Genomic DNA, 120,353 nt, shown 5'->3' with positions numbered 1-120,353 from the left:
CTGGTTGGATCTCGTTGCAGTCCAAGGTACTCCCAAGAGTCTTCTCCAACACCACATTTCAAAGGCATCAATTCTTCAGCACCCAGCTTTCTTTATACTCCAACTCTTACATCCATACATGACTACTGGAAAAACCATAGCCTTGACTAGACTGACCTTTATTGCCAAAGTAATGTCTCTGCTTTTTAATATGTTATCTAGGTTGGTCATCATTTTTCTTCCAAGTAGCAAGCGTCTTTTAATTTCATGGCTGGAGTCACCACCTACAGTGATTTTGGACCCCGCCAAAATAAAGTCTGTCACTGTTTCCATTGTTTCCCAATCTATTTGCCACGAAGTGATGAGACCAGATGGTGACTGCAGCCATGAAATTAAGACACTTACTCCTTGAAAGAAAAGTTATGACCAACCTAGACAGCATATTTAAAAGCGGAGACATTACTTTGCCAACAAAGGTCTGTCTAGTCAAGGCTATGGTTTTTCCTGTGGTCATGTATGGATGTGAGAGTTGGACTGTGAAGAAAGCTGAGCGCCGAAGAATTGATGCTTTTGAACTATGGTGTTGGAGAAGACTCTTGAGAGTCCCTTGGACTGCAAGGAGATCCAACCAGTCCATTCTGAAGGGGATCAGCCCTGGGATTTCTTTGGAGGGAATGATGCTGAAGCTAAAACTCCAGTACTTTGGCCACCTCATGCGAAGAGTTGATTCATTGGAAAAGACTCTGATGCTGGGAGGGATTGGAGGCAGGAGAAGGGGTTAGAAATTGAGTTAGACAAGGCTGTGGTCCTAGTGTGATTAGATTGACTAGTTTTCTGTGAGTATGGTTTCAGTGTGTCTGCCCTCTGATGCCCTCTTGCAACAGCTATCATCTTACTTGGGTTTCTCTTACCTTGGGCGTGGGGTATCTCTTCACGGCTGCTCCAGCAAAGCGCAACCGCTGCTCCTTACCTTGGACGAGGGGTATCTCCTCACTGCCGCCATTCCTGACCTTCAACGGGGGATAGCTCCTCTAGGCCCTCCTGCACCTGTCTTGTCTAACTCAATGAAACTAAGCCATACCCGTGGGGCAACCCAAGACGTTCGGGTCATGGTAGAGAGATCTGACAGAATGTGGTCCACTGGAGAAGGGAATGGCAAACCACTTCAGTATTCTTGCCTTGAGAACCCCATGAACAGTATGAAAAGGTAAAATGATAGGATACTGAAAGAGGAACTCCCCAGGTCAGTAGGTGCCCAATATGCTACTGGAGATCAGTGGAGAAATAACTCCAGAAAGAATGAAGGGATGGAGTCAAAGCAAAAAGAATACCCAGCTGTGGATGTGACTGGTGATAGAAGCAAGGTCCGATGCTGTAAAGAGCAATATTGCATAGGAATCTGGAATGTCAGGTCCATGAATCAAGGCAAACTGGAAGTGGTCAAACAAGAGATGACAAGAGTGAATGTAGACATTCTAGGAATCAGCCAACTAAAATGGACTGGAATGGGTGAATTTAACTCAGATGACCATTATATCTACTACTGTGGGCAGGAATCCCTCAGAAGAAATGGAGTGGCCATCATGGTCAACAAGAGTCCGAAATGCAGTACTTGGATGCAATCTCAAAAACGACAGAACGATCTCTGTTCGTTTCCAAGGCAAACCATTCAATATCACAGTAATCCAAGTCTATGCCCCAACCAGTAATGCTGAAGAAGCTGAAGTTGAACAGTTCTATGAAGACCTACAAGACCTTTTAGAACTAACACCCCAAAAAGATGTCCTTTTCATTATAGGGGACTGGAATGCAAAAGTAGGAAGTCAAGAAAGACCTGAAGTAACAGGCAAATTTGGCCTTGGAATACGGAATGAAGCAGGGCAAAGACTAATAGAGTTTTGCCAAGAAAATGCACTGGTCAGAAAAAACACCCTCTTCCAACAACACAAGAGAAGACTCTATACATGGACATGAGCATATGGTCAACACTGAAATCAGATTGATTATATTCTTTGCAGCCAAAGATGGAGAAGCTCTATATAGTCAGCAAAAACAAGACCAGGAGCTTACTGTGGCTCAGATCATGAACTCCTTATTGCCAAATTCAGACTTAAATTGAAGAAGGTAGGGAAAACCACTAGACCATTCAGGTATGACCTAAATCAAATCCCTTATGATTATACAGTGGAAGTGAGAAATAGATTTAAGGGCCTAGATCTGATAGACAGAGTGCCTGATGAACTATGGATGGAGGTTCGTGACATTGTACAGGAGACAGGGATCAAGACCATCCCCATGGAAAAGAAATTCAAAAAAGCAAAATGGCTGTCTGCGGAGGCCTTACAAATAGCTGTGAAAAGAAGAGAAGCAAAAAGCAAAGGAGAAAAGGAAAGATATAAGCATCTGAATGCAGAGTTCCAAAGAATAGCAAGAAGAGATAAGAAAGCTTTCTTCAGCAATCAATGCAAAGAAATAGAGGAAAACAATAGAATGGGAAAAACTAGAGATCTCTTCAAGAAAATTAGAGATACCAAGGAAACATTTCATGCAAAGATGGGCTCAATAAAGGACAGAAATGGTATGGACCTAACAGAAGCAGAAGATATTAAGAAAAGATGGCAAGAATACACAGAAGAACTGTACAAAAAAGATCTTCACGACCCAGATAATCACCATGGTGTGATCACTGACCTAGAGCCAGACATCCTGGAATGTGAAATCAAGTCAGCCTTAGGAAGCATCACTATGAACAAAGCTAGTGGAGGTGATGGAATTCCAGTTGAGCTCTTTCAAATCCTGAAAGATGATGCTGTGAAAGTGCTGCACTCAATAGTCCAGCAAATTTGGAAAACTCAGCAGTGGCCACAGGACTGGAAAAGGTCAGTTTTCATTCCAATCCCAAAGCAAGGCAATGCCAAAAAATGCTCAAACAACCACACAATTGCAGTCATCTCATATGCTAGTAAAGTAATGCTCAAAATTCTCCAAGCCAGGCTTCAGCAATATGTGAACTGTGAACTTCCAGATGTACAAGCTGGTTTTAGAAAAGGCAGAGGAACCAGAGATCAAATTGCCAACATCTGCTGGATCATGGAAAAAGCAAGAGAATTCCAGAAAAGCATCTATTTCTGCTTTATTGACTATGCCAAAGCCTTTGACTGTGTGGATCACAATAAACTGTGGAAAATTCTTCAAGAGATGGGAATACCAGACCAGCTGATCTCTCTCTTGAGAAATTTGTATGCAGGTCAGGAAGCAACAGTTAGAACTGCAGATGGAACAACCGACTGGTTCCAGTTAGGAAAAGGAGTATGTCAAGGCTGTATATTGTCACCCTGTTTATTTAACTTATATGCAGAATAAATCATGAGAAATGCTGGACTGGAAGAAGCACAAGCTGGAATCAAGATTGCCGGGAAAATTTCAATAACCTCAGATATGCAGATGACACCATTCTTATGGCAGAAAGTGAAGAGGAACTCAAAAGCCTCTTGATGAAAGTGAAAGTGGAGAGTGAAAAAGTTGGCTTAAAGCTCAACATTCAGAAAACAAAGATCATGGCATCTAGTCCCACCACTTCATGGGAAATAGATGGGGAAACAGTGGAAACAGGGTCAGACTTTATTTTGGGGGCTCCAAAATCACTGCAGATGGTGACTGCAGCCATGAAATTAAAAGACGCTTACTCTTTGGAAGGAAAGTTATGACCAACCTAGACAGCATATTCAAAAGCAGAGACATTACTTTGCCAACAAAGGTCCGCCTAGTCAAGGCTATGGTTTTTCCTGTGGTCATGTATGGATGTGAGAGTTGGACTGTGAAGACGGCTGAGCGCCCAAGAATTGATGCTTTTGAACTGTGGTGTTGGAGAAGACTCTTGAGAGTCCCTTGGACTGAAAGGAGATCCAACCAGTCCATCTTGAAGGAGATCAGCCCTGGGATTTCTTTGGAGGAAATGATGCTGAAGCTGAAACTCCAGTACTTTGGCCACCTCATGCGAAGAGTTGACTCATTGGAAAAGACTCTGATGCTGGGAGGGATTGGGGGCAGGAGGAGAAGGGGACGACAGAGGATGAGATGGCTGGATGGCATCACTGACTCGATGGACGTGAGTCTGAGTGAACTCTGGGAGTTGGTGATGGACAGGGAGGCCTAGCGTGCTGCGATTCATGGGGTTGCAAAGAGTCGGACACAACTAAATCAGTTCAGAACTGAACTGATGGGATCAGATGCCAAGATCTGCATTTTCTGAATGTTGAGTTCTAAGCCAACTTTTTCACGCTCCTTTTTCACTTTCATCAAGAGGCTCTTTAGTTCTTCTTCACTTTCTGCCATTAGGTTGGAGTCATTTGCATGTCTGAGGTTATTGATATTTCTCCCTGCAATCTTGATTCCAGCTTATGCTTCATGAAGTCCAGCATTTCACATGATGTACTCTGCATATAAGTTAAATAAGCAGCATGATAATATACAGTCTTGACATTATACAGCCTTTCACTATCTTTAACCAGTCCATTGTTCCATGTCCAGTTCTAACTGTTGCTTCCTGAAATGCATACAGATTTCTCAAGAGGCAGGTCAGTTGGTCTGGTATTCAGAACTCTCAGAATTTTCCTCAGTTCGTTGTGGTCCATACAGTCAAAGGCTTTGGCATAGTCAGTAAAGCAGTAGATGTTTTTCTGGAAGTCTCTTGCTTTTTTCATGATCCAATGCATGTTGGCAACTTGATCTCTGGTTCCTCTGCCTTTTCTAAATCCAGCTTGAACATCTGGAAGTTCACAGTTCCTGTACTGTTGAAGCCTGGCTTGGAGACATTTGAGCATTACTTTGCTAGCGTGTGAGGTGAATGCAATTGTGCGGTAGTGTGAACATTCTTTGGCATTGATTTTCTTTGGAATTAGAATGAAAACTGACCTCTTCCAGTCCTGTGGCCAATGCTGAGTTTTCCAAATTTGCTAGCGAATTGAGTGTAGCACTTTCACAGAATCCTCTTTTAGGATTTGAAATAGCTCAACCAGAATTCTATCACCTCTGGTACTTTTGTTTACAGTGATGCTTCCTAAGGCCCACTTGACTTCGCATTCCAGGATATCTGGCTGTAGGTTAAGTGATCACTCCATCGTGTTTATCTGGGTCATGAAGATCTTTTGTATAGTTCTGCGTATTCTTGCCACCTCCTCTTAATATCTTCTGCTATTGTTAGGTCCATACCATTTCTGTGCCCATTTTTGCATGAAATGTTCCTTGGTATCTCTACTTTTCTTGAAGAGATCTCTAATCCTTCACATTCTGTTTTCCTCTATTTCTTTTCATTGATTGTTGAGGAAGGCTTTCTTATCTCTTCTTGCTATTCTTTGAAACTCTGCATTCAGATGCTTATATCTTTCCTTTTCTCCTTTGCTTTATGCTTCTCTTCTTTTCACAGCTATTTGTAAGGCTTCCTCAGACAGTCATTTTGGGTTTTTGCACTTCTCCTTGGGGAAGAGACTCAGGAAAAACTAATTTAAAGACGTGGGTTAGAACTTCAGTTTACATAGTGTCTTCATCAAAGAATTGATTTGTAGAGAAATGACAATGCAAAGAAAAGCAATTTTAGGCTTCTAAGGGCAGCAAACTGTGAGAAGGTAAATATATGGGAGCAAACTAACCCAGGGTTGTTAGCAAATTTCTGTGGAGCCTCTCTACTCTGACATGTCTACAGCCGTCTCCAGGATAGAATTTATATCCTGCCTTAGGCAGAAAAAGAGGAGTAGAGAGGGTTTTTTCTTGCCATTATTGCTTATTAACTGCCTGCTGCTGCTGCTAAGTCGCTTCAGTGGTGTCCGACTCTGTGCAACCCCATAGACGGGCTCCCCTGTCCCTGAGATTCACCAGGCAAGAGTACTGGAGTGGGTTGCTTTTCCTTCTCCAATGCATAAAGTGAAAAGTGAAAGTGAAGTCGCTCAGTCCTTCCTGTCCAACTCTTAGCCCTTCCCTCTCCGACTCTTAGCGACCCCATGGACTGCAGCCCACCAGGCTCCTCCATCCATGGGATTTTCCAGGCAAGAGTACTGTAGTGGGGTGCCATTGCCTTCTCCAATTAACTGCCTCAGTCAGTTCAGTTCAGTTCAGTCGCTCAGTCATGTCCGACTCTTTGCGACCCCATGAATCGCAGCACGCTAGGCCTCCTGTCCATCACCAACTCCCGGAGTTCACTCAGACTCACGTCCATCGAGTCAGTGATGCCATCCAGCCATCTCATCCTCTGTCGTCCCCTTTCCCTTCTGCTCCCAATCCATCCCAGCATCAGAGTCTTTTCCAATCAATCAACTCTTCGCATGAGGTGGCCAAAGTACTGGAGTTTCAGCTTTAGCATCATTCCCTCCAAAGAAATCCCAGGGCTGATCTCCTTCAGAATGGACTGGTTGGATCTCCCTGCAGTCCAAGGGACTCTCAAGAGTCTTCTCCAACACCACAGTTCAAAGGCATCAATTCTTCGGCGCTCAGCTTTCTTCACAGTCCAACTCTCACATCCATACATGACCATAGGAAAAACCATAGCCTTGACTAGGCGGACCTTTGTTGGCAAAGTAATGTCTCTGCTTTTGAATATGCTGTCTAGGTTGGTCATAACTTTCCTTCCAAGGAGTAAGCGTCTTTTAATTTCATGGCTGCAGTCACCATCTGCAGTGATTTTGGAGCCCCCCAAAATAAAGTCTGACCCTGTTTCCACTGTTTCCCCATCTATTTCCCATGAAGTGATGGGGCCGGATGCCATGATCTGCGTTTTCTGAATGTTGAATTTTAAGCCAACTTTTTCACTCTCCTCTTTCACTTTCATCAAGAGGCTTTTTAGTTCCTCTTCAATTTCTGCCATAAGGTGTCATCTGCATATCTGAGGTTATTGATATTTCTCCCGGCATTCTTGATTCCCGCTTGTGCTTCTTCCAGCCCAGCGTTTCTCATGATGTACTCTGCATGTAAGTTAAATAAGCAGGGTGACAATATACAGCCTTGACGTACTGCCTAGGGAGGTAAAATAAGGGAAAGCATTACAATAGTTCTTATAGACAAAGTAGGTGGCTCTGAAAAGAGCCTTTTTCAGTACAGAGAAAGCAGCAGGCTTGGGATTAAGCCCTCTCTCCGCGGATGCGGCGGGCAAGCTGGATGTCCTTGGGCATGATGGTGACGCGCTTGGCGTGGATGGCACACAGGTTGGTGTCCTCGAAGAGTCCCACCAGGTAGGCCTCGCACGCCTCCTGCAGCGCCATCACCGCCGAGCTCTGGAAGCGCAGGTCGGTCTTGAAGTCCTGCGCGATCTCGCGCACCAGCCGCTGGAACGGCAGCTTGCGGATCAGCAGCTCCGTGGACTTTTGGTAGCGGCGGATCTCGCGCAGGGCCACCGTGCCGGGGCGGTAGCGGTGAGGCTTCTTCATGCCGCCGGTGGCCGGCGCGCTCTTGCGGGCCGTCTTGGTGGCCAGCTACTTGCGTGGCGCCTTGCCGCCGGTGGACTTGCGAGCGGTCTGCTTAGTGCGAGCCATGAGGCTAACAGAAAACTGGCAGGAGAGTATTATGCTGCTAGTGCTGCTTCTGACCTTATTTATAGGAGCAAATCAGTTTGATTCCTAGGTCCCGCGCTGTGATGTAATTGGTTCTCACTTTGCCTTTCGGAGAAATATGACCGGATTTCCTTTAAAAATTAAAAGTATAATCGAACTTTTATCCTGAGTCTATAGTCCAGTATAACATGAGTCCATACAGTAATATAACAGTGAAGTTTCATTTAGTACTGATATTAATGTAGTTCATTCATTGCATTTTATGAACAGAAATAACCAACGGACTAAACAATTCTAATCTCGTTATCCGCAAAATTTAAAAATCCCGCCCTGACATGTCACTGGCCAGCTATTCCTCCTTTGTTCTCTTGTTATACTTTTCGACAGGAAATTCATTTGACTATGCATTTATATGTAAAGACATATATCGTGAACAATACACGCAAAACCTCTCAATGAGGCATTACGGTCTTGTTATTTACCTACATGTACGTCATTCATAGCCTACAAGCCCAAGTTTATGTTTTGATATGGAATTCTCTAAACATGGATTTTTTGAATTTACAAATTATACCTTTTGTTATAGGCTAGGTTAGAAAGCTACTAACAAGAATTTTTCTAAGACTTTATGGCGCGTTAAGTGACCAATGGCTAGCAATTTAGCACCTTTTTAGCAAATATGGGAGATACTCTTCCCTTTTTAAACACAATACTTAACACTATAATATTAGCAAATAAAACTTAACTAAGATAATCCATTCGTTTTCATTGGAACACGCCTCCTGTAGTTACTAAGTAGTCCAGCACTTTCCAGAAAAAGTGAGTGGCTCTGAAAAGAGCCTTTGATTTTCAGAACTGGGAATATAATACTGCTAAACGTTTCACTTGCCCTTGGCCTTGTGGTGGCTCTCGGTCTTCTTGGGCAGTAGCACCGCCTGGATGTTGGGCAGCACACCACCCTGAGCGATGGTCACACGACCCAGCAGCTTGTTGAGCTCCTCGTCGTTGCGGATGGCCAGCTGTAGGTGACGCGGGATAATACGGGTCTTCTTGTTGTCCCGGGCCGCATTGCCTGCCAGCTCTAGAATCTCGGCGGTCAGGTACTCCAGCACCGCCGCCAGGTACACCGGGGCCCCGGCACCGACCCGCTCGGAGTAGTTACCCTTGCGAAGCAGCCGGTGAACTCGGCCCACGGGGAACTGAAGTCCGGCCCGCGAAGAGCGGGTCTTCGCTTTTGCTCGGGCTTTCCCTCCTTGCTTCCCTCGCCCAGACATGACAAGCGTTGAGCAAAATCAGAACCGCCACAGGAAAAGCAGAAAAAAAGTGACCTATAAGCTGCAACAAGATGGCAGTTATAGTGCTGGGTGGAATTGCCGCATGCGAGATAGGATTGGTTAAAACCTTCTGTTTTGTGTCTAACCAATAAGAAAAGAGATCTGGTGGAGGTAAGTTTACATAATCTCGTCACGAATGCCTTGTCAAATCAGGTATGAATATTCGTAACCACCTTATTTGCATAGACCGCCTATAAAAGACGAGATTCTATTTACCAGCAGGCATTTCAAGACCTTTCTGTGTTTTTGGTGTTGTTATTATAGACATGCCTGAACCGGCTAAGTCTGCTCCTGCCCCTAAAAAGGGGTCTAAAAAAGCTGTGACCAAGGCCCAGAAGAAGGACGGCAAGAAGCGCAAGCGCAGCCGCAAGGAGAGCTACTCCGTGTACGTGTACAAAGTGCTGAAGCAAGTCCATCCGGACACCGGTATTTCGTCCAAGGCCATGGGAATCATGAACTCTTTCGTCAACGACATTTTCGAGCGCATCGCAGGCGAGGCATCGCGCCTGGCGCATTACAACAAGCGTTCGACTATCACATCCAGAGAGATCCAGACCGCCGTGCGCTTGCTGCTACCTGGGGAGCTGGCCAAGCACGCCGTGTCCGAGGGCACTAAGGCTGTTACCAAGTATACCAGCTCCAAGTAAATACGCTTTGCCACAGTTGACGGAGAATGCAGTGGCACCCCACTAGTCCATGGGGTCGCTAAGAGTCGGACAGGGCTGAGCGACTTCACTTTCACTTTTCACTTTCATGCATTGGAGAAGGAAATGGCAACCCGCTCCAGTGTTGTGGCCTGGAGAATCCTAGGGACGGGGAAGCCTCGTGGGCTGCCGTCTATGGGATCGCACAGAGTCGGACACGACTGAAGCGACTTTAGCAGCAGCAGCAGCAGCAGCAGCCGCTGTTAAACCAAAGGCTCTTTTCAGAGCCACTTACATTTTCACTTAAGGAGTTGTATACTCTTTCTGCTCTAATTTGGCTGGGCATATAAAGTGCAGTTATGTTTGGTGCTTGAGATAATGAGATGAGAAGCTTCTATTTTGAGAAGAAGGCTCTTAAGTCTAACATTTACCCAAACTTCCGTTCTGTACTAAATCGGCCAGTTTTTTGTTCTTTTTATATGGTAAGCAAGGGCGGCCGACTAATTGTAGTTTCCAGCTTCCCGCAACCTCTTTTTTCAGGCCAGAGTCTATGTTCCCACATCAGCCTGACCCACAGAATTAAGATCCTAAACTCTTATCAGGCCTTCGCTCCAGGGTTAAAGATGCTTTTCCCTGACATCCCCGCCCTCACCCCCTTCCCCTCGGCGCCTGCGTATGGCAGGACCCCTTGATTACCTTTGTAAAAACAACCAATAGTTTTCTAGTTTCCTGACTGGACGTTGAAGTGGTGCCAATCTTCCCTTGATTTTCCTTATTTCACTTAGTTTAAAAGTATTAGGCACTTTGATACTCATTGCATTTTCCTTAATCTGGATGTCGCGAGATTTCATAAAAAATGAACAAATTCACCGACAGATGTAGCCTAATGCTGGGAGAGGAGGTTATTCTTGTAAAAAGACTTCTTGATGTGTTGAGAGATCTGTAGATGTGAAATGTTTTTCAATTCTATTTGGACATCTTTGAAAGAACATTGCCTCAGAAGAACATTGGTTGGAATTTGAATTTTGTGAGGTAAATAATCTTTGGTTCTCACAGCCTCACTTTCTTACTGTAAAAATGAATATTATGGGAGTTCCCTGAGTTGTCCAAAGGTTAGGACTCGGCTTTTTCACTGCCTTGGCCTGTTCAATCCCTGGGAGGGAAACTAAGATCCTGCCAGCCCTGTGGAGCAGCTCCCCACAGCACTACCCCCTCCTCCCCCCCAAAAAAATTATTGTAACCAACTCCATTGACAACACTTTTGTGTGAAAAAAATGCAATAATTGTAATAAACACAAACATGTTAGATAGATATACAACTCATGAAGTTATTTATGGACATTATGAGGTTAATTTTTTCCATCATTCCTACACTTTACATATAAGAAAGACAAGTTTTTGAAGTAGTATTATACTCAGAAGTAATAATAATACTATAATGAGTGAGTAAAGTTCTGCTGCATGAAATTAGACATTCTTTTGTTCAGTAGGACCCTATGGGGCCTTCTGTGGAAAATTCTTCATGAGATAGGAATACCAGACCACCTTACCTGCCTCTTGAGAAATCTGTAGGTAGGTAAAGAATTAACAGTTAGTCTGGACATGGAACAACAGACTGATTCCAAACTGGGAAAGGAGTACAAGGCATCTGGTCCCATCACATCATGGAAAATAGATGGCGAAACAATGGAAACAGCGATAGGCTTTCTTTTCTTTTCTTTCCAAAATCACTGCAGATGGTGACTGCAGCCATGAATTTAAAAGACGCTTACTCCTTGAAAGAAAATCTATGACCAACCTAGACAGCATATTAAAAAGCAGAGACTTTACTTTGCCAACAAAGGTCCATCTGGTCAAAGCTATGGTTTTTCCAGTAGTCATGTATGGATGTGAGAGTTAGAGTATAAAGAAAGCTGAGCACTGAAGAATTGATGCTTTTGAACTGTGGTGTTGGAGGATACTCTTGGGATTCCCTTGGACTGCAAGATCAAACCAATCAATCCTAAGGAAAATCAGTCCTGAATATTCATTCATTGAAAGGATTGATGCTGAAGCTGAAGGTTCAATACTTTGGCCACCTGATGTGAAGCACTGACTCATTGGAAAAGACCCTGATGTTGGATAAGATTGAAGGCAGGAGTATAAGGGGATGACAGAGAATGAGATGGTTTGCTGACATCATGGACTCAATGGACATGAGTTTAAGCAAGCCCAGGGATTTGGTGATGGACAGGAAGCCTGGTGTCCTGCAGTTCATGGTGTCACGAAGAGTCGAACACAACTGAGCAACTGAGCTGGACTGATGGGGCCTTCCCCCATAACCTTTGTTTTAGATCCTCTCTGAGGTATCTTCCCTGATAGTTCAGTTGGTAAAGAATCTGCCTGGAATGCAGGAGACCCTGCATTTCTCGATCCGGAAGATCTGCTGGAGTGGAATAGGCTACTCACTTCAATATTATGGCCTGGAGAGTTTCACGGACTGTATGGTCCATTGACATGTATATTCCATAGGGTCACAAAGACTTGAGCAGGACTGAGCGACTTTCACTGAGGTATCAACATTTGATGCAATCTTTCTGACTTCTTTTGCAGAAGTGAAAACCCTTCCACTGAATGGAAGATGTTAACTACTTCATGACCATGACCACCTAGCTCCATGCCTCCTGGAGCCTAAAGTGAAGTGAAGAGGCTCAGACACATCTGACTCTTTGCGACCCCGTGGACTGTAGCCTAACAGGCTCCTCCATCCATGGGATTCTTTAGGCAAGAATACTGGAGTGGGTTGCCATTTCCTTCTCCAGGGGATCTTCCTGAACCAGTGGTCAAACCCGGGTCTCCTGCATTGCAGGCAACGCTTTACCCTCTGAACCACTAGGGAAGCCTGGAAACGAAGATCTGATCAGTTTAACACTTGTAACACCACTCTGTTACTCTTTATAAGTCAGTGAGAGAATTTTGTATAATCTAATCAAATACCCTGGGAAACCACTTCCCTCAGCTCGCTTTTAAAAACCCAGGAGCTTGAGGCTTTTTAGGGCCTGAACCACCTCTCATTGCAAGGCTTTAGAAAAAGCCTTTCTCTATTCCCAACGCCAAAGTTTCAGTTTGGCCTCACTGTGCGTTGGGCCCAGGAGACCGAATTAACATTTCTGCTATTAAAACCTAGACACCCTAGCTAAAAAAGGAAATGTAAACTGTTGCTGTTAAAGCAATGTCAAAATTATGTGAGTCTGCAGCATTTAGGAAGCATTTACTAGTATCTATAGTCATTTTCATATTTACCCTTCTAAATTTCAGATATGTAGTTATAATCTTAAAGAACATCATTGAATAAATACATTAATCAATAATTCTTAAACACGTGTAGGTGCATTAATTTTTGGTTGGGGTCTGATAAATTATCACAATTATAGTGGCTTAAAACAATACATTTATAATTTTATGGTTCTTTAGATCAACATTCAGAAATGAATCTCATTGAGGTAAAATCAAGCTGTCAGAGTAAGAGTGAATCTGTTTCCATGCCTTTTGTGACACCTGGAGTGTTCTTTGTTCCTTTGCTCATGGCACCTTTCCTAGATTTGAAAGTAAGCAATATCTGGCCAAATCATTTTCATGCTGCCTTCTCTCTGGATATGCATTCTGATTCCCTCTTCCACTGATAAGGGCCCTTGTATTATATTAGGTTCACTTGGGTTCTCTAGGATAACCTTCTATTTATTTATTTGGCCTCACCACCCAGCATGTGGGATCTTAGTTTACCAACTAGGCATCAAACCCCTGCCCCCTGCAGTGGAAGCATGGAGCCCTAACCACTGGACCACCAGGGTACTCCCTAGGATAGCCCTATTTAAAGTCAAATGATAAGTAACCTAAATGGCATCTGCAATCTTAATTCCCATTTGTTATGTGTCCCAACATATTCATAGACTACAGAGATTAAAAGGTAGACAAAATTGCGGAGGCATCATTGTATCTAGCACAGTAAATGACAGTATTTTTAAAATTTGACAGAATGTTATATATTTTGCTTTTGGCGGGAGGAGGAACATATGGACACATTATTGTATGTAATTTCTGGGAGTTCGTATACTCCACTAAAGCTCATGTAGTAGACCTGGTTTAGGTATTTACCCCTGGGACTATAGAAAGCAAAAATTGTCTATTTACAATAATATGAAGTCTTAAGTACAGCTATATGGTTTAGTTTTCATTCTTTCAATATATATATGTATATGTAATAAATATGTATTATATATTTATATTTATTATTTTTATATATTATATATATATATGTTGTTGCTTTTCTTCTTTATGTATATTGTGTTATTTGAATGTTTGCATACATTTTTGTGTATGTTGTGTTGTAAACTTAAGTGTACTTTGAGTGGGAAGCCTGCCATTCATGAGAAAGTAATTTACACAATGTTATAGGCTATTATGACTTTTTTCCTACCAGGGTTGAAATCCTAAAGTATTTTAAAATATACTCCTAGCATTTGTTCAATATGGAATGTCATTTATAGCGGTTTATAACCTTAAGCAGATTTGTAAATGGGGATTCTCTGGTGGCTCAGCAGTAAAAAATCCACCTGCAAGGCAGGAGACGTGGGAGAGGAGGCTTGGGTCTCTGGTCTTGGAAGAACCCCTAGAGGAGGGCATGTAACCCACTCCAGTACTCTTGCCTGGAGAATCACATGCACAGAAAAGCCTGGTGGGCTAAAGTCCAGTAGTCGTAAAGAGTTAGACACGACTGAAGTGACTAAGCACACACACTCCCAGGTTTGTAATTATGAGAAAGGCTAAGTTATAATGACTGTTATATATGTGTTCACATGACAGGAGAGTGTTGGTAACTGAAATGACGTATGAATTGTTTTTCCATTAATTTTTTTTTTGCTGACCGAGATGAAAACAATCATATGAAATCCATCTTGGGAGAAAGTAACATAGTTTAAGGGAGAGGATGCACCAAAATACCTTCTGGGCATTTCTTTCCTGAACTGCCAGTGTTATGAATCCCAATATGGTAGTTTGGCAATGGTCTAACTTTTCATTAGAGAAACCTTGGACAAATTCTCTTTACAACTAAATGGCCCTATTCTGGAAATGGTGATACTCACTTTTCAACCACTATGTTCATTAATTGCCTTGTTCCCATTAATATTTTGAAAAGTTATATTGCTTTAAGCAAATAAATTGAATACATGTACATTTTCTTCTTACCACAACACTAATACAAGAAGCATTGCATTACATTCCCTATATGGCACATGCCACATGGTCAGCCTGCTCCTGGTGTCACAGCCAGGACCACACCCTGAACACAGGGCGCCTGCTGCGGAAGAAGCTGGTGGGTGGGTTCTGCATCCAAGCCTCCAGATCCTGGGCAGGCCTGGCCTTCCCCCGCCATGCTCTGCTTCCTTGACTGGAAAGGTCCCAGAACTGCCTCCCAAGTGCTATACTGGCTGGAAATTTGGGGTTTGAGTTGGGGCTGCTGGGTGAGGTGAGGGTGGGAGCTTTAGCTCTCTACTGCTCAGCAAGGCCTTTCAGCACCTGGACACTCTGGGACTGGGAAGCCTGTCGGTGCTTGGGCTGTGAGCAGGTGCCGCTCCCCACCAAATCGCATCTCCTCACCTGTAAAATGGATGCGTACACTAGCCCCCGGGAGATTGCAGCAGACAGCAGTGCCTCTCCGCTTACCCTGGTCGGCCTGTCACAGGCTCTGCCCGCAGCGGGGATGTCTCCCCCACTGCATGCAGCTTGGTTGGTCTGGTGTTTGGAACCACTCGGCCCTGCGTCCAGTACGCTCCGACCACCTTGTCCACTACGGACCTGGCAAGCCCACCTTGCACTGATTAAAAAAAAAAAAAAGCAGCATTGTAAAACTAAAGTTGCTCTTTTCATGAATTCAGTTTGTAAAGCACACTACTACACCAGTTCAGAAGTTCAGATGATACTTGCATGTCCACACTTGGCTAACGTTCAGTTAGTGAGCAGTGAAACAAAACAAAACAAAAAAAGGCCATGTTACTACTAAACTAAATTAAAAGAACATGATTGTGTTTTCAACCTAATGGTCTGTGTATCGGGAGTGTTAGCACCACAGAGCACCAAGCTGCTTTTGGAGAAAGTAATGGCAAGAAAACCTAATTTTGGCAACCGGTAGTTGTTACAACGCTTCTACTGAAAAAGTGGGTGGCTCTTAAAAGAGCCTTTGGAATCAAATATGAAAAACGCCCCTTTGTCGGGATCACTTGGAGCTGGTGTACTTGGTGACAGCCTTGGTGCCCTCAGACACCGCATGCTTGGCCAGCTCCCCGGGCAGCAGCAGACGCACTGCGGTCTGGATCTCCCTGGATGTAATAGTCGAACGCTTGTTGTAATGTGCCAGGCGAGACGCCTCGCCCGCGATGCGCTCAAAGATGTCGTTGACGAAGGAGTTCATGATGCCCATAGCCTTGGAAGAGATGCCGGTATCCGGATGGACTTGCTTCAGCACCTTGTACACGTACACTGAGTAGCTCTCCTTGCGGCTACGCTTGCGCTTCTTGCCATCCTTCTTCTGGGCCTTAGTCACCGCCTTTTTAGAGCCCTTTTTAGGAGCAGGAGCGGACTTAGCTGGTTCAGGCATAGCTAACAAACGGAGCAACTTCCAATCAGAATAAAAATTGTGCTGCTGTTACAGTGGTCGTGATATTTGTAGAAGTAGTATGCAAATATGGTATGTAAAATCTTGCATTCTGATTGGATAAATTTTGCTAGTTATTATGGCGGTATGCAAATTATGTGCCATCAGTTTTCGTTTTTAATTGGTTGCTACCTTGAAGACACTTTAGCCAATCGAACTGCGTAACTTACAATTCGGCTTACAAGTATAATTGCCTCTGATTTGCTAAGATAATTTGTGTTCCTTTTTCTTTTCTTTTGCTGGTTGTGTTGGTGAGACTATTAAGATGTCTGGACGGGGAAAACAAGGTGGCAAGGCTCGAGCTAAGGCCAAGACCCGCTCTTCGCGGGCCGGACTTCAGTTTCCCGTGGGCCGAGTGCATCGTCTGCTTCGCAAAGGGAACTATGCCGAGCGGGTCGGGGCGGGGGCACCGGTGTATCTGGCGGCCGTGCTGGAGTACTTGACGGCCGAGATCCTGGAGCTGGCGGGCAACGCGGCCCGGGACAACAAGAAGACCCGCATCATCCCGCGTCACTTGCAGCTGGCCATCCGCAACGACGAGGAGCTCAACAAGCTGCTGGGCAAAGTCACTATCGCTCAGGGCGGCGTCCTCCCCAACATCCAGGCGGTGCTGCTCCCTAAGAAGACCGAGAGTCACCATAAGGCCAAGGGCAAGTAAACTGGAATATTCCAAGTTCTTGTTCCTTGAGCATTCAGTCTTAGACAAAGGCTCTTTTCAGAGCCACCCACGTGTTCATTAAAAGGGCTTACATTATTTTTTAAGCCGAATGATTTTCAGTGCAATTTGTCCATCTTGGAAGTGCTGAAATATTGGTGTCAGTATTTACACTTTGAAACACCAAACTAATCACCCAGTTTAAAATCTTAAAAAAATTCCTCTTAAGTATGTGATCTACAGAAGCCGTATGTAACAAGTAACTTGATCAATTCAACAGGTCCTCAGGGTTGTAAATCTTGAGAAAAGGGTTGCAATAAGATAATGAGTAGATAATGAAAGTTGACATGGAGATATAGTTAGTGACCTACAGGTTGTTAAAGTCACTCCTTTAGTACTACTCCTTGTTGAAAGGAATTGTTTTGCATTATAGTGGGATAAATTGATATGCAATTCACACTTTGGCTTTTAATAGCCAGTCTCTACTAAGCTGGGCCCTAGTTAATTGTGAATAAGCATACAGTATTGGATAGCCTGGATTTAAAATTTATTTAGGTACGGCTTAATACAGGGTCACCTTGAGTTCAAGGAGCAAACAGTTACATTTGGGTTAATACAATAGGAAGTGTGAAATTATTCCAGGGTTAATGGTTTTTTGTGCATCATCGAAAATTCTGTACAAAGAATTAAGAATCTCTAATGAGAACTGAACCCTGAACAGGCCCCAATTTGTCTGTGGTTTAGGGTTGCTATATGTTTCAGAAAGCAGCTTGTCTCCTGTGAAGACAAAGTCCTCTTCTTTGATAGAATATTTAACTAATATAGTTGGGTTTCGCATCTTCTAGGTAGAGTTCAGAGATTGAGACCTGGGCTTTCATTTGAGGTAGAGGTAACCAGACCATCCAGACTCGGATGTAGTTACCCACAGAACGTTTCACTGTTAACCCAGTATGGATTCATGGCAGTTACAGTAGTTGACACCTTCAGTTCAGTTCAGTTGCTCAGTCGTGTCTGCCTGTTTGCGACCCCATGAATCGCAGCACGCCAGGCCTTCCTGTCCATCACCAACTCCCGGAGTTTGCTCAAACTCATGTCCATGGAGTCAGTGATGCCATCCAGCCATCTCATCCTCTGTCATCCCCTTCCCCTCCTGCCTCCAATCCCTCCCACCATCAGAGTCTTCTCCAATGAGTCAACTCTTCGCATGAGGTGGCCAGAGTATTGGAGTTTCAGCTTTAGCATCAGTCCTTCCAATGAACACCAAGGACTGATCTCCTTTAGAATGGACTGGGTGGATCTCCTTGCAGTCCAAGGGACTCTCAAGAGTCTTCTCCAACACCACAGTTCAAAAGCATCAATTCTTTGGTGCTCTGCTTTCTTCACAGTCCAACTCTCACATCCATACATGACCACAGGAAAAACCATAGCCTTAACTAAACGGACCTTTGTTGGCAAAGTAATATCTCTGCTTTTGAATATGCTATCTAGGTTGGTCATAACTTTCCTTCAAAGGTGTAAGCGTCTTAATTTCATGGCTGCAGTCATCATCTGCAGTGATTTTGAAGCACCCCCCAAATAAAGTCTGACACTGTTTCCACTGTTTCCCCATCTATTTGCCATGAAGTGATGGGACCAGATGCCATGATCTTCGTTTTCTGAATGTTGAGCTTTAAGCCAACTTTTTCCACTCTCTTCTTTCACATTCATCAAGAGGCTTTTCACTTTCTGCCATAAGGGTGGTGCCATCTGCATATCTGTGGTTATTGATATTTCTCCTGGGAATCTTGATTACAGCTGTGCTTCTTCCATCCCAGCGTTTCTCATGATGTACTACTCTGCATATAAGTTAAATAAGCAGAGTGACAATATACAGCCTTAATGTACTTTTCCTATTTGGAACCAGTCTGTTGTTCCATGCCCAGTCCTAACTGTTGCTTCCTGACCTGCATATAGGTTTCTCAAGAGGCAGGTCAGGTGGTCTGGTATTCCCATCTCTTTCAGAATTTTCCACAGTTTATTGTGATCCACACAGTCAAAGGCTTTGGCATAGTCAATAAAGCAGAAATAGATGTTTTTCTGGAACTCTCTTGCTTTTTCCATGATCCAGCGGATGCTGGCATACTGAAAGAGGAACTCCCCAGGTCGGTAGGTGCCCAATATGCTACTGGAGATCAGTGGAGAAATAACTCCAGAAAGAATGAAGGGATGGAGCCAAAGCAAAAACAATACCCAGTTGTGGATGTGACTGGTGATAGAAAAAGGTCCGATGCTGTAAAGAGCAATATTGCATAGGAACCTGGAATGTTAGGTCCATGAATCAAGGCAAATTGGAAGTGGTCAAACAGGAGATGGCAAGAGTGAACGTCGACATTCTAGGAATCAGCAAAATAAAATGGACTGGAATGGGTGAATTTAACTCAGATGACCATTATATCTACTACTGTGGGCAGGAATCCCTTAGAAGAAATGGAGTAGCCATCATAGTCAACAAAAGCGTCCGAAATGCAGTACTTGGATGCAGTCTCAAAAACGACAGAATGATCTCTCTTCGTTTCCAAGTTGACTCCTTAATAGTTTCTAAAAGGTGTTACGTCTTTCCAGGTGTCTTTAGTCTTCCTTTTCCCCATATCTTAGAGATATAATCAGATCACAACCTATATGGATGTAAAATCTGAAACTTTTATATATCATTAATATACATTGTACTGTAATTCTAGGGATTCCTTTCTACTATGGCCACAGCTCTCACTCCAAGCAAAAAATTGACACTGGTACATGATGGCTTGGAGTGAACTGTAAGAGCCCATCCAGTGACTGCCAAGGGAAAGCCATTTAGGTCTTATGGGGAAGTTAGAAAAGGGAGGGTTCGGGGGCCTGGTTTGGCGGTTACAATAAAATTCCAGGCATCTTTCCAACTTCTGCTTTCATCTGATCTCTGAACCCCTAAAGTAATGGTTCTCAATCCTATCACATATAACACTCTTCCTATAACAAATACTGTAAGTACTTTTTTTTCCTATACTTATACTGACGTGGAATTTATAGATAATATAATCTACCAATACATATCTTAACTGTAAATATATAAAAGAAAAGGAAAGTATTTTGTTAAAAATTAAAAGATAGTAGAAATTGATGCAAAATTAGCCTTACTAAATTTGAATGAGTATATAAAAATAACTTGACCAATCACGTGTAACATACGCCTTTTCAGAAAGTGATCAAACGAAAGCCAGTCTCAGGTGCCAAATTTAAATTTTTTATTCCACGAACAACATTAAGCATTGTGATAATTTGTGTTAAATTCTGCGTAGAAAAGCCACAGAACATTGTAAAGAAATGGCATAAGGAGAAGGAGGAGAGAAAAGGTTGAAAACAGCGATTCAAACGAAGGCTCACGTCATCGGGGATGAACTTGTGTACCAATGCCTTCACCGCCAGCCATAAGGAACAATTGACTTGTCCAATCAGAACGGGACTCTCTTTATATATACTGGAAGAAAGGGGCAGGGCTTCGTTTTTCCATCAGTTAGCTGCTTTTGGGAAATCTGTAATGGCTCGCACTAAGCAGACCGCTCGCAAGTCCACCGGCGGCAAGGCGCCACGTAAGCAGCTGGCCACCAAGGCGGCCCGCAAGAGCGCGCCGGCCACCGGCGGCGTGAAGAAGCCGCACCGCTACCGCCCCGGCACGGTGGCCCTGCGCGAGATCCGCCGCTACCAGAAGTCCACGGAGCTGCTGATCCGTAAGCTGCCGTTCCAGCGGCTGGTGCGCGAGATCGCGCAGGACTTCAAGACCGACCTGCGCTTCCAGAGCTCGGCGGTGATGGCGCTGCAGGAGGCGTGCGAGGCCTACCTGGTGGGGCTCTTCGAGGACACCAACCTGTGTGCCATCCACGCCAAGCGCGTCACCATCATGCCCAAGGACATCCAGCTTGCCCGCCGCATCCGCGGGGAGAGGGCCTAGATGTCCACCCCCCCCCCCCCGCCGCCATCAGTACCAATTTTCAACCCAAAGGCTCTTCTCAGAGCCACCACTTTTTCTGTTAAAGAGTTGTGTACTGGTATCTCCATTTCGAGGGAAGAGAAACTTACCGGAAGAGGTATTATTACAAGCTCTTTAATAAGATGAGTTGGGTGGCTCTGAAAAGAGCCTTTAGGAAACTAATCCTTATTATTTATTGTCCTACTTTTTGGGGGTCGCCTTTTTAGGCTGGACCGCTTTAGGCTTGGCTACCTTGGGCTTATTAACTTTAGCCTTGACTGGACTCTTGGCCGCCTTGGGCTTAGCTGTCTTCACCTTTTTCGGGCTTTTGGCCACTTTCTTCGCCCCAGTAGCAGGCTTCACCTTCTTCAAGGTCGTCTTAGCGGTTTTCTTCGGGGTGGCCGCACCCGTGGATTTCTTGGGCTTCTTAGCCGCCCCGGCAGCCTTCTTGGGCTTGGCCGCGCCCGCCTTCTTCGCCTTGGGCTTGGCCTCCCCGGTGGCCGCCTTCTTGTTGAGTTTGAAAGAGCCGGAAGCCCCGGTGCCCTTGGTCTGCACCAGGGTGCCCTTGCTCACCAAGCTCTTGAGACCCAGCTTGATGCGGCTGTTGTTCTTCTCCACATCGTAGCCGGCGGCCGCCAGTGCTTTCTTGAGCGCAGCCAGAGACACGCCGCTGCGTTCCTTGGAGGCGGCGACAGCCTTGGTGATGAGGTCGGACACCGAGGGCCCAGCGGCCTTGCGCTTCGGGGCACTGGTGGACTTGCGCGCCTTTTTCTTCACCGGTGTCTTCTCCGCAGGAGAAGGAGCAGGAGGCGCGGCAGGTACAGTTTCAGACATGATTGTCAATTTGGTTTCCTAACAGTAAAAAAATAATATCTCAGGGTTGAGTAGCCAGGCCTCCGAGCGTCTCTATATTTATACACACAGCGCTACTGCTCGCTGATTGGTTCCCAGCTGTCTTCATCTTGACAGCGACCTAGTCTCAGCTCTGTCCCGGAATTGTGTTTTTTACAATTCAAGAAAGCAAAATATAAAAAATTTCCTGTGGAGGCATCACACCAAGTATATTCTACAATGAACCAGGACACCTCAAGGTTTGAGACTTTTGTGGTTACTTCCTCCAGTTTTTACCACTTTGTTCAAAGCCTTTTTCAAAAGCCTCTAACATTCGTGCAGATTCAGAGGTCAGAGGGACAACTTTTTGATTTTCTTTTAAAATACGAATATTCTCTTTATGCCTTCAATAACACGCTCTCAAGTGACATTCTATAGATTCTTGGTTTTTCATGCCTTCAACATTGGCTTGATTCTTATTGAGATTTGCCCAGAAAATCTGTTTCATATGAGGAGAAATAACACAGAGTCTTTCACTTCTCTACAAAAAGCTGTAGTAAAGGCTCCTTGGAATAGTAGCAATATCTGATAAGAAAAGTCATTATTTAGTTTGAAAAAGTTTTATCATAGCTTCTTGTGACTATTTAGAGGGTTAGTTAATTTGGGGACTTTAGGCATTCAAAATTTGTCTAGGAAAATGGCAAAAGCAATAACCAATGATCAACTTGTCATGATAATTGTGCTTGTGTTGCACTAGCTGATGGCAGAGAAAATCCATGTAAAGACTGCTTTATGGGTTTTAAAAATTATTTCATTTACCTTGATTTTACTAAGAAGGATCACTTATTAAAATGTTCACAAGCTCTTGAGTTCTGACTTCTGTCATGCTTCTGGAAGATAACTTTGAGAAAGTAAGTAACAGAATTAAGGAATATACACATGTACAACACTCACACACATACATAATTCCCTTAAGAGAGGGAAATTTAAAAGCATTTATATTCACTACTATGTTTCTTATTTAATCAGGGATATAAGTTTATAGGAAACACATTGTAGCTTATACTTTCTGTTCACTAGGAAATAGATTGATGGTAAAAAGTAAAAAGAGCTTTGATTTTCTTCTTCACTCCTCAAACTATGTCTTTAACATATTATGTTTATTTTGAAGCAGCCTTGGACTTCTTTGTATTTTTGATAAAGCTTATGAGCCCCTTTCCAGAATAGTGCTTTTTAGTGCTTAATTTATATAGGATTACAAAGGAAAACAGTTATATTAAAATATCATTATCAAATTTATTGAAAAATCCAAATTGGTAAGGTATTGATTACCCATACAACCAAGTTTAGAAGGTGTAATATATTTAAACAATATGAGAGATGGAGATTGACAGCTGCATCTGCGACTTGATATGAATATAGCTCAGGTCCTGTCACCCACACTGTTTGTTGCCTGCATTCAGAATAGGAGGAAATGCTAAAGTTTGGTTGTAGTATAATAAAAATAAAGTTGGAGTTTTTCTTCTATACAATGATCATATAGATGGATTCATCTATATGTCCCAGGTTAAGAACTCTATTCTAGAATTTGTTTCTGTGCATTGTACACTCATGGAGCAGCTTTGATAATCTTGGTTGTCCTCACAGACCATAGAGCTTTGATAAACTTGGTCCTCCTCACAGATCATGGAGAAAAAGCAAAAAAAAAAAAAAATCTATCTAAGTCATCTGGAACTCAAAGGAATTAACCATTCATTAAATCTTTATGTGGGCTTCCTTGGTGGCTCACACAGTAAAGGAACTGCCTGCAATGTAAGAGACTGGGGCTTGATCCTTGGGTGGGGAAGATCTGGAGGAGGGAATGGCTACCCACTCTGGTATTCTTGCCTGCAGAATTCCATGGACAGAGGAACCTGGCGGTCTATAGTCTATGGAGTCGCAAAGAGTCAGACAGGACAGAGCAACTAACACATTAAAAAAAAAACTTCCAAATTTTTATGTGTTATTTTGTGGAATCCTTAAAGGAAGGTTTTAGTAAACTAATTACTTAGACTTTCACTTTAGAGGCATGAATTTTGAATGCAGGAGTTGAGAGAAGACAGGATACTGTAATATGTCATAATAAATAATGCTGAGTAATTGCTTCTTTGCAGATGTTTTAAAAAAGTTGTATTGTCTCTTTTAAATTTCAGTGCTCTATAATTTGCACTTTCTTATACATTTAAAAGGAAAAAAAAAAACAAACGTACAGACTGCTCAAGGTCACAAACCAGTACGTGGAGCAGGCTGTCTCGAGTTTGACTGGAGTAATGCCACCGGCTTGCAGAAACAGAATGTGGTTACATATATAATGCCAGATACAACTTGTTTGTAAATTACTTTATAATCATACCACAAATTTTGGGCTTACAGCCCAATAAGTTTTTTTAATTCACTTTTGGATATACATATTTATAAATCTCCAGTGTAGCACTCAATGGATTTGTTTAAATCCGTAAAGAACTTCATGGTGGGCTGCCATCTCTGGGGTCGCACAGAGTCGGACACGACTGAAGCGACTTACCAGCAGCAGCAGCAAAGGACAATAGCATGGGCTATCTGATTATTTCATACTATAGGAAGTCTGAAGAACAAGTCTCAGGCTTCTTTGGGGAAAGTGTATGAACTGTTGCCTCACTTAATGGCTGCCCGTTTTGTATGCACGCACAAACACAGATATCCATAAATAGGAAAAAATTTTATATTCCATTTCCATGATCCAGCCGCTGCAGGCGCCTTGCCTAGCTGCTACAGCTGTGACCAAGCGACAAATAAGCGAAGGGCGGGAACTGAATGTGGTTACCGCCCCTGCTCTTGCGTTTTCAAACAGGTCCGTTCCGTTACTATAAATGCTCTCTAAAGGCACCCTTAATCCTGTTCGCTGTTCAATCTGCGGTTCATAATGTCTGGACGCGGTAAAGGCGGAAAGGGGCTCGGAAAAGGTGGTGCTAAGCGCCATCGTAAAGTTCTGCGAGATAATATCCAGGGCATCACTAAGCCCGCCATTCGTCGCCTGGCCCGCCGTGGTGGTGTTAAACGGATTTCTGGGCTCATCTACGAGGAGACCCGCGGGGTGCTGAAGGTGTTCCTGGAGAACGTGATCCGGGACGCGGTCACCTACACCGAGCACGCCAAGCGCAAAACTGTCACCGCCATGGACGTGGTCTACGCGCTCAAGCGCCAGGGACGCACTCTCTACGGCTTCGGCGGTTAAGTTCCAGGCAGCCATTTGGCATAGTCTAATAAAACCAAAGGCCCTTTTCAGGGCCACTTACCCATTCACTTAAAGAGTTTTGCGCTTTATGATGTAGTATGGAGGTGTTTAGGCTACTACTGCTTCTAGTCCATAGCCTTACATTGACGTACGTTCCCCTTCCACCCCGCGTTTCAGATTAGTTGCAGACCACCAGAGCTGGTATACAACCTCAAGCTGAACTTTTATTTGATATACTTTGAAATGTATATTTAGCGGTTAGTGGTTAAGAGGCCAGCTCAGTGTGGTAGACATTTTGCATAGCCGTTAGTGAAAAAGCTGAAAGGCGTCTAGAAACAAAAGTCTCATGCTAGAAAAATGGAAAAGTCTAGATAGGAATTTTTGAACTGAAGATATTAAAACAGTATGCCTTCTCGGACATAACAATAAAGGGGAGTGTGTGCCCATAAACTATTTTGAAGGCTGTTAAATTCTAGAAAAAACTACTTGGTAATTAAGATTGTAAATCGACTGTGTATATTTATTCATTATAGAGAGTGTAGTTAGGGTTCTTTCTTGAGTTTTAAAGTGGAATGGAGACAGACTGACTTGTCTCTGCTTCTCTGAACTGTCCTCCCATCCCAAAGGATCTCTTACTTGAACCTTTTATTAAGGTTGATAGAAGTGCTTCATACAAAAAATACAGGTTTATGTTCCCACTCCAGTATTGTTACCTGGAGAATCCCCATGGACCGAGGCCCTTGGTGGGCTACAGTCACCACTGAGCAGCTAAGCACACTGCACACGTTTACAAAGTTGTTATTATGTTGGCTCTAAATATTTAGAGTTTAAATATTTAATAATCTAGTCCCTTGGACTGCAAGGAGATCCAACCAGTCCATCCTGAAGGAGATCAGTCATGGGTGTTCATTGGAAGGACTGATGTTGAAGCTGAAACTCGAATCCTTTGGCCACCTGATGCGAAGAGCTGACTCATTTGAAAAGACCCTGATGCTGGGAAAGATTGAGGGCAGGAGGAGAGGGGGACGACAGAGGATGAGATGGTTGGATGGCATCACCGACACGATGGACATGGGTTTGGGTGGACTCCGGGAGTTGGTGATGGACAGGGAGGCCTGGCGTGCTGTGGTTCATGGGGTTGCAAAGAGTCGGACACGACTGAGCGACTGAGCTGAACTGAACTGAATCTATGCCATTGAATAAATAGTTTATTAGATTTTAAAGAAACAGTCTCAATACCATTCCTCAGTGATAAAAAGAAGGAAACCTTGTGCACAGGGATGCTATTCTTTTTCTCTTTCCTTGGATAAGTCATTTAAACCTGTGTATGACTCTGTTTCCTTATCTGTAAAATGGAGATAACTTTAATTCCTATCTTATAGTTTCAGGGGTGAATGACATTAAATAGTACTTCATATTTTGGCCACTGCCTGTCACATCGTAAATGATGTATGTTTTGGCTGTTGTTATTTGCGTTATTGGTATTCTTATTTCTCATGTCATCAAAGAGACACGGAGAAAAAGAAAGTGGCATTTGAACCATGATGACATACATTTGAAGTCTTGAATAATCATTTTCTATAGTTGTGGTCTTTAGCAAACTGCTAACCACTGTTCCCTTATCTGTAATGTAGGAGTAAATTCATATTTTTGTGAGGATTGAGTGAAACAACCTAGGAATATGTTTATGTATATGTTCAACAAATATAGTTTACATATGTTCTTAAGAAATTGAAAGTGTACAAATGGAAGTTCTTTTGTACAAATTGATGTAAACATAAAAAAACAAAGAATTCCAGATAATTAAAAAAAAAACTTTCTAGAAAGTTAAATTTGCTGACTATATTTAAGGAATTACTGAACACTTAGGCCTTTTTCTTCAGTCCCTTTTTTTTCAGTTTTAGGAAAGCAAATCTGATTAATCCAGGTGGGCAGATGCCTACATCAATCAAATATGATGGCCCAAGATAGAAGGTAACAAGATAATGGCCACACATGGGGCTCAGTCCTAAGTAGAGTTTTTTCCAGGCCATAAACTCATTTTTATCACCCAGAAACTCCTGTGTTCGCTTTTTCTTCACCATATATTAGATGTTCTCAAAACCTACTACATAAAGAGCATCTTAATTTGCTGGGCATTTTTTTTTTGTAAGGTAAGTTCTCACATCTCCCAGGGCTAATGAAATAGAAACTTTGGGAATGGGGACAGCAATCTATCCTTTAACAAGCCATCTGGGTGATTCTGATGTATACTCAAGTTCTTTATAGATTCAGTACATAATTCAGCTCTTGGGACTTGAACATACAATGAACTTGGTGGATGTACCTTCTGTCCAGAAGGTTCTTACATCAGGCAGTGCATGTGCCATCTCAAAGTTCATTTGCCCTCTTTCCTTACTAATACAACCTCGGTTTTTTTAAGGTCTCCATTTTCTCCCTGCCTTGTGCTCCAGGGAAAGCAGAGTCCCTCTCTTAGGCTCAGGAATGGGGTTCTGATTCCACCCAAGTCCCTCAGTATTGATTAATTTGAGGTGGGGAGGTGAAGGTGGGTATATGGCCAGTTGTTTGTGGCTCTGAGAGCCTAAAACAGTGGAGTCCAGCTTCCCCAAGAATCTAGTCATTAGGCTGAAATTGGAGTTGCTGGTCAATAAACTGTGTATATGCTGGGAATGGATGTGGAATCAGGAACATTTCAGGCAAAGAATAATTGCAGAGGCCTGGAGGCTGGAGAAAGAGGCCCACAGTTTAAAGGATGTAAGGGAAGGAGGGTGGTGGGAACAAAACCAAAAAACAATGAAGAAACACAAAACAAAATAGAGAAAAAAGAAATCCTTTGGGTTTGGGCTGGAGAGAGATGAGGGCCAGACTCTGCAGGGCTTGTGGCCATAGCATAGATTTTTTGATTTCTGTGAGATGGGGGATCATCCAAAGGCTGTGAGCCGGTAAAATTAAACACACACACACACACACACACACACACACACACACACGAAACATAAAGCCCCCCACGGTGACTCTGGAATAGAAACCAAATTCACTATGGACAGAAGAGTTTCAGTATCACCTCAAACTCAAAGCAAGTTTATCAGAATCAGTGCAAGAGCAATTGTAATTTGGCAACCTGAAAATAAACTGGTTTTTATCCTTGTGCTTATTTTTTTAACTTTTTGAGACAATAAAAGGGAGCTCTGATAGACCGGCCAGGGAGGCCGCCTAGGATAGTTTCTAAAGGACAATAATAGCAGTTCTTGGGTGGATTTGGCATTTCCATGAGTGGGTGAGGTGCCCTTAACCCAACCCTTCATTCCTAACTTCCAAAAGGACGCCTCTAATTTGCAGTTTCCGGAAATATGAGGAAGAGCCCTGCCTTTTATCTTTCGGGATTTATTCTCTTGAGCATAAACCGTAGGCTTTCAAACCTCGGTGTTCGGCTCACAACGTTAAAAAGCATCTTCACATCCACAGTTTTCCTTGTTTGCGTTCTGAGCCGGCCCTGAGGACCCCTCTTCTTTGTCACCAAGATGGCTGCGTTTTCTGAACTGAGCGCGGGGAGGACTGGAAGCAGGATAGGGGGATGGGCTCGGAAGATCGCAGTAACCTGACGGACTGGAGATTGTTGAGACAGGTTTCACAGTATGTGGCCGCACGAGTGAAGACTGAGTCGGCTGAACACAGAATTCCGTGAACTTTGCTAGTCTAGTTTGTAAAACGAGTCAGAAGACTGGGATGATTGTATTCTTAAAAAAAAAAAAAAAATCTAATGACGAGAGCCTCTCTAAAATCCAGGAGGAAGATAAAACAAACAAACCAAAAAAATAAATAACTACTGTTCCCTTACTGGAGAGTTGCAGCCACCAAACATGTAAAGAATCTATGCTTAGCCAGAGCTCGAAAGCCCTAGGCAAAGGGCCAGGGGTAGGCGAGAGGGAGTAAAAGGAATTAGTAGTAGTAGTAGTAAAAGTCACTCAGTCGTGCTCGACTCTTGCGACCCCATAGACTGTAGCGCGCCAGGTTCCTTTGTCCACGGGATTCTCCAGGTAAGAATATTGGAGTGGGTTGCCGTTGCCTTCTCCAGGGGATGTTCCCGACCCAGGAATCGAACACCATGGCTTCTGCATTGCAGGCACATTCTTTACCGACTGAGCTAGGAGAGAAGCCCTGGAGCCACACAAAAGAACCCGGGTGGAGACCCGCAACGTCATACTTACGAAGTTCCGGTTTTATAGAGCGGGATTTTCAAACGTAAATGTTGCCTCTAGAATTCGGCAGGGTGACGGTTTAGATATAACCAAGATCAGAGATTCATAAAGTGCCCATAGTAGCCAACGGAGCACCCTGTACAAATTTTATTAAGATAACCTGGAGCTCCAAGAATTGGGGTTAGCAGATTATTTCAGCCGACGTTCAGTTAGGCTGCTGGGGACCTTTTGTAAGCGGAACCGTTGGTAGAAAGTAGTGCTTTGATGAATACATGTTAACCTAAACACTGACTGAACTCCTCGTATTCACACCAGTACGCAGCTCTGATGGTGAAAACATGCGGTGGCTCTGAAAAGAGCCTTTGGGTTTTATAGTTACTATAAATATATCTACTTGGAGCTGGTGTACTTGGTGACAGCCTTGGTGCCCTCAGACACGGCGTGCTTGGCCAGCTCCCCGGGCAACAGCAGGCGAACGGCGGTCTGGATCTCCCTGGATGTGATGGTCGAGCGCTTGTTGTAATGCGCCAGGCGCGATGCCTCGCCAGCGATGCGCTCGAAAATATCATTCACGAACGAATTCATGATTCCCATGGCTTTGGACGAGATACCGGTGTCCGGGTGGACCTGCTTCAGCACCTTGTACACGTACACGGAGTAGCTCTCCTTGCGGCTGCGCTTGCGCTTCTTGCCATCCTTCTTCTGAGCCTTGGTCACCGCCTTTTTGGAGCCCTTCTTAGGGGCCGGTGCGGACTTGGCTGGTTCCGGCATTATGATTGCAGTGTCTTCTGAGAGAAACTAAAATGGCGCCTGCGCCACCGAATTTGTAGGCAAACTTATGCAAATGAAGGCCTACTTTTACAATTGCTGATTGGTTCACTTGCATGCAAATAAGTGATTCCAGATCTACTTTCTCATACCTGTGACAGTTTTCCCCCAATCAGGCCAATTTTTTAATCTGGTTAACCTTTTAATAATAAATTCTGTTTCGTTTATAACAATTCAGACTACTTTGTTTTAAACACTTGAAGTCACTCTCGCCAGTGCTTTAAAATTACCAAAGAAGCAAAGCTCGAGGCACAGTTCTGTCTCCTATTTGCAAGGCCTGTTTATACCTCCTTGAAAGCAGTAGCATTACATCTGAATCTAGATTTTAGACAAGGGAGAGGAAATGAACTGTGGTCATCCAGACAATTCTGAATACCATGTTTCCTATTGTACACAAGATGCAGAAATAGAGCGTGAAAATAAAGGGTAAGGGGAAAAAGTACATCACTTGAAGGGAGATAAGGAATTTCGTAGCCCATATAGCTACAATCTTTCGAACTGGAAAGGATCAAATTACATCTAGTTTAGGCACAAAGGAAGGTCAGAAATAGTTCTTCAGTCCAACCAGTGAAAAGATTAAACACACACACACACACACACACACACACACACACACAGAAATGGAAGAACCCATTGTTTAACGCCTGTATTTTAAAGTTTTTATTACCAGCATCATCATCTTCGACTGAAACCAGTTTTTAGCTAATTCTTCCAATACCATCTATCTTTTCTGCAGAGAGGTGTGTTCCCTGAATTTGCCTTTTTGCCTAACATTCCCCAGGCTCCTTAACCTTCCGCTGCTGCTGCTGCTGCTGCTAAGTCGCTTCAGTCGTGTCCGACTCTGTGCGATCCCATAGATAGCAGCCCACCACGCTCCCCCGTCCCTGGGATTCTCCAGGCAAGAACACTGGAGTGGGTTGCCATTTCCTTCTCCAATGCATGAAAGTGAAAAGTGAAAGTGAAGTTGCTCAGTCGTGTCCGACTCTTAGCGACCTCATGGACGGCACCACCAGGCTCCTCCGTCCATGGGATTCTCTAGGCAATAGTACTGGAGTGGGGTGCCATTGCCTTCTCCGCAGTTAGTCAGTTCAGTCGTTCAGTCGTGTCTGACTCTTTGTGACCCGGTGAATCGCAGCACGCCAGGCCTCCCTGTCCATCACCAACCCCCGGAGTTCACTCAGACTCATGTCCATCGAGTCAGTGATGCCATCCAGCCATCTCATTCTCTGTCGTCCCCTTCTCCTCCTGCCCCCCAATCCCTCCCAGCATCAGAGTCTTTTCCAATGAGTCAGCTCTTCGCATGAGGTGACTGGAGTTTCAGCTTCAGCATCATTCCCTCCAAAGAAATCCCAGGGCTGATCTTCAGAATGGACTGGTTGGATCTCCCTGCAGTCCAAGGGACTCTCAAGAGTCTTCTCCAACACCACAGTTCAAAAGCATCAATTCTTCGGCGCTCAGCCTTCTTCACAGTCCAACTCTCACATTCATACATGACCACAGGAAAAACCATAGCCTTGACTAGACGAGCCTTTGTTGGCAAAGTAATGTCTCTGCTTTTGAATATGCTATCTAGGTTGGTCATCACTTTCCTTCCACGGAGTAAGCGTCTTTTAATTTCATGGCTGCAGTCATCATCAGCAGTGATTTTGGAGCCCCTCAAAATAAAGTCTGACACTGTTTCCACTCTTTCCCCGTCTATTTCCCGCAGACAACCCCTAAAGTTTTAAATTTGTGACCTAGGCTCGTAGCGCCTCCTAGTGCCTTATTAAGGCAAACACAACCACCTTCAGGCGGGAAGCCTCTTCACCACCCACTTTCCTAGATACAATGTGAACAGGTTGATTGTGATTTATTTAATCAGCAATTATTTATTTAGCATCTATCATGTTAGGAACATTCTACCAGGAACTTGGGATGTCCAAATATAAGATTATAACAAATAGTATCAAATCAAAGAGGAAAAGAGACACTGTAGAGTTCGGGCTTCCAAAGAAACAACAGCCTTAGATTCCCTCTTTCCCTCAGACAATGATTTGCAGATACTGAAATTATCAGATACTATAACATAACAATTTCCTGAAAGTTTAAAGAAATCAAAATCTGATAATGCAATCAAGGAACAAGGGACAATAAAAATTAACCTAATTTTTAAAATTAAAAAAACATAGGAATTCTAGAAATCAAAAGAGCTATATTCCATAAAGATAGAATTAAAATCTACTGATAAGATGAAACATTCGGGACCTCATATGCCCATGATTAAGGTAAGAGCTGACAGAATTAGCAGGAGAATTTCAAATTTAGAGCTGTTTGTCAACTTTTCATTATATTAAGCTTATAAATTCTCATAGCTAGCAAACAAAAAAAAATGTGTATGCTTATAGAAAATTTGGACAACACAGTCAACAAACTTGATCTATCTTTGTGTGATTCCCGTATTTCACACACAGAGAATGTCCAACTTTTAAAGAACACATTTAATAATCTCAAAAATTCAACACTGGCTTCAGAAAATGTCACAATGGATACAAAAGAATCAGTTCCATATATATGACACTCTTTTATCATAATCTAATTAAAGAGCAATAGAAAAGATTTTTTTTAGGATAATAAAAATAAAACAAACTTGATGTATGATTGGAAACTAAAAGCACACTTCTAAATACAATGAATTAGAATATTATCCCAGAAACTATGCAATATTATGAGATAAATATAAATGGAAATAATACACATGAAAATCGTTGGATGTATCTAAAGGTGTACTAAAAGGGACATACATAATATTAAAAGCATACTTTAAGGAACAAAATTCACTAAAGATATACAAAATAGGTGTTCAACAACAACAATGAAAAGCTAGAAAAAGAACAAGAATATTAAAAGCATACTTTAAGGAACAAAATTCACTAAAGATATACAAAATAGGTGTTCAACAACAACAATGAAAAGCTAGAAAAAGAACAAGAAAGTAAATCAAAATTATGTCGAAAGAATTGGTCTTAGAATTCTTAGTGTGTTGTACTGTTGTGAATGATGCTCTGTTTCAATTCCAGATAGGCCATTGTTAATGTATAGAAAGGCCATGTATTTTTATGTGGTGTACATATTTACCAACCCTACTGAGTTCTTATTTGATTTCCTTGTGTGTTTATAGGTTCTCATGGATTTTCAAGTTGACATATTATTTTAAGTATGTCAACCTTAAAATTAAAAAAATTTATTTTAAATAGAGATAATTCATAAACAACAACCTTGTTCTTTGAAAAGTCTTATGCTGCTGCTGCTGCTGCTAAGTCTCTTCTTCAGTCATGTCCGACTCTGTGGGACCCCATAAGACGGCAGCCTACCGGGCTCCCCTGTCCCTGGGATTCTCCAAGCAAGAACACTGAATGGGTTGCCATTTCCGAAAAGTCTTATAACAATAAACATCTATAAAAATTAATGAGGAAAAAAATATTGTGTATGTGAAAAAATTATACAAATAGAAAAAAGGACAGTTGCTACCAAAAGAGAGATATTAAGCTTAACAGAAAACAATTTTCAAGAAAAACTTAAGTAATGGGCTGAATAAACAAGTTATGATTATGGAAATAGGACAGGCAGTTAAAAAACAAATTTCTTGTACTCTTCAGTCTAAATGATACCACACTTGGCTGGGTTTTACAGGCTAGTGAAATTTAAGTAATTGATAATCCCTATTTTGCAAATGTTTAATAGAAAAATAGCTATCTTGTTTTTTTTTTTGTTTTTGGCAAATTGTTTACCCTTACCTAAATTGGACAGGAAGAACACAGAATGAAAGAGAGAAAGAGATGAGAAAAAGTTATAGTCTCATTTTACTTATGAAATTCCTTTTTTTTTTTTTTAAAGCTCTATTTAGAATGCAAGCAAATGGAAACCAAGAGATAACATTATTTAAAAAACAATAGTATATTATGTTTGGTTTATTATAAGAATGGAAAAAATTTTAACATTCGAAATCTGCCACTGTAAGAAATTAAGAGAAAAGCTGTTATCATTTGCATAGATACTAGGAAAGTATTTATTAGAATATCACACACCTTCATTATCAACATTTTTAACAAACTAGAAGGATAAGGAGTAGCGACTCACTTTATAAGAAGTAGGTACAGTGAGCACAACATTTAATAGTGTAATTTTAGAAGGATTCCAAAACTATAAAAAGACAAAAGCTTTTTGGTACTACTCTTATGCAACGTAACACTGAGGGCCTGGCTAATATCATAAGTACGAGAAACAAGAAGGATAAGTATTCAACAAGAAAAGACGTTATCCTTATTGTTTGAAAATAATATGTCATTGTGAAAATTAACAAGAATCTATAAACAATTAGATCTTTCTGAGCATAAGAGGGTTACTGAATATATGAGTACCACATAAAAATTCATGGCTTTTCTGGATTTGAAATAGAAAATTCAGACATTATTTACAACAGTAGAATACATTCTAATGATTCTAAATCCAAGAAAAAATATTCCAGATCTGTATATATAAAACTATGAAATCCTGAAATAAAAAAGAAGATTCACTCAAACTAAGAGACAGCTATACATTAGACTTCCTTCCTCAGTGATCAATGCAAAGAAATAGAGGAAAACAATAGAATGGGAAAGACTAGAGATCTCTTCAAGAAAATTAGAGATATCAAGGGATCATTTCATGTAAAGATGGGCACAATAAAGGACAGAAATGGTATAGACCTAACAGAAGCAGAAGATATTCAGAAGAGGTGGCAAGAATACACAGAACTGTGCAAAAAAAGATCTTCATGACCCAGATAACCACGATGGTGTGATTATTCACCTAGAGCCAGACATCCTGGAATGCGAAGTCAAGTGGGCCTTAGAAAGCATCACTATGATCAAAGCTAGTGAAGGTGATGGAACTCCAGTTGAGCTATTTCAAATCCTAAAAGATGATGCTATGAAAGTGCTGCACTCAATATGCCAGCAAATTTGGAAAATTCAGCAGTGGCCACAGGAATGGAAAAGGTCAGTAATTCTAATCCCAAAGAAAGGCAATGCCAAACTATGTTCAAACAACAACAGAATTGCACTCATCTCACACACTAGTAAAATAATGCTCAAAATTCTCCAAGCCAGGCTTCAATAATATGTGAACCATGAACTTCCAGATGTTCAAGCTGGATTTAGAAAAGAAAGAGAAACCAGAGATCAAATTGCTAACATCCTCTGGATCATCAAAAAACCAAGAGAGTTCCAGAAAAACATCTACTTCTGCTTTATTAACTATGCCAAAGCCTTTGACTGTGTGGATCATATCAAACCGTAGAAAATTCTTAAAGAGATGGGAATGCCAGACCACCTTACCTGCTTCCTGAGAAATCTGTATGCAAGTCAAGAAGCAACAATTACAACTGGACATAAAACACATCAGGTGGCTGAATTATTGGAGTTTCAGCTTCAGTATCAGTCCTTCCAATGAATATTCAGGACTGATCTCCTTTAGGATGGACTGGCTGGATCTCCTTGCAGTCCAAGGGACTCTCAAGTGTCTTCTCCAACACCACAGTTCAAAAGATCAATTCTTAGGCCCTCAGCTTTCTTTATAGTCCAACTCTCACATCCATACACAACTCCTGGAAAAACCAAAGCTTTGACTAGACAGATGGACCTTTGTTGGCAAAGTAATGTCTCCGCTTTTTAATATGCTGTCTAGGTTGGTCATAGCTTTTCTTCCAAGGAGCAAGTGTCTTTTAATTTCATGACTGCAGTCACCATCTGCAGTGATTTTGGAGCCCGCCCAAATAAAGTCTGTCACTGTTTCCACTATTTCCCCATCTATATGCCATGAAGTGATGGGACCAGATGCCATGATCTTAGTTTTCTGAATGTTGAGCTTTAAGCCAACTTTTTCACTCTCCTCTTTCACTTTCATCAAGAGGCTCTTTAGTTCTTCTTAGCTTTGTGCCATAAGTGTGGTGTCATCTGCATTTCTGAGGTTATTGATATTTCTGCTGGCAATCAATACATATGGCTAAAATAGCGATAATAATAGTTCACAGGTGTGTTAGGAAGATTAAAGGTGTTAACATCTGGAAAGCACTAGGAAATGTGTACACCAAAAAAAAAAAAAAGCAAAAAAAAAAAAGTAAATAGAAGTAATTGGAGATGGTTGTGTGTTACCTGCACCCAAGGTTGCACTGTTTTGCGGGCCCCACTCTCTTTTACCTTCCTGGGCCCTCTCCTCCATAAAACCAACAAAAACAGTAACATTATTAAAATTACATAAAGTATTAGAACATTTAGTAGAACGGTTTCATCGTTCTAGTTATATGGTATATTAGAACATTTTCGTCGACCTAAAACTTCATTTTTAATTCTGATTTTAGATGAAATTAAAATACATTCGTGAGCGTCCAAAAATACTGTGGGCTGTACGCTCCGTGTCTACTCTAGCTTAATGGATGTAGGCCCTTCATGCATCTGAAGATGAAACTTAAAACACATATTCAAGTAGGAAATAATAATAATCCACACATACATACACATACACCCACTTAATCCTCAAAGTGTCCTACAAATATGAGAGCGAATAAACGGGTGGTGCAAGGAAAGTGTCTTGGGGACTAGTTATGACGGAAAGTGCCTTTTCAGAACAGGTTTTGAGAGGAGGAAAAAAAAAATTAACAGAGGGTGATGTCTTGTTTCTCGGTCTTCAAACAACTCCGTTCTCCGCTTCAATAAGTGAAAGTGAAGTCGCTCAGTCCTGTTTGACTCTCTGCGACCCCATGGATGGTAGCCTACCCGGCTCCGCGGTCCATGGTATTTTCCAGGCAAGAATATTGGAGTGGGCTGCCATTTCCTTCTCCAGGAATTCTTCCCAACCCAGGGGTCGAACCCGGGTCTCCTGCATTGCAGACAGACGCATTACCGTCTGAGCCACTAGAAAGCCCATCAATAAGTGAATGCCCCCTTAAACTGTTAGGGTCTCTCATTTCCACTGGCAGATCCAAGAGAGGCTGGGGGTAGGCTGCACTTGCGCAGCAGTAGGGGTTGGTCATGAGAAACCAGAGTGGTGGCCGGAAGCCTACAACTTACTGGCGACTTCGTAGGGGAGCCGAAGGTGATGTACACGTAACGTGGGGCTCCAGGAAAAACAGCGGAGCATCAAGTGGGTTGGGAAGACCCAGTGAGGGAGACTGTGCGGCGGGCCGTGGCTATGGGAGGCGGGACAGACAGAGGTGGGGCATGGAAGGCCCATGCTATTTTGTATGGCCACACCAGAAGGAGGTGCTAATTTTTAGGACTTGACACTCAGTTGAAACTCAAGGCGATTTTCCAGTTTTGTGTGACTGGTAGTATCATCCCAGGTGGCGCAGTGGTAAAGAATTCACCTGCAATGCAGGTAGACCCGGGTTAGATCCCTGGGTTGGGATCCCAGGAGAAACGGGATGGCTGCCGTTGGGTTGCAAAGAGTCCGACACAACTGAAGGGGGGTTTCACTTTTTTTTTTTTCTCCCAAGTGTGATCCCCGGATGCATTAGCATCACTTTGATAATTTAGAAATGCAAATTATTGGCCCCTACTCCAGATCTAGTCAATCTAGTGAAACTGAGGTGGGGCCTAGCAATCTGCTTTTCAAAGCCCTTCAAGTAGCGCACACTTAACTCAGAGTGCTTCAAAGTAATGTCTTCCCGTTAATTGAGGTGTTGAAGGTGACTTACCATTTGTCAGCTTAGATAAACTAAGTTGTTTACCTTCGAGATTGTTACCAAAGCCAAAACAGTTCTTACGCCTTACCCACTCAAAACTTAATGGTAGAAAAATGAAAAAATTGTTTGTATAGAAAAGGGTTATCTAAGGAGAAGGATTTGAATTAACAAAAGGTGAATTCCAGTTATCCACAGATTTTATTAAATGTGGAATCTCACAGATGTTTTGCCATTCTCTCCTTTAGACTTCCCCCACCTAAGTGAGTAGATGGTAAATAATAAATTTCCAGTAATTAGGCCTATGATAGAAATAAATTCTATCTTCATGATTTAAATAAAATGACAAAGCTAAAACACCTTGTTTAGGCTCTTCCACCTAGGTAATGATCTCCTTCTCCTTTGCAGGTAAATCAATGTGCAATAAATCAGGATGGGTAGGATTTTAATGGGATATACACAATAATCAATTACTTCAGGCAGATCAGACATCATACTTCATAACTTCTATGGCCAGATTTTCATTTTCTGTTAACTGTTTGCATTCATTTCTTCTCTGTACTCTTATCTCACCCCTGATTGAAGAAACAAAAATGGTTTATATGTTAGGTGCCATTTTACCGTCAGCATTAATATTTGCTATACAAAAAAGAGGGTTCTGTTTACATATGCTTCTATAATGTGCTATGAGGAATCTCTACTCCAATGTTACCTACACTTTATTAGCATTAATAGATAATAGTCATTATTAGCATTAATAGATAATGACTCAAAACATAGGGCTTCCCGGGTGGCTCTGCAGTAAAGAATCTGCCTGTCAGTGCAGGAGAAGCAGGAGATACGTGTTCGATCCCTGGGTTGGGAAGATCCTCTGGAGCAGGAAATGGCAACCCACTCTATTATTCTTGCTGGAAGTGTTTGGAGAGCAGTTGGTATAAGTCAAGGGGAAGACTGCTGAAGTTGCTCGTCTGAATAAAGTACAAAAAATAGTCTTCCATGAGACAATTTCTGGATTCATAGTTGATTTAAACATGCAAAAGTATATGACAGAACAGACATAAGAAGCAAATAGTTGTAGAACTCGAGTTATAGTCAGTGATAGATGAAGTGAAGTGAAAGTTGCTCAGTTGTGTCCAACTCTTTGAGACCCCATTCTCTAGGCCAGAATACTACAGTTGGTAGCCTTTGGCTTCTTCCCAACTTAGGGATCGAACCCAGGTCTCCCGAATTGTGGGTGGATTCTTTACCAACTGAGCCACAAAGGAAGCCCAAGTTTTTAGGAGTGGGTAGCCTATCCCTTCTCCAGGGGATCTTCCTGACCCAGGAATTGAACTGGGGTCTCCTGCATGGCAGGTGGTCTTTACCAACTGAGTTATCAATTCAAAATTGTAAAAATATAGTTTTTCTTGTGACTGTGTGCAGAATTAGCCTTATTTGAAGAGATATGGCCTTTTCCCTTTGCTAAAACGTGATCTGTTGGCTTTTGGAATGTATTGCTTCTTATGTCTGTGCTGGATAAAAGATAAGAATATCTTTGTGTACCATGAGGCCTTGAGCTACACTGGGTAGTCTAATAGAATCATTTTTGTTGGGTTCTTTGGGTCATGCTGTATCTATACTAGATCCAGAGGGAGTGGGTAAAGATCCAGTCTGGACACCAAGGCTTGATTGAGTTTCCCTAGTTAGCAATACATATTGTGTTTCACACATCATTGCAGGAAGGTATTGTTAACAGTTGGTGACTCCGCTGGAGGAGTACTACTGGAAGCTCTCAGTTTGGAACGCCCTTAGACTCTGATCCATGTGTCTCTTCCTTTGCTGATTTTGCTTTGTGTCCTTTTGCTATAATGAACCCTAATCTTGTGTATAATAACTTTCAGTGAGTTCTGTGAGTCCTTCTAATAAATTACATCGTCTGAGGGTAGTTTTGGTGAGAACTCTGAACCCTGCAGTTGGTGTCAGATGGACCATCCCTTAGCTTTGCCACTATATTACCATGGTATTAATATTACTTATCACTAAAAAATTGGGATAGTTTTTTTTTTTTACCTTAATTTAATGAGTTTGGTAGTTCTCATGTGAATCTAAGTCTATTCGCCTGCAAATTTCCAAAGAGTGATAAACACTTGTTCAGGCTTTGGTGAAAGATAAAGGGATATGAAAGCAGTTAACTGTAAGCATTCTTGACAGTCTTACAAAACTGAGAACTCCTTTAAGTCAAGGACAACCTTATTTGTCTTTGTATCTCCGGTACCCATGTCAGTGACTAGCCTGCTGCTGCTGCTGCTGCTGCTGCTAAGTCGCTTCAGTCGTGTCCGACTCTGTGCAACCCCATAGACGGCAGCCCACCAGGCTCCCCCGTCCCTGGGATTCTCCAGGCAAGAACACTAGAGTGGGTTGCCATTTCCTTCTCCAATGCATGAAAGTGAAAAGTGAAAGTGAAGTCGCTCAGTCATGTCTGACTCCTAGCGACCCCATGGACTGCGGCCTACCAGGCTCCTCCATCCATGGGATTTTCTAGGCAAGAGTACTGAAGTGGGGTGCCATCGCCTTCTCTAGTGACTAGCCTAGAGACATTCAATGACTATCTCTTAAATAAATTGATGTATAAATAAATAACTTGTACAATTTACCAGGGTATTTTGACATACATCAAAATCTCCTTATAAACCTTCATAACTTAATTCTTCTTTAGTTTCTTCTTTTACCAAGCTTCTGGTAACCCTTAATTTGTTACCTTACATTTTTTTAAACATTGTATTTTCTTTCAATCAGTCATCAGTCTTCACTCCTATATTTTAAATAAATTTTTAACTTCTTAAAGTTCTTATCAATTTTAAATTTCATTAATTTTTTTCTTAAGTGTTATTTCTTCTCTTTTCAAATGCCAAAGTATTTCCTGGGATTATAATTTTGTATTATATTTATTTTCTTTAATTTCTTTTGTTTCAAAAAGATCAAACCTATCATGCATTCCAAAACAATCATGCATCAGAGATTTGCTTTACTGGTAGTAGTTGGGGATTTCTCAGCTGAATTAATTCAATTCATTCAATATTTTTTTAAGGTATTGACTACTATCTGAGATAATGTTTTATTTAACATAAAAGGCTACTATTTTGTCCTTTAAAACCTCAGAAAAAGGAACTATCAGAACATCATGTGGGAGTTTTATTGACTTTGTAGAAAGTGGTCTATTATAGTCTATGTTGCTGGAATTCCTAAAAATGTACCAAGTGGAAAGGTATTAAGTTTGGGTGATTTTAGAGCTTATTTTTATGTAATCTTTAAAGCACAGATACTTTTTACATTCAAGATTTATAGCATAAAAAGAATCATGTGGTGGTTTTAAAATACACAAATTCTTTTAATATCCTTACCTCAAAAGATGGATCCTAATTCCCCTTCTGAATAAATGCCAGATTTAAGTGACTTGCTTCTAATGAATAGAAAGTAGCAGAAGTGTCAGTGTGTCAAAATTAGGTCACAGAGGCATTCCTGCCATTCTCTCTGTCTCTGATTTCTCTTTCTATGGGATAATAGCTACTGTGCTTTGAAGCAGTCTCTTCCATCCTCTGGAGTAACTGAGTTCTAGCCAGCAGACATTTGTCTGGGGAATCCTCCAGCTACAGTCAAGCTTTCAGTTGACTGCAGTGTTTGCTTACTTCTTGACTTCACACTCCCCAGAGACCCTGAGTCATAACTACCCAACTAAGTCATTTAAGTGAAGGACAGGAAAGCCTGGCATGTTGCAGTCCATGGGGTTGCAAAAAGTCGGACACAACTGAGTGACTGAACAACAACAAAGTCATTTCTGGAGTCCTGATCTCAGAAATTGAATGAGATAATAAATATTCATTGACTTAGGCTGCTCAGTTTGGAGATAATTTATTATACAGCAGTAAGTAATAAAAGAGAACTCCCACAATGAAGTTTATGAAGCTACCATAACTTTAGGGACGAAATCTGATGAAGGCAAACCCAAAAGAGAAAAATCATAGAATGATTTTATGTATGAATAGTAGAGGATTTTAAATATCCATGTAAAATATTAAAATTTGTCCAGGCATCATTTAAGATAAAGATACAGCATGACCAATAAGGGACTTCCCTGGTGGTCCAGTGGTTAAGAGTCCGCTTGCCACTGTGGGAAAGGCGGGCTGCATCCTTGGTCCAGGAAGATCCCACATGCCGAGATGCAACTAAGCCCATGTGCCGCAACTACTGAAGCCCGTGAGCCTAGACCCTATACTCTGCAACAACAGAAGCCACTGAGATGAGAAGCCAACCTGCCACAATGAAGAATGGTCTCCGCTTGCGGCAACTAGAGAAAGCCTTTGAGCAGCAAGAAAAACCCAGCACAGCCAAAAGAAAAAAAGAAAAGAAATGACCAAATAAGATTTGGCCTAGAACTAGAAATATGGATTAACATTAGAATATCTATGTGTACTTTGTTGCAACAGGCTTAAGGAGAAAAAGCACATTATTTCATCAGATGCCAAAAATCCATAAATCACTCCTAATAACTCATAATAGAATTAAAAGGAAATTATATCAATACAATAAAGACTACTCACACACATATGTAATATTAGAAATCACAAACTACCAAAGCTAGTTCCATGAAAAGGAGGAAGAAATGGTGACATCAGCTAGCATGTCTAATATGGGATAGTTTGTGATTTTAGCTAACAATAATTTGATAAAAGATAAATTGTTATTGGAAAGGATATCAAACATTTTTTCTGTGCTAATGATAGTATTATATGAAAGTCAAGATAATCCATCAGATATTAACATTAACAGAAGTTAGTAATTAGCAAGACACAAAATGCTTGTGAATAATCAATCACTCCCTTCCACCCCACCATTAGAATTTCAAACAGTGCTTTTTGATCTGATGCCATATGTCCACCCAGAAAATCAGCATTAAATTTGTAAGAATTATAGAGTTTAGTTCTGTGTCACACAGTAACCCTTTTTTGTTATATCATTTCACTACATTTTATGAGTAATCCATCAATTCTAAACAATTATGGGCCCTGATCATTTAAATCTCACATCTGCATCATTTTCTGTTTGTCCTGCCACTATAGTTAGATGCATGCCAGACAATTTTATTACCAATTCCAGATCTCTTAAACTCATTTTTACATCCCTCTTTCTGCATTTTGGATAATTCCTTGAGATCTGGTTTGCTATTCATGAAAAGTCTTTAACTGGGTCCAATTTACTATTAAGCTCATCCAGTAAGCTTTTAATTTTATTCTCTCTGTATAGAAAACAAATAGAAGTTCTAGAAATATTTATTTGCTTCAAAACTATGTGATCATTTTTTGTATGCTCTTAATCCTTCACATATTTCAGGTTTTGTTTGGAAATATATTAGTCACTTGAAGTCTGTATCTGTTAATGTGTGCTTTGGTTTCCATTGTCTGTTCTTGGTCATGGTGTCTTTTGCTAATTTTGGTTGTGAAGCTGCTCTTTCATTTTCTTGGCTATATATTTGTGGGATTTATTAAGGCCTAAAATGAAGCTTACCGTTTCAGAGAGGATTTGTATTTGCTTTTACCGGGTGCCCAAGGGGCACCAAAACAGTTTGGGATATTTCTAAATTAAATTATCAGCCTAGGTGTTTTGAATCCCTATTTTATTCTGTTCACGCTGAAACAAAAAAGTGTGAAGCCTGGCTTGTATTCCAAATTCTCAGCAGTGGAGTTTACTTGCTCAGCACCAAGTTTCAGGACAGATTCTTTGCCCTCCATTATCTACTGTGAATGAATGTGTGTATTTATTTCTAGTTCTTTTTGGTCTGGTGTCTCAGCTTCACTGGGAAAGTTCTTATCATGCCTCCCCACCATGGCTAGGCTTCACATAACACCCTAAAAAACAAAGCTCAGGTTTGGGTAAAAATCAGCAGAGGTGCTTGGGGTTTCACATGGGCCAAGCCCCTCGGACTGAGTGTTCCTTACTTTTATACTGGCTCTTCATTGCTTCATCCTCAGCCCAGGCTCATCTACCTGGCAATTTTCTTGGTTACCTCTACTGATTCCTTTCCTCCTGACCACTCCCTCCTAGTCCCGCCCCCCCTCCCTCCCCGCCCCCCCTCCCACTCGCCTCCGCGTCCCAGCCTCTTCCGATTTATCTTCTTGGCAAAATGTTATTTCCCAGAAGGGAAAGCGCTTATTTCTATCCTACCTAGTACACATTCTACCAGGAAGGGTTTTCCTTTCCTTTCTACTTCCTCTCCGCCCTTGATGCTTGGGGACATCCGGGAAAGCAGAAGGAGTGCTCAAAAGGGGGCCTGAGCCAAGTAGACAGACTCCTTTACCGATGGGGAGAATGATAACCGGACATCTGAGACCCAGAATACTTTAAAGCTGAATGCTGCCCCCAGAGGACTACAAATTAAATAGGACTTTCTGGGAAAGAAATTATAGCAGCTGACAGGATTTGAAGGCTTCCTTTTTCTTTTCCTCGGTGCCTTCAGGATAGAGCCTAGGCTCCTCCTCACCACAGAAACTGCACCAATTACAAAGCAAGGAAACCAGAAAAAACCTTTGTAACATTTTTGCGAAAATTCATTGTCTTCAGCATTGTCCCCCTCCCCGAAATACATGTACATGTGGTTTAAAAAATGAAAAAAAAAAAAAAAAATAAAAATGGGTGGAAAAGCTCTGAGTAGAATGAAGTTGATTAGAGCATGCTCTTTTACATTCTGGGTAAGGGTTCATCGCCAAATTCCGGATCACCGTCAGGATCAACTTGAAGACCTACGTACGGAAAAGAAAGCTGTACCTTAAACGGCATTTTCAGGGCAAATTGATAAATGGTTTCGTAGTATCATGGTTCTATGTAACTACTTGCTTGTAGTGGGCATGCAATGAATGGAACGTATTGTCTAGCTTGCCCATAGTAATCTTACGCAGATGCAATACAACCTTAAAGAATGCTAGTGAAAATTTAAATTTGGTAGAAATCGGAATATAGCCTTTGTAATGAAAGGATTACAACTCATTTGCTGAAAACATGCGTGGCTCTTAAAAGAGCCTTTGGGGTTAGGTGTAAGGACGCTTACTTGGCAAGTTTACTTGGAGCTGGTGTACTTGGTGACAGCCTTGGTGCCCTCGGACACGGCGTGTTTGGCCAACTCCCCGGGCAACAGCAGGCGCACGGCCGTCTGGATCTCCCTAGATGTGATGGTCGAGCGCTTGTTGTAATGCGCCAGACGCGACGCCTCCCCCGCGATGCGCTCGAAGATGTCGTTGACAAATGAATTCATGATGCCCATGGCCTTGGACGAGATGCCGGTGTCCGGGTGGACCTGCTTCAGCACCTTGTACACGTACACGGAGTAGCTCTCCTTGCGGCTGCGCTTGCGCTTCTTGCCATCTTTCTTCTGCGCCTTGGTCACCGCCTTCTTCGAGCCTTTCTTTGGGGCTGGAGCTGACTTGGTGGGTTCAGGCATCTTACCGATAAAAACTGCAACAGTTACACTGACAGCTGAGAAAATAGTTGCTTCCAGTGAGGCCACATTTATTTATAGACGCGGTATTCAAATGAGGTTCGTAAGACTTCGCTCAGGATTGGATTAATTTTATTGTGGCGTCATAAACACGAATGTAAATTATTCTAACAGGTCTACCTTTTCATTGGCTGCCTTGTTACTTTGCTTTGACCCAATCACAGGGACTACTCTAGGCTACCCATAGCTAGTATAAATACCCTGTTCAGGAAACTGCATTGTGTAATTCACAGCTACCAGATCCAAGTAGTTGAGAACATGCCAGTTTTGGGTTTGTAACTAAAGGCAATTTCTCTGTTCCCTTGTGTAACGCTGAGAATGGGCTCGGGCCCCGTACATAGTGGCCGTCTTAATGTCCTCTTGGGGCTGGTGAGCAAGCTCGATAAGAGCATTATCCTGCGCCTCGGGGCAGGTAACCAATGGACAGCTAACTATAATTGTAGCCGACACTCCAGCTTGTGGGCTGGGTCACCCTGTTATAAAGTTCACCATTCCTTATCTTCGTCTCCTACCATTAGCCCTGATTATTAGAAAATCCATGGTGGTTAAGATACTGATGTCCCAATATATCCTCGTGGAAGAAAATGCAAGTAACCCATTCAATGACTAACCCATCTAAATTTCACACTTGGGGTTTACAAAACCCTACAGAACGTAGCGTCTATCTGCAGAATTACTTCTCTCAAACTTATACTGGACTTTATCGTGCCATTTGAGGCAGTTGGGAGTTTACGTCAAACCAGCCCACTGTTCTGTGAGCCTTGTACAGGGTAAACCAAGTTAGGCGCAGGCCGATTTACCCGTTTAACTCCACGGTTCGCTGGTACTACCGTCATGTTTTACGAAAACTGTTAAGACCCACCTCCCACCCCAGCGGGGCCCGCCCTCTACTTGCTGCCTCTTCCGCCCGACCACGCCCCCCTAAGTGTGCAACAGCTCTTTTCCCGAGATCTTTGGGTGGCTCTGAAAAGAGCCTTTGGGTTGTGTCGAGCTTCGAAGCCGGAGGCCAAAGAAACTTCCTATTTCTTTTTGGCCGCCGCCTTCTTTGGCTTGGCTGCCTTGGGTTTGGCGGTCTTTGGTTTAGCCGCCTTGGGTTTCACCGCTTTGGCCTTTGCTGGACTCTTGGGCGCCTTCTTCGGCTTGGCTGCTTTCGCTTTTTTCGGACTCTTTGCTTTTTTGGCTCCTGCAGCCGCAGCAGGCTTCTTCGCCTTCTTTGGGGTCTTCTTGGCGCTCTTCTTGGGGGTTGCCGCCCCAGTAGCCTTCTTCGGCTTCTTAGCTGCTCCTGCGGGCTTCTTGGGCTTGGCCGCACCCGCCTTTTTGGCTTTGGGCTTGGCTTCCCCAGTGGCCGCCTTCTTGTTGAGCTTGAAAGAGCCGGAAGCCCCAGTGCCCTTCGTCTGCACTAGGGTGCCCTTGCTCACCAAGCTCTTGAGACCCAGCTTGATGCGGCTGTTATTCTTCTCCACATCATAGCCGGCAGCCGCAAGTGCCTTCTTGAGCGCAGCTAAAGACACGCCGCTGCGCTCCTTGGAGGCGGCGACAGCCTTGGTGATGAGCTCGGACACCGGGGGACCAGACGCCTTGCGCTTCGCAGCACCTGCGGCCTTACGGGCCTTCTTTTTCACAGGCGTCTTCTCGGCGGGGGCCGGTGCAGCGGGCGCGGCGGGCGCAGTCTCGGACATGTTGAAGGCGGGCGTAGGTAGAGCAATTCGAGCCGGAAGCAGAGGTACTGGCCGGGACTCGGGCCGCGCCGCTGCGCCCGCCCGTTTATATAGGGCGGAGCTGCGCCGTGATTGGTGCGCTGTCCAGCCCGCCTCGCTGGCAGCCGCAGAGTGTCCTCTCGGATCCCGAGTTGTGTTTGTTACACCTCAAAAAATGCCAAAAATATCAAAATTCTCTGCATCGAATTGCCCGATTTTTCTCAGAAAGTGATCCCCGAAGCCTCAGGCTTTACGCAGGTCTCAAATTATGAGGAAAGCACAAAACCTTATGCCAAAAACCTGCAATATTTCCCGCCGTGCTCGTCAAATTTCGACTCAGAGAAACAAAACTTTCTATTTTCTTAGTAAATTATACACTGATCTTTAACTGTGGAGTTTTCTGACCTCTCAAATATGATTCTCCAAGTGCTTAGGTTCTTATGTGTCCAAAAACCATGTCACTGGCATTAAGATTTTTATTATAAATCTGCGCTTAAGTGAGGGAAGTAACACAGGCTCCTCGGAGAGTCCTGCCTATTGAGCCGAGGGCATTTGAGTTCATCAAACTGGTTTAGTTTAATGCTAAACAAATTATTGCACAAGTGACGTTAAATTTTGGACCCCTGGGACATCAACCTATGCAGCCATGGTTTTATTTGTGTCTGCCGCGTCTGGATTTTTAAATAATTCCTTAGGATAATTCTCTTCCTTTCTGCTCCCAAGGGTTGGGGGCGGGGCTGTTGCTTCTCTTCCTCCGGACAACTGCTCCAGGACTTTAGATACCTTGAATTCAGGATATTTGTGAAGGAAAGGGAATCCAAAACATAGTCAGGGTACACAGATGGAAAAGGATTAATTTTCAAATAACACACAGATGTTGTCCATAAAGTCACTGGAAGTGGCAGTGCACTTGGACGATATGTCTGCAGTCCTGCTGGATTCTTTTGGCATGTGCTTCAGAATCAAATAGTAATATACTCTTAGGATTGAAATTCAGGCATTGATCATAAGGGGAACTAAATGGAAAGTATAGATTGTAACATATCTGTTCCCATTACTAGAGAAACTCAGACCTGTTATCACTGTGTAGCTGATGAGTGACTAGTCCACACAGCAAAAATGGCTTCAGTCATGAAGATTAAGGCCTTTCTGCTTCCCAGCACTCCATGAAAAAGAAAATAAGTTACATGTAGGATTGAATGGTCTTGGAGGAGGGCATGCAACCCATTCTAGTATCCTTGCCTGGAGAATCCCATGGACAAATAAGCCTGGCAGGCTACAGTCCATAGGGTTGCAGAGAGTTGGACATGACTGAAGCGACTTACCATGCAAGCAGAATTGAATGACAAGTTCAGATTTCCAGCTCAGACACAGAGCTTTGAGGAATCATCCAAGTTAAGTCTTTGTCCCCTGGAGACATTCTTGCAAGGTCTTCAAAAAAGTGGTTTTGTTTAGGTAGTACACATTGGCAATCGCTAAAGCAGTACATGTTGGCAATGAAAAACTCAACTAAAGGAATTATTCCTGGAAACTGGTCTGTATGGAATTGTCTTCAAAATCTGCGGGTCATGTACTTGAAAGACGTGAAATTTTGTCCAGTGTTATAAGGTGATATGATACAATTCTGTGGGTGTGGCTGGTTGCAACATAGCATTAGACATCAAATTAATTTTTAGTTCCATTGCCCCCAATTTCCTCCACACACAACAGATTCTACCACTGTAATAAGAGGATACAGATAATTGATACATTAATGAAATATCTCAAAACAGTCTAGTTTAATTTTTTAATGCTGAATCTGATATAAAAGTCATATAAATTATCAATATTTTGAATGACTTACCATATAAAAATTTTCAATGTAATTTGTGCATGCTAGTGAAAAATAAATTTATGATTTCTTATATATTGAAATAAAATGGAATGAATAAGATTCTAAAATAGATCAATTGATGGTTACTACAGAAACTGATTCTATGGACATTTTAACTCAGAACAGTGGGGTTATACTCATTTTCAATGACAAACAAAACCACTCCCCTAAATAGTTGAAATCAGCAAAACAGACTAAAATTAAAATTCTCTCCAATGCTTCACTTTATTATATGTATCCCTAACTAAATCAGACTTTGAGGCACTTAAATCCTTCATATTCTGTGATCTTTTAAGTCACCTGTGCTCATGTCCTGTGGTGCAGTTTGTTTTCTAAAAAACATAAAACTATTTGACAGAATTAAGGAAGACATCAAGGATCTGCCACTATCACATCAAACGTTTATTTGAAATAAAAGTAACACCAAAATGTTCCATTTTCCAATTGATCTATCAGTTAAATCAGAATTACATAGGGTGTTGGTATGACTGTGTGTGTGTGTGTTGTAAATGTGTTTTAAATATAGATTCCAGAGTCTTGGCCCAGATAATCCTGAATTCTCCTGAGAAGACTCCTGTTAAGAAGTGCATCCAGGATTCCAGCTTACAGCTATCTGACTTCAAAGCATTTGCTCTCAACACACGTGTTTTTCAGGCCACAGGTCTGAATAATCATTAAAGGTTGTGAAATCAAGTTATCAAGTTTGTAGCACAAGGTCAAAATGTTTCCCTTTTAATGAACTAGAATAGAATACAAAATATCAGAGCCCAGGGCATGCAGTTTCAGTTGTCTACACAGCTTTTTTTTTTTCCTGCACTTCAAGGCATGCAGGTTTTTATCTTCCTGACCAAGTATCAAACCATCACCCCTGCAGGGGAAGAACACAGTCAGCCACTGGACTGCCAAGGAAGTGCCGTCTACACAGCTTTTTGACTGTGTTCTGGGTGCCCCCATGTAAAATGTATTTCCTACAGTACAAGTTACATGGTTGGATTTGGAGAAGTCTTCCTGAAGCAATTTCTTGAAACTTTATAGCCATTAAATATTCTCGTGTATTAATCTCTGACGAACTAAAAAAAGTAACTTCCTATTATTGGCTTTTTAAAGTCTCTAAGAAACCCCGAGTCATAGAAAATGGGAGCACTCTACACATTTCCATTTTGAACAAGACAGTGTGCTAAGAGGAACTTTGTGATTTGTAGAAAAGCTGAAAGGAAAGGGAGGCTTATACTTGGTTCATTTACTCCAAAATTCTGGGCTCTAATCAAACACTTGATTCTGGACTTTCCTACATCAGTAGGTTACCATGATTGTATTATTGAAGACAGGGTTTGGGGAAGAGGTGCTTTTTTTGGATAAACAAATTTTCCCTTTTCCAGCTTCCTCATAGGAGTGTTGTTGTATGAGCACAACCAAGATAATGCTGTGAAGACCACCTGTAAATCACTGTCTGATGAAGAAGACTCCCCTTTGTGGACTCTTAAGAGTCACACTATCTTGGCTTTTGGTACAGAGCTTTTCTGGAAAACTTTTCTTAAAATGGGCTATATATTATTTTATAAATTGTTATTCTTTTTATTTAATTCAACAAATAAAACAGGGGGAGAGGGCATACCCAAGTTTGCAGCATTGTTTGGAACTGTAAAATATTGGAATGAACGTTAATATTCACATAAAAAAGTGAATAAATTAGGACACATATGCACAGTTGGGTAATATGCACCTACAAAAATGAATAAGGACAATCTCCATGAGCTACTAAGGGATGAATTCCAGGACAGATGATTAAGTGAAAAGTCAAATGCAAGAGTATCCATAGTATGATTCCCTCTGTAAGGGAATGATGAAGACATAAGAAAATACATTTTTTGTTCATTTGTGCAAAAGATATACAGGAAGGATAAACCAAAAATGAAAGAGAATTGTTATCTCTGGGAGTGGGGATTAGAAGGGAATGGGAAAGGGAGGAATGGGAGCAGAGTCATAGTGATGAAGAGGCAGTGACAGTTTTCTGAGTATGTCTTTTTGTACAACTCTGACTCTTACAACTATAGTAATATTTCATATACCAGCAAAACAATCACATTATTAAAAGTAATAGGAATGGGGGAACTCAGAATGGAATACAAGCACTAACAAATGAACCAAAATGTATTAAATTAATAACACTAAACGGATTTGGAAGGATTAAAATTAACTTAACTATAGAAAACAGAATCTTGATTGGATAATACAAGGATAAGACAAAAGTAGGTAGACATAAAGGTTGTAATGCAATAGTTTTAGCGCAGAGATCAGATCAGATCAGATCAGTCACTCAGTCATGTCTGACTCGTCTAGTCAAGGCTATGGTTTTTCCTGTGGTCATGTATGGATGTGAGAGTTGGACTGTGAAGAAGGCTGAGCGCAGAAGAATTGATGCTTTTGAACTGTGGTGTTGGAGAAGACTCTTGAGAGTCCCTTGGACTGCAAGGAGATCCAACCAGTCCATTCTGAAGGAGATCAGCCCTGGGATTTCTTTGGAAGGAATGATGCTAAAGCTGAAACTCCAGTACTTTGGCCACCTGATGCGAAGAGTTGACTCATTGGAAAAGACTGATGCTGGGAGGGATTGGGGGCAAGAGGAGAAGGGGACGACAGAGGATGAGATGGCTGGATGGCATCACTGACTCGATGGACGTGAGTCTGAGTGAACTCTGGGAGTTGGTGATGGACAGGGAGGCCTGGCATGCTGCGATTCATGGGGTTGCAAAGAGTTGCAAAGAGCGCAGAGATAGGGATTAATGATTCTGAAACTACTATGTGTCTACTAGAATTGAATAAAGAAGTAAATACTATGTACAAAGTGAGACCCAGTGTTCTCACTAGTGGAAAAAGACACATTTGGATAAAATGACATTTGTCCTAGATTAAGATCAGGAGTATTAATATAAAGTTATATTTTAAAATACATCTACAGTTTTATAGATACAGAAACCTAGAAGAAAGTGTATGTGCATGGGTTAACATACACATATACTTCCTTGCTCTGTCAGTGGAGAGGACCTAAAAGCAGTTACAGCCTAGTAGGAATTAGCACACTTGGCACGCAATCTTTGGTTTTTAAGCATCATTCTTCAATTAAAGAACCCAGGGGCCCCTTGAAAAGGGATTGGCTCCAAGACTGGAGTATGAAAAGTACAGGGTGGACTAGGAATATTTTGTGGTGCCAGAAAATAGGAAGTTGCTTAAAATAAAATGAAAATTTGTTGAAAAACGTGGCAAGCCAGTCTAAAGCTGGTATGATTTGAACAATAAAATACAAATGGATAATATTGGATTTTAACTCACAGATTAAAATATATATCCATAGATAACATACATACATAAGGAAAACAGACAACTTTTCCTTGTTTCAGTTAAGTTAAAATCAAGAGGTGGAAGCTAAAGTTGAATTAAATTTGAAGGAGAAATCAGGATTTGTAGTCTCAAAGTATCTTCCCCAATATGTCTCTCTAGTGCAAGAGAAAGGAAATACATTTATAGTTGAGAAACCTGTATGCCACCTTAATTGAGTAAGGTAAATCTCACAAGTAGTAGACACATCAACATCATGAACTCCTTGCATTGAGAAGGATACTTCATCGTTTTTGTGATATTTCCTGGCAAAATGCAGGATGAGAAAAGTAGACAAATTCGAACCAAGGAATGTTTTAAGAGATAATTAATCAGGGCTTCCTTGGTGGTCAAGAGGCTGAATTTACCTGCCAGTGCAGGGGATATGGGTTCAATCCCTGATCCTGGAAAAACCCACAGGCCACTGGGCAACTAAGCTTGTGCACCACAACTGCTGAGCCAAGCACCTAGGGCCCATGCTCAACAAGAGAAGCCACCAACAATGAGAAGCCCACCTGCAACAAGGAACACCCAATTCAGACAGTAAACAAAACAAAACAAAAACTAGAAAAACAAAATAATGATCATCAATACTCCAAAAATGTGAAGTGCATAAAAGGAAAGGACAGACTAAGGAATTATAGACAGGAAGAGACTAAGGACAAACATTAAGTAAATTCAATGTGAGATCCTGAATAAGACCCTAGAACAGAACAAGAACTTGGTGGAAAAATCTGTGAAATTGAATATAGTCTAAAGTTTAGTTAGCAATATTGCACCAATGTCCATTTCCTATTCTCCAAAACTGTACAATGGTTATGTAAGACATTAACATCAGGGGAAGCCAGTTGAGGGATATAAGGAAACTTAAAAAAAAAAAACTATTCTTGCAACTTTCTTGTAAATCTAAAATTAGTTCAAAATAAAAAGTTTCCTAAGAAAAGATTTCTGTATCTCACCATGTTATAACTCTTTTCATAGAAGGGAGAAATACACCTGAATGTGGCACAGATTTGCCAAGGGGTGGAAACATAGATGGCTTTTATTCTTGTGTCCAAACTTTTAACAGTTTTTCAAAGTTTCTATCTGACTTTACTGTTAGCAAACAACATGCTTATTTAAAAAAAAAAATAATGGATGCTGAGTTTCCAGACATCTAGGTGTTATCTCTCCTCTTTCTGCTCTGTATCTGGACTTTCACTGAAATTATATACTTGTTTTTTTATTTATAGATTTTTCACTTATATATGTATTCATAAACAATATGGTTTAGCTTGTCCTGATTTTGAAATGTACATATGCAAAGTCATATCTGGAGTATTTTGCTTTTATCCCTGAGTAAGATCGTCCCTCTGTGTTATACTGATGCAGAGAGTTCTAGTTTGCTGATATGCACTGCCTTTGAATATTCCATTTTTACCTGTGCACCAATGTATTTATTTATCTAGTCTACCACTCATGGACATTCTTGTGGTTATACAATATAGCAGGTTTAATTTCTCAAAAATGGTCACAACAATTTCTCCTGACCCACATTCACTCCTCTATCAAATTTAATTCTGGTCCCCTTGAATCTGAATGACCTTGTGGCAGCTTACTCCAATAGAGTGTGGAGGAAGGGAAGCTGTGGGACTTTCATGGCCAGGTCTTAAAAAGCAGCGCATTGTCTGCCTTATTTGCTGGAACCCTCAGGCTTTGATCTCTGAACTATCCATCTCTGAATTTCAGTGATTCTGAGGGCCCCATGTAGTGAGAAAGCCAATCTATCTGTGGAGATGACATTTGGATACGCTGGTTAGTCTCTGTAATCTTTGAACCATCCTAGTTTAAGGAGTAGTGTTCTTCTCAATCTCCAGCTGTTTCCAGCTTCCCGTGGTCAAGTCTTCTCAGCTGAAGTCCCAAATATCATGGCATAGAGAGAAGCCAACTTCACTCTGCTCAATATGAAATCTTGATTTGAAGAATCTATGGGTATAATAAAATGGTTGTTATTTGAGGTCACTAAGTTTTCAGTGCTTTGTAACCTAAACAATAATGGTTTCAGTTTACTTTCAAAAGTTATTAGCTGGCCAGTTACTTATTTTTTTAAGAACTCTTTTTGACTATAACCTACATTAAAAAACACATTTTTCATTATATAGTCACACTTAGTGTACTCATGCTTGCCCTAACTGAGCTTTTGAGGAAGTAATAGATATTCCTTTTAAATGAAATTTGCTCTGCTGTTTATTCTTCTCATCTATTCCCTCTCCTCTTTTCTTTATTTAAGTTCAGTAAAGATGATCACAACAAAAAAGTTGATTTCATAAATAATAGGTCTCAGTCAGCAGATTGAAGGTGTAGTTTAAAAGGTGGTCTTAATCTCTATCTTGTAGAATATGTATACATTTCAATTCTTATATATATATTGCATTATACACAAACCCACACACATTTTACACTTTAAACTCAGAGTTAAATTGTTCTACACTGGCCTAAGGCTGAGTAAATCAATAAAAACCAAAACAAAAAATATGGAGTCAATCTAATAAATGCTTCTAAACTTAATTTGGATGTTAAAGCATATGGAAACTCCAGGAACCCATCATTGTTTTAAAATGAAAGCCTGAGACAGGTTAGTGACTCACCCCTGGACTGCCAGAAAGGGAATTCTATGGTACCTGGAGGGAAAATGTCCCTGCAGAAGTTCCAAGTGTAGAGTAGTTTGGATTTGGGGATGGGACGGAGGATTTGTATCCTTTCTTGGTCCAGAAGAGCTTAAGAATATCAAACATAAGTGTTTACATATATACTCTTGAATCAAAACACAGATCTCTTAATCCTGGCAAGCTCTTCCTGTCTAGAAACAGGACCCTGTGAGAAAGAATGACTTCATTGATAGTAACTACCTTTCCATTAACCTTAATATTGGACTCAAAGTCACTTTCCTAATTAATCCCTTCACTATCTATTTATTCAAAGATGCTGCTGATGTTTTCAAAAGAGATGGTTCAGTGAACAAGAACAGATTGCATTTAGGCCGGTGTATGTTTTCTCTGTTCTTTACTTTTCTGTCTTTATCTGTACCTCTTCCTATTATTTCCTCACCATCCTTTTACATTCCCTCCCCATTCTCCCTAACTTCATGCACTTGCTGGCTTGTAAATGTAAGGTTTATCCATTTACAGAGGATTGTTAATTCATAACTAGCTGCAGTTTGGCATGACAATTAGACACATTCTTGTATAGTTCTCTATTGCTACACGATATGCTATCCCAGAATTTAATAGTTTAAAATAATAACAAGCATGTATTATCTCACACAGTTTCCATGGGTCAGAAATTTGGGGGTGACTTAACCGGTTGGTTTTGATGTGAGATCTCTGATTAGACTGGAGTCATATTTATTTTGGAAGATCACCTGAAAACTTGATTGAGAATAGGAAAGCCAGTTCTCACATGGCTTACATGGCTAGCAAGTCAGTATTGTCTGTTGGCAAAAGGCCTCAGTTCCTGGGCACATGTACCTGTTTACTGAGCTGCTTGAGGGCTCAGTCCATCACAGCTGGCTTCCACAAGAATGAGTGATCCAAGAGAGGGCAAAATTGAAGTCATACTATCTTTTATGACAAAACTTCAGAAATCACAATATTCTCTTACTTCCATAGGTCAGTCCTATTTAGTTTAGTTGTATGCACAAGTGGCTGCATATCAGATGAGAATTTCCAGGGCCATGTTGGACTCTCTGGCTATCACTGTCCTGGAGACAAACAACTTCATTTCAGACCCCAATTCTAGCACTTACTCGGTTTGCAACTTTAAGACATTTACTAAATTCTGTTTCTCATATTTAAAATCTGGATGAGGGTAGTACAGTAGATTTCACTTTTACTCCCAATATTTTGCTGCCCTTTTGGGGAGGATTATACATCCTTGCCCACTGATATGGATTTATAATAGGCCTCCCCCTGTGAGGAATATATCGCCTCAATATCAGTCATCACCATGGGAGTTGCTTTGGTTGATAAAATGTGAGTAGAAGTGAGGTGGATCCACATACCAGCAGAATCTTTACAAGCAGTGAGATCTCTTTATGTCATTTTCTTTAAGTCTGGGTCCCTCCATGAATAAAATGTGGAGCAGAGCCACAGCTGATCTATAAAATATATATATATATATACAATGTGAACCTAAAATAACCTTTGCTGTTGTTATCCACCATGTTTTGGGGGTTGTTTGTTATCTAATCTAGCAGAATCTAACTGACACAACAATTAATCAGTAGGAGTACCTTAAGATTTGATAAAGTGTTTTTGAAGTGTTTATAACACTGAGACATAGTAAACAACCCTATGTATTACCTTTTATCTATTAACCAACCTAAGCTCCCCTGAATTGAGTTTGTAAGCCATGACGTCAATTAGTTTGTCAGAGGTGTATTTACTTTCTGGTCTGTGCTGTGTGCTGTCCTTAGTCGTTCAGTCATGTCCGACTCTTTGTGACCCCATGGACTGTATTTTCATCCGGCAGTAGTCTCCCAATCAGTCAGTTCCACCATCCTGAGGACCCTTGTGTACAGTGTTTTGTGGAAAAGAAACACTGAACAAGTTACCATTCTACAAACTCTTCTTTTTCTAGGGAATCACCAATCTTCTTTTTCTCATACTTGCTTTTATGTGAATTTTCCAGACTTACAGTAATCAAGATATTCCAGTATAATTTATGACAGTTACAATATCAATATAGTCAGTTACAGTTTAGAATATTACAACATACTTATAAAGTTTACCATAGAGAAAATACAATGTGGTAGGCACTGTTCTAAGCACTTTACAAATGCTTAGTCACTTAATTCTTATGATAACCTTATGTGTTATTATTATCACCATTTTCCAAAAGACAAAATTGCATCCAAAGACATTAAGCAACTTGCCCAGGAACTTAAACTAAGAGACAATGCTGTCTCTTAAACTAAGAGACACCTTGCTGTTTCTTCTCTTGGTGAGATAATTCCATTGACTAATTCCACCATCCTTTATAAATTGGTTTTATACCACATACAGTGAAATTTTATTTTCATATTTTAAAGTTTTATTTCTAAGCACTATTCTTTAGTGCTTTAGGTTTGGGGTGGTGTAGAAAGAAACATGAGAAATAGAATTTAGTAAATTTCTTAAAGTTGCAAACCGAGTATTCTTGAGGTTTGGGTTGGGGTAGAAAGAAAGGGGGATGCAGTAGGAAACAGGGAACAATTTGTAGGACAGCATAGTTTATGAAGTCATAGCATAATCCACAGTAGCTTTGAGAGAGTCAATTCCTAGGCAGGTTGATAAGAAGTCTGGGGTCCCCGAGGAGGAGCAAGGGGTCTGGGGCTCTCGAGGAGGAGCAAGGGGTCTGGAGTTCTCAAGGAGGAGAAAAGGACAAACTTTTTTTTCCTTTAATCCAGGAGCTGATGATTACCCAACAAAACAACTCAGTTTAAACTCTGTACTAAGGATTATATGCAGCTGACACCACCCTTATGGCAGAAAGTGAAGAGGAACTAAAAAGCCTCTTGATGAAAGTGAAAGTGGAGAGTGAAAAAGTTGGCTTAAAGCTCAACATTCAGAAAACTAAGATCATGCATCTGGTCCCATCACTTCATGGGAAATAGATGGGGAAACAGTGGAAACAGTGTCAGACTTGATTTTTCTGGGCTCCAAAATCACTACAGATGGTGACTGCAGCCATGAAATTAAAAGACGCTTATTCCTTGGAAGGAAAGTTATGACCAACCTAGACAGCATATTCAAAAGCAGAGACATTACTTTGCCAACAAAGGTTTGTCTAGTCAAGGCTATGGTTTTTCCTGTGGTCATGTATGGATGTGAGAGTTGGACTGTGAAGAAGGCTGAGCGCAGAAGAATTGATGCTTTTGAACTGTGGTGTTGGAGAAGACTCTTGAGAGTCCCTTGGACTGCAAGGAGATCCAACCAGCCCATTCTGATGGAGATCAGCCCTGGGTGTTCTTTGGAAGGAATGATGCTAAAGCTGAAACTCTAGTACTTTGGCCACCTCATGTGAAGAGTTGACTCATTGGAAAAGACTCTGATGCTGGGAGGGATTGGGGGCAGGAGGAGAAGGGGACGACAGAGGATGAGATGGCTGGATGGCATCACCGACTTGATGGACGTTGAGTTTGAGTGAACTCTGGGAGTTGGTGATGAACAGGGAGGCCTGGCGTGCTGGGATTCATGGGGCAAAGAGTCAGACACCACTGAGCGACTGAACTGATCTGAAGGATTATATAACAACAATGTATCCTGTTTGAGGACATGTTTCTCTTTGAGAACCTTCTGACTAATCCTGTTAAAATGTATATTATGGGAGTGGGTCTGATGAAAGTGAAAGTGAAGTCGCTCAGTGGTGAGACACTATGGGCTGTAGCCTACCAGGCTCCTCCATCCATGGAATTGTCCAGGCAAGAGTACTGAAGTGGGTTGCCATTTCCTTCTCCAGGTGATTTTCCTGACCCAGGGATCGAACCCAGGTCTCTGGCATTGCAGGCAGTCACTTTACCATCTGAGCCACCTGGGAAGCCCAATCTTGCTATTAGTTCTAATCTTGTCATCTTAAAATGTAAATTGTGGGAGTGTAAGATCTTTACAACCTTGAGATTTTTTTTTGTTTGTTTATTAAACAATTTAAAAAGTATGTAACTCCCTTGCTAAGACTAGTGAGGGGGCACTCTCTGTCCCCCTTCTGATGTCTATGTCAGAAGCTTTCTCTGTCCCGTTTATACTTTAATAAAACTCTGCTATACAAAAGCTCTTGAGTGATCAAGCCTGGTCCCTGGTCCCGAAGCTAAATCTTCTTCGGAGATAATGACTCCAACATCATTCACCATAAGCCATCAGCTTCCCCTTTAGTTTCCATCAATGACCCACCTCTTCTGTGATGTGGACAATTCAGGCTTTTAGATTTTTTTTCTTTTCTACTCCTTTCACCCAATACTGGTCTCACATAAAGTGTTTCCATATACTTCCCTGGTGGCTCAGAGGTTAAAGTATCTGCCTGCAATGCGGGAGACCTGGGTTTGATCCCTGGGCTGGCAAGATCCCCTGGAGAAGGAAATGGCAACCCACTCCAGTATACTTGCCTGGAGAATCCCATGGACAGAGGAGCCTGGTGGGCAACAGTCCACGGGGTCGCAAAGAGTCGACCACGACTGAGCGATTTCACTTTTACTGTCACACAGTTCCCAACCAAAATGTGGTTCTTAAAATTTCCCTATGGAGAAATTCTGGAGCCCTTAATATTCAGGGGTTTAAGAGAGCACAGATGTCATAAAGGTTCTCCCTTTGTAAAATATGAATCTTGAGCCTACAGTGGTGAAGCTGCATCCTGTAAAAAAACACCCTCCATAGAGCCAGCAGTGTGAGCGCTAGGACAGATATTTTTGTTCTTGTCCAGTTACTCAGTCGTGTTCAACTCTTTGCAACCACATGGACTACAGCATATCAGGCTTCTTTGTCCACCATCTCCTGGAGTTTGCTCAAACTCATGTCTATTGAGTTGGTGATGCCATCCAACCATCTTGTCCTCTGTTGTCCCCTTCTCCTCCTGCCTTCTATCTTTCCCAGATAGATATCCCAGGGCAGATACTGGGTACCGCAAACATTTTAGAAAATGCTGAAAACACAGCTCCGTATACGAGTTGCTCAGAAAAGACCAATGTTTATCAGTTGGGTTCAGCCCCACTGTCTGTCACTCTCTTAGTACAGTCCAGTTAAAAAACTGTTCTAGGGGTTCACATAGGAGGAATCTAATAGCAGTAATTAGATAAACAGATCATGAAAGAGTTAAGAAACCAGAAGAAAGATGCTGCTAATCTGCTAAGTCGCTTCAGTCGTATCCGACTCTGTGCGACCCCATAGACGGCAGCCCACCAGGCTCTCCGTCCCTGGGATTCTCCAGGCAAGAACACTGGAGTGGGTTGCCATTTCCTTCTCCAATGCGCGAAAGTGAAAAGTGAAAGTGAAGTCGCTCAGTCATGTCCGACTCCTAGCGACCCCATGGACTGCAGCCCACCAGGCCTCTCCGTTCATGGGATTTTCCAGGCAAGAGTACTGGAGTGGGTTGCCACTGCCTTGAGGAGTAACCAAAAATAAGCAGCAGCAAGAAGTTGCCACTTTTCCAAGGGCCAGAGTTGGGATGGACTCCCCAGTGAAGCTGAAATGACACAGGCTGGTGAGATAGGAGCTGAGACCACCAAGAGATCAGCTCTCTAGTGGAGAGCTATACACTCTAGCAGCCATACAGGATCAGGAGGCTGGATCTCAGGAAGGAGAAATTCCAGGGTTTTCCCAGGAAGCAAAGCAAGAAGGGGAGAAATATCTTGGTCTCACCAACATGTTCTATCAGTCCTTCCCATTGGTCAAGTCTATTGGAAACCAGTGAGCAAGAAAGAAAGTGAAGTCACTCACTCGTGTCCGAGTCTTTGTGACCACATGGACTGTAACCTACCAGGCTTCTCTGTCCATGGGATTTTGCAGACACAGGTACTGGAGTGGATTGCCATTTCCTTCTCCAAGGGATTTTTCCGACCCAGGGACTGGACCAGGGTCTTCTGCATTGCAAGCAGACGCTTTACCATCTGAGCCACCAGGGAAACCAATAATGTCAGCTGTGGGCTCTTCACATATGGCCTTCATTGTGCTTGTGTGTGTTAGTCGCTCAGTCGTGTCCGACTCTTTTCGATTCCACAGACTGTGGCCCGCCAGGCTTCTCTGTCTGTGGGAGTCTCCAGGCAAAAATAGTGGAGTGGATTGCCATTCCCTTCGCCAGAGCAACTTTCCAACTCAGGGATGGAACCCTGGTCTTTTGCATCGCAGTCAGGTTCTTTATCATTTGAGCTACAGGGAAGTCCTAAAAATACTGGCAGCAGTGGGATTCAAACCCACATCCCCGAAGAGACTGGAGCCTTAATCCAGCGCCTTAGACCGCTCGGCCACACTACCACTTCCAGGTGAACAAGGGAGCCTGGGCATTGTAGTTTCCCCTGACATACAGCCGACTTGGAGGGAAAACAGGCAAATGATGGAAAACAATCAGAAATTCAAACCAGTATTTCTGCAAATCTGATGTCTGAGCAAGAGACACTGCATCTGCACTCAATCACAGGTACACTTCCACTTTTAAACACTCTGGATCAAGAAGACAGTTTCACCTTCTTTTAATCAGGTGTGATACCCAGATCCTCTGACAGAACCCCAATGATCCCTGTTTTGGAGGGTTCATACTCCTGGGTTATCTTCCTGTTCTTGAGTGTGTGCTGATCTGGTGACTTGTTTCTGACAAATAGAATATGTCAAAAGCTATGATGTGTCATTTTTGAGATTAGTTTCCAAAGGGTTGTGGCTTCTATCTTGGGCTCCCACTTGCACTCTCTCACTTGCACATTTCCTCAGAGGAAAGTCAGTTGCCAAGTAATGAGCTGCCACATGACAAGAAACAACCAACAAAGAACTTGAGGACTTCTAAGAGCCCTTGAGGAACTGAGTCCAGCCAACACCCATGTGCATGGGTGTTGCAAGTGGATCAATACCACACTGAGCTTTGAGATGACTGTAGGCCTGGCCACATCCTAAATGAGAGATGTGAGAGATCCAGAGAACCCAGATTACCTGAGCTCACATCCTGAAGCTGCTAAGTCTGGATGCAACAATAGGTAACAGATAATCCAGATGAAACAGATGGGTATCTTTTCAGGGGCTCCAAAGAGCTCCAGTACCACAGTCCTTTCTGTATTGGTGCAGAAAAGAATTCAGTGAGAGGCAAAGTGATAGATAAGAATTGATTTACTTGTGAGGCTGGTGGCCCAAGCGGGTGGGTAAGGAGGTCCTGTGCCCCAAAGACTTCCTGGGCTACAGTTTTATAATCAAAGGAAACGTGGGATGGGGAGGGAGGGAGAAGAACTTCTTTGTCTTTCTTGAGTAGACGTCACGTTTCCATCATCAGCTTCGCTCCAGGTTGAGCAGGGGAGTGTTTTTTTTTCCTTTGTCCATACATGGTCAAACTTTGTCTAAAAATTATTATTATAATTTTTTAATGTGTTCAGGGGGTATGTCCTAGGGATCATTAACTTATTGATCTCACTGGGCAGGATGTGGGTCTCATTCCACCATTGTTTTATTGTTTGGGACATATCCCTATGCTTCTGTTGCCTGATTTTGTTCCTAAGCAAGCCTGCTTGGTTTTGTGGTTAAGAAAGCCTGTTTTGCTGAGTAATCATTAACTTGCAGGGGTCTCCTATATTTCCTCTATTTATAGTCCAATAGTGGGATCAACTATTTAATCACCTACTTTGTCCATTTACTCTGCCCCTATCACAGGGAGGGATAAACCAAAGACATAAAAGGGGAAATAAAGGGAAGAGAAAGCATCATTTTTAGTGTCTGTTATGTACCAGGAAGATCCCCTGGAGTAGGAAATAGAAACTCACTCCAGTATTCTTGCCTGGAAAATTCCGTGGACAAAGAAGTCTGGCAGGTTATAGTCCATGGGGTCGCAAAGAGTCAGGCACAACTGAGTGACAGCACGCATGGCACCAACATACGTACCAAGCCCATTGTTCCCACTTAACCTTCACTTCTGTCCTCTGAGTTGGGTGATCATCATTGGTTCTGTTTTCCAGACAAGGAAGCTGAAAAGGGACAATAATTTGCTCAAGGTTGCACAGTGTTGAAAAGCAGAGACTTGATGGATAGCCAAATCAATGTTTTTATTCTTATCTCACACTGTTCCTGAACTCAAAACAACCAGTCTTCAAAGTTGCAGTCATTTCATTTGTGTTGAGTACAAATAAAAAAGAGAAAATTGTTTAAAATCAAATGCCTTCTTGCTTTCTTAAAATTGTATCCACCACTTCTTTCTTTCTCAGAATATCATAACTCACCTAAAATGTTTAAAATAAAATTTTAAATAAAAAATTTTATATTTCTGATCCTTTCTGCACTTAAAGATGGAAGTGTGCCTATGGTTGAGTGCAGATACGAAGTTTAATGTACAGGCATCAGATTTGCAGAAATATTTGTTTGAATTTCTTCTTGTCTCTTTCATTCTCCTGTTTAACCTCTGAAGCTGCTGTCTGTCACTAGAAACTACATTTCCCAGGCTCCATTGCTCTTTAGGCTTCCAGTAAATGTGACCAATGGGAGACACTAAATGTTGGTGAGACAAGGGCGTTTTTTAGTTAAAGACCAAAGAACAATATAAAATTGGAGTAATAAGTAACCAAATGAAATCAGAGCCTTCAAAAGACAGTTTTTAGCTCTTTGGGCTACTAGAGCACTGGTTTCATTGTGTAATTAGATAATTATTGTTATGACAACAGCAGCAAACAACAACTACCTCTTTTAGAGATGTCTTTGTGTTGGGCACTCTTCTGAGATCTTTACCTATATTCTCTCATTTGCCTTCCCAGTAACACCATGAAGCTGATTCAGCTCTGTGTGTCTTATTCTCATTGGCACACCTCCCCCATCCATCCATTTTACCAGAAACATGTATGTACTCAGCAAGTTAGGTAATCTGTGATTAAATAAAGTTAGTGCCTTATTTTATTTATAGAGTGAGCATTATAATCTAATGAAATGAGGTAGAAACCACATTCCAACCAATCCAACTCTAGTTTAGACAGCTAGCAGTAAATTTGGATAACAATGAATATTTGTCTGATCCTGAGGCATAGCTTCTGTGTCACAGGTGCCATCTAAGCAGGATGGTTCCTACTGATGGAGCCAGAGGACCGCTCTCCAACAACAAAACACAGATGCCACCACTGGAAACCCCAGCTGAGCTTGTATTTCTTTCGTGACTGGGTCCCACTGGGGCATTCGTGGAGAGTGGCGGTGGGAGAGTCTCTACATATTTCAGCACAGACCACTTAGTGTGAAAACAAGGTACTTTAAAAAAGTGCTTCTTAGAAGGTAGTTAATGCTAGATAGAGAGGAAAGAGACAGGGAAAAGATCAGACAAAAGAAAGGATGGGGGGAAATACAAAGGGTTAAGTGAAAATTTTCAGAAAAAGCTGATGGTTTGTAGTTTTCATGGAGAGCGTTTGGGAAGATGAAACTCAAGTGGGTTAGAATAGTGATTAAAAAGTGCAACCTTAGCTGTTAATGTAAGCTGTGCAGATACACTCCTTTCCACTGACCACCGCCCTTAGAGGTCATTAACTCCTCCTAACAGGTCTTCCTACTTCTGGTCGGCAGGCACAGTGTGGCTTGTGTCTGCTGGAACTCATGGGCAGAAGTCAGCCGATGCATGGTGCCTGTTTCTGCAGCTCTGAGTCACGTGTCAGGGAAGGGAACAGCCTGATGCACAGAGCGGCTGTGCTCCAGAAGGGGCCCCAGTGTCTGTGCTGTTCCTGTTCATAGAGGGAGCGTGAGAACAGACTTGCATGAGGAGAAGAAACATTTTCTGTGTGGGTGTCAGCTGGGAACGCCAGCCTCCTAGCACCTGGGAATATTGGCTGATTCTCCCACGGGGAGAGAAGCAACCATTGTTCCCAATTCATTGCCAAGCAACCAGAGGCAGCCCCTGGGGTCACTGGTTAAACAGCCCTGCCTTAGCTCATGGTATTCCTAGCCAGGCTGTACTGACAGTCCACCCTCCCAGCATCACCATCTGCCAGAAGATGGTTGCCCTCCCAGCAGGCATCTCTCCGGTCTGGGAGTAGGAGGAAATTTAAGGAGGGTCCCACTGAGAAGGTGACATTTGAGCAAAAGCCTGAAGGAAGTGAGGGGTGAGGTGAGTTAGGCTAGGGGCAAAAAGTTTTCGAGGCTTTCTCATAAAACTTGGAAAGTCGATATACGAAGTCAACAGATGGGAAGCAATGCAGGAATATCCATGGTAGCTGTGGATCATATGACTGCGGGAATTAAATCAGCCTGGGGACATGGGGCTCATTTGGGAGGTGACACAGAACTCTGGGGGCTTCCCAGGTGGCTCAGTGGTAAAGAATTCACCTGCCAATGCAGGAGATGTGGGTTCGATCCCAGGGTTGGGAAGATCACCTGGAGAAGGAAATGGCAACCCACTCCAGTGTTCTTGCCTGGAAAACTCCATGGACAGAGGAGTCTGGCAGATTGGACATGACCTAATGACTGAACAACAACAACAACAAACAGAACCCTTTTAGGTAGGAAAACAGAACAACAGTGTGAGCCAATGTGTGTGGATGAGACAGAGACATAGACAAAGAGAGGGATGAGAAGTATGAAAGTACATTTACGGGGTAGAAATGAAGGATGTTTAAGGCAGTGACGTGCTGGTAAATGTTTAACAACTGGTGCTCCAGGAAAACTCCTTAAATATTTATTTGTAGTATTTGCTAATTATTGGCATATAAATACTCCAACTATGGCCAATTCCAGGTTACTGAGGTTACACTGAACACAGAATAGAAAGCAAGGAAAGTTCAAAATGATATGTAGATTTTCCACTGGAAGCCTGAGAGTTGAAGATGTTGAGGGCAGTGAGTGGATGTCTACAAACCACTGATATGTTTTGTGGCTGCACAGAGACCAAGGGCCCCAATCTCTAAATTCACAGCCTGAAGGACTGAATTAAGGGAAACTTGAAGTTTCCTTTTGTGCTCTTCCCAACCTCAGATATGCAGATGACACCACCCTTATGGCAGAAAGTGAAGAAGAACTAAAGAGCCTCTTGATGAAGGTGAAAGAGGAGAGTGAAAAAGTTGGCTTAAAGTTCAACATTCAGAAAACTAAGATCATGGCATCTGGTCCCATCACTTCATGGCAAATAGATGCGGAAACAGTGCAAACAGTGGCTGACTTTATTTTTCTGGGCTCCAAAATCACTGCAGATGGTGATTGCAGCCATGAAATTAAAAGACACTTACTCCTTGGAAGGAAAGTTATGACCAACCTAGACAGCATATTCAAAAGCAGAGACATTACTTTGTCAACAAAGGTCCATGTAGTCAAGGCTATGGTTTTTCCAGTGGTCATGTATGGATGTGAGAGTTGGACCATAAAGAAAGCTGAGTGTTGAAGCACTGATGTTTTTGAACTGTGCTGTTGGAGAAGACTCTTGAGAGTCCCTTGGACTGCAAGGAGATCCAACCAGTCCATCCTAAAGGAGATCACTCCTGGGTGTTCATTGGTAGGACTGATGTTGAAGCTGAAACTCCAGTATTTTGGCCACCTGATGCGAAGAGCTGACTCATTTGAAAAGACCCTGATGCTGGGAAAGATTGAGGGCAGGTGGAAAAGGGGACCACAGAGGATGAGATGGTTGGATGGCTTCACCGACTCAATGGACATGGGTTTGGGTGGACTGCAGGAGTTGGTGATGGACAGGGAGGCCTGGTGTGCTGTGGTTCATGGGGTCACAAAGAGTTGGACACGACTGAGCAACTGAACTGAACTTCATTTATTTTTTCCTTTCACAGAGGCAGTGTGTCTAGGGCCCCTTTTCCTTAATGGATTTCCACATGTTCTTTTCTCTGCCAAAGTTGCTTAGGTACCCATAAGATGTGATTCTCCATATCCAGGGAGTTAAATTGAGCCAAAAAATGGAGCAGGCAGTTTGAAGCATCCCTGTTTTAGGAGTCTCTACTCTTGCAAAGGTGGCTCAGCTGAGTTTGAAATGCCCACCCAATCCACTGGGGCTGCTTCTGTATCTGAAATAGACCTGGTGGGAGGTGAGAAGGTGCATGTATTACCATTTCGAAACCATGTCTGCCAGGTCCACTCCTCTGGAAGCTTCCTCCGACCATGGGACCATGGGGTAGTGGCTGCCAGAAGCAAGTAGCACTCTGTTTATCACAACCGCAGTCACTTTAATCTCTGCAGGTGGAAGCCAGCATATGCAGACTTGGAAATCCTGACATCCTCTCTGACTTCCCACCCTGTGAATAGATCAACAGGTGAAGGTGGTAGATTATTTCTATACGTACTTCTATCTTTACATAAGTTTTCACATGTTTATATGAGGTTTTACAAGGAACAAAGTGATTTCTCATGTGCTCTCCGTTTGATTGGCTTTTCAAAACCCTGGGAGGTGCTATTATCCCATTGTACAGATGAAAAGCCTGATTTTTCAGGGATGGCAGATGACACACCCCCAGTCAGAAACTTGAGAAACGACGGAGCTGGAATACAGACCAAGATATTTTTTCTTCCAAACTCCCATTTCTTTTCAGAATATCTCACTGCAGGTCTGTGTTATGTGTACATACATGTGGTTATATATGTATGCACAGACATACCACTTTGTACAGGCTTATTGTATAGGGATTTTTAAAAGATGAAGCTGGGTGTGGCCTTCTATTAATCCAGCCTTATGAATTCATCAGCTATTTCTTGAGTGACTAGAATATGCTAGGCAATGTCAGACTACAGCTAGCAATACAGCATGGACCATCCAAGCCTCCAGCCCCAAATGCAGACTTTAGAGTAGCAGAGATATGGTTAAAACCAGACCTTGACTGCAGAGGAAAGAGCAGAAGGGGCAAAGGAGAAGGCAGATTGAGAAGATGTGCCTTCTAACTCCTGTGTAAGGAAATGGCCATTGAACCAGGTAGTTAATGAAACTCTTCTTCCCTCTTGGTATCATATTTCATTTCTTCATGCCAGGCTGGAATTTGGGGAGCCTGTTCCTATTCCAATATTTTATATACAGCTCTCACAAAATAAGTGGTGTTGAAAAATTAAATAATGTTATTTGTGCTGTTCTTTAGAGTTCCAAACAATTTTTTCATTCTCATAGTTACTTAAGGTACATATTACCTCCATTTTACAGATGAAGAAGCTGGGGTTCAAAATGAACTTGACTAAGGCCACAGTTTTTAAAGATAAGAACCTTAAGTCCTTGAATTTCTGATCGTTTTCCACCATCCCAGCAGAATATTAGAACAATTTCCATTTTGCTGGAAAGCAGGGTTTGTTATTTCAGTATTGTTTTGTGTGCCTACCAACAGAGGACAGGTTACATAAACGGTGAGGCATCCCCAAAGTACAAAAACATTAGACAATGCACAGTACCCTCTGTGTTCACATTTGGAAAGTTTTCCAAGATATACTGTTAGAGAAAAGAGCAACTGTATCAGTCAGCTATGTTTTAAGAACGAAAGTTGGAGATAAGGGGAAAGAAAAAATACATTCACGCTTGACTCATATCGGCATGAATTAACAACAGGCAAATATATAAGGAGAATAACGTTACTTAGGGGGCAGTGGGGCAATCCAGTAAAGGAGTGGATTCTCAACATATGCCTGGTTATTTCAATTCCTTTGGACCCTCTCAATGTATCCTGGTGATCCATTGGCTAAGACTGTGGGCTCACATTGCAGGGGCCCTGGGTTTAATCCCTGGTCAGGGAACAAGATCCCACATGAAAGAAAGAAAGTGAAGTCACTAAGTTGTGTTCCATTCTTTGCTACCCCACAGACTGTAGCCTGTCAGGTTCCTCCATCCATGGGATGTTCCAGGCAAGAATACTAGAGTGCGTTACCATTTCTTTCTCCAGAGCATCTTCCTGACCCAGGGATCAAACCCTAGTCTCCTGCATTGCAGACAGATTCTTTATCATCTGAGCCACTTTAAAGAGCCCAGATCCCACATGCTGCAACTAAACCTGTGTTCTGCAACTAAAAGCTGGCAAAGCCAAATAAATAGATAATTTTTAAAATGTATTACTTATTCAAGAAATTAGATACATTTTGTACCAAAGATAGCTTCTCCACAATAATAGTTCCCATCCCTCCCCTTTCACTCTCCTTATCCCCAAGACACACAGTACACACAATGAAAGAAACCCAGAGTAAGTTTTTAATAGAAAAAATTTTGCACGTGCAGGATCAATCAGTGATATCAGAACACTGACACCAATCCATTTATTTCTGAGCATTGATGAGTTTGACAGACACTCTGGATCGAGGCATCTCTTTGTAACAAGAAGCTTTTGAAACCTAAGGGAAGAGAAGAAACCAAAGTAAATGTATTTGGGAACTTCTTTCTTAACCTTCCTCAACATATGCAGAAAAAGGTACCAACCTGTTTCCTCATAACTGGTTCTATTCTTTCTGAGTATTGTGCATGCTAAGTCACTTCTGTCTTATCCGACTTTTTGTGACCCTATGGACTGTAGCCCCCCAGTCTCCTCTGTCCATGGGATTCTCCAGGAAAGAATACTGGAGTTGGTCGTCAAGCCTTCCACCAGGGGATCTTCTGAAACCAGGGATCAAACCCACGTCTCTTATGTCTCATGCATTGGCAGGCGGGTTCTTTACAACTAGCGCCACCTCATTTCCTTACATACACACTCCCTGTGGTAAGAGGACACAGCATCCCTGGGAAGATGCTCTAATTTTGCTCTTCAGATAGAGTTGTCAGATTTGGCTAATCAGTTCAGTTGAGTTCAGTTCAGTCACTCAGTCGTGTCCGACTCTGCAGCCGCATGAGCTGCAGCAGTGCGCCAGGCCTCCTTGTCTATCACCAAATCCAGGAATCTACCCAAACTCATGTCCATTGAGTTGGTGATGCCATCCAACCATCTCGTCCTCTGTCTTCCCCTTTTCCTCCTGCCCTCAATCTTTCCCAGCATCACGGTCTTTTCAAATGAGTCAGCTCTTCACATCATATGGCCAAAGTATTGGAGTTTCAGCTTTAACATCAGTCCTTCCTCCCAGGGTTGATCTCCTTTAGGATGGACTGGTTGGATCTCCTTGCAGTCCAGGGAACTCTCAAGAGTCTTCTCCAACACCACAGTTCAAAAGCATCAGTTGTTTGGTGCTCAGCTTTCTTTATAGTCCAACTCTCACATCCATACATGACTACTGGAAAAACCACAGCTTTGACTAGAGGGACCTTTGTTAGCAAAGTGATGTCTCTGCTTTTTAATATGCTGTCTAGATTGGCTAATAAAAATACAATATGCCCAGTTAAATCTGAATTGAAGATAAACAACAATTTTTGTTGTACTATAATATGTGTGGTTGTTGTTGTTTAGTCTGTAAGTGGTGTCTAACTCTTTGTGACCCCAAGAACTATAAGCCCCTAGATGATTCTGTCCATGGGATTTTCCAAGCAAGACTACTTCAGTGGGTTGCCATTTCCTTCTCCAGGAGATATTCCTGATCCAGGGATCGAACCCGCACCTCCTGCATTGGCAAGTGGATTCTTTACCACTGAGCCACCAGGGAATCCAGCATAGCGTGTCCCATACAATATTTGGGGGCATACTTATAGTAAAACAATTATTTGTTAATTAACTGATATTCAAATTTAACTGAGCATCCTATATTTTATCTGGCAACCATATCCCTAGATGCTACTAGGAGGAAACTGGTTAAGTGCACTTGAGCATATCAGCCCAGAGGGACAAGAAGTCCCTAGCCTGGTGTTACAAACAGAACTTTCTGCACTGACAGACATGTTCTATATCTTTGCTGTTCAAAGCAGAAACCACCAGCAACTTGAAATATGCTTAGTGCAATTGAGGACCTGAATTTTTTTAAAATTTCATTTTATTTAAATTTAAAATGTCACATGTGGCCTGTGGCCTATATTGGACAGAGTAGCTCAAGAATCAGTCATGTATCTCCCTCCAAATGTAGCAAATGGAATTTAAAACCGTTGGTGGTTAAAAAGTTTCATCACCTAGGAATAAACTCACAAATCCTTGCATATTAATGATCTGTTTCTGTGCAGATAGAAGTTCTGTTGCCAACACATTAATCCGGAGTATTCACTCAGAGTATTTCCTGAGTATCTATTATTTGGGATGATGGGCTAGGATATGGAGATGTATGATAGAATTTTTCAACAAACTCTCTCCATAGAAAATCGTGTTAACTGGATAATCCCAGTATTAGAATGTAAAAGGCTCTGAGGTGCCCCTATGTGCTGAGCAGGCATTGTAAGGAATGAAACAGCATTGACTTGGTCACATACGCCAGCTGAGTGCTCCTTTTCTTTCCATTATTCTAAACAAACATTTAGTAACCATAGACCCAATAGGGCATTAAAGAAGATTCTTTTATAAATCATATTGGCCAGCAGAGAAAACAAACCAATGGCTCAGACCATAAAGCATCTGACTGCAATGGGGGAGACTTGGGTTGGATCCCTGGGTTGGGAAGATCCCCTGGAAGAGGGCATGGCAACCCACTCCAGTGTTCTTGCCTGGAGAATCCACATGGACAGGGAAGCCTGGCAGGCTACAGTCCATGGTGTCACAAAGAGTCGGACACAACGGAGCAACTAAGCACAGGGCCACTAAGAGTTATCAGAAGACATTGTCTGATGAGGTTAGTGCAGAAACCTCTGGAAGAAGGTAGAGTATGGAAAACAAATGCAGCATACGGTGTTTCCAAGTTTCACTGCAGCCCTAGTAGCTGTGTAGGGCAGTGGGAAACATATTAACAATGGTTCATTTCAGTTCAGTTGCTCAGTCATGTCTGACTCAGTCATGTCTGCGACCTCATGGACTGCAGCACACCAGGCCTCCCTTTCTATCACCAACTCCCGGAGTTTACTCAAACTCTCGTCCATTGAGTCAGTGATGCCACCCAACAATCTCATCCTCTGTTGTCCCCTTCTTATCCCACCTTCAATCTTTCCCAGCATCAGGGTCTTTTCAAATGAGTCAGTTCTATGCATCAGGTGGCCAAAGTATTGGAGTTTCAGCTTCTGCATCAGTCCTTCCAATGAATATTCAGGACTAATTTCCTTTAGGGTGGACTGGTTGGATCTCATTGCAGTCCAAGGGACTCTCAAGAGTCTTCTCCAACACCACAGTTCAAAAGCATCAATTCTTGGGCCCTCAGCTGGCTTCCCTGGAAGCTTGGACGGTAAAGCGTCTGCCTACAATGCGGGAGACCCGGGTTCGATCCCTGGGTCAGGAAGATCCCCTGGAGAAGGAAATGGCAACTCACTCCAGTATTCATGCCTGGAAAATCCCATGGACGGAGGAGCCTGGTGGGCTACAGTCCATGGGGTTGCAAAGAATCGGACATGGCTGAGCGACTTCTCTTCTTCACAGCTGTCTTTATACTCCAACTCTGACATCCATATATGACTACTGGAAAAACCTTATGTTTGACTAGACGGACCTCTTTTGGAAAAGTAATGTCTCTGCTTTTTAATATGCTGTCTAGGTTGGTCATAACTTTTCTTCCAAGGAGCAAGTGTCTTTTAATTTCATGGCTGCAGTCACTATCTGCAGTGATTTTGGAGCTCCTGAAAAATAAAGTCTGTCACTCTTTCCATTGTTTCCTCATCTACTTGCCATGAAGTGATGGGACCAGATGCCGTGATCTTAGTTTTATGAATGTTTTAAGCCAACTTTTTCACTCTTACTTTCATCAAGAGGCTCTTTAGTTTATCTTCACTTTCTGCCATAAGGGTGGTGTCGCCCTTACGTAACAATGGTTACTGGGCAGATATTTTTATATAGAAACAGAAATAACCATGTCCTTTCTGGGCTCTGAGTGTGCTTTCTGGGGTGCAGCATCCATTCCCTGGTTCACTCACCAGAGAGTTGAGTCCCAGGCCCTCTCTGAGAAGTTGGGATGTCTACATGCCATGCTCCCCTTCATGGAACAGTCTAATGGGGAAAGGCAAACAACATGGGATCTTATAAAGACAATCTTAGACTGTATTTTAAAGGCTCTCAACAGGATGATTCAAAGAAAGTAACTTGGAGTGAGAAATAAACAGAGGTTACTTTGTTTATTTTACTTTTTATATTTGAGGTTACTCTACACATGCTTCTTTTAACACTTGACACACAGATGTTTACAGAAGGTAATGATCTCTCCTTATATAACCTCACATAATGGGGCTTTTATTTCTAGATGGGAGACACCCTCTCTTCTCTAGTTTTTTTTTTTTCTTATTTATTTACTTATCTATCTAATACTGCTTTGCTTTGCGAAGGGTTGAGTGTATCTTAATAAATTTTAATATATTGCCAGGAATTTTTCTCAAGAGATTATACAACTGTGGCAATCCTTTCTCACCCTTATCATCCTAAGTCTTACTAGTTTTCGGGCTTGTCTATCCATAGGTGAAGGGCTTCCCTCATGGTTCAGCAGATATTTACTTATCTATCTAATACTGCTTTGCTTTGCGAAGGGTTGAGTGTATCTTAATAAATTTTAATATATTGCCAGGAAATTTTCTCAAGAGATTATACAACTGTGGCAATCCTTTCTCACCCTTATCATCCTAAGTCTTACTAGTTTTCGGGCTTGTCTATCCATAGGTGAAGGGCTTCCCTCATGGTTCAGCAGATATTTACTTATCTATCTAATACTGCTTTGCTTTGCGAAGGGTTGAGTGTATCTTAATAAATTTTAATATATTGCCAGGAAATTTTCTCAAGAGATTATACAACTGTGGCAATCCTTTCTCACCCTTATCATCCTAAGTCTTACTAGTTTTCGGGCTTGTCTATCCATAGGTGAAGGGCTTCCCTCATGGTTCAGCAGTGAAGAATCCACCTGCAAATGTAGGAGACCCATGTTCAATCCCTGAGTCAAAAAGATCCTCTGGGGAAGGAAATAGCAACCCACTCCAGTATTCTTGCCTGGGAAATCCCATGGACCGAGGAGCTTGGCAGGGTATAGTCCACGGAGTCACAAAGAGTCGGACACAGCTTAACTACTAAAGAATGACAACAACATCCATAGGTGAGAAATGCTATTCCTTTGTTGCTGTGATATGCATAACCTAACTTCTAGGAAAGTGAACACTTCTATATATATTGGTTTGTTTTTTCTCATATGCATTCTCTATTTGAATTTGATAAAATGTATACAGTATCCTCGGAGAAGGCAATGGCACCCCACTCCAGTACTTTTGCCTGGAAAATCCCATGGACGGAGGAGCCTGGTAGGCTGCTGTCCATGAGGTCGCTAGAGTTGGACACAACTGAGCGACTTCACTTTCACTTTTCACTTTCATGCATTGGAGACGGAAATGGCAACCCACTCCAGTGTTCTTCCCTGGAGAATCCCAGGGAGGGGGAAGCCTGGTGGGCTGTCGTCTATGGGGTCGCACAAGAGTCGGACACGAGTGAAGCGACTTAGCAGCAGCAGCAGCATACAATATCCTGTTTAATATTTCTTTTCTATTATTGTTTGTGCTTTTCTTAGCAGTTTGCAGCTGTTCCTTGTAAATTAAAGTCATTAACCTTTTGTGTATGATGTTTTGCAAATCCTTTATTTCGATGTACTGCTTGTTTTGTACTCTCTTTATGGTATATTGCATCTTTATTTTTATCTTATGTTGTCTGTGTACCTTTCTATATGGCATTTGTGTTTCCTGGATGGCTTAATAATGACACCTCCCCCTCAAAACACACATGTACAAACTGAGGTTATAAAAAATCTTCCCTAAAATTTCATTTAGCATTTCTATTTTACATTAGATCATTAATCCATCTGGCTAGATCAATTTCAGATAGGTCTGTCTGGAGAAGAGAACGAGCTCACCAAAAAAATCAGAGGATGGGCATTGCAGAGAATGAGATCAACAGTACAAGTGTCTTGAAGTACCAAGGAGCCTGGCAGGTGGAAGAGAGACCAGTGTAGCTGGACAGAGAGATGTAATGAAGTCAGGTAGGTAGACTGAGGCTAGAGGTGGTCATGGATGACTCTTCAGGACATGGAAAGGAGTATGGTGAATAAATTAAGATATGTATTAAAGGTATGGGTAATGTGACTTACCAATTTCTATTGGTGCTATACTGATAATGCTTATTAAGTTTTTTCATAAATTCGTCTACTTATTAATGATACAGTTTTCTGGGTTTAAATATAGACTATATCTGCCTTTTGGTAGATCTCCTGATGATGCTAATGTTAGTTTGCTACAAGATCAAGGTGCTGAAGTAAGAAAGAGAGGGAAGAATTCTGGAGCTACATATATGACCCCTGATTCTTAATTTTAGTATATATGGGAAACCCTCAATTAAATTTCTAATGTCTTCTAATAACCCACATGCATTATGCTTAACAGGAATATTTATAATTGAGTTCAACAAATAACAAACCCTTAAAAGATAACCTGCTTCTAATTTTAAAATACATACAATTATTTTTTTACAAGTGATTATAAGATGTACCACACTTGTAAAAAAAGAGCTCACATGATACATTTAAAAAATAGAAAGTGAATGGCTGACAGATGGAGTAATGGGAGGATATTGCTGTACAGATTATTTGGAAATTTTAAACAAGATTTTGTAACTGATTGTGTTGTATTAAACTGATCTGTAGAGTTCAGAATATCCTATATAACTGAATGATGATTCTGTCTCAATCTCACGTCTCAATAAATCTCTGAGATAAACTTTTGTCCCTAGTGCCTAGATGTCTTCAGTAATTGCAAGGCATAGGTTTACCATTCTCATCAACTTGCCCCAATTTAAATGGTCCTCTCCAGGACCCTTGAGGCATGGTAGATGGAAACCTACTCAAGGGCTGGAAACCAAAGAAAGCTACTGAGAGTTTATTGCCCACTAGAGAATTTCCCCAAGTGGTAACTAGGGCTTTTGGATATAAACAGTGACATTTCAAAGTTGGAGGCACAAAACTATGTTGGAGAGGAGAAGCTAGGCCTGAACAGTGAGGAATGTTCTCTGGTTGGGGAATGGCCTCTTAACAGTGTCTCTTAGGTAACAGCTTGTCAAATGACACCTTCTCTGTTTCTTTGAAGCTCTCAAAATAAGTGGCCAATGCAAACTGAATTTTTCAGAATGAGTTTTCTACTGGTAAGAGAAGATGTTATTACCAGCCTGTTAGTCTGTGTGTAATTAATGTCACCTCTGGTAATAAACTGACCCTCTAGTATTCTAGCCCTTTATTAGGTGCTTCCTAATGGCTCAGCCTCTGACCCAGCTCAACATTTTCTCAGTGTCATTATCAAGTGTTTATTGTATGCCAGGGTCTATGCTATCAACAATTTAACAAGATGGGATCCTTGACCAAAAGGAGGTTTTGATGAAATACAGAAAATTAATACACTGTATCATTCACTCTTAAATAGTCCAATACAAAATTTTGTTATTGGAATCCAGAGGGGAGAATTTAAGTCTTCTCTAATTCCTTTCTTCATTTACCACAATAAATTACCTTATCAAGTCCTATGGTTTTTTACCAAACCATCTTTCCACTTGTGCCCTTGTTTCACTTGTCACATACTAAATGTGTATTGGATAACACAGAAATGTGTGGCTTTGTAAAGCAATCATCCTCCAATTAAAAATAAATTTGAAAAAATGTAGGAAAAAATAAAAGTGCTGTGTGAAAAATAACAAGTGTGGGTCACACATTCTGAAGATTAACCTCCCTTCCAGAATGTATATTCCAGGACGATCACCTCTCCTCTTTGTCTTAAAATTCTCAAGAAATTAGGATGAAATTAGTAACACTTGGTATGTGGGCAAAGTTAAATCCTTTATGTATTATTGAGTTTTACTCTTTTCATAATTCTGATAATCTCCTAGAGAGCCATTGGTTATAAAATAGCCAGTGATTAGAAGTACTGGCTTCCTGACTTTGGGGCTTAGACAAGTTGTTTATGTCCTCTTCCGTTCCCTTTCTCTTTAAAATTGGGATAGGAATAAATAGTACTTATCTCTAGGATTGTTGGGTTAAACTAATATGCTGGACCAACAGTGATACACATAAGTGCTTAGTAAGTTTTGGTTATTACTCTTGAGCCCCCTGCATTCTAATGTCAGAACTCATACTGCTGAGCCCATCTTTTCATCACAAGAAAAGGCATACAGGAAAAAATGGACGCAGGAAGTTGAGGTCACACACCTAGTTAAGTGTTGAGCTGGCAAGCTGGCAAGTTAACGAAAAGTATCCCAAAGTTTATATAAAGCAATTCCAACCTAAGAATCCAAGTTCTCCAACATAAAGGTATTGTTGGGCAGAAAGAACACAGTCCTCTTAGGGTACCCCTACCTGAGGTTGGACTTTCCCCAAACGGATTTTCAGTCTGGCTATCATTAAAAACCTGGGAGGTTTTAATGCGTGGTCATCAAGATGCTCATTTCTTTTTCTGCCACTTTGCCTTCACCAAACACCCATACACTAGCCAGGTCTTTGGTTAGTGGTTTCAAGGCCAGGCTGGGGGTGGGGCTGGGGGGTGGGGGTGGGGTGGGTAGCTCAGGAGGAGGGGAAGAGCGGGATGGAAGCTCCAAGACTGCAGGATGTCTGTGTCAAAGTTAAGAGGAAGGTGTGTCCAGGGGAACCAGCTACTGTTTAGATGATCTGTCCCCACACATCTGGATTTGAATGCTCCAAACCAACTGATTTCCATGCAAAACGCTTCAGTGAAGCCTCAGGAGTGTTTGAGTGTGGGTGCGTCTCCCTAGGCTGCCTAGGTCCCACATTTTGGCGTACTCAGCCTCCTTGTCTACTCCTTTAAGTACAAATTGAGTCATCCAAAATACTTTATGAGACTCAATCCTGGAAAAGAGGATCCTAGGGATTTTTGTACAGTGCTAGGTCCCCTGGTAGCTCAGACGGTAAAGCGTCTATCAATGTGGGAGACCTGGGTTCGATTCCTGGGTCGGTAAGATTTCTTGGAGAAGGAAATGGCAACCCACTCCAGTACTCTTCCCTAGAAAATCCTATGGACGGAGAAGCCTGGTGCAGGTTACTGTCCATGGGGTCGCAAAGAGTCGGACACGACTGAGCGACTTCACTTTCACTTTTCACTTTCATGCACTGGAGAAGGAAATGGCAATCCCAGGGACTGGGGAGCCTGGTGGGCTGCCGTCTATGGGGTCGCAGAGTCGGACACGACTGAAGCGACTCATCATCATCATCATCAGCAGCAGCAGCAGCAACAGTAGTCAACTATTTTGGGGAAGACTACAGTCCTGCTCTAACCCTTTAAGGGCTGCGTTGGGAACCTAGAAACTTGAACCTTCTCATTCAGGCACTAATCTAGGGTTCCTGGAGAAGGCAATGGCAACCCACTCTAGCATTCTTGCCTGGAGAATTCCTTGGACAGAGGTGCCTGGCACGCTGCAGGCCATGGGGTCGCAAGAGTCAGACACGACTTAAGAATAGCACACAATCCACCTTACATACAAAACTACTAGGTTAGAAATTAGCCCCAAATATCAATTTGTAAATGGGGAAGACACAATTCAAGTCTAGATTGTCTGTTCTAAGCTACCACATGTTAACTCCAGGCAGCTTTTCAGAAGCCCCTTTCTAAACACGTGCTTTTGTTTCAAACGGTAGTTTGAAAGTTAAGCGGAGACCCTGATTTCCTTACGTAAGGACATGAAGGGTTCATTGCAGAGCGAGGCGTCTGAGAAGCTCTGGCCATCTTGCTCGGCACATTTGCTCTCATCATCCAAGTAATGTCAAAACAAGTTTACCGAGACCAATTAAACCTTTAGGCCTTACCTTCCAAAGCCATATATCACCTATCAGAAATGCGTAACTACTTTGTGAATCAGGCCTTAATCAACTTACTTTATACTTTGAACCTTTTGTAAAAATAAAAGGTAATTTTCTTGTAATGCTTTAGCTTTCGTAAAAATTTTACTTACCTTTTTTGCTTTTTTTACAAATACAGTGATACCAGCTCTTCTTTTGAAATAGTGGGGGCTCTGAAAAGAGCCTTTGGGTTTGAAAGCACTTCCGGAAACTCAGGTCTCAGTCCAATTACTTGCCCTTGGCCTTATGGTGACTCTCGGTTTTCTTTGGCAGCAGCACCGCCTGGATGTTAGGCAGCACACCACCCTGAGCGATGGTCACACGACCCAGCAGCTTGTTGAGCTCCTCGTCGTTGCGGATGGCCAGCTGTAAATGGCGCGGGATGATACGGGTCTTCTTGTTGTCGCGCGCCGCGTTGCCCGCCAGCTCCAAGATCTCGGCCGTCAGGTACTCCAACACCGCCGCCAGATACACCGGGGCCCCAGCGCCTACACGCTCGGCGTAATTGCCCTTACGTAGTAGACGATGGACTCTCCCCACCGGGAACTGGAGCCCCGCCCGCGAAGAACGAGACTTGGCCTTTGCTCGCGCCTTACCTCCTTGTTTGCCACGTCCAGACATAGCAAGTATAAAAAAAGGGCAAAAAACAACACAGTCTCTCAAAGTACACCAAGTCTAGAAGTAGGTAGAACACTGCTGCTTTTATAGGCATTTCCTGGGGAGTAAATCCGGTTGTTTGATTGGTTATTAACGAGACTCAGCGAAATAGCCAATAGTAAAGCTGAATTTCCATACCTTATTTGCATAGTTCTGCCCATAGATGACAACCTTGCTGTTTATCTTCCAATTAACTAAGACACGCTCTGCATCCCTCATTAGCATAAAGGCCCTATAAGTAGCAGAAATCCGCTTCCTATTTTCCATTTATCTTTCTTGTTTTCAGGTTTTAAAATGCCTGAGCCAGCCAAGTCCGCTCCTGCCCCGAAAAAGGGCTCCAAGAAGGCAGTGACCAAGGCCCAGAAGAAAGATGGGAAGAAGCGCAAGCGCAGCCGCAAGGAGAGCTATTCTGTGTATGTGTACAAGGTGCTGAAGCAGGTCCACCCGGACACTGGCATCTCGTCCAAGGCCATGGGCATCATGAACTCCTTCGTCAACGACATCTTCGAGCGTATTGCGGGCGAGGCATCGCGCCTGGCGCATTACAACAAGCGCTCAACCATCACCTCCAGGGAGATCCAGACGGCTGTGCGCCTGCTGTTGCCCGGGGAGTTGGCCAAACACGCCGTGTCCGAGGGTACCAAGGCTGTCACCAAGTACACCAGCTCCAAGTAAACTTGCCAAGTAAGCGTCTTTACACCTAACCCCAAAGGCTCTTTTAAGAGCCACCCACGTGTGCACAGAGAGAGCTGTAATCTATGTACGATAGATTTTCATTAATGGGCCTAAGGACTGACGGAACTAGTACGTTAATCTGAATGAGAAATTATAAAAAACTGAAAAGGGGGCTGGTGTATTGTAATATCAGTTTAAGAGGCTTGCAATTCGACAAGTCTCCATTACAGCTGAACTGAGGACTAGTAATGGAAAGCGGGGAAACTAGGCGGGCTGAGGAAAAGGGCTGCAATTGGATTTAGCATACAGTGTGAAGCACACAAAATTCCCAAACCAGGCAGTCGCTGGGCGGGACGGGTTGAGGGAGGGGAAGAGCGCACCTCGGAGTAACGTTTCCATTCTCTAAAAAAGGTGAGTAGACTAAAGGCATAAAATCTGCTACAAAGGAAACAAAAACCCTGTGTTCTTCAGTGTTCAGTTTTCTCTGACACCTAAGAAAAATACAGAGGCCTGTCTGACGCTTGCTAGTCAGGCCTCCGTTGGAACAGCTCCACAATCACTGGCTGCCTAACCTGGAAGGTATGCTAAAAAATGATGTGCAGCCCCGGCCTAAATAACGTATAAGTGTAAATATAGGTCAATGGCATATGCTTTTCACACCAGCTCCTCAAACTATGTTTCCAAGTCCCTTAACAGCTGTCATAGGATTTTTTTTCTATACCTCTAGTTAGCCTGCCCCATGCTTGAGGATCCAAATCAGACCAACCTCTCCTCACTGCCTAATCTGTTTACCCAAAATAGGTTCAAACATGGGTTTGAAAATTAGGTTCAAACATAGGTTCAAAAAACCCAGGCTGCCTACAAGATTTTTATTTCGTTCTCTTCCTGTTTTCCTCACATATAAATTCTGGTTTGTCTTTGTTGGATGAAGTAATTCTTGCTTGATTTCTCTTCAGTACAAGAGCAGGCTGGCTAATCATTAACACTTGACAGTTTATTTCTGAAAAGTCCACCGAGACATTGTTTACCTGAGTCCTACCTTAGGAATCAATAGAAATGTGACCTGAATATATACCTCGTCTAGCCCTGGGCACTTTTGAGTTTCCTGTTTCTCTTCCCTTGGCTGCATGCTGAAATTTATTTTTGCCCAGTTTGCTTCTTGATTTGGTGTTTAGATTGGATACACATTAGTGGTTTTATGATTAGATCATTAAGTGATTGGCACAGTGGTAAAGAATTCACTCCACCTGCCTCTGGAGGAGATGCAACCATCCCTGGATCAAGAAGATCCCCTGGATCTTGTGGATCTTCTTGGAGTAGGAAATGGCCACCCACTCCAGTATTCTTGCCTGGAAAATTGACTGAAGGACTGAGCCTGAGCAACTGATCGCCCATGCACAGTAAGAGATTTTGTTACTGTTGAGTCGCCAAGTTGTGTCCAACTCTTCGTGACCTCATGAGCTCTAGACTGCCAGGGTCCTTTCTCCATGGGATTTCCAGGCAAAAATACTGGAGTGGGTTGCCATTTGCTTCTCCAAGGAATCTTCCGGACCCAGATATTGAACCTGAGGCTCCTGCCAAGTCTCTTGCATTATAGGTGGATTCTTCACCCCTGAGTCACCTAATTGGTGGCAAAGCACAAGGTCGAATTTGGTTCATTTCTTAATCTTTTGGGGGTTGTTTGAGGATTCTTATATAATCTCTGGCAATTGAGAACACAGGATCAGGAAGCTGGTGTTTATCTTTCTAGCCTTTGATGGGATCCACTGTATTTGGTGTTTTGTGTCTATATACTGTGTGTTCTTTTAACTAAAAATCAGAGTTTCTTTCAAAACTGTTTCTGTGATTACTCAATACGAGTCCAAATAATTGTTTTTATCTGCAAAAGCAATATTCCTGCTTCAAAAATAATGTAAATATAAAATGGCCACCTAAAACTTTTTACCTTAATAAAGTTGTAGACCCAACAGAAAACTGAAGGAAAAAAAAAACAAGGAAATAGAATCTTCTTCATGGAATTGGCCTGTCTTGGTATCCTGAAGCCTCAAAAGTTTATGATTCAGTAATTCAAAAATAATAATAATAATAAATTGTCTCTTCTTTAAGTAAAGTTAGAGAGGAGAGAGAAGAAATATGCTATTATAAATAGAGCTATTGAATTACGTTAAAAAAGAGAGAGAGCACTTCCAATACCTGTTTTAAAACAAACATTTAATAGTTTACAATCCTTAAAGAGTTCATTGTGAGGGATGTGGTCCTGGAAACTAGAATTTCCTACCAACCTTTGAAGGATATGAGAGACTTTACTCATATTCTGAGCGATGGTGTTCCCCAAGGCATTTCTAATCATAATCACATTTGTTTAACCGATTAACATACTTAAATCTCTGTGCTGTTTTTAAATTAAATATCTTTAATTTTTGTTACATTTCACAATTAGCTCCTCTAAAAATTGTACGGGTAATTGAGAATCTTAAAGCTTTATGAATACAAATAATTTTAAAGAAATTATCTACTTCAGCAGGAAATTTTAAAAATTATAATGTAAACTCAAATTTTAAATAGCTTATATAAAGGCTAAACACATCAATTTAAAATAAGAGGAAAATCAAATTCTCCTGATTCTTTAAATGTGGCTACATCTTAAGTGGTTACTCAGGCAAAAAAATACAAAGTTTAACTGGATTTAATTAGTGGTGATTGTTAACAAGTTATGAGATAAGAAACAGAACTACTCCACTATCTTCAAACAACTTAAATATTTTAATACATGGCATGTAATTCTATAGGAAAAAATCAAATATTTCTAATATAACTTTTTGGATAAATTTACTGGCTTAAAATTTTGCTTTACAAAATGGATCTATGTCTTTTTATTTATTATTGTCATAATGTAAAAGTAATGTTACCATAATATTCTAGTTAACACAAGTTTAGGGATTATTTTCTTTCAAAAAAAAAGAGCTAATTTAAATTTGCTAAGTTACTTCAACTCGGTTTAGTGATTAGATGAGTTAACATCTATTTATTTAAAATTCTACATTATGTTAACCATGCATTGAACTAAATTATCACAAGATAGTGATAAAGTGGATAGGTAATGTCACTTTTAAAATGGAATTATTTTTTATAAGATTACAAATCATATTGAATCAGTGTGTCAACTTAAATCGTGAATTCAAAGTTTATAGATACTACAAAATTTAGGTGGTATTAAATTGAGTAAATGAATGCCTAATCTTTGGATACCTGAGCAATTTCTAAATTGGAGAGTACAAAATACACATCACTAAAAACAATTAGAACTGTGCAAGCCTTTTATTTTTACACAGTTGAGAATGATCATAGATTAATAGGTTAGAGAGCATATAGATGCCTTCGGAGAATGGGAATAGGTATGCTTGTTTTTGGCACTTTAAATTTGTAAAGGGTGTAAGTAAAGGATACATGTGAGCCCAGAGAACAAGGAAGGTTTTGAATGGCCTCCCAGTTTCTTTATGCCTGTGAGGGAATACAATTGCCTGCTTCCTAAAAGGGCTGTTGTTAATACAAACAGCTCTGACTCTAACCAAGTACTATAGCTACAGAGAAACACAAATCTATACACAGACAATGGCTATGTTTGGTCTATTCATTTAATGGGAAGTTGTTATTGTTCATTCAGGTGACATGTGTGTGTAAGTCACTCAGTTGTGTCTGACTTCTTGCGATCCCGTGGCTCCTCTGTCCATGGAATTCCCCAGGCAAAAATACTGGAATGGGTTGCCATTCCCCTCTCCAGGGTATCATCCTTATCCAGGAATCAAACCTGGGTCTCCTGCATTGCAGGCAGATTTTTACCATCTGAACCACCGGGAAGCACGCATTAATGTAGTAAATTCAATTTAATATGTGCTGTCTTATTTATGCTAATAAAGTAAATGCACCTTAAAGCTGCTGTTAAAAACTTTGAATTTATAATTATATTTATCAACCATCCCCTCAATAAAAATTGACTATCCAAATCTCTCATAACTGTTGGTAAAACCACCCACAGACTTTATAGTCATGTAGCCAAAAATAACTCCAACAGCAAGCACAAACTAGTTCAGATTTTACAAAAATGTTGATTAGCTCAAAGACGTAACAAGTGATTGAATCTTGCCTTATCTCCAATTAGTATAACTTGAAAAACCATAAAGGTGGGACAGTGAACATTAACAAGCCAATTTCATGTTATTGTTTCAAAATATATGGATTTTTTTTTTACAACCTGGGAATATCTGTAATCCTTTTAAATAATAAAAAATGAGATCATAGATAAAATATTAGAACATATCAATCTATATGACCCACTAACTGCTAAGGAGATAATACAAATAATTTAAAGTATAATTACCCAAAAGATTTAATTTTTACTATAAAAATTTTATTTTTTACTATACCAAAATTTTACTTCTAACCAAAATAATAATGATAATATGATCTACATCTGAGTAGTCTCAAACTCTTATCATTTGAAATTGTACTGAAAATTCCATGTGACTTGTTTTTTCTTCACTTGACATGTTTCAATTATCAGATGTTTCCTGAAACTAATGTTAGCTACATTTGTCATATATAAAATAAATGCAGTCTACACGAAGACTTCAACAGACACACCTCTATCTAATATAAAATTAAAAGTTGTATTAAAAGAGACATTTTAAAAATGTCAACTTTTAACAATGCTATGCTTTGCTTAGTCATGTCTGACTCTTTGCAACCCCATGGACTATAGTCCACCAGTCTCCTCTGTTCATGGCGATTCTCCAGGCAAGAATACTGGAGTGGGTTGCCATGCCCTCCTCCAGGGGATATTCCCAACCCAGGTATCCTGAGTTGCAGGCAGATTCCTTTACCACCTGAGCCACACGGAAGCCCTTAATAATGCTAGAAAAGGCCATTTCCAGTATTTTAAACTATGAGTGTTTTTAAGCTTCAGGACAAATGGATTATTTTTTTCACATAGTAAACACATTTAGAATTTTACCACTTGGATATACACTCTCATTGGAAAGTGAATCTGGAGGCTTACTAAAAGATTTTCAGAATTTTGGAGGTAGGAAGTTTTCCTCTGAAGATTCTACAGATCCAGATGAGATCTAGAATAGATCGCTTTTTCCTTCTTCTTCCTTTTGTGTTACTCTTTGACCTTTTCTCCATTATCTGTTTTTTCAATGATTAGATTTCAGATTTGTTCTTCCCAAGTATTAGAAGACTCTCTGTGTTTGGCTTTCCCAGGTGCTGCAGTGCCTGCCAAGGCGGGAGTCACATGAGACATGGGTTTGAGTCATGGGTTGGGAAGATCTCCTGAAGGAGGAAATGGTAACTCACTCCAGTATTCCTGCCTGGAAAATTCCATGGACAGAGGAGCCTGGCCAGCTTCAGTACACGGGATCATTACTGAGAGAATGAGGACTCACAAGTATTTGAAAATAATTTTAAATCCTTAGAACGTAGTCCTCTGTACCTTGACTAAACGTTCTTGAACAAAAGACTGTGTACTCCATAATCTATTTCTGAGTATGGCTTAAGTAGTTAAAACTGCAATTAGAAAAAATGACACTTATTTAACTTAATTCCATGAAAATGATCTTTGAGAACTGTTCTTCTATTTTCAGTTCAGTTTAGTTCAGTTCAGTCGCTCGTTCATGTCCAATTCTCTGTGACCCCATAGACTGCAGCACACCAGGCCTCCCTGTCCATCACCAACTCCAGGAGCTTACTCAAACTCGTCCATTGAGTCAGTGATGCCACCCAACCATCTCATCCTCTGTCATCCCCTTCTCCTTCTGCCTTCAATCTTTCCCAGCATCAGGGTCTTTTCAAATGAGTCAGTTCTTTGCATCAGGTGGCCAAAGTACTGGAGTTTCAGCTTCAGCATCAGTCCTTCCAATGAATATTCAAGACTGCTTCCCTTTAGGATGGACTGGTTGGATCTCCTTGGAGTCCAAGGAACTCTCAAGAGTCTTCTCCAACACCACAATTCAAAAGCATCAATACTTCGGTGCTCAGCTTTCTTTATAGTCCAACTCTTACATCCATACATGACTACTGGAAAAACCATAGCTTTGACTAGATGGACCTTTGTTGGCAAAGTAATGTCTCTGCTTTTAATAAGCTGTCTAGGTTGGTCACACCCCACTCCAGTACTTTGCCTGGAAAATCCCATGGATGGAGGAGCCTGGTAGGCTGCAGTCCATGGGGTCGCTAAGAGTCGGACACGACTGAGCGACTTCACTTTCACTTTTCCCTTTCATGCATTGGAGAAGGAAATGGCAACCCACTCCAGTGTTCTTGCCTGGAGAATCCCAGGGATGGAGGAGCCTGGTGGCTGCCGTCTATGGGGTCACACTGAGTCAGACACGACTGAAGTGACTTAGCAGCAGCAGTTAGCAGCTAGGTTGGTCATAACTTTTCTTCCAAAGAGCAAATGTCTTTCAATTTCATGGCTGCAGTCACCATCTGTGGTGATTTTGGAGCCCAAAAAATAAAGTCTGTCACTGTTTCCATTGTTTCCCCATCTATTTGCCATGAAGTGATGGGAATGGATGCCATGATCTTCATTTTCTGAATGTTGAGTTTTAAGCCTACTTTTTCACTCTCTTTCACTTTCATCAAGAGGCTCTTTAGTTCTTCTTCACTTTCTGCCATAAGGGTAGTATCATCTGCATATCTGACGTTATTGATATTTCTCCTGGCAATCTTGATTCCAGCTTGTGCTTCTTCCAGCCCAGCGTTTCTCATGATGTACTCTGCATAGAAGTTAAATAAGCAAGGTGACAATATACAGCCATGACGTACGCCTTTTCCTATTTGGAACAAGTCTGTTGTTCCATGTCCAGTTCTAACTGTTGTTTCTTGAACTGCATACAGATTTCTCAAGAGGCAGGTCAGGTGGTCTGGTATCCCATCTCTTGAAGAATTTTCCACAGTTTATTGTGGAAAGGCTTTGGGCAGTCAATAAAGCAGATGTAGATGTTTTTCTGGAACTCTCTTGCTTTTTCGATGATCCAGCAATGTTGGCAATTTGATCTCTGGTTCCTCTGCCTTTTCTAAATCCAACTTGAATATCTGGAAGTTCATGGTTCACGTACTGTTGAAGCCTGGCTTGGAGACATTTGAGCATTACTTTGCTAGCGTGTGAGATGAGTGCAATTGTGCAGTAGTTTGAGCATTCTTTGGCATTGCCTTTCTTTGGGATTGGAATGAAAACTAACCTTTCCCAGTCCTGTGGCCCCTGCTAGTTTTCCAAATTTGCTGGCATATTGAATGCAGCACTTTCACAGCATCGTCTTTTAGAATTTGAAATAGCTCAACTGGAATTCCATCACCTCCACTAGCTTTGTTCGAAGAGATCTCTAGTCTTTCCCATTCTATTGTTTTCCTCTATTTCTATTTCTTCTATTTAAGACCTATCAATTAAGTACTTGAAGATTAAAGAGTTTTCAAATATTTCTTATTATATATGTGATTGCCCTCATGAACTTTTTGTTCTCCTCCTCTGTTTAATGTGCAGATGACAAAATGTTCCAAAGAGGAGACTAAAACCCACTACAACTGACAGTAAGAGTCTTGATCAAAGTGGGGAAGTTGATAGACTTTGATGCTGGAAATGGTGAAGATATAGCCTATCTAAAATGAAAATACTGATTGAGAGTTGGTGGAATATATTACACAGAGGCAGCCTGTCACATTATGCTTCATAGCCAATCTTGAGAATTTATAGAGAATCATCATTATTTTTAAATCCTCTTTGATCTATGTAAGAACAGATTGTCCACAGTGAACTCTTTCCTACTGAAAATAATGTACAAACATGATATCCTGTTCATGGACAGTCTGCAGGCATTTTGTTCCTTCTTTCTATTATATAGACATCTTTTTTGACCTTTTTGGATGAAATAATCTATTGTTTGACATACCTTATACACAAGTAAACAGTGTGCTAATAATTAATAGAACAACTTTGAATTACTGTTTGACAGACCTACTATTCTGAGCCTGTGGGGTGATAATAATTACCTACTTATGAAGATAGGGTGAGGATTAAATGAAATGACAAGTTAAAATATTTGTCCTAGAAATGATATGATGCCAGTAAAGTGACAGCACAGTATTGCTCCCTGATGACTAAAGTGTAGCCCCTGGAGACAGAACCTCCAAATTTAACTCCCAGCTTGCCAACTATTAGCTGTAAGACTGATGCAAGCCATTAATCTCTCTGTGCTTCTTCTCTATCTTGAGGATGATAGTGATAGCACGTACCTTCTAGATGTTTGTGACGATCAAAGACCTTTAATGAAAAAAAACCAAACACGTTTAATGCATAGAACACACTTTGAAGAGTGCCTGGCCCATAGTAGGTACTCACTTTTTGTGTGATGTTTGACAAGTTTCACTTATATCCTTCTTTACATCCTAAAGGGAACTAAGGCAGCTTATGACTGAAGACCTTGATAGGAATTTCAAAAGCAATATGAAAAGATTGCCAGTGGATTCCACTGAATTTACATTGGCCCAACAAGTTGAACGAACATGCATTTTCTTTCTCCATTTATATTTGATTAGGTCCCTAAGCATATACCTAAGGACATAAAGAATGATAGCTGTCATTTGTCTTGAAACTTCCAGATTTGTAAAGATGTATAGATTCAGTACTTTGCAGTCCAACAGACCTAAATTCAAAAGCATTTAAAATGAGTTAGCTTTTCCAAACTTTCACCTTGTGCAATCCTGGATGACTAAGCATAAAAATAAATTGGGTCAAATACACAGTTGCCTAGACTCTGATTAATCTTTTTGGACTCTGAAAATCAGCTTGATGTATCCTCAGGTACTATGCTATGCTATGCTAAGTCACTTCAGTCGTGTCCGACTCTGTGTGACCCCATAGACGGCAGCCCACCAGGCTCCCCAGTCCCTGGGATTCTCCAGGCAAGAACACTGGAGTGGGTTGCCATTTCCTTCTCCAATGCATGAAAGTGAAAAGTGAAAGTGAAGTCGCTCAGTCGTGTCTGACCCTCAGCGACCCCATGGACTGCAGCCTATTGTAAATTAGGAAAAGAAATTTGGAGAATCAGCAACTTTCTTATTGTCCCACCTCAGTTCTGAGAGAGGAAAATGAGGCTTTGATTTGCTTATTTAAAGACTCACATAACCTTATCATCTAATAAGCAATTTGTATTGTAATTAATAGAAAGAGCTAGTTTTGTCTTTCTATGGGTATTCATGGTGTTAGATGTCCCAGCTGCAGGCTCAGAGAGATGAAGGAACAAAAATGCTGAGGCTTGTCTCATTCTGTGAGGAAACTGACATAGATAGAGGAGGAGATACTGGGGTAAAACCTTGATCTTATCACTTTCAGCCCAAGTTCTCGAACAGTAAAAGAATTGGCTTCAAAAGCAATAAAGATAAAACCTTATTCTCATTTTCTTTTTTCTCTCCTCTACTCCTCTTCTTCTTTGTTTTTCTTTATTTTCTTTTCACTTTTTTCCCTAATATAATAGATCTTATCTCAGTTGTAGGACAAGATATAAAAACATCAAAGATTTAAATGTGCCCTTTTTATTGCTGGATTTGCATGAACAGTTCAGATGATAAATGTTACTCACTAGATTTTTCAACACATGCATTTTGGCTTTAGTGCACTGAAATACATATATTTTTTAAAATTGAAAGAAATAAATACAATTACATATTTAAGAATTCTACAGAGATGATGCAAGTTCTGAGATCTTGAAAGGAAGAATGCCTGCTAGCCTCCAAGGTGAGTCAAGGATACCAGCGAGCATCAGGGTGAAAGTTTTTTGGAGGTTCTGGAAAGTGCTCAGTATCTTTGACTCTAAACATTCGAGACTGAGCCTGACTCCATCAATTCTAGACATAAATAGTGTGAGTGGATTGGATTTTTTTTTCCTGCATTCATATTTTTATGAGATATTTTTAGATAGTTTTGGTTTACAACAAAATTGAGAAGGAGGTACAGAGATTTCTAAAATATCCCCTACCTCCCCACCACACACACACACACACACGTAGCCTTGCCCATTATCAACATCACTCATCAGAATGGTATATATATACATTTTAACCAACCAAGGATGAGCTTATATTGACACAACAGCATGATCACCCACAGTCTGTAGTTGACCTTAGGATTCATTCTTGATGTTGTAGGTTTTATGGGTTTGGTCAAATGTCTAATGACATACTTACATTTACTGACATGAAACACAATTTGATGGGCTCTTCCCCCTGCCCTCTGTCGGTGGTCTCTTTCTCTCATGTTCTATACTGCAGTCAGATTTGCACGTGCTTTGTTTTTCTTGGTTTTTAGCCTCCCACATATGCTAGAACTCCCTCTTTGATATTTCTACCACAGAAGGAATGTAGACAGAGTAGCACTGTAGACAGAGTTGAATGTAGACAGGATGGTCTAAGGAAGGGTTCCTTCCCTTTCTCCTTTGGCTCTATGGACCATCCTCTGGTTCTTGTTCATTTAGAGGCTAAGGAGCCATCTTCAGTGATGATCTCTTGGAAAAAGACAGTCACTGTCCTCTTGGAGCTTACATCTCAGCTAGGGAAGATAGGCAACAAGCAATAGTTACAATAAGTAATTATATAGAATATGAGAAAGGAATTAGTGCTATTGAAAGGGAAAATGTAAAACAGGGGAATCAAGAGGATCAGTAGATATAATTTGTACATTAGCACTCATTAAAATGTTCAATATAATAAGAGTAGCTAATACTAGTGTAGCACTTAGTATGAGCCAGCTACTAGTCTAAGTGCTTTCCTCTGTTAACTCAGTTTATTCTCAAACAATAAAATGTTAGTTGCAAAGTGCTTACCCAGCTCTTGGAGGAAGACCCAGGAATGAGAAAAAGACGAGAAATCAAAGTCCTATACGATCTACTTTTGAAGTGTCTCGAGTACTTGTCTCTTCTTCTAGCACCCAAAGAGGAGTTGGAAAATGAACTTTGTAACAACCCAAGAAAGAGACTAAGCATTTGGGTATATTTCCATTAGATGCTTGATTTGGCTTATTGAAAAGTGGGGAATGACTTCATCTGCCAGCAGCCCAGAGGGACGAGCATCTGAGAGAAGGGAGGCTTCTGGGAACTGTTAAAACTACTTAATGTGGGAATAACAAGCTGGAACTCATCAACCTGTTGTCATGCAAGCGCCTTCCTCATTCCTCATAAGCGGTTCCACAAGGCTCACCACAAAGCACCTCACCCTCGAAAATCCGCATCGCCTGGCCTTTGTCACTATGTCTCCTTTGTGAAAAGCCCTAACACTCTTTCCTCACCTGATAAATGAGTACCCGCCCTTCAAGACTGAACTCAAACCTGACTTACTGGACACTAACTAGATCATGCTCATCTTTTATTTACAAGTGCACACAGACTTAAGCATTGGAGGGTTTGGGTTTACTGTAGAGGATGGCACACCATCCAACAGCTGTCCCACCTGGGAAACTCAATCTCTCCAAGCCTTAATTTCCTCAACTATAAACCACGGAGTACCATTATAGGTACCTCAGAAGCTTGTGCAAGAATAAATCCATTGGTACCTATAAAGTGGTTAGAGCACTGCCCAGCACAGAACAGACACCCAAAGAACATTAGCCATTGTGATTATTGTTGTTCTGAGTCAGTATCAGATATTTGATGAATTATAGAAGTGAATTAATCAATCAATCTTTCTTTTTACAGGAGGAGCAAATGGGCTTTAGAAAAGTATTTTCCCACTACTGGTCACCGCTGGACTTTATTATATCTCAAAAATAAGTCAATGAAAATGACTGATACCAGAAGCAGATAAAAGATATTTTCAACAATCATAGAAAAATCAATGAGAACCTGGCTAAGGCATTTATTTTGAGTATAAAAATTTTAAATGGCTATTTGAGAAATTTGCAAGAAGAAAAATACATAACAGAAAATTAAATCTTAGTATCTCTTTTCTATATGTATATAAGACCTATGAATATATAAATATGAACATATATGAGATTCACCTATAAAAATATGTCATTTAAAAACCAAATTTAAGTATCATGCTATGTATGTACATATATCGAGTTTTCTAGGTAATATGCCTAGAAACACATTTTTTAATGGGTATATTATTACTTATGCAAGTAGTCCTCTGTTACTGGCTATTTAGATTGTGTTCCATTTTTATGCATTATAAATCATATAGGCCACACTTCTTTGTATGTAAATCTCTGTTTAAATATTTATTTCCTTAGAATAGACTTCTGGAAGTAGAATACTAAATCCCAAGGTAAAATCATTTTTTAATGTTCTTAATATATACATTGTCAAATTGCCTTTCAGAAGGACTGTGCCAGTTTATAATCCCAGTATAATTTAAAAATTCTTGTTTTCATAGCTGTCATTTTTACTGAGAACACTTTTAAAGCATTGTTAACCAGATAGATTAAAAAAAAATTGAACTGTAATTTCCTTTATTATGAATAGAGGCAGTATTTTTTCCCATGCTTTTATTAGCCATGACCCCATAAAAAATAAACTGCTGTAAAATAATGGACGTGCCTGCAATCATTCCATGGGAAATCACCGTGTAAAGAATAAGTAGGTAGGATCTTAGGTTAAGATCAAGAAACAACTATTTATCAGGTGCCTCCTCTGTCCAGGACAATGCTGGAATAATGAACCATGTTTGGCCCTGTGTAACTAAAACTGCTTTTACCTACATTGTTTCATATAAGCCTCCTAACCAGTACATGAGAAAAGTGTGGCTATGGATTGACTTATGCACTGCCCCTCTCCAAATTAATTTACTAAGACCCTAACCCCTTTTGTTAACTATATTTGGAGACAGAGCTTTTAGGAGGTAATTTAGGTTAAAGAGGTCATAAAGATGGGTCCCTAATCCAATAGGATTCCAGGTCTCACAAGAAGAGAAAGAGGGAGCCATCACTCTTCTGGTGCGCATGCACTAAAGAAAGACTGTATAAGGACACAGTAAGAAGGCAGCCGTCTATAGGATAGGAAAAGAGGTGTCACCGGAACCTGACCATGCTGGCACCCTGGCCTTTCCTAGCCTCCAGAGCTGTGAAGAAATAAATTTCTATTGTTTATGCCACCAGTCTATTTTGTTTGAGTAGCCTGAGAAGACTAAGAGTGAGATGGGAGAAGCAGAGCCTTTTGAAGATAGACTTCTTGAAATAAAGTCCCAGCTTTCCTGCTCACTAGCTCTAAGACTTTAGGCAAGTTATGTGACTTTTCTGTGACTCAGGTTCCTCATATATAAAATAAATTCCTACATTTTTTACTATTTGAGGGAAAAATATGTGGGACAACGATTCTCACATATATACTGTATATATGTGTGAGCTTGTTTTTATGGTATATTTTAGATTTATAATGCAAAATATGAATCTTTTTTCTATGGATATTAAATTATGGAATCTAAGAATTTTTTAAAATTCCATTCTTTGTTATTTTTACAGCAATGATATATTCTGTCCATTCCATAACCCAACCCTAAATCACTGACAATTAATGGCACAACCTCTAAGGGATCACCAAAGTTCAGGGAAACCAAATACACGTTAAAAGAGAGTCCTCAGTAAGCTGTAATCTAAGGAGAAAAAATTTTCAAAGGGTCAGAATGTATTAGTAGGCTGTGAAATCAATCTCATGATTTACAACTAGCATTTTTAAAAAATAAAATAAAATAAACGATTAAAATATATCAGAGAACCCTTAAGGTAGCATTGTTTTCAGAGTTTTTGTTTCAGATGTTTGTGTGTATGTGCACATGTGGGTGCATGGATGTGAAGCAAAGAGAGTGAAAGAGATTTTTCTATTTTACTTTGCAATTAGAAGTTTGCAAGTCTCACCATCTGATTTCTTCTGAAGTATTTCAGAAGAAGAAGTATTACATTATCGTAGTCATTCTTTCCCCACAGCTCTGTAGACACAAATGCCAGGCCAGTCCTTTTAGAGATCTGGGTCTGTGGTTTCCAAGGAGCTCTTCATATCAGGGTTCCTGCCTCACATTTTATATTAAGGGGAGGGATTGTATCTGTTTCCTTGAGGGTTTTTTTTTTTTTTTACAGTGAAGTGTCAAAGAGATGGGGGTGGACATAGGGGTAAGGTTTCAACTAATGAAACCAGAAACAAAACTCAGTTTAGGACGCCAGCCACAAGGGGACCTGATTTTGGCCAAGCAGATATCATGCGTGAGATCCATATTATTTACTTCATGCTTGAGGGTCTGCTATCAAGCTGTAGAGACTGAGAAGTTATTTTAGTCACAAACAATCCACATGCCTGTAGATCATGGTTTACTAGATTGTGTTTGCCCAAATAAGGTGGTACCCTGAAGTTTTTTCAACAATTCTAAAAGCATCTTTCAAGTCTGCAGTGAGACTTCTAAGATATCTGTGTTACTTCCCTCATGCACATAAATAATTTTCAACTAGAATAAAGGTGTGAATAACTTATTTTTTCCACCGACTGGAAGCCAACCATATGGAAAACCACTCAGGAAACATGAGATAAGTCTTTCGTTTAAAATTACTTTTATAGTTATAAGGAAAAGAGGAAGTTTTGTTCTTCTCTTTAAATTGTGGTGACAATTGAGAGCTTTATTGAATAGCTTTGGCATACAGAGTCATTTTTCATTAAAAACTGAAAAGGCATCTGAAATCTGTATCTCTATGGATTATTCAGCAGTAGAACCTGGGCAATTCCGTGCAAGAGATTTTTGAGCTATTCAATTTTTGGAAGTGAAACAAACACAAATGCTCCTCCCCCAAGGGGCGGGGGCGGTGCCTGAGCGATGAACCAATCACAGCGCGCCCTGCCCTATATAAGGCCCTGAGGGTCTCCTCCCCTACAACCAGCGACACTTTAGCGAGTACTGGCAGAATGATATGTTCTGTTTTTCTTTGCTGTTATGTCCGAGACGGCGCCTGCCGCTCCAGCCGTCCAGGTTCCGGCTTCCATGGACAAACCTCAAGCGAGGAAGCGGGTAAAAAGCCAGTTGGCTTGACGGGTGTAAATCGGAAGACAGCAAGCGCATCAGTGTCCAAGTTGATTACTGAGGCACTTTCGGTCTCCCAGGAGAGAGCTGGCATGTCCTTGACTGCGCTGAAAAAAGCACTATCAGCCGCAGGTTACGATGTGGAGAAAAATAACAGTCACATTAAGCTGGGTCTCAAAGGCCTGGTGAGCAAGGGAATCCTGGTACAGACTAGGGGTATCGGTGCGTCCGGCTCTTTCAAGCTCAGCAAGAAGGCTGTTCCTGAGCTTTGTAAGGGAAAAGTCAAAAAACCTGCTGCTGCGAAGAATAGGAAGCTGGCCTTATCCAGAGATTCAAAGTCTCCGAAGAATGGTAAAGCCAACAAAAGAGCTAAGAAGCCGAGGGCCACGGCGGCTCAGAAAGCTGCTAGGAACGGGCGGAAAGCTAAAAGAAGCAAAGACAAACAACGGGAAGAGTCCAGTGAAGGCCAGGGCAGGAAAGCCCAAAACTGGGAATCCTAAGCTGACCCTGCAGAAAACTAATACTAGGAAAGCAACAACCAAGAAGTAACATTTCTTCACCAGATTTCATAGAATCCAAAGGCTCTTTTCAGAGCCACCTAAGTGATTTTAGGAGGGTGTAACATCGTTTCCATAAGTGTCTGGAAGACTACTGGTTCTAAGTATTTGATAAATGAACCTGTAATGTGGTGAAATGTATCTTATTGAACATACAGTACAGATACTTTAGCATGGGTACTGTCCAATTCCAGAGAATTGTCCATCCTAACAAAATCAGGGCACATTCCTTAAGTTCTCAAATGCTCTTAGAATACTGGAGGGGGCAGCCATTCTCTAAGAGGATCTTCCCGATGCAGGGATCAAACCCAGGAATCTTGCATTAGCAGGCATATTCTTTACCATCTGCACCACTAGAGAATTCCTCTTCAAAAGCTACTACGTTTAAAGTTTAGGCCTAGTCTCTGAGTGGAGATCTGCCCCATGCCTCAACTATGTTTTACCACGTTTTGTTTTTTTCTTCCCCTAATTCTACTCCAGTATGTACTTTTATGTATCATTCTGTATAAGGGTTCTGAACTCCATATCCATGGACTTAACAGGGGTTAATATACGGAAAGGGGTTAATATACGGAAACAAAGGTCTCGATTTGGGTTAGTGGGAAGTTTTGTGTTTTTTTTTTTTTTTAACGTATTAAACATCTTTCCACTGTGATTTTGTGTAAATCAAACGTTTTCGTTGTACAATTTGCAAGAATATTGACATTTTTGTCTTCGTTACCATGAAAGCAGTTAGATTATTTTCTGTATGTTAAGCACATATATTAAAATTTGATTTTGTAATATAGTCAATATAATTGTGGTTGTCAGTGAAGAGAGTGAGTCTTGTTCATATTGCCCTACACAGGCTGAAAAATGTTAAACGATGCATGGAGATGTTGGAGGCTCAATGTAACCTTTAAATTCCAAACCTGCTTGTATTAGGAAAAGCATCTTTTTCACTTTCAACAATTTAGTTTGTTTTTACCTAATTTGTAATTTAGCCTTATTTAAAGATCCTCGTAAATAATACATTTATACTGTTTATCTTGTTTGGGGCCTTGGTATTTGGGGCGACTTAGAACGAAGTCAATGCAAAACTATGTAATTTAAGCAGTTTCACACACAGCCATGTTCTACAGATGATTCACTAGGACATATACTGTCTGAATTCATTTGTATAATCGGACCTCTGAAGAAAAATTATTTCCTGTATGGAAAATAACTACACACAATAGTTTCGATTTGTATAGACTCAGCCACAGCTCGGAACTTTGGGTAAAGTGGCCAGTTTTACGGAGTTGGGATAGTGAAGGAAAATTCTTCACTTGCCGAAAAAGGCAGTTGAGCCCATTTTCTGTACCGGAGACTCACTGCAGAGGAAAAGGAGGCTGGCTTCATCCCACCCAGCAGTGGGCCGGCTGCCAAGCACTACTCGAACCTGTGCGGAACCGGTTAGACCACTCTGTGCCTTTGTTCCAGCGCCCATAAGAGCCGGGTATAAATTGGATTGTTCCGGGCACCGTTATGGAAGCTCTATGCCTTGGCTAACAGGAAACCAGCTTTGTAACGCAGGGGGTTTTTTTCACCACGGTGATAATCGGCCAATGAAAGCTTGTTCGCAAAGAGCCCTCATTTACATAGCTATGTATTGTGTGGGCGGTAATGCGAAGCTTTGTTCATTAAAACCGCCCGCCAACCAGTTTGAAGGCTGGACATCGGAATGCACAAAACTTAAAGGCTTCAAGTATCTTCAAAGGTGGTTGTTTTACCGCGCCTAAAATCCTATTTCCATTATGAAAAAGTCACACTTCCCAACCCCTCAGAAGTAAACTGCATTAAAGCAGCTCTCTTTCACACAAAATACCTCCTTACTCACATTTCAGTAACGTCCAACAGCTCTTTAGCGAACATTTGGGCGGCCCTGAAAAGGGCCTTTAGTTTTTCTACAGGTTTCAAGCTAGATGTTTTGCTCAACCACCAAAACCGTAAAGGGTACGGCCCTGACGTTTGAGCGCGTAGACCACATCCATGGCGGTAACAGTCTTGCGCTTAGCATGCTCCGTATAGGTGACCGCGTCCCGGATCACATTTTCCAGAAACACTTTCAGCACCCCACGAGTCTCTTCGTAGATAAGACCAGAGATACGTTTGACGCCTCCACGACGAGCCAGACGCCGGATAGCTGGCTTAGTAATACCCTGAATGTTGTCCCGCAAGACTTTGCGATGGCGTTTAGCACCCCCCTTGCCGAGGCCTTTGCCACCCTTCCCACGACCAGACATGGTTGCTGTCGCAATAACTCAAAGGCTTTGACAGTGCCCTTAAATAGCATTCAAGCGGACCTGATTGAAAACAACACGATCAGGTGGCTTTTCCAAATTAGGTCATCAGGGGGTGGGGCAAGAAGGGGGGGTATTAACATTTCAGTGTTTTCATTGGTCAGGAAACCTCGGTCTTCAGTGAGCTCCTGGCAGGGGAGGTGGCCTTCAATGAAACGAAAGCATTAGTTTCTCTTTTGTCTTGCACTTTTTTCCTGTGCCTATTCGCAAGTGGAGTGTTTTCTTATCAGCTCAAGGACATGGAGCAAAGAGCTCCACTTCAAATTTCCTTTGCATAACTTTTTGTTGTTGTTGTTCAGTCACTCAGTCGTGTCCGACTCTTTGCGACCTTCACCATCTCCCTGAACTTTCTGGAATTCATGTCCATTGAGTCGGTGATCCTATCCAACCATCTCGTCCTCCACTTCTGCCTTCAATCATAGCTCGGTAACTAACAAATTAAGGCTTCCCAGGTGGCTCAGTGGTAAAGAATCAGTCTGCCAATGCGGGAGACGCGGGTTCCATCCCTGAATGGAGAAGATCCCCTGGAGGAGCAAATGGCAACGCACTCCAGCATTCTTGCCTGGGAAATCCCATGGACATAGGAGCCTGGCGGGCTACAGTCCATGAGGTCGCAGAGTCGGACACGACTGAGCATGAGCAAGCAAAACTAATAAATTAGATAATGGTTCCTTGGGGAATGTGAAAATAATATGTAAAGGAACATAGAATTATAGGTGATGGGACTTTCCCTTTCAATTCTTTTAATGTTTCAATTTTAAAGGCCGCATTTTAATGAGACGAACTATAAGCCTGGCCATGAAGAGGCTCTGGTACTAAAACTGCTGTGTATGGAAAGAGTAAAAAAATAGAAAAACAATTGCAAATTTCTCCATTCAAACATGTACTGCGTGACTTCTTTTTCGGCAAATACATGGGAGAGAAGGAACTTAAAGATAGGCTTCAGTAATCAGTTGCCCCTGGACCCTCTTCCTGGCCTTCTGCACCTGTCTGATTGGGCTTCAATTCTTAAAAGTTCCTTTCTCTTTTCCATTAATCCTTTCTCAACCTTCTTCAGTTTTAGAGACAAGAAAACATGTTCTGTAGCTGTTGCTGCTGCTACAGTCGTTTAGTCGTGTCCAACTATGTGAGACCCCATAGATGGCAGCCCACCAGGCTCCACCGTCCTTGGGATTCTCCAGGCAAGAACACTGGAGTGGGTTGCCATTTCCTTCTCCAATGCATGAAAGTGAAAAGTGAAAGTGAAGTCGCTCAGTCGAGTCGGACTCTTCGAGACCCCATGGACTGCAGCCTACCAGGCTCCTCCATCCATGGGATTTTCCATGCAAGAGCACTGGAGTGGGGTGCCATTGCCTTCTCCGGATGTTTTGTAGAGTTGGGGATTAATCGTAGGATGGGGCTAATACTTGATTAAGGTCATTTCTAAGCCTACAGGGCCCTCACCTGGGAGGCTTTTGATTAGATTACAGAGGGTTATGGACAGGCTAGTCCCTGTTTTTTTGTTGTTGTTGTTGTTTCTTTTTAAGCAACATAGAACAGAATTGGATCTGAATATGGTTTGAAAAGGACTTCTCAATCAAAAGGTTTCTCTTTAGTTTCCAGTTGCAGCTTTTGAAAATTTCCACAGTAAGAGTCACTCTAGTTAAATTGAAAAAGAAAAGGACTTCTCCCTCCCACCCCGACCCCAATCCTGGTTAATAGATAAATGTCTATTGGTGAGACTTAGAATGAGAATATGGCCTTACACTATAACATCAGACTAAGGCAAAAAGCTAAAAGAGACCCAGTAATGGAGAGGAAAGACCCAGGAGAGGGCAGGAAAGCTCTGCATGGCACAGAGTTTATATCACTTCTAAAATAATTAGGTGGGGTTACATTTTTCTGCCCCAAATTGAGAGTTTTTAGACTCTTGCCTTTCAACACCCTCTCCCACTATGAACCTGCACCTTATAAAGGAGACTTAGCTAGGAAGAAATGTCAAACATTACAGAGGAAAAGTATGAAGTCAGAGTTCATATGTAAACATGAAATCTGCATGTGCTTTTTAATTCATGAAGGTACAATATAGTTCCTTTTTTCTTATTCGCTTTTCCCAATTTCTTCTTTTCTAAACTTTTCTCAATGACATTGACTCAAAAAGTCATGACTGTCAGAATAGAAATATTTAAAGGGTATACACATATAGATTTATGTTAAAAATGTATCCTCCTCTAGGAGCCAGGTGTTACTTGGTCCTGTGGCTTGGAAGAGAATGGGTCACCTGGAACTCATCCTCCAAGTGAACCTAGCATCACAGAACCCCATTTATGTGACCAAGACCCTACAAATTAAAACCTTGCAAGCAAGTTGTGGCTAAGTGGATACATTAAATATTTCAACAAATAAAACAGTGATGTTAACCAAACATCTTCTAAAAATATAAAATGCCCAGAACCACCCATCACAAACTCAGTCAAAATACTAGAGTTCAGGAATATATATATTTATATTTATGCATATCATTCCATAATGATAATGGACTTCCTTGGTGGCTCAGATGGTAAAGCATCTGCCTACAATGCGGGAGACCCGGGTTCAATTCTTGCCTCGAAAATCCAATGGACGGAAGAGCCTGGTAGGCTACAGTCCATGGGGTCGCAAAGAGTCGGACACAACTGAGCGACTTTTTTTCACTTTCACTTCTCATATCATTCCATGGAATATATAAATTTAACAGACAATTCTGATACTTGGCCAGGGTTGAAAATTACCAGCATATATCAACACTTTTGGGGGTATAATTGCACTTTAGTGAAAAGGAATCCCTGGGTAGCGATAGTTTGAGCAATGTTATAGTTGAGGAAATGCATAAGTACAATCTCACCTCATTTCGCCAGCCTGCCAGAGATTTATAACTTGACAGCTGAAGGCATTTGGGAACACCACTCCTGGTCTGGGGCTTCTCTCGCCGCTGGCTGATTTATCTCCTTCCCATCTAAGTCTTCAATGTATTTCTCTTTTTCAGTCAACTAATCTTTACTTTGGTATGACCTATTTTCTAATTATTCATTTTTCCTGTCATTCCCATTGCTGTGTTTTTGGTTCCATAATATACATCTACTGTGTCTGTCCCTATTTTCCTCATTTCCTCTCCTTAACCTTTTAAGAAAATGTTCTTACTTTTCCCTCTTTATTTAATTTTATTTTTTCCATTTTGGCTGCACCACATGTCTTGCAGGATCTCAGTTTCCCATCCAGGGATTGAACCTGGGTGATGGCAGTCAAAGCACCAAATCCTAACTGCCCTGCATTTTCTCTTTAGTTCAAACTCTTTTCTAAAAGTTGTTGGCACTTGCACTTTTTAGGCCTGCTGTCCTGTGTGGGTTTTCTCCTCTAAATATTCTTAACACATTTTGACCTACTGAAGAAAATGCTATTTGGACAAGCAAGTTTCTAATATTATCCTTTCTTAAACAATTGTTTCAAAATTTTAATAAACACATTTGTACTTAAATTTGATTTTTTAAATTCCATGGAATACTTTCTTACTCACACACACAAAGCACAAAGAAAGGATTTTGCATTTGTTTAGTGGTGAAAACTGTGAACCCAAAAGTACACAAAGGAAAGATCTTTATTACACCTATGTTTAAAATAAATGCTTTCTTACACACTGAATGAAGTTCCATTGGCATTATCCAAGTTTCTTGCTGTTTTAGGAAAATGCCATGTGGTCTCTCTGTTTACAGAATAAAATCTGGGCTAGTTCATGGACTTGCAGAGTAAGGTTAACTGACAAGACTTTCATTGAAGTTTATACAAGTATTGGTATTATGTTCAGCACCTCATCAAATGCACTGAAAACAGCAAAATTCTATTTTAGAATCTTTGGGTCAAAAGCCAGAATTTGATTTTTAAAAAAAAATAACAATACTTTCTACCCAAACCTGGTGAAGAAATGATTCACATGTGCTTAAGGCTACCCAAACTGTGATACTCCCTGAATGATAAAGAGAATAAACAGAAATGTGAATTGATAGTTAGAATTTTGTGTGTGAAAAGAAAATAACGGTCCCAAATATTTATGAAAAATTATAGAAATTTGAGATTTTATAACTGGTTATTTAAAAAATTAACAGGCCACAGTTAATAATGTGTTAATGTGAAGAGTAGAATGTTTCTTGAAATTTTGGCCTGTGTGAAACAAAACATTCTGAAATGTTAAAACTGGTCCTCTCCTCACTCGGGGAATATCCAAGGTATGGTCACTAGGCATCAGAATGGTTACTTAAAGGAGTATCATAAAATCATGCAATGGCATCAACATCAACCACGTGTTTTCTTGACTCAGAGAGAGATATTGTGTATTGGTTAGAAATTTGACTCTGAGCCAGGCTAGCTGGAAACAAAAAAATCAGCATGATCATTTTCCAGCTGTGTAACCTTTAGCAAGTTAACTAACCTCTCTGTGCCTTGGTTTCCACACAACAAAATAAGGGTAACAGAATAACAAGAGCGTACATGTCACAGGATTCTTCAGAGGAATTAAATTAACATTTAGAACAAGGCCTGGCATCTAGTAAGTACTCAATATTAGCTTAAAAAAAATTACTTTCAAGAAATATTCATGCTAAAGAAGACTTTACTGAGAATACAATTTCATCCAGCCAAGAAATAGAAGCTATAGAAGCATCTGCTTAAGTCAGACTATATGTATCCCTCATATATATGAGTAAACACCTTAGAAAATTATTCAGAAACCGAATATGTGAGATACCAGTATGCATTCTAGGCCAAGTAATAAATGCATGCATGATGTCAGGGCAACCAAGGATTTTTAGTAAAATAGTTAATGAGATAATTTAATACTGTATTAAAATCTACATATTAATCACTTATTCAAAAATGGGGAAGAAAAAAATGATGACCCAAAGTCCATAGAAATTAAAATTAGAGATATCTGTAAATATCTTCAGAGCTTAAAGTCATGCATTTTAAAATTCTAGTCATGATTAGAGTGTGTAGCTTATAAGAACCTTGCAGCATTTGAGAGAAAGGCTTTTGTTTTTAAGTGTGTGTGTGTGTACATGAAGACTGAATCAAGTACACAGCACACTGAGGCTATATTATTATAACACAAGACCAAGTTTTGCCTGTACCTCCCAGCAGGCCTTAACCAACTGCTGGCAGGTGGCCTCACCAGATTTGTTTGTTTTCCTTCTGTTCTTTTCCCAGTTAAGGCAGCTCAACAGTGCCCTGTGATTGCAGCAATTCAAATACCTGGTGAATAGTTTCATCTTTGCCCTCTCACAATTTCAGGGGCTTTTCTCCAAAGGTGATCCTGTGTGTTTTCCTTTCCTCCTTTCCCCTGAGGACTTTGCCCTACCCTTCTCCCCCTCCCCACTCCCACTCGCTATAGTCATAAAACCACTGTGACATTTTTGGCGTTGGCCACCAGATGACGCCCTTCTCCTTACTACCAAATTTGTAACTGGTTTTTGCCAGATGTAAAATAAAATAGGTAATTTAAACGTTGGTATCTGATTTAGAAAGGCACAGGAACCAGAGGTCAAATTGCCAATGTCTGCTGGATCATAGAAAAAGCAAGAGAATTCCAGAAAAATATCCACTTCTGCACCATTGACTATGCTAACGCCTTTGACTATGTAAATCACAACAAACTGGAAAATTTTTAAAGAGATGGGATACTAGACCACCATACCTGCCTCTTGAGAAACCTGTATGCAGGTCAAGAAGCAACAGTTAGAACCAGACATGGAACAGCAGACTGGTTCCAAATTGGGAAAGGAGTATGTCAAGGCTGTATATTGTCACCCTGCTTATAACTTATATTCACTTTCATCAAGAGGCTCTTTAGTTCTTCTTCGCTTTCTGCCAGAAGGGTGGTATCATCTGCATATCTGAGGTTATTGATATGTCTCCTGGCAATGGCAATCTTGATTGCAGCTTGTGCTTCATCCAGCCCAGCATTTTGCATATGCAGAGTACATATGCAGAGTACATCATGCAAAATGCTGGGTTGGATGAAGCACAAGCTGCAATCAAGATTGCCATTGCCAGGAGACATATCAATAACCTCAGATATGCAGATGATACCACCCTTCTGGCAGAAAGCGAAGAAGAACTAAAGAGCCTCTTGATGAAAGTGAAAGAGAAGAGTGAAAAGCTGGCTTAAAACTCAACATTAAAAAAACTAAGATCATGGCATCCAGTCCCATCACTTCATGGCAAATAGATGAGGAAACAATGGAAACAGTAACACTTTCTTCTCTTGGATTCCAAAATCACTGCAGATAGTGACTGCAGTTATGAAATAAAAGATGCTTGCTGCCTGAAAGAAAAGCTATAACCAACCAAGATAGCAAAATAAAAAGCAGAGACATTAGTTTGCTGACCAAAGCCCATCTAGTCAAACATATGGTTTTCCAGTAGTCATGTATGGATGTGAGTTGGACCATAAAGAAAGCTGAGTGCTGAAGAATTGATGTTTTTGAACTGTGGTGTTGGAGAAGACTCTTGAGAGTCCCTTGGACTGCAAGTAGATCCAACCAGTCAATCCTAAAGGAAATCAATTCTGAATATTCATTGGAAGTGCTGATGCTGAAGCTGAAACTCCAATACTTTGGTCACCTGATGTGAAGAACTGACTCATTGGAAAAGACCCTAATGTTGGGAAAGATTGAAGGCAGGAGGAGAAGGGGATGACAGAGGATGAGATGGTTGTATGGCATCACCAACTCAGTGGACATGAGTTTGAGCAAGCTTGCAGAGTTGGTGATGGACAAGAAAACCTGGTGTGCTGCAGTCCATGGGGTCGCAATGAGTCGGACACAATTGAGCAACTGAACTGAACTGAACTGAACCGATCTGACTTCAAATGTAGCTGATCTTAAGAACTGATGAACAAGGCCAGAAAAATTAAGCTAAGAAACACTGAAAGAAAATGGAAATTTTATAATTGTGGTTATTTTTTAAAAATTAACAGGCTACAGTTAATAAATGTGTTACTGTGAAGAGTAGAATGTTTCTTGAAATTTTGTCCTATGTGAAACAAAAAGAACATAAAATAAACTGTTGCCTAATTAATTTTAGTATATCCTTAGTAAGGTAGGAAACAGTATGAGCAAGGAAGATTTTTGGCAGTCTGCTTTGAATATGGGAGGATATTTAAGGAGAAAGAATTTGTGCTTCCACCGTGGTTTGGAGGCAAAATGACCAATGTGTTACACTTTAGGTGATAATGTCTCTAGGGTAAAGAAAAACAATTAATTCAGCTACTATAATTTAATGAAAATAAAACATTAAAAAAATTAGAAGCAGTACGGTGATGGTGGTGGTTTAGTTGCTAAGTCATGTCAGACTCTTTTGACCCCATGGACTTGAGCCTGCCAGGCTTCTCTGTCCATGGGATTCTCCAGGCAAGAATACTGGAGTAGGTAGCCATTTCCTTCTCCAGGGGATCTTCCCAACCCAGGAATCAAACCCAGGTCTCCTGCCTTGCAGGCAGATTCTTTACCCACTGAGCTATGAGGGAAGATCCATGACCCCTTAGAAGCAGTATAAATGTCCCCAAAATAATTTAATGATGAAGTTGATTAAGTACATACATAAGATGGACAAATGCATCAGGAAAATCATGTACAGTTAATTACGTATTTATTAAAATCTACGCATTTGTTAATTTTATGTATTTTAATATGGCAATAATACTGAGAAGAAATACACAAACTGTTAATAGAGTTAGCTTTGGCTAATGGAAGGAAAGTTTCAATTCAACTCATTTTAAACTTTTCTGTAGTAAGCACAAATTCTGTGTACTTTTATCCACTTAACTTTCATAACCAGAAAAAAAGAAAAGTTTAAAATAGTTGAGATATTTGTGCCCAAATTTAGTACTTACCAAACAAACTTCTGTGCTGTATTTGGTCTGAGGCACCTGCCCTCCGACCTCCAAGACAGAGCCTTGAACATAGTTATGCCACCAGTTGTACATAGCAGCATGAAATAAACATGAGTTATTTGGTGTGTGTGTATATATACACACATATATATATGTGTATATATGTATATATTTCTATTTTCCCAGCTTTAATATGAGAGGAGTTGCTCCAGTTTACGGAGGGAAATGCCTACACCCTAGTGGCCCTGATTGGAGCAGGACTGTGAGGTCCAACACAGTAACTAACCAACCCTCCCAATCTCAATCCCGTGAGTGCTGCCAGACAGAGCTGGCCAGTGTGGCAATGGAGAAGTTAGCAGTCACATTCCAGGGTTCTTCCCTCAGGAACTTTGAAAGGAAACATGGCCGAGATTGGTTTTTGATGTTTTTCCCTTCACTTGAATCAAAGTCACTGAGTATACAGACAATGAGATAAGAGAAGAGCCATCTCCACAGCCATCTCCTTCTTTCCCCACTTAGTCCAAGTATCTGATCATCTGAATGCAGGAGCAAGGAGCTGGATCAAAGAGCCAGCCTGACTGAGCTTGACACCTATCTCTGTCCCTGGCAAGCTGTGAGATACTCTATATTAAATTTCACTTTCTTCATCTTTAAAAAAAAGAGGGGGGAAAATAGTACTGATGTCAAAGACCTATTGTAAGAACTATATGAGATAATACATGTAAATGGGCACTCAGAGAACTAAGTCTGGCACCACGTAAGAGCTTTTAAAATGTCAGCCATCTTATCCTTATCATCATCATCTTAATTATCATTTTCATTATCAGAACAAGGAGATGGTGTGAGCAGGGATCAAATCCTGTGCTACTTCAAGTCTGGCATACAGAAGAGGTATTGCAAAAGTGCAGGTGTCATTAATCTAAGGAATCCCACATGGCACCTTTGCTCGAATTAAAAAAAGATATCCTTCCCCAAGACACTTCCCACCCATTTTAGAGAAGACTATCCTAATAGGCACAAACATCCAGGAAAGGATGCCTCTTCTAGAAAAGGTGTCTCCTCGGGTTGTGCAGTGCACAGCCTTCACAGCTGTACGATAGTCCAGATCTCCTTCTGATGGAAGAGACCACAGGGCTTGGTGACAGGTGAGTTCTCAATAACAGAGGAAGGGTTAAAAGGAAACTTGAATGGGTCTAGGAATTGCCTGGATGTGTGTGCCAAATTCTGATAGAGGCATTAGAGTGTATGACCTAAGGAGAAGGTTCAAGCTATTCTCAGAGGTTTAAAGGAATCACGAGCAACCCTCCTCCACTACCCCCACCCCCAGATTTAAGGAACCTCGTTCCACAGTTAGGAGATGAGATGATGTAGGTGTACGAAGTCTGAGGTGATGCAGGAAATCAATGTAGGTTCTAAATGTAGCCTGGGATTCAGGAAAGCCGCTTCTGGGGCAGAAGTCACAGCTGGGGCCGTTTAACAAGCAGGAACTCAGAAACCTAGATGGTGAACTTTTCAAGAGTGAACAAGGAAGGTTAAGAGCAGATAGTTCCTGAGACAGTTCCCATTTCTTAGCTCCAATTGTCCTGAGCATGAAGAATGCCACAAGGCCACGTGCTCCCTGAGTCTTGAGTTCTGTCTCCGCCCCATAAGGGTCTGCAGGCTGCCCTTCATTCACATTCGGCTAAGGCATAGTTGACAGCGGCTCCTCCTGCAAAGACATGTCCAGGAAACAGGCGTCACAGACTTTGGATCCTCCCCTGACCCCTCATCCACTCATGTCAACTCTGACCATCCTCTTTCCAAGGAACCCCTGGATTTCAGGGACCATAATCTCTCATCTGCAAATGCTGAGTCTCCTTGCCTAACTGGTCTCCTTGCCTCCCATCTCACTTCCTAACAACTCACTCTCCATACCATGGAGATTGGATCCTCCTTTGCTGATTTAAGTTCCTGCATTGACCCTTTCCACCCACACCCCCATAAGAACCCAAAGGCCCACAAGGTTCTGCAGGAGCTGGCTTCTGTCTACCCCTTTTTTCCCTGTACCACAGATGTTCGGGAAGTAGAAATGCAGACTGATAAGTATGTAAAGTCAAGGGTCAAATTGATGATAATTTCTCACTCCCCAGCATCTGTCACTCTCTCCCATGTGCTCGGTTGCTTCATTTGCACAGAGCTCCCCTCATCCTCAACATTACCTAAAGAAATTCTACTTCTTCAAGATCCAGAAGCTATGGTTGATCCGCAGATGAATGTGGTCCTCCCTTCCCTTGACCCCACCAAGAACATTTGCTTCATAGGACCGTCAGGGGTCTTTAACTGCATTTACCTGTTTCAGGGATTTCATTTCCTACTAGACTTGAGTTCTGAGAATAGCAATGGTGACTTAACCTCAGAGAACCTGCACTACCTTAAACAGCCCTTTGCCAAATAATAGGCGCTCAACAGATGTCTGTTGAAATAGGAGCTTTCATTCTGAGGAGCTTTCATTCTGAGAGAAATCAGATTGGAAATCAGCAAGAAATTCCTGCTCCCAGGGAGGTGCCAGGGTTCCCAAAGAAAAAAGAAGAGAGGGCTTCTCATGGATGCCAAATCCTCTTTGCCTCCACCTGCCACACTTTCTGCAGGAAGATGAGAGTGTCCTGGGCGCCATGGTGCTAAGAGGCTTCCTCCTTCTTCCTACTCACTCGAAGACTGCCGTCTCTTTAAGATTCTGAACAAAATTCCAATAAGGAAGATGATGACGCAAACAGCAATCCCACTGAGGATTCCAGTGACCAGGGTGCCAGACAGTGAGGGCTCTAAAACAGCAAAAGCAAATGAAAGCCCATGACGCTGCCCCCAGCCCAGAGCAGACCCTCCCCTGACTGCCCTGTTGACCAACCCCAGCCCGCCCACACCAGGTTTTCTCAGCCCCTGCCTCTCATCCATACCCCAGGTGGCAGTGAGGGGCTGATCCAGGCCTGGGTGCTCCACTTGGCAGCTGTATCTCTGCTCTTCCCCAGGGAGCATGGCCAAGGCCACCCAGGCCTGGTAGGTCCCGTCCCCATTGGGCAACACATCCTCTGGCTTAATCTCCTTGGCATCCAGGAACTGCTTCTCCTTCAGCCACCTAATGGTGATGTTCTGGGGGTAGAAGTTCAGAGCCCGACACCGAAGAGTAGTCAGTGAAGAGGTCACGTGATGAGTCACTTTCACCAAAGGAGGCACTGGACAGGAAGAAGGGAGGATCTGGAGAGGGACTCTTCCTACCCATGCCAGGAAGACCAGAACATTCACTTCCTTTCTTTACCACTTTCGCTTCCCTTTCTTTACCACTTTCACTTCCCTTTCCCTACAGATTGGAGGAAGGAGTCACCCTGTGCAGACAGAGCAAGCTGTAGGAAAGACACACCACCATTTTGTGTCCTAAAATACGTTACATGATTCAGTTCTGATGTGGGTCAGTCAGTCATAGCAGCCTGTTCTCCAGTCCCACATGGAAATATGCATACCTGTTGCCCATGTGCTATGTTCTTTGTTAATACTTTAAGTTGAATCAAATGAAACTGCCCCTTGTGTGTGCATGTTAAGTCACTTCAGTCTTGTCTGACTCTTTGGGACCCTATGGACTGTAGCCCACCAGGCTCCTCTGTCCATGGGATTCTCCAGGCAAGAATACTGGAGTGGGTTGCCATGCCCTCCTTCAGGGGATCTTCCCAACCCAGGGACTGAACCCATATCTCTTATATCTCCTGCATTGGCAAGTGGATTCTTTACCACCAGTGCCATTTGGGAAGCCTGAAATTGCCCCTTATGAGGATCAAAACTGACTGAATACGTACTCTCGGTAATTTCACCTGGTTCAACCTGATAAATATTCTTGTAGGAAGGGGTCTTGTCAGATAGTCAGCCTTCATGACTACTAGTATGTTCTGTGAAAGTAGCTTTGACCCCTTAAGATTGTGCTACTCTGACCAGTTGCCTCATTAGGTAATTTCTTGCCTTGGTATTCATTCATATGAAAATTGGCATCTCTGAATCACTAAAGGTTACAAATGGGCATAGGGTTCTTGGTTAAATTGAGAGAAAAATCACAGTTACTTCTTTAGCTATGTGCATGGAAAAAAATTAAAATCATGACTCACATCTCAACTGTAAGGGGGAAACCTCAGAGCTAGAGAACTCGAGGTGGAAAACTCAGACCTCAGTTCCTTCCCAGGAAGTCACACAATATCGGCCATCTCTGAAACCCCAGCTGGGGATCCTGTACCCTGTACCCCGCCTCCACTCCTTCACGAGAGGGCCAGAGAGTGCTCCCGCCGTACCTTGCTGCTCCAGAGGCCCTCTCCCCAGCTCCAGCAAATGCAGCAGCTGCTCGGGGCAATCCCGATCCAGGTAGGCCCTGTTCTGCTTGGCCCGAATCTTGTTCACTTCCCACTCCAGCTTGGTGACTTGGGCCCTGGGCTCTGCTGCTCTCCAATCCAGTGTCTCAGGCCGGAATTCAAGATGGTCCTGCCCATCGTACCCGTACTTCCAGAACCCTCTGGTGCTGTTGTCCTCTTGCAACTCACAGCCCAGGATCACCTGCAGGGTGTGGGACTCTGGCAACGCCCCCAGCTTCGTTACTGAAACCAAAGGAGCAGGTCCCTGTTTCTGCCATTGTGTGTGTGTTAGTCGCTCAGTCGTGTCTGACTCTTCGCGACGACCCTACGGACTGTAGCCTGCCAGGCTCCTGTGTCCATGGGATTCTCCAGGCAAGAATACTGGAGTGGGTTGCCATTTCCTTCTCCAGGAGATCTTCCCAGCCCAGGAATCGAACCCAGGTCTTCCACATTGCAGGTGGATTCTTTACCATCTGGACCACCAAGGAAGCCCTTACAGGGATTACAGGAACCATTACAAGGACTGAACAACCTCAGGAAGCAAACACTTGCCCTCTTCTCTGCCCCCCAGGACCTCAAATAGCCAGGATCTCAAACCTCCCTCAAGATGCATCTGTGAAGCAGGGACACACCCCACCCACCTTGGGAAGGTGAGGCCCGCTCTTCACGCACCCTTGCTTTGGTTGTGGTTGTCCATGATCGTCCAGAAGTCCACGATGAACATGTGGTCCCAGCCTTTCAGATTCTGACTCAGCTGCAGCCACAGCTGGCTGGTGGCCCTGCCCCAGAGCCATGGGGCGCGCCGCTCTGCACGGCGACTCTCATGATCATAGGACACGAACAGCTGGTCATCCACGTAGCCCAAAGCCTCAAACAGGGGCAGCCCGAGGTCTGGTTTGGAGGCGCCCATGAAGAGGAAGCGCAGGGAGTGTGACCCTGGGGAGAGGGCAACAGGACACATAGGAGACTGGGAGTCCACACACGGTCTGAATCTACTCGAACCAGCTGTGTCTGGTCCCACCCTGTGAAAGTGGGTGGTGCCCTCCCTCCCCATGACCCTTTTTCCCCAAGACCCTCCTTGTGCCATGTGGGCTGGACCCCCTTTCAGCCCCCAGCCCCTGACCCAGAACTCACAATTCCAGCAGCCTTCCCTTGGGGACAACAGATTTTAGAAAATCCCAAGACGTGTCTAGCTAGGGCAGTTGAGCTCAGGAGTTGGTGCTCAGACCCAATTAGATCCAAGTCCAGAGGAATTATTGTCCAGCTTTTATCATTGCTTCCATCTCTAAACCCTTTCTTGTGTACAGACAGACCTTTTTTTTTTTTTTTTTTTTTTTGCCCTTTGAAGCTAATGTGTTTTTTTACAAATTGGTTTTTGGCAACCCCACGTCAAGCAGGTCTATTGGTACCACTTTTCCAACAGCCTTTGCTCACTTTTATATCTCTGTGTCACATTTTGGTAATTCTCACAAGATTTCCCACATTTTCATTATTGTTCTATTTGTTATGGTGATCTGTGATCAGTGATCTTTGGTGTTACTATTATAAAAAGATTTTGACTCTCTGAAGGTTCAGATTATGGCTAACACTTTTTAGCAATACTTTTTTAAAAATTAAGGTACATATGTTTTTTAAGACAATACAGTTGTACACTTAACAGCATACAGTGTAGTAAACACAACTTGGGCATGTACTGGGAAACCAAAAACTTTGTCTGAGTTGTTATCTTATGACGTTCCCTTTATTGTGGTTGTCTGAAACTGAACCCACAATATCTCTGAGGTCTGCCTATAAATGTTTGCTGTTAAATGCTGGCAAATGTGCTGATAAATAGCTCAGGGTATCTTTCAGCATCAAAATAGTTCCAAATCAAATGCAAATGTGAAAAAAACACCCAGAAAGCCCAAAGGGACAGGCCTTGGGCAGGTGTGAGTTTTCTTATGCATTCCCTTAATTCTAGATGGGGGAGTTCAGTGTGTATCCTCGATGCCTAGAACAGTGTCTGGCATGTAGTCGAAGCTTAATACATACTTGTTGGATGACTAAATGCCAAGTTCTAGATTTCGATCTCTGACCCTGAACTCTAGATTCTTACTCTCCAACTCTTCCTATATGATACCACCAGTTGGATGACTCATTGGAATTTCAAACTTGAACAAGTCTAAAATCAGGCTCTTGGTTGCCCCCAAACTGCTCTTTCTTCTACCTTCACCACCTTGGAAATGACACCACCGATCCCCCTGTTGCTGAGGCTGATAAAATAAAGATAAAATAATAATAGAGCCACCTTGACTTTTCTCTATCATATGAACCTTCATAGATCCCTCAGCAACTTCCTTTAAAATAAATCCAGAATAGAGTTATTTCTCACCACCACCTCTGCTCCCACCCAGCCCAGTCCATCATCTCTTGCCTGTCTGCTTCACCCTGTTTTTTTTTTTTTTTTTTTAATCACTGCTCCCTTCATTCTGCTTTCCATAGAGCAGCCAGAGCAATCTTTTCAACAGTTATTCTTGATCACATCACTCCTGGTTTGGAGTCCACACTGCAACCTGTGAGGCCCTAGGGGACTCACCCATGGCTCCTTTGCTGAACCCATCACCTGTTCTGGGCCTCCGGAGCCCTTGCTCTTTCTTCAATCAGGATATTTATTTTCTTAGGGACATCTGGCAACACCTGGGGACGTTTTTGGTTGTCACGACCAGGGAGTGTACTAACATCCAGTACGTAAAGGACAGTGACCCTGCTAAATGTCCTACAGTACACATGACAGTCCCCACAACAAAAAATGTCAATGAGTGCTGACGTTGCAAATCCTTGCCAGGTCCCCCTAGCCTGTCTGGGAAGCGCTGCTCCCAATGAACATCACCCTTACTTACTTCAAGTCTCTGCTCAAACCCAGCTGGGGACAGTGGCCTACCCTGACCTCCTCGCTTCACAGGTTACCCTGATGCTCTCTATCCCTTTGTGTATTGTCATCCCTATCTACTCAAAGGCAAAGCATCGACTCGACTTGGCTCCCTGCTCTTGATATACTTGTAGTCAGTGAAGACTTTCCTTCATCAGACTTTATGATTTAACCTCTACTGCAGAGTAACTTTTAAGAATTGCAACTATGAAGAGCCCTGGGTAACACTGACAAAGTTACTGGTGAGCAGGTCTTATTTTGTTCTCATCATCTATAAAGTATGGATACATATACGACCTACCCTCCAAGTGTGGTTGGGTCAATGTATAAAGCATTCAGAGCTGTGCCAGACAACGGTGAGGTCAAACACTGTCAGCCAAGATTACAACCAGTAGTAGGTACTTCATGTCAGAAAACCAGACTATCTAAATTCTTTGTAACCTGGGGAAAGGATTTAACCTGAAGTTGTTAACCACTAATAAAATCAAGATATGAATAGTTCCTACCGCCCGAAGGCTGAGTAGAGTCAAACCAGATCACAGATAGGAAGGTGATTTAAAATTTAAATGTCTTACATGCTAACTATCATCTCTTTGGCCTCCTTTATATACAATACTATTAACATTGCAAATTAACAACCCCAGGCTGAAAAGAACAGTGAGAATCAGTTCAAAAGTTCAAAAATATCAGGCAGGTTATTTTTCCAGGCAAAAGAACAGTCCCCAAGAGTAAGGCCTCTGGCCGAACTCTCAAGAACCTCCTATCCTCAGTCTGTGCCAGAGGTTCGGAAATGGAAACCCGGCGGCCTTCACTGTGTGTTTACTCCCAGCCCTTAGAGCCCCCGGGTGTGGAAACACCGGAGGGGGCACTCCGGCCAAGGTCGTCCTCGGTGAGAAGAACTTCCTGTTTGGGGCGGGATCGGCGGTGAAAGGACACAATCGAAGTGCGTGCCTGCTAAGTCGCTTTGGTTAACAGCAGAAACAAGAAAACCGAGATCGGAGGCCAAGGACCCCTAATCCTAGCTCGACCTCAATGAGAGATTTCTATTCTAAAAGCGTCCAAGCTGGGAGAAGGAGTAGGTGGTTCCGAGCGCCAAGCCGTGGCAGCAAGGACAGAGAGTGGGCGGGGAGTGGGAGGTCAAGGTCTTGGGACGGGAGGTCCCCTAACCCCATCTGCACTTTCTGTGGCCCGCATGCCCCCCGGGAAAAGCTGGGGGAGGGCACCGCGCACAGGGCTGAGCAGCCGTTCGGAGCTTAGCGAACTCCCAAGCGCTAAGAAAAGCTAGTTTCGATTTTGCCTCCCCCGCCGCGCCCCTCTAGCGCCCGCAGCCCCCGGACTCACGCGGCGGTCGCCCCTGCGTGGCCGCCGTCCGCAGGAGGATCAAGAGGAGAAGCGCCGGCCGGGCTCGCGGGCCCATTTTCCCGGCTCGGACCGCGCGTCCTGGCGCTTTTCAGCCGCTTGAGTAGGGCGGGGAAACGGGGATGATCCAAGAAGTCACCCTGGAGCCATTGCCGAGGCTCTGGGGATCCCAGATGAAACTTCCTGGCCAGTGGGATCCTTTTCCGGGGCTGCTGCTGAAAAGAAATGGGTCTCCGGCGCTAGAACTCTCTGTCCTGAAACCCAGAGTACCTGCTTGGGAAACACTCGGTCACACAACTGTCTCTTTGGTTTTTTAAATCCCGAGAGGATGCTGATTGAGAATATATTTAATGATTTTATGATCTAAATATTTACCATTTAAATATTGAATAACTTGAATATTCAGGTGCACATTTTCAAAATTTTTAAGTTCAACTTGCCAATCTTGATATTCAACTTACGAATATTTTTTGCATAAAAACTTCATTTTATTCTTTCATCAGAATTTAGTTAAATCATAAACTTAATAGATTAGAGCCTATCTATTGCCGTATCTTTCATAGCTTTTATAGTTACATTTCATGAACTGCTCATTGGAATCCTCTGGAGAATCGTAAAACCTGTAGATGTTCTCCTATAGCCCCCGGACACCCATTTAATTACTGTGCAATGCCACCAGGGCACTGGGATTTTAAACAACCCCCTCCCCCACCCCAACACAACAAAGTTTGAGAACTACTGTCTTAGACTTTTCAAAAGAATATTAAAAAATATTTAGGAAAAAGGATTTTCCTAAAACCTTTAAATACCTGGTAAATACAGTGATACCTTTAAAAGCACGTATGCAAATTTTTGCCATCCAAGAAAAAATTCAAACTTAGAAATTTTGGAAAGTATGGGGATATGAAATAGGGTGGAGAAAATGTTGAACATTGATGATGAGTACATGGGAGTTGACTGTACAATTTTTTTTTTTTCCCTAGGTGACAGCTTTACGGACATAAAATTCACTTACATACAATTCATCCATTTAAAGTTTAAAATTCTAAGGCTTTAGTATATTCATAAAGGTGAGCAACCATATCACAATCAATTTAGGACATTTTCATCCCCTCCACAAAGAAACCTTTCAGTAGTACCTTTTAGTCATCATCTCCAAATTCCACCACCCGCACCCCCCCAACCAGTCTCTAATCTACTGTTAAAAAACAAAATTCAGCACAGTAAATTTTAAATATTGAATTGACTTTATTGAATGATTCATGAGTCAGGCAACATACCATCTAGTAAATTGAGGAGAGCTCCAAAGAACTACAGAAAAGGAAAAATGTATCTTTACTATGGCCTTTTTCTGGCTTCTCAGAACCTCCATCTGCTCATCTGTGAAATGGGGATAATAAACTCTGATCATCAAATGATACTCTACATGAATGAAATTTTACAGCTTTTAATAGATAATGACACTCCTAGAGGGTAATAATAACAGATCTGACAGATTAGGAACAAACTATTTTGGTTTAGAGTGCCATCAGAACGAATGACATAGCATAATGAAGTGTCTCATTTGCAAAGAGTTTGAGGCCAATGCAACGACTATTTTTGTCAATTGTTATCTTTCAGCTCTTCCAAGAGCCTTTGAAACTTTAAGGGAGAAAATGTCCTCTATATTTAATATCTACCAGTGAAAACTGTCCATATATATTGTTTTCATTACCGATGAGAAAAACAACAAAGTCTACTCTTGCTCACTTTAGTACAGTTTTTGTAAACTACCCTATTATATCTTATTTCTGATGAGTATATGTGTGTGCCATAGGGGCACATACAATCTGTAAGGCAAAGTTATATTGCAAGCCACTTGAACTCTCTGTCTCAATTTTCTTGTTTTGTAAAGAGGTGGTGATAATAGCTACTCCACAAAATGATACTTAGAATTAAGTTTAAGAAACCCCCAAGTTGATAAATGAAGCCCTCAACAAAGTTCCTGGCAAATAATCAGGGCTAAATTATATTTATTATTATTGCCTGTCCAAATATAATATTAATATCATCAATGACCTTTTTTTTTTTACCTGAGGATGCTGCTCCCTACCAGGTGACAGATCAGTATCCTCTTGCAGATTGTCTATATTGTGGTTAATGGTTATTCCACAATTAATAATAGTTTTAGAAGATAAAACATGTGCAGTCTCTTTAGGTCTCTGGATTCTGGGTACTTTTCTTAGGCCATGCTACACAGCATGTGGAATCTTAGGTCCCCGACCTGGGATGCAACTCATGCCCCTTGCATTGCAAGTGTGGAGTCTTAACCACTGGACAGACTGGAAGTCCCTGGGGTTCTTATGCCTAGTTTGCTGCTCACATTTAAGACACAATTAAAGTGGCTTCTCCCCAAGGTTTCTACTCCCATGATAGGATAAAATTGGCCATTTCCTCCATTTGTCTCTACAGTATACTAACAGATGTAAAACATTTCTATCCATTCTCTTCTCCTATATTTTCCCCTTTATTCTAAACTGTATGTACAATGGGGGTAGTTATGTGTGCGTTTCCTCCTTATTAATTGTTAAAAAAGTGAATGAATCAAGCACTTGTTTCTAGTACGTTTGATAATGTTTTCCTCTTTATAGAGTATTGACTCCAAAGGGCCTATTGGCCAACCTAGTGCTTGACTACTCTGGGCACTTAGTCCACTCTCACAGCCTCTCAATACTGTCACGTCATTTGTAGGTAATAATCATTTCTGTCCATCAAGAGACTATAAGAATGAGTTTGAAATTTTCTGAGTAATATGTCAACCCAAAATTAATGATTGATGACTTAGCCAGGCAGCCAGGAGCATCAGCTGTCCATCAAGGGCAGTGTGAATTTGGAGCATCATCTAGTGTCTATTGGAGTCAATGACATCCCATAGTAAATGCTTTGGGCAAAGAAGGGCTGAGGCCGGAGCAAACTCACTTATTAAAGGTTTAATTGGACTTTTATACAACTTACACTTTAGGGCAGTCCACTTCTTGAGGCTTTGTTTGGGGCATGTGTGTTACACTGAAGGTGCTGGGTTGTTCTTAAGCACATTGCTAAGTCACAAGCCCTCTACATCATTTTATCCTTATTAGTACATAGTGTAATAAGTTTGTTACTGCAATTATTATTATCACCATCATTATCATAATTGATAACCCTTAACCGGGAGAGTTCCAGTGTTACTATCTTTGCACAATAGTATTTGTTGTTGTTGTTTTTTTCCCTGTCATCCTCCTCATTGGTCATTTTTACTTTAAAAATATAAAGAAAAGTAATTTAGCATTTTAAAAATTGCTTTTATAAGGGTCTAGGGTTAACTTCCAGCATCAAGTAAAATTGATGTTTCCTCCTTTTCATGTTCACTCTCTTACCACATCTGACATATTCTATTTTTTTTTTGGGGGTCTCCAGCTTCCAAATTCCACTCTAAGGGTAGAGCCCGTCTTATTTATTTTCTTATTTCCCCAAATCCAAATGGGATTATTGATTCCTTCCTTATTCTTGCCTGCCTGTAGACCTGCTGAGGTCTTGGGACTAACCAGTGGTATCAGGATGATCATTTGTAAAGAAAAAGAGGAATAAAAATTTCTGTTCACTGAGACAGAAAGGTGTTATCACTGACTGATTGACTTCTCTTGCTCAGTCTTGTCTGATTTTTTGTGACCCCCGTGGACTAGCCCACCTTCTATGGACAGAGAATTTTCCAGGCAAGAATACTGGAGTGGGTTGTCATTTCCATCTCCAAGGGTTCTTTCTTACCTAGGGACTGAACCTTGGTCTCCTGACAGGCGAATTCTTTACTACTGTCATCTGGAAAGCCCAAATTTATCAGGAGAAGTTAATAATTACCTAAGGGACTGGGGAAAGTATAACATGCTGCTGCTACTGCTAAGTCACTTCAGTTATGTCCGACTCTGTGCGACCCCATAGACGGCAGCCCACCAGGCCCCGCAGTCCCTGGGATTCTCTAGACAAGAACACTGGAGTGGGTTGCCATTTCCTCCTCCAATGCATGAAAGTGAAAAGTGAAAGTGAAGTCGCTCAGTCGTGTCCGACTCTTAGCAACCCCATGGACTGCAGCCCACCAGGCTCCTCCGGCCATGGGATTTTCCAGGCAAGAGTACTGGGTGGGGTGCCACTGCCTTCTCCAAAGTATAACATATCAGGCACCAAATTAAACTTTGGTTGGTTTGGATTGCCACCTAGTGTCCATCAGAACAGACAGCATGATGTATTGTAAACACTTGATTCTACCCAAAAGGTATGATATTCATGCAGAATTAGTTGCAGGGGTGAAAATGTTTTCTAATTAAAACTCATTAAACAGACTAGTAAGTAAGTAAAAGTTGTGGGTGTATTTTAATTTTATGTACTTTGTAATAGAAAAGCAAAAGTCTTTGACTTTAGTTCAATTGATATTTGTGTGTGTGAGTGCGTGTGTGTGTGTGTTCAGGGTACGTGAGTTATAATCAGTCTGCAGGGCTGTCCTAGGAGAAATCTGAATTCTCAATTTCTGTTTCCTTATTGGTAAAGCAATAACAATTGTAATGGTACTCATTTAGGAGAAGGCAATGGCAACCCACTCCAGTACTCTTGCCTGGAAAATCCCATGGAAGGAGGAGCCTGGTAGGCTGCAGTCCATGGGGTCGCACAGAGTCGGCCATGACTGAAGCGACTTAGCAGTAGGATGGTGGTGAAGACAGAATGAAAATAGTGCATATAATGCCTGATGCATAGAAAGTGTTCGGTTAACTGTTATCTTTATTAGTATTATTGACACCTTTGAACAAACAGTGAAGAATGGTGCTATGCTGGGTTTATAAGAATGTATGTATAACTTTTAAAATAATTTTTTAAAATATATGTGTATAAAAATTTTGGTACTCACAAGGCAGCACTCTTCTTAGAACTATATAAACATTAACTCATCAATTCTTATAGCAACCTATAAAACAGGTACTATTATTGCCACTTTATAGATGACAACTGAGAAAACTGAGGCATAGAGGAGTTAATAAACTTATCTAATGGCAATATTGAATTTGAACTCTGGCATTCCAGTATTGAGCTAGTGCTTTTGATAAATATATTATGCTAGCTTTGTATTTTTCCTGAAATATTTTATAAAATTAAAAGGAAAATATAAAAGTGCTACTACATTAACCATGAGAAGTATAAGAAATCTATGTATTAACTGAAACCTTCTCTCAGTCATGTCTGACTCGTTGTGACCCCATGGACAGTAGCCCACCAGGCTCCTCTCTGTCCATGGGATTCTCCAGGCAAGAATACTGGAGTGGGTAGCCATTCCCTTCTCCAGGGAATCTTCCTGACATAGGAATCAAACCTGGATCTTCTGTATCCCAGGCAGGTTTTTTAGTATCTGAGCCACCAGGGAAGCCCAACAAATTCTTCGATAATGTAATTCTGTAAGAATCTGGTTCCATCCAGAAGTCTTAACTTAAGAAGGTTTAGGTGAGTTCAGTAGTAAAAACTGAAGGGTGTTGATACCTTGGTCCCTCTTCAGTACTGACAACATGCAGTTCTCCCTGACAGCTCTGCCTGCCTGCTTGACCTTGAAAGTATGCACACACTTAAGATGGGAAATGCAGGGAGGAGAGACTGTGTGTCTCGAGTTCTGGGCAAGGAATGAGCTCCAAGAACAGCAACTCAGTGGGGTAGATTCTGAGTGGCTGTGTTGATCCTGCTTTATGTTCTTCCCTATCACTCCCCAACACATATCTTCCTTCTCTGATGGGCAAGCTAGCTTCTCTTCTTATTACAGTTTCTTCTTGAGGTATTCTTTGGGCTAGTTCCTAGGTCCAGTGACCCTTCAGAAGCTACCCGGGGAAGTTTACATAACTGGAAAGACAGAACCAACTTGTTGGACTTGGTCTACTCTTATCCACTCGTCCAAATTAAGGTGCATTATCAACTATCTTAAGGTCACCTCAAAACAGGAGGCTCCCATGGGATAA

The 120,353-nt window shown here is 41.7% G+C and overlaps 15 protein-coding genes, 1 non-coding gene and 1 pseudogene across 19 annotated transcripts; 6 read left to right on the top strand and 11 right to left on the bottom strand.

Moving 5' to 3' along the window:
- Window positions 1–6,349: 6,349 nt before the first annotated feature.
- Window positions 6,350–7,499, bottom strand: LOC102285235 (histone H3.1-like; annotated as a pseudogene).
- Window positions 7,500–7,509: 10 nt separating this feature from the next.
- LOC102276633 (histone H2A type 1-H) lies at window positions 7,510–8,844 on the bottom strand. Its single transcript, XM_005892202.2, has 2 exons — window positions 8,407–8,844; window positions 7,510–7,648 (listed from the first exon to the last, which is right to left on the bottom strand). Exons 1-2 carry the CDS (start codon window positions 8,789–8,791, stop codon window positions 7,614–7,616), a joined length of 420 nt encoding a protein of 139 aa, XP_005892264.2. The 5' UTR covers window positions 8,792–8,844; the 3' UTR covers window positions 7,510–7,613.
- A 244-nt stretch (window positions 8,845–9,088) lies between these two features.
- Window positions 9,089–10,764, top strand: LOC102277470 (histone H2B type 1-C/E/F/G/I). The gene has a single exon (XM_070360814.1). It carries the CDS (start codon window positions 9,118–9,120, stop codon window positions 9,496–9,498), a length of 381 nt encoding a protein of 126 aa, XP_070216915.1. The 5' UTR covers window positions 9,089–9,117; the 3' UTR covers window positions 9,499–10,764.
- A 4,952-nt stretch (window positions 10,765–15,716) lies between these two features.
- Window positions 15,717–16,149, bottom strand: LOC102285507 (histone H2B type 1-C/E/F/G/I). Its single transcript, XM_014477128.2, has one exon. It carries the CDS (start codon window positions 16,127–16,129, stop codon window positions 15,749–15,751), a length of 381 nt encoding a protein of 126 aa, XP_014332614.1. The 5' UTR covers window positions 16,130–16,149; the 3' UTR covers window positions 15,717–15,748.
- Window positions 16,150–16,419: 270 nt separating this feature from the next.
- On the top strand, window positions 16,420–17,012 carry LOC102278043 (histone H2A type 1). The gene has a single exon (XM_070360765.1). It carries the CDS (start codon window positions 16,452–16,454, stop codon window positions 16,842–16,844), a length of 393 nt encoding a protein of 130 aa, XP_070216866.1. The 5' UTR covers window positions 16,420–16,451; the 3' UTR covers window positions 16,845–17,012.
- A 3,363-nt stretch (window positions 17,013–20,375) lies between these two features.
- LOC102270329 (histone H3.1) lies at window positions 20,376–20,816 on the top strand. Its single transcript, XM_070360989.1, has one exon. The coding sequence runs from the start codon at window positions 20,395–20,397 to the stop codon at window positions 20,803–20,805; it is 411 nt and encodes a 136-aa protein (XP_070217090.1). The 5' UTR covers window positions 20,376–20,394; the 3' UTR covers window positions 20,806–20,816.
- Window positions 20,817–21,024: 208 nt separating this feature from the next.
- On the bottom strand, window positions 21,025–22,480 carry LOC102277758 (histone H1.4). Its single transcript, XM_005892206.3, has one exon. The coding sequence runs from the start codon at window positions 21,655–21,657 to the stop codon at window positions 21,025–21,027; it is 633 nt and encodes a 210-aa protein (XP_005892268.2). The 5' UTR covers window positions 21,658–22,480.
- A 2,077-nt stretch (window positions 22,481–24,557) lies between these two features.
- Window positions 24,558–24,967, top strand: LOC102280563 (histone H4). The gene has a single exon (XM_014477121.2). It carries the CDS (start codon window positions 24,596–24,598, stop codon window positions 24,905–24,907), a length of 312 nt encoding a protein of 103 aa, XP_014332607.2. The 5' UTR covers window positions 24,558–24,595; the 3' UTR covers window positions 24,908–24,967.
- Window positions 24,968–29,233: 4,266 nt separating this feature from the next.
- Window positions 29,234–29,912, bottom strand: LOC102278316 (histone H2B type 1-C/E/F/G/I). Its single transcript, XM_005892208.2, has one exon. The coding sequence runs from the start codon at window positions 29,875–29,877 to the stop codon at window positions 29,497–29,499; it is 381 nt and encodes a 126-aa protein (XP_005892270.1). The 5' UTR covers window positions 29,878–29,912; the 3' UTR covers window positions 29,234–29,496.
- Window positions 29,913–30,629: 717 nt separating this feature from the next.
- LOC102278875 (histone H2B type 1-M) lies at window positions 30,630–45,137 on the bottom strand. Of its 2 annotated transcripts, none has more exons than XM_014477127.2 (2): window positions 44,709–45,137; window positions 30,630–38,205 (listed from the first exon to the last, which is right to left on the bottom strand). In XM_014477127.2, the coding sequence occupies exon 1, from the start codon at window positions 45,096–45,098 to the stop codon at window positions 44,718–44,720; it is 381 nt and encodes a 126-aa protein (XP_014332613.1). In that variant the 5' UTR covers window positions 45,099–45,137; the 3' UTR covers window positions 30,630–38,205; window positions 44,709–44,717. The 2 variants fall into 2 exon arrangements, with proteins under 2 accessions (XP_014332613.1, XP_005892272.1); XM_005892210.2 differs by lacking the exon at window positions 30,630–38,205 and adding an exon at window positions 41,503–44,403.
- An 897-nt stretch (window positions 45,138–46,034) lies between these two features.
- Window positions 46,035–46,882, bottom strand: H1-4 (H1.4 linker histone, cluster member). Its single transcript, XM_005892209.2, has one exon. The coding sequence runs from the start codon at window positions 46,832–46,834 to the stop codon at window positions 46,175–46,177; it is 660 nt and encodes a 219-aa protein (XP_005892271.1). The 5' UTR covers window positions 46,835–46,882; the 3' UTR covers window positions 46,035–46,174.
- Window positions 46,883–51,345: 4,463 nt separating this feature from the next.
- On the bottom strand, window positions 51,346–79,250 carry H2AC6 (H2A clustered histone 6). 2 transcript variants are annotated; one of them, XM_070360825.1, is made up of 3 exons: window positions 78,676–79,250; window positions 66,811–66,996; window positions 51,346–54,065 (listed from the first exon to the last, which is right to left on the bottom strand). In XM_070360825.1, exon 1 carries the CDS (start codon window positions 79,181–79,183, stop codon window positions 78,791–78,793), a length of 393 nt encoding a protein of 130 aa, XP_070216926.1. In that variant the 5' UTR covers window positions 79,184–79,250; the 3' UTR covers window positions 51,346–54,065; window positions 66,811–66,996; window positions 78,676–78,790. The 2 variants fall into 2 exon arrangements, with proteins under 2 accessions (XP_070216926.1, XP_070216925.1); XM_070360824.1 differs by lacking the exons at window positions 51,346–54,065; window positions 66,811–66,996 and adding an exon at window positions 68,896–69,058.
- On the bottom strand, window positions 60,997–61,078 carry TRNAL-AAG (transfer RNA leucine (anticodon AAG)). Its single transcript has one exon. It is a non-coding gene; the product is annotated as a tRNA-Leu (tRNA).
- Window positions 79,251–79,474: 224 nt separating the features above from the next.
- LOC102279439 (histone H2B type 1-C/E/F/G/I) lies at window positions 79,475–93,665 on the top strand. The gene is made up of 2 exons (XM_005892211.3): window positions 79,475–79,903; window positions 91,636–93,665. Exon 1 carries the CDS (start codon window positions 79,514–79,516, stop codon window positions 79,892–79,894), a length of 381 nt encoding a protein of 126 aa, XP_005892273.2. The 5' UTR covers window positions 79,475–79,513; the 3' UTR covers window positions 79,895–79,903; window positions 91,636–93,665.
- Window positions 85,324–97,763, bottom strand: LOC106700531 (histone H4). Its single transcript, XM_014477130.2, has 2 exons — window positions 97,358–97,763; window positions 85,324–90,494 (listed from the first exon to the last, which is right to left on the bottom strand). Exon 1 carries the CDS (start codon window positions 97,761–97,763, stop codon window positions 97,452–97,454), a length of 312 nt encoding a protein of 103 aa, XP_014332616.1. The 3' UTR covers window positions 85,324–90,494; window positions 97,358–97,451.
- H1-6 (H1.6 linker histone, cluster member) lies at window positions 93,801–95,705 on the top strand. The gene is given in 3 exon segments (XM_070360778.1): window positions 93,801–94,925; window positions 94,928–95,390; window positions 95,392–95,705. Coding segments are annotated over 3 exon segments (633 nt in total). The 5' UTR covers window positions 93,801–94,855; the 3' UTR covers window positions 95,492–95,705.
- A 6,158-nt stretch (window positions 97,764–103,921) lies between the features above and the next one.
- HFE (homeostatic iron regulator) lies at window positions 103,922–114,554 on the bottom strand. Of its 2 annotated transcripts, none has more exons than XR_011462163.1 (6): window positions 114,334–114,554; window positions 110,757–111,020; window positions 110,028–110,327; window positions 108,654–108,929; window positions 108,330–108,521; window positions 103,922–107,428 (listed from the first exon to the last, which is right to left on the bottom strand). XR_011462163.1 is itself a non-coding variant. In XM_005892217.3 (6 exons), the coding sequence occupies exons 1-6, from the start codon at window positions 114,407–114,409 to the stop codon at window positions 107,388–107,390; spliced, it is 1,071 nt and encodes a 356-aa protein (XP_005892279.2). In that variant the 5' UTR covers window positions 114,410–114,553; the 3' UTR covers window positions 103,924–107,387. The 2 variants fall into 2 exon arrangements, 1 of the variants encoding a protein (XP_005892279.2); XM_005892217.3 differs by having other exon boundaries at window positions 103,924–107,428; window positions 108,408–108,521; window positions 114,334–114,553.
- Between the last annotated feature and the right edge of the window lie 5,799 nt (window positions 114,555–120,353).

This window comes from Bos mutus, chromosome 23, assembly GCF_027580195.1.
Source record: "Bos mutus isolate GX-2022 chromosome 23, NWIPB_WYAK_1.1, whole genome shotgun sequence".
NCBI classification, from domain to species: domain Eukaryota; kingdom Metazoa; phylum Chordata; class Mammalia; order Artiodactyla; family Bovidae; genus Bos; species Bos mutus.
Note: the sequence above shows the minus strand (reverse complement) of the source record. Positions and strands in the feature narration are given on the sequence as shown.

Coding starts and splice junctions, on each gene's coding strand:
- LOC102276633 (XM_005892202.2), bottom strand. CDS start 8,791: ATGTCTGGGCGAGGGAAGCAAGGAGGGAAAGCCCGAGCAAAAGCGAAG. Junction 7,649..8,406: donor GAGCCACCACAAGGCCAAGG/GCAAGTGAAACG, acceptor TAATTTTTAAAG/GAAATCCGGTCATATTTCTC.
- LOC102277470 (XM_070360814.1), top strand. CDS start 9,118: ATGCCTGAACCGGCTAAGTCTGCTCCTGCCCCTAAAAAGGGGTCTAAA.
- LOC102285507 (XM_014477128.2), bottom strand. CDS start 16,129: ATGCCTGAACCAGCTAAGTCCGCTCCTGCTCCTAAAAAGGGCTCTAAA.
- LOC102278043 (XM_070360765.1), top strand. CDS start 16,452: ATGTCTGGACGGGGAAAACAAGGTGGCAAGGCTCGAGCTAAGGCCAAG.
- LOC102270329 (XM_070360989.1), top strand. CDS start 20,395: ATGGCTCGCACTAAGCAGACCGCTCGCAAGTCCACCGGCGGCAAGGCG.
- LOC102277758 (XM_005892206.3), bottom strand. CDS start 21,657: ATGTCTGAAACTGTACCTGCCGCGCCTCCTGCTCCTTCTCCTGCGGAG.
- LOC102280563 (XM_014477121.2), top strand. CDS start 24,596: ATGTCTGGACGCGGTAAAGGCGGAAAGGGGCTCGGAAAAGGTGGTGCT.
- LOC102278316 (XM_005892208.2), bottom strand. CDS start 29,877: ATGCCGGAACCAGCCAAGTCCGCACCGGCCCCTAAGAAGGGCTCCAAA.
- LOC102278875 (XM_014477127.2), bottom strand. CDS start 45,098: ATGCCTGAACCCACCAAGTCAGCTCCAGCCCCAAAGAAAGGCTCGAAG.
- H1-4 (XM_005892209.2), bottom strand. CDS start 46,834: ATGTCCGAGACTGCGCCCGCCGCGCCCGCTGCACCGGCCCCCGCCGAG.
- H2AC6 (XM_070360825.1), bottom strand. CDS start 79,183: ATGTCTGGACGTGGCAAACAAGGAGGTAAGGCGCGAGCAAAGGCCAAG.
- LOC102279439 (XM_005892211.3), top strand. CDS start 79,514: ATGCCTGAGCCAGCCAAGTCCGCTCCTGCCCCGAAAAAGGGCTCCAAG.
- LOC106700531 (XM_014477130.2), bottom strand. CDS start 97,763: ATGTCTGGTCGTGGGAAGGGTGGCAAAGGCCTCGGCAAGGGGGGTGCT.
- HFE (XM_005892217.3), bottom strand. CDS start 114,409: ATGGGCCCGCGAGCCCGGCCGGCGCTTCTCCTCTTGATCCTCCTGCGG. Junction 111,021..114,333: donor CACGCAGGGGCGACCGCCGC/GTGAGTCCGGGG, acceptor CCCTCTCCCCAG/GGTCACACTCCCTGCGCTTC. Junction 108,522..108,653: donor GCCCCTCACTGCCACCTGGG/GTATGGATGAGA, acceptor TTGCTGTTTTAG/AGCCCTCACTGTCTGGCACC.